This window comes from Phoenix dactylifera, unplaced genomic scaffold, assembly GCF_009389715.1.
Source record: "Phoenix dactylifera cultivar Barhee BC4 unplaced genomic scaffold, palm_55x_up_171113_PBpolish2nd_filt_p 000119F, whole genome shotgun sequence".
Lineage (NCBI taxonomy): Eukaryota > Viridiplantae > Streptophyta > Magnoliopsida > Arecales > Arecaceae > Phoenix > Phoenix dactylifera.
Window position 1 is genome coordinate 526,395 of NW_024067687.1, and position 144,179 is coordinate 670,573.

The 144,179-nt window shown below is 38.8% G+C and overlaps 4 protein-coding genes across 12 annotated transcripts; 1 reads left to right on the top strand and 3 right to left on the bottom strand.

The window, feature by feature from the left end:
- Window positions 1-347: 347 nt before the first annotated feature.
- On the bottom strand, window positions 348-32,918 carry LOC103697793 (E3 ubiquitin-protein ligase RGLG4-like). Of its 7 annotated transcripts, XM_008779725.4 has the most exons (13): window positions 28,640-29,196; window positions 28,253-28,342; window positions 16,194-16,278; window positions 15,921-16,061; window positions 15,697-15,810; window positions 4,223-4,320; window positions 4,026-4,105; window positions 2,479-2,584; window positions 1,917-2,044; window positions 1,699-1,819; window positions 1,574-1,630; window positions 1,413-1,483; window positions 378-681 (listed from the first exon to the last, which is right to left on the bottom strand). In XM_008779725.4, exons 2-13 carry the CDS (start codon window positions 28,253-28,255, stop codon window positions 462-464), a joined length of 1,224 nt encoding a protein of 407 aa, XP_008777947.1. In that variant the 5' UTR covers window positions 28,256-28,342; window positions 28,640-29,196; the 3' UTR covers window positions 378-461. The 7 variants fall into 7 exon arrangements, with proteins under 7 accessions (XP_038972601.1, XP_038972600.1, XP_008777947.1 ...); XM_039116672.1 differs by lacking the exons at window positions 28,253-28,342; window positions 28,640-29,196 and adding an exon at window positions 32,657-32,915 and having other exon boundaries at window positions 365-681; XM_026801377.2 differs by lacking the exons at window positions 28,253-28,342; window positions 28,640-29,196 and adding an exon at window positions 22,083-22,207.
- A 7,374-nt stretch (window positions 32,919-40,292) lies between these two features.
- Window positions 40,293-61,719, bottom strand: LOC103722954 (telomeric repeat-binding factor 2-like). 3 transcript variants are annotated; one of them, XM_026799913.2, is made up of 7 exons: window positions 60,838-61,719; window positions 60,410-60,687; window positions 60,122-60,325; window positions 41,735-41,925; window positions 41,439-41,505; window positions 41,277-41,352; window positions 40,293-40,768 (listed from the first exon to the last, which is right to left on the bottom strand). In XM_026799913.2, exons 1-6 carry the CDS (start codon window positions 61,643-61,645, stop codon window positions 41,311-41,313), a joined length of 1,590 nt encoding a protein of 529 aa, XP_026655714.2. In that variant the 5' UTR covers window positions 61,646-61,719; the 3' UTR covers window positions 40,293-40,768; window positions 41,277-41,310. The 3 variants fall into 3 exon arrangements, with proteins under 3 accessions (XP_026655714.2, XP_008811929.2, XP_008811928.2); XM_008813707.3 differs by having other exon boundaries at window positions 40,293-40,764; window positions 60,122-60,687; XM_008813706.3 differs by having other exon boundaries at window positions 60,122-60,687.
- Window positions 61,720-74,329: 12,610 nt separating this feature from the next.
- Window positions 74,330-106,953, top strand: LOC103705586 (aminomethyltransferase, mitochondrial). Its single transcript, XM_008789348.3, has 3 exons — window positions 74,330-74,899; window positions 76,202-76,320; window positions 106,286-106,953. The coding sequence occupies exons 1-3, from the start codon at window positions 74,330-74,332 to the stop codon at window positions 106,830-106,832; spliced, it is 1,236 nt and encodes a 411-aa protein (XP_008787570.1). The 3' UTR covers window positions 106,833-106,953.
- Window positions 106,954-134,290: 27,337 nt separating this feature from the next.
- On the bottom strand, window positions 134,291-135,455 carry LOC103705587 (ethylene-responsive transcription factor 4-like). Its single transcript, XM_008789349.4, has one exon. The coding sequence runs from the start codon at window positions 135,259-135,261 to the stop codon at window positions 134,608-134,610; it is 654 nt and encodes a 217-aa protein (XP_008787571.2). The 5' UTR covers window positions 135,262-135,455; the 3' UTR covers window positions 134,291-134,607.
- Between the last annotated feature and the right edge of the window lie 8,724 nt (window positions 135,456-144,179).

The window sequence follows — 144,179 nt, forward strand, 5'->3', positions numbered from 1 at the left end:
AAAAAATCAATCATTAAGCCCTCCAGCGTGACATCTTGGTTGGATCGATTCCTAGCAACAACAATTTTGGACATAGATATGGACATGATATTTTAAATTACATTTATGGAAATGAATTGCATATTCAAAAAACTATGGATATTTTTATTTTATTTTATTTTAATGTATATTGACTTTGCTTGTATACTTATTATTATAAAAAAAATTATTGAATTATCTAGTTGAGGTGCTCATTACTTATTGGACTATTGACCCATTATTTGCTCTCTTCATTACTTACAAATTCGAAGACTTAGTGCAGATGCAGGTATCACCATGGGAGTGAGAATAGAAGTAAGATTTGACCATACAGATGTAGTTTATCTTTAGTATTACTATTAGAGATTAAACTAGCTCACAATTTCTGGTCAACGGTATGACACAATGTGGGTACACAAGGTTGTGGAATCGTAAAATCTTGTTTATAAGAATACAAAGAGAAATAAGAAATACAAAGTCCATCGATTCAAAATTACAAAACTTTTAAACATTTCCTTGATCAATACATAAGTTGCAACTGCCTGCTGGAGTCTTGTGTTTGAGCTTGTTGCATTCACACAATGTATATAGATTGAATGTGCAAGATTGTGTTGTATTTGTCTTCGGAACATGGTGTCACATTCATAAACTTCAAGACGTGTGCTGCATAGGGCAAATATTTAAAATCACGTATCTGTAATGAGAAAGATTACTCAATCACAATGACAATTTAGATCATCATTTTGTCGGCATATCTCATTATCAGATTTTTAGTATTTGTTGATAAGATGCTATGCTCCATATTGGACAATGCAATAGTCCACATTTTCTAAGTTAATGATGAACAAGAAAATAAAACAATCTACTCAAAATATCATATTTGGATTTACAAAAATTCTACTATAATATCATGGGGATTCAAAAGAGTAACCACATCAAACGGTCATGATGTACTTCCAAAAATATTCTACTGAGTTGTCGATACAACTTCTTGTACTAAAATATGGAAATATCAAACATGTCTTGGAATTATGTATGTATTCATTCAAAAATCTTCATGTAGGTTATTTGTTGATCAAAAGCTATGCTCCATCCAATATTTGATTTATTAGAACAAGTTGCCCTGGAATAATAATGGACATGCAAATAAAAGAAAGGACAGACTACCCAAAAACATCAATAAGGCTTTGAGGATCTAAAAAGCTGGTTATTACACGGACAAAAAATCCATTACATTAATAGTTGACAACAGCAAAGTATGTATAAACATATACTCTAGTTATCCATCTTGGCTATGCAATAGAACCATTTCTAAACCAGCCGAAAAAAAACACAAGGCTTGAAGATATAGTGAATCCATGCGAATTCGTAGCCAGCATCATCCAGAATATAACCTTAGACGTGATCGGATAACTGCTCGACATATTGGGCAATTTGTCAAGTTCTGTGCGCATTCTTTACAGCACTGTGTACATATATATGAATTAATTAATATTATACCAATAGTGTATCCAACAATGGAACCTAGTTATTAAAAATCTAGTTCATGACTTACCATATGACCGCAACCAAAGGCTAAGTCTTTTGCACTGGTCAAGCAAATTGGGCAAGCCTAAAGCAATAAGAGTTCTTAGAATGATATCCAGCTAGAATGTCAGAAATGAATTAAATATTTCATACCTGGTTTTGCTCATAACTTGTTGATTGTGAGCGTTTAGGTTCCCTCCTTGATGATTGTTGACGGGTAATAGGCATAGGAGGAGGGCATGGTACCACTCGTTTAGCTGTCCCAGTGACAAAACTTCATAGATAATGCATGCAGGGAGATGCAAACAAAGTCACAGGATTAGAGGCTTGAATAGTAAAAGGACAAAAGAAAACAAGTTTTACTTTCATACCCTAAAATTCCAAGTTCCATGGTTGCTTTATATTGGATAGGGATCTCCATTAGGGCAGCAAGGGCAAAAGCTGCTTCCTTTTCTGCCAGGCTCGTATTCTTTGACATAATAGCAGTGAAGTTGACAAACTGCATTCCAAAATAGCATTGATCACTGCAGCCCGGCGCATATTTTCCGGGTCTCTTTCCGAACTTGTTTAAAAACTTTAACAAAAATAACAGGTTGGGGCAAACTACAACAACCGACCTTTTGAAATCAAATCAGTTTTTGGTTTTAAATAGAACATGTTTCCTACTAATTGAAGCATGGATGAACCAACTTAAAATTTCACATGCCATGTATATGCTGATTAGTAGGCCATCAATGCTCAACATTCCATGGAATCATACATAATCAGCTAAGAGATGGACAGTCAAAGAGTGAAATTATAGCTCAAGCAGCTTGAAGCTTTGGAAGGAGATTGACTTGCATAGTCTCTTTAATCGCCCGACTCTAAGGAAAGTTGGTGATCAAGCATATATACTAACTTACTGGAGTTAATACAATCATGCTATTGCAATACCTGGAAATTGTCGAAATCTCGTGCTGGAATCTTGTCATCGAATTTTTTCATGTCTTCCCAAGGTCCATCACCAACTCCAACAAGCACGATTGATAGTGGGTAAGCACTAAAATTGAAAATTGTATTGTAATTATTTTTTAACTTCAATGAATTGTCATGCTAATAATGTTAATAGTGATATCTCATAGATTAAGCTTTCAATTTTATTACTATGTTATATTAATGTTGAGTTGTATCCTTCCTTCAAGTGGACGAAGACTTAATCCAAACAATATATTCAAAGATGAATTTATTGGTTTAAGAATACAAACCCTTTAATATCAAGATACGACTACAAATAAAAGTAGAGTTTGTTTTGAAGATTTCTTACATGTCCATCAAGTTGACATAAATAGGCAAGACCAATAAAATTAATATGTTAAAATATATTGCATGTCATATGATTTAAGAAAACATACATTTACTTCATCTAGACACATTAAGTGTGCATTAAACTCAATAAATTTGAATATTTCTAATCTCTAGAACAAATTAAAACCTATATCAAACATATGGGATTGTGTGTTTTGGAATCACTTGATGCCATAGGAGCTAATCTTGAGAAATTTTGATTTTTGATGTCTAGGCACTATGATGTGACTGGTCACATATGTTACTAATTTTGATTTATAGGAATTTTCTTTGCATCACTAGGATTGAGATTTCAATCAAACTAGAGGCATACGATCTCAACTATTAATACCTTTGCTAACATATGGATTAAGGAAGTTGGATCTCTAGGTACTTGTCGATGACTAGAAATAGCATATGTTGTACACCAGCTGAGATTCGCCAATGAAAACTAAGATGGATCAAATTAGCCAATAGTTGGTCATTTTATGTAATGCCAATCTAGGGTTTTCCATAAGGGTCAAATTTATTTCTTTCTATTATAGAAATTGCTTCATTGTTTGGTTGTAATCAAAGCCAAGTTAGTAAACATCAGTCATTGTTATATTTTGCCTATTTGAAGAAGTCTATGAGAGGGTTTTGAGAAATCTTATTAGTACATTGGCACTATATCTACAACGTAAGATTTGTCAAACAAAACTAGAGTTGCTAGAAAAGGCGAAAAAAATCACAATAAAATCCACAACTTAGAAAGAGAAAAATTACTACTATAAGCAAGCTTATCATTACTCCCACACACATTTGCCATAGTGTTGTAATGCACTTCTTATAACAAACCATGCATAAGTTCTTCATTTTCATTCTCAAAACATTTTAATTAATCATCGAAGAAAACAACCTCAATTTTTGCTTTCTAATTATGAATTCCAATGGTTTTTCACTATTTGTATTTATCTAGCCCTCATTTGATTAATTTCTTGTAAGTATTCTATAGGATGAGACACTAATTATATTTATAAGAAAAGAAGATAAAGTAAAATGGAGCAAGAAAAATATACAACCTACCACTCCTACACCAAATCATATTGTTCATTGTACTTCAATTATTTATAGTGATCACGAGTGCTAAATTTTGAATAAAAAACTGATATGGATACCTTGCCATGACAATAGAGTCAATTGTTTTCTTCTCCTGTGGACTAAGATCTCCAATATCTGTCTCCACACTTCGAGTGACCTTCATAATATATAAAAAATATTCAATGAGTGTTGAATTTTTTTTTTTTTTGCTCTTTTTCTTTTTCTTTGGGAGGGGCTATTAAAATAGGGAGAGGACAGCTAGAAATGTCTCAACCTGGCCGTCTGCAATAATGACCAGCACATGATATTGCCCATTGCTTTTCTCAACAATGTCAACTGCAGCCTCCACTATAGGTGCAAAACTAGTAGGTCCTTCCACATAATTAAACATGAGCGATCAGAATGCACTTCTTTGCTTCAGCAGAGGATAACATATGAAAAGAAGGTGTCTATAATGAAAATAATGCAAGAATTACCAAACTAGTATGCAGACATTAGTAAGAATAGAAGACCATGTATCTAGATACTTTCCACACCATTAATTGTCAAAGTATAAGAAAATCAGTAGAAAATTATTTATAAAATCATAACCAAATTATTTACTATCTGTGTTAATAATTAGACAATTTTACACTCATGTTTCCTATTACTTTTCTTTTCAATTTGTTGTACTTTTTTTCATTCAAGTAATTCTAAGTTTTCTTATGTCCCATATTTCATTTATGGAGTTGACCTCTACATTTCAAGATTTCAATCTTCAATAAAGGTGTTTACTTAACTTACCATATTCATCCAATTGATTATGCAAATGTTTGTTTGAAAGAACATAAATTTAGAGACTCTCATCCTCATGTCTCCCTTTTGACTCAAGAGACATCCCTTCAATCAAGAGGTGGCCGAATAGATACTTCTTATAATGACTGGATTTTCTCGTCTAATGAAGAGTTGCTTACAAACTTTTACATTCTTGCTAATACCACCTCAAATAACCAAGATAAATCTCTCTGTCAAATTTATGAGAAAATTAGAGTAAGAGTTAATTATATTAGAGTGATTGAAGTGAGTTTGGGTGCATGCTTTGAGTGTTGTAATCAGCTTGAGTTCACCCTTTTGGGAAAATAAAATTCAAGTTAAATGTAAGAACAAGAGCACAAAAGAGGAGCATATCCAATATTTTTGATCTAGTCTTTTACCACTTCTTAACCGTCTATGGGCTCTACTAGTTTGTTTTTGACCTCAAACTTCTCCACTAGAGTAAATTTCAGAAAGGAAACATAACGATTCATTATATCTTGTCAATAGGCTGTCATTTTATGCTGCAGTTATTATTGAATAAATATGCAAACATTGATACGAAGGGAACAAAACACAATATCCGATTATATTTTAACCTTAAGCCTTGTAATGTTAGCAAAAGATTTATTTATAAAATCTTAACTTCGGGTAGACCCAGGATGTCCCTTTGAAGGAACATGTCATGTTTCTCGTAAAGGATTTCTCTTAAAAAAAGTTCTTTTGCAGTGCTAAGTTTTGATTGCTTGTCCATAATTAAGGGGTGCATACGAATGGAAGCAGAAATCTTTTATAGAGAACTAAGAGCTTTATTTTAGAAAATAATAAAATTTGGTTGTTATGATAGGTGGGGTTGAGTGGTCTGTCTCAAGAACTCAACATATCTATATAAAAATACGTGGCTCAAAAAGGAATAAAGAATATCATGGCATATACTATAGCATATTGATGAATATATCATGTATTAATACAATAACCAAAAAGTATATTATGTGGATGACACAATTTATTTTTGTGTGAGAGATAACCTCAAATAGAAGAAAAACTAAACATGGGTCTATATTAAACAACATTGGAAGAAACCCTCAATCACTAGTGTTTAGGGGTTAGGGGTATATTGGGGCCCGCTAGCCCCTATATGTAGCTACTTGTCTTCGATCCTTTTATCAAATAAAGAAAAAATATCAGAAAAGAAAATAGTAGCAACTTAGATTTTGCAAACTTTATTTGTGTTATGTTGTTATAGAATCTTGTTGAACTATAAAATTAAATTGGTTAGGAAATTATGAAATGTTTAAAAGCATAACTTGAGAATACGATCATCTCTTGTCACAAACCATGCACTATGAAAGCACAAGAGATGGGACTAGAGCAAGATTGGTGGTTGATTTGACCATATAATCAACAAAGAGAATAACGGAGGCATATGTTATACTACTCCATGTTCATGGTTGAGAAGAAGAGGTCCAAGAAGCATGGCCAAAGAAAGTGTCGATATTTGTGGCCAAAGTAATGATGCAATTCAACCTAAAATCTAAGCCTTAGCCTTAAAACATCTAGTTGTGGATGTGATTTGCTAAAACTTGCTTAAAAATTCTACTCACTATGGTTAACCTATTTTACTAAGAGAAGCACCCTGACTTCCTTTTGCTCAAAAGGCCAGTTATAGGACATAATTGTTGAATATATCTTAATAACAAAAAGAAAAAGTAGACACCTAAACCTAATATATACTAAACATGAACTTGTTCATTAAAGAAGATGACAAAATGACACAGACAAATCATCAACCTTGAATTTGTTGAAGTTCCATATCATTTCTTTTTGGTTTGCCTTATCAAGGCATATTCCCCAAGTTTGGCATTTGGGACCACTTGATGCAGTTGGAAACTTCAGATTTTGGAGGAAAAAAAAGGAAAATTTAGTAAAATTAAGGAAATTTCAAAAATTGAATTAACAAATAATAAGATAAATACTTAAATTATATTCAATGGTAAGCACATAAATTCACTACTATAGTTGTATTTTTTTTTTAACATAGTTTTTTCACCTTTAATATAGTATTACTTTCAAGACCCAAAAAAATGGTTTACTATGTTTAATCCAACCAAAAACATAATGCTTTTAAAAAATGTGATTAGAAAAATCATTCTTAATTGAGAATTAGTTAGGAAACTAAAATTTTCAAGTTTCTTGTTTGATTCTTGTTGTTAGAGGCATCTTAGGGAACATTGAAGAACATATAAATTAAGGAGGTCTTTTTCTAGATATGTAAAAGAATTCTAAAATGAGAAGTGTAGGGAGGAAAACCAAAGAGTTCTCGAGGAAAGGACAATGACTAGTGAATCATCCACTTAAAAATGAGGATCCATATAGTAGATTTCACTTTGTAGCATAACTGAACAATTCATTATTCCCAGTTTATTCTCAAGATTTGCACACTAACTCATATGACATCCATGAACTAGGGAAGAATTTGTAGGACAATTTAGAATGCCTTTGAACGTCTTATTCCTCCCGTATAAATTTAAGATGACCATTCTCAAATTTTCCATATCATGGGAGCAAGCATGAACTTATACATAGTTATGCTAATGAATGCAATGAATAAATCTATCTTTTGCATTCAAACATAAATACCTCTTGCAAAAGATCTTTTTTCTTGCTTCTTCCTTTTACAGTTGATTTAATAAGGTTGTGAGTCTCTATCTAGGTTAAACTATGCTACCCTTTCTTCAAAATCATTTGACATCAGTAATACATTGAAGAGAAATCATTCAATGATCGTCTCTAGAGATCATTTAAATGTTAAAAGTATAGTTTGGTATATTTTAGGATCAAGGATGCAACATTGTAGCCCATAACCATTGGTATCAGTTTCCTCTTAGAGATAAAGAACAAAGATCTGCAATTCTTCATCCTAACAAATGTTTCGGGGATCAATCCTCTACTATGGATAGAGTAGTCAAGGTTGCATTAAGAAAGCAATGAGCGTTCCTTCTCTTCCTTTCACAAACAAACTATCAAAACTATATTTTATATTTCAAATTACTTTGACACTTCCTAATCTAGGTTTGGAGTTATGGTTCCCAACATCCCTAAAGAGTGAAACAAATGGAGATTTTGGAATAGTTGGGCATGTATCTTAGAGCGAAACGAATGGAGTTATGGTTGAGAAGGGACTTTATTTATTTTGCCTTCCCTAACCAAATCTTATTCCTCCATTCCTTACTTTCTACTCTCTATTTGATTAAATGTTTAAGTTACATATTAGAGATAAATTTAAGATAAACCGGGATTGCCTCTTGGAGAGCATGTCGTTATCGAGAGAAGCAAAAATCAAACAATTGCTTCAAGGGGAGGGCCATGCCAAAAGAATAGAGATTTTTATTTAAGCTATATTTGTGGGAATTCTTTTGAACTAACAAAATAATTTCTATTTTAACAAGATACGAGGAAAAATTAGAATCTCAAAAAAAATCATATCGAACCTGATGAGAAGACAATCATGCAAGGATTACTAGCTACCAGAGGAAGATCATTCTAGTTGGTTGAATGTCCTTCATAGCATGTTGAGCTAAAGCAAGACTGACATGGGTGCGCAAGGAGAGTCTTTTTCCACCAGGGGAGCCAAAAGGAAATTTTGTCTATGGCGATTTGACATGGGTGCTTAAGGAGAGTCCTTTTCAACCGGGAGAGCCAAAAAAAATTCTTTGTTTGGCAATTTATTTTTGGTTTATGCCTAAGCAAAGGCAAATTTTAGATCGCCTAAATATGGTCTTTTTCTTTTTCCTCACATTTAGGACTCTTATGGAATGCCAATATATGGTGTTTTTCTTTCTTATGGGATGCCTGGGATGCCTACTTAGGGAACGCCTATTTATAGCATTTTGTCTTTCTTCCTAACTTTATGATTATTTGTAATTGCTTAAAAAGCATTCCAAATGTGCCTATATAAAGGCATGCCCTATGTTTTGTTTTTAAAGTGAATTTAATTCGACTTTGAGTGAATTAAGGAATTAAGCCTTTGGCTTGTTTTTCTTCTTTTAGGTGTTCTGTAACTATAGACTTTTTCTTTGGGTGGTGTGTGTTCTTGCTCTGTATCTCAGAAAGCTTGTCTGTGAGTGGTGATCACTAGAACCCTATATCCCTAAGGTGGATTCCTTTGGGTGGTGAGTTTTTATCTATCCATTATTCTTATTTTTTTAAATTTTGGGTTTACCACTATTATCAAATTTCTAGTTGATGTTGAAGTATTCGTTGTTGTCTTTTCCCTCTATTTTTTTCGGCATTAGATTTGGTATCAGAGTGTCTTAGGTTGTCATGCCTAAACATGGTCGGGGTCGAAGAGGGCAAGAAATTGAAGGACCAAACCGCGAGCGGGATCTTCATCATGCTGCGAATGAAGAACTGCGGAGAGAAATGCAGCGGCTTCAACAAAATTTGGCGAGCCTTCGAAATTTGAGACATAATATCCCAAGTCATGAACCAGAGGAAGAAGATTCACATGATGAGGAAGGAGACCAATCCTTTTCATCGTGATAATAGGCCAACATCGAATCGTTCCCGAAGGAGTCGCGACTTTCAACAAGAGTTCGACATTAAAGTTGATATTCCTGATTTTGAAGGAAGGGCGCATTTTGATGAGTTCATTGATTGGTTGCATACGGTGGAGCACATCTTTGAATACCAAGACAGAACATCGTAAGGTGAAAATTGTAGCCATCAAGTTGAAGAAACATGCCTCTATTTGGTGGGAGCATCTTAAGAAGTAGAGGGCACATGAAGGAAAAAGACGAATTGTGACATGAAAAAAGATGAAAAAGGTGGTGAGACAGAAATTTCTTTCAAATAATAAACAGGCAAGCTGCTTTTCTCAAATTTCATAATTTTAAGCAAAAAGAATTATCTGTGAAAGATTATACTGCTGAGTTTGAGTATCTCATGTTGCGGTGTGATGTTGAGGAGCCCGAGGAGCAAACCACAGTCCGTTATCTTGGCGGGTTACGTGGTGAAATTTGTGATGTGGTACAATTGCAACCTTATTGGACTTTTAACGATGTGTGCAAGCTTGTAGCTAAGGTTGAGAAGCAAATGAAGGAGCATAGTAGGGGAGTTTTTCGCTCTACAAGTCATGACACTTCTTTTAATCAAGGGAGTGCTGGACCTTCCAAGGCTAATTCCACCAAAGCATCCTTGTCAAAAATTTCTTCTAAAGCAGAAAATCCAGCAGGTGGTTCTAGTCGTTCCCTACCTCCTACCGGTCGTTGATGCTTCAAATGCCAAGGTATAGACCATATTGCATCTGATTGTCCTAATTGTAAAATTATTTCTCTTGTGGAGAAAGATGAAGGTGAAGCCTAAGATTTGGGTGAACCAATATATGATGAGGAGGTAGAAGAAGAGGAAGTGGTTTATGCCGATCAAGGAGAATCTCTAGTTGTTTATAGGAGCTTGAGCGCAACACATGTAGAAGATGACGGGTGGCTTCACAACAACATCTTCCATACACGATGCACTTCTCATGGCAAAGTCTGTGATGTAATCATTGACGGAGGGAACTGTGAGAATGTCGTGGCAGCAACAATGGAGAAATTGAAGCTCAAAACGGAAGAACATCCTCGACCATATAAGCTTTCTTGAATTCACAAGGGTAATGAGGTAAAGGTTCACAAGCATTGCCTTGTTTAATTTTCTATTAGTAAAAAAAAATTCCGATGAGTTGTTGTGATATTATACTTATGGATGCTTGTCACTTATTACTTGGTCGTCCATGGCAATATAATAGAAAGATGATGATACATGATGGGTTCAACAATACGAATTCCTTTGTGAAGGATGGGGTAAAGATTGTTTAGAGCCTACTAAGATAGAGAGCAGTCCCAAGCCTTCTAAAGGGGAGGAAAATAACCTTTTGTACAAAACTGAAGTTGAAAAGGCCATAATGGAATCTCGTAGGACCTATGCCCTTGTTGCTCTAGAGGAGAATGAGTAGAAGTGTGAGTTGTTCCTGATGAAATTCTACCTGGACTACCACCTATGAGAGACATACAACGTTGCATTGATTTCATACCCGACGCTAGTCTCCTAAATAAGGTAGCATATAGGATGAATCCTAAGGAGCAAGAAGAGTTACAAAGGTAAGTAGACGAGTTGATTGCTAAGGGGTTAGTGAAGGAAAGCATGAGTCCTTGTGCGGTTCCAGCTGTTCTTGTGCCTAAAAAGGATGGTTCTTGACATATGTGCATTGATAGTAGAGCAGTGAACAAGATCACAATCAAGTATCGGTTTCCAATTCCACGTCTTGATGACCTACTTGATCAATTGCATGGTGCTTCTATATTTTCTAAGATTGATCTTAGGAGCTGTTATCATCAGATCCGAATAAGGCTGGAAGATGAGTGGAAGACTGCTTTCAAGACAAGGGATAGATTGTATGAGTGGATGGTTATGCCATTTGGATTGTTGAATGCCCCGAGCACTTTTATGCGCCTTATGAATCATGTGTTTAAACCTTTTATTGGTTTGTTTGTTGTGGTTTACTTTGATGATATTTTAGTGTACAACAAGCACATTGATCATCAATCGATGCATCTTCGTCAAGTTTTGAGAAGCTTCGGGAGCAAAAGCTGTATGTGAACTTGAAGAAGTGTCACTTTTGCACTACTAACCTCATCTTCCTAGATTTTGTGGTCTCAAGTGTTGGAATCAAGATAGATCCAAGCAAGGTGGAGGCGATCAAAAGCTGGCATGTTCCGAAGTCTATTCATGATATCCAAAGTTTTCATGGGTTAGCTCCATTTTATCGTCGATTTATGAAAGATTTCAGTACTATTATTTCTTCTATCATGGATTGCTTGAAAGGGGGAGTCTGTAAGTGGACTGAAGAAGCTTAGAAGAGTTTTGAGGTTTTGAAGAGGAAGGTAACTGAAGCTCTATATTAGCATTGCCAAATTTCAAAGCATATTTGGAGTAGATTGTGATGCTTCTAATGTGAGCATTGGTGTTGTCCTTAGTCAGGAAGGAATGCCTATTGCCTATTTCAGCGAGAAGTTGAGTAAGTCTTGGAGGCGATATTCTACTTATTACAAGAAATTCTATGCTATCGTGCGAGCCTTGGATTATTGGAGCCATTATCTTTTACCCAAAGAATTTGTTCTTTTTAATCATGAAGCACTGAAGTACATCAATGGGCAACACAAATTGAATCGACGACATGCTCAGTGGGCAGAATTTTGCAGACCTATTCATTCACCATTAAGCATAAGTCTGGACTTCAGAATATGGTGGCTGACATATTAAATCGAAGATATTCCTTGTTGTCGACTATGCAAGTGAAGGTCTTAGGCTTTGAAGTTCTCAAGAAGCTATATCAAGATGATCCGTATTTCGGTATTATTTGAACTGAATGCATGAAAGGGCCATTTAATCATTTTGTCTTGTAGAATGGATTTCTTTTCAAAGGCAATCGGTTATGCATTCCTCAATGCTCAATGGGGAGGCAATTATTCTAGAAGCTCATGGAGATGGCCTGATATAGGAGCAGGAGCCCGAGTCAACCTAGATATGCCTTGTGTATGGATCGTCGCTTGGGTGATTTAGTCAAATGATTGATTTGATTTAAAAGAGTCCATGTTTAGTTAGAGTCCTAAAATTTTGATTGTAATAGCCCATATTTTTCCAACCTCTTACTCTATATAAAGAGAAGGTTGAAGAATAAAATCAGAGAATTAATTTAGTTTTCAATTGCTCTTGTAATCTAGAAGTGAAAGACTTCTTCTTCCTCCTTTGGTGAGACTCCAAAGGTTCTTCCCTTCCTAGGTGAGACGTCTTAAAAACCCTTAGTGAGACGCCGAGGTTATTCATCGGTAGAAGCTGGAAAGGTGAGACTTCTCATTTTTCATGCGAACCCCGAGTTCTTGAGCGAAGGTGAGACTCTGTCAATCAAGACCTAATTATCTTCCTTACATCTTCCTTGCATCCACATCACCATGCCCCAACTCTAGACCTAGTCCAATTATTCACCATTTTCTTAACTTGGCTGCCATCCATAGAACCCAATCTCTTCATCATCATCATCTTCTTCTTCCTTCATCCTTCCATCAATCAAAACCCTAACCGCCACTTGAGAAAAACAAAAGAGAGAACAAAGATCAGCCCTTCCGTCCAAGTCCACCACATAAATCCCACCACATAATTGGTATCAAAGCAACCAACCCACCTCCGTTCTGCGTCAATTGGTATCAGAGCAATCATCCCACCTCCATTCTGCGTCATGGCCTAGCTGGACATTTTGAGCGAGACAAAACTCTTTCGTTGGTGGCGTCTCATTTCTACTAGCCTAGAATGCAGCGAGACATTATGAGGCACTTGGAGCGATGCAAGACTTGTCATATAACCAAGAGTCATGGGCAAAATAGAGGCTTGTATGCCCCGTTACCAGTCTAAATTCACCATGGGAGGAAGTTAGCATTGACTTTGTGATGGGGCTGCCGCGGACACAAAGGAACAAGGATTCTATCATGGTCGTTGTTGATCGTTTTTTGAAGATGGTTTATTTTGTTCCATGTAGCAAGATCGTGGATGCTTCACATATAGCTGACTTGTACTTTCAGAAGATTGTGCGACTTCATGGCATGCCAAAAATGATTGTCTCGGATCGAGATACCAAGTTGATGAGTCGCTTTTGGCGCACTTTGAAGAGAAAGCTTGGAACGAAGATACTTTTCAACACGTCACATCATCCTCAAACCGATAGGCAAACTAATTGTTAACCGAACCTTCAAAAATTTATTGAGTCTTATGGGTAAAAACATTCGTCAGTGGGATCTTATGTTAGCTCAGGCGGAGTTTGCCTACAACCGTTCGACAAGTCAAACTACTAGTTATAGTCCTTTTGAAGCAGTGTATGGCCTTAATCCAATTAGCCCCTTGAATTTAGCTTCTATTCCATCAACACAACAATTCAGCAGAGATGTCGATTCTGATTAGAGAGAAAATTATCAAACAAAACAAGAAGTATCGTGCTAGTGCCAATAAGCATCGTAAGCCGACGACTTTCAAGGAAGGAGATTTGGTATGGATTCATCTTTGGAAGGAGCGTTTTCCAACTGGAAAGTATGGGAAGCTAATGCCTTGAGCTGATGGTCCATTCAAGGTGTTGTGACGTGTTGGGGAGAACGCTTACAAGATTGAACTTCCAGAAGACTATGGTGTTTCAGCTACATTCAATGTATCTGACTTGTTTTCTTATCATGGAGATGAAGATGAAGCTGGTCCAAACTCGAGTACAAGTCTTTTTCAACCGGTAGAGCATGACACGGGTGCACAAGAAGAGTCCTTTTTAACCAAGGGAGCCAAAAAAGAATTTTGTCTATGCGATTTTGACACGGGTGCTTAAGGAGTCCTTTTCAATCAAGAGAGCCAAAAAAGAATCCTTCTATGACAATTTATTTTTGGTTTATGCCTAAACAAAGGCAAATTTTAGACCACCTAAATATGGTCTTTTTTTTCTCTCACGTTTAGGACTCTAATGGAATGCCAATATGTGGTGTTTTTCTTTCTTATGGGATGCCTACTTAGAGAATGCCTATTATGGCATTTTGTCTTTCTCCCTAAGTTTAGGATTATTTGTAATTGCTTAAAAAGCATTCCAAAAGTGCCTATATAAAGGCATGCCCTATGTTTTGTTTTTAGAGTGAATTTAATTCGAGTTTGAGTGAATTGAAGAATTAAGCCTTTGGCTTGTTTTTCTTCTTTCGGATGTTCTGTATCTCTAGGCTTTTTCTTTGGGGGTGAGCATGTTCTTGCTCTGTATCTCAGAAAGATCTTCTGTGGGTGATGATCACTAGAACTCTGTATCCCTAGGGTGGATTCCTATGGCTGGTGAGTTTTATTTTTCCATCAAACTTTGTATCCCTTGGGTGGATTCCTTTGAGTGGTGAGTTTTTATCTATCCATTGTTCTTGTTCTTGGAAATTTTGGGTTTGCCACTATTATCGAATTTCTGGTTGGTGTTGGAGTGTTTGTTGTTGTCTTTCCCCTCTATTTTTTCCAACATCAAACACCATGCAATTTACTCTTACAATGTTTCATCAAAAAAGTCAAGAACATCTCATTTTGGAATAAAATGTGGACACATATATTGACCACACAAACACAAGCTTGTACTTTGTAATTGACAATTTTAGTAACATTCAGTATGCATTGAAGAACAATGTAGTTTCTTCATCAATAATAAAGAGAGACATCTTATGGTAGCTAATAGCACATGCTCAAAGGTTTGGGAACAATTACTTCCAAATATCTACTGTAGGGAAGATAGAATAAATGCATAAAAGATCAAAAGTTTCAACTTACTCATGGATAATAAAAAGTCTATAGGTATGCATTGAAAAGGAAAAAGAAAAATCTATAGGTAACTCACCCACATGAAAAAGTCAAGACCAATTTAATCATATTCATCACCATGAGCCATCAATAAGATGGATCATCATTAAACATTATCACGTTTCATCTTTTTGTATGTAAATATGAAATAGATAACGATCACGATATTACTTGTTTTGGATGATATCGTAAACACAAATACAACCATACTTAAAAATATAGTATGTAGACTAGAAATTAGAGAAATCACTTTGTCCAATCTTCATACTAGATACTAGACCTTCTATATAGGTTTGCAATCTTTAAGTTGCTAAGAAAAAATATTTTAAGAAGAATTTGTTAACGAAAATAACTTGGGTGTGTTAGAAATATCATGAATCTAGTGAGAATTAGAAAAATAAAATTCTATGCTGATTTGCCCATAGTACATGTCTGCAAGAAAGCAACAAAATTTACACTCTAAATTATCCAATCATATCTCATAATTGCTATGATTTAACACCATCTATAAACTTTAAGTGACACTCCAGGCAAGGGAGTTCAGGAAGAAGAGAATTAAGGAATTACCTGCTAATCTCAAGAGCGGGACAATCTTTCGGTAACAATCCAACACTTCTTCAAATCCATGACAAGGTGAATGATCAGTGTGGAAGCTAAATACTTCTTGATCATGTGTGGTTGCTGTTATGTGCACAATAATCACAATAGAAAAGAAGAAAACACTCAATTTAATTTACAAATTTGAAGGCAAAATTAATAAGCATATCCACATGGCTAATATGAGAACTAACCATCACCAAACCCGAAACAAGGAATCAAATTATCTTCATCAAATGGAGCCAAAGTCTTCCCAATTATAGCAATGGCTTGTTCATAAGGATTAGGTATATCGCTAATTGCATGCAGGCTTCGATTATTAAATGAATGTTTCCCTTTGACAAGAAAAGTAACAAGTTCAATGTATTTTTGTTGTCAAGAAGATAATAAACAAGTTAACATGAAATAATTCTAATTGCACTGCAAAAAGATTGAACACGATGAATTAGAAAAAACTACTTCACCACCTGTCCACTCGTTGCTTTTTGTGAAATCAATACCAAGTATCAGATTTGATGATTCTAAACCAGATTCTCTCAACGCAGTTGTTACCTGTGAATGAAAATGCTAGATTAAGCTCATGAAACTTTCATTTTATAGTAGAAAGATAATGTTTCAGAGAAATTAGAAATACCAGCATGTTAATAAAAATTATATATAACACTAAGAATAATGTACGAGACAAAAGCTTATAAAAAGATGTTTCGCTACTATTTGGTTGGCTAATATTGTAAGGCTGATGAAATAGTTTTCTATTGAACTTTATTAATTATAATAATAATTTTTGAATTTTTTGTTTTTTAATGGTCATTCAAGATTAAATTTTTTTATTTTCCTTGAATAGGCACGAGCTTTTTCTATCTAGAGGTGCTTGCAATTGATATATATTTTGGATGTCAGTATATCTTTTGAAAGAAATATCTTTTAGATGTCAGAGGTATTCTAGGGACACATCCCTTGAGATTGTCATTGTGTCCCATATAAGACCCATTTTTAATTGGTTGTAATACCGGGGGCACATCCTTAGGGCAATATAATGCATTCAAGACTAGGATCATATTCGCAAGTCGCAACTGTTGGGTGAAAGGATGCAACATTGTCATACTTGTACACACTTGCCATTAGATCCCACCCAATCCAGAATGATGATAAAAGATATCTTCCAATTTTAGTGATATGTCTGTGTGAATGAATTCGAAGTAACACTTGTCTAACTCAAGATGCATATATACACATAGCAATATCCACATATTGCATACTTTTGGATACTTTAGTTGAAGATATTTGGGAAATGATATTTATATGGACGAAGGCTTATTGGATTAAAAAAAGATACCATATGAATGCACTTAAGAAGATTGGTAAAACTCTGTATCTTGAAGGTAAAAGACCACTTATTATTATGGATTATGATAAATTTTTGGACCTTACTATTATAAAAAATTTTGACCTTACAATATAGAATCAGTTCACTTTGTAGATTTACAACGGGAGTTATTGCATGCACGAGAAATGATTGAGTTCACCAAAAGGCATCCTTTTCTTTGTTTAGCATCTTAAATTAAATGGTATCTAGTGCCCAAATTTGAATTGGAATTTTCAATGTTACATACTTCACTAGTAGCCTCTAGAATATGTGAATTCTAGTTTATTTTCTTCTATTTTGTAGTTTTAATAGTTTGCTTTAGAATCTAGAGGCACCCATAGCAGTATTGTTTGAATCATGGAATGTCGTACCGGCCCGTACCGGTCCGGTCCTAGACCGGTACCGGAACCACTAAAAAACCGGTATTTTCCAATTTTTTAGCCGAACCGGCCGGTTCGGAGCCCGTACCGGCCTCGTACCGGTGCGAACCGGCCGGTTCGCACCGGTATGATTTTTTTTTTTTATAGAACCACAGTGCCTCGCGCTGTGGTTTTTGAAACCACCGCATACCGGCTGGTACGGTACCGGTACCGGCCGGTACGGTACCGCCGTGGTATGCTGTACCGATCGGTACAGGTCGGTACCGAGCGTACCGTACCCGTACCGATGGATACCGGTATCGGTACGCCAGTGTCGGTACGCCTGACGTACCGCGTACCGTACCGTACCGACATTCGGTACGCTTATGCTAGTGCGGCACCGGTACGGGGTTCGGTACCGGTACGGCAAACCTTGGGTACCGGTACCGGTCGGTACCGTACCGGTCCGGCCGGCCACCGGTACGCCGACCGATACCGGTACCGTACCGGTCCGGCCGGCCACCGGTACGCCGACCGGTACCGGTACGGCGGACCTTGGTTTGAATTATTAAACCCATACTTCTTCATGTTGAATGGGTGAGTTCACTTGATCAGACGGTATCTTCATCTCCATAAGATTTGATGGATTCTAAGAAAACACTTTATCCTTGGTGGAAAGTAATAAAAGCTGAATCCCTTCAACCATGTGATATAGGAATCCCTTCATTCTAAAGAGAGGGTACCAACTATTGCAATTCTTAGTCTTTCGAGGTTGGCACCAAGGACCAGGGTTCAAGCCCGATCCTCACCTTGGTATCACCAACAATTTCTCTGCTCATCATTCTCTTATATAAGCATGCATGCATATAAGTATATATATAAGCAGCTTGTGCCAAAAATAAGTCAAGTCTTGGAAAGCAATATAGTGCATATTAGATCAAAATATAATTTCACTATGTAAACATGGATTCATTCTGAACTGGAAACCACTTCCATTGCACGTGGCATTAGGTTAACATTCCAAACACATCTTGATCTCCTCAATTTCAACTTTGACAACAAAAATATACAACCAAACCTCTAAAGCAATATCAGTGGCGCTAAGTTCACTGAATAGTTTGGAATAGCTACTCCATTAGTTGACTAAATGATGGGAATGCATATTTTGTCAATTTAAATTTTAATGGCAATTACCATGCCATCAGTTGCTTTTTTGCACCAGAATATCTTCTTATCATGAAGCAACACCTAATATCTGATTGATCTCTAATCAAGAAACACAACTCATGCCAGAAAGGTAACTTCCAAGTCATCATCTATCATTTCTAGACTACCACATAGATTATTCTCTTGGCATGATAGAAGAGTGGCCTAAGATGAAAAGGCATGACAAAAAACTACAAGCATGCTAGGATTAAAAATAGTTGGGACACTCAAGTGAACTTAAACAAAAACTAGAATAGGCACCAGAGGCAATAAGGCTCTGAAAACAAGAATTAATGAAAAATTGCATGGGAACCATGAGTAAAAAAGTTATTTCAGATATAATGAAAACCTATGAGGGAACCATGGGTAAAAGAGGACAAAAGAAAGGCTTGGAGAAAATTTGAAAGGTTGCCGAAGTGTGAAAAAATAGATAAAAAAATGAATTGATTGCTATTTTTAGAATATCTAGAACACAGAGTAAAAATAAATCAAATGATAGCAAAGAAGGTTAAAAATAAAAAACCCAAAGAATAGCTTGCTTTTAGAACAATTTTGCCAAAAGAGGACTTCATCTCATCATTCTACACGACGTTACCTTGGTTTTAAATTTTCAAAATTCTTTTAATGCTTGAGAAAATTCTTTCTAAATTTGCATTTGATGCATGCAAGTATGCACCACATCTTTGAGTAAGTGGTGGATGACACCACTACATGAATAACCATGGCTCATTCCTAGACATATAATCAAGGATTTGGAACATAACTTTCATTGTTGTCTACTATATGATTTACAGGATGATAACTTGTAGGTCATATTCAATGTAAGGGTTGTTTGGAGTCCTACAAGTCGTATATAGCTCAAGTTGCAACTGCAAGCCAACCAACTGATTTAGATGCCTACAACTCAAATTGCATAGCAAGTTGTTTGTTAGGCCACAACTAGGGGCTATCTTGTTGTTGATCCCGTATTTGATTTTGATAAACACAAAATACTTGAGTATATATCTTGTTGTACTAATAAATTTGACTGAGTGTTTCAGAAAAAATATCATAAAATTCATCATGTTCAATTTCAAGAAGTTCAAAGTCGAATTGAAAGAGTTTTGAATTTTAAAGTGCCTTGCAATAGTCTTAGAGTCGACCCATGTAAAGTTGGAGTCGACTCTGGCACAAAAATTCTCAAATGGCACGCTTGGCACGTTCATGAGTCGACTCCAGCAGTTCATGAATCGACTCCCACTGAGAAAGACATAAGTATATTTTTAGAAGAACAGTTCATGAGTCGACTCCAGCAATTCATGAGTCGACTCCCATAGAGAAAGACAAAAACACATTTTCAGAAGAACAGTAGATAAGTCGACTCCAACAGTTCATGAGTCGACTCTCAGAGTAAAAGACAGAAACCCATCTTTGAAAATCCTGAGCTCGAGTCGACTTCTCAGCAAGCTTGAGTCGACTACTGACTCAGCCGAGCCGACTCCAGCTCTGCAAGAGCCGACTCAAATCCTACTGGAAGCTCAATGGCTAATTTTGCAGAGTGATCAGAACGGAACCAAATCTTTTTTAATGGCTATTTTTTAGAGTCTAACGGCTAGAAGATTGTTCCCTCGTCCTTAGAAGATATAAATACAAGAGAACTAACTTGGATTAAAGACATACACAAAAAAGAAGAAAAAAAGAGAGGAAAGATTAAAGAGATTAGAAGAGAGCTCAACAACCACAAGTCCAAATCATTAAAAGAGCCACCTAAAACAGAGCAAGAAGTGTGCATTCAAGTTTAAAGCATTCAAAGCATTCATTTCAGCAATCAAAGATCAAGTTCTTAGCTCTGAAAGTTGGCGGATGTCCATCAACTTCACTCAAAGCGCCAGCAACCATTTATTGCTCAATTCTTTCTGAGTTTGTGCATTTAATTTTTGAGCAATAAATTTTATGTTCTAACTCTTTCATATTATTCTTGTAACAAGTTTCAAGTATTGAAACTTGGGAGAGGTTTAGTCAAGGTCTGCCGTACCGGTACCCGTCGGCGTACCGGTCCGTACCAGTTCGAACCGGTTCCATACCGGTTCTCCAACAATAAACTACCGGTACCAGATTCCACGTTGATCCGGTAACGATCCCAGGCCGGACCGGCCGGTACGGACCGGTACGGCAGACCATGGGTTTAGTCCAAACCTAAATTGTACTGGGTTTGTTTGTGAGCCCCAAAAACAAATGGGGTAAGATTGTAAGTTGGTGATCCTGTGAAAACCAACTCGGTTCGTTATGATTCCGGAAAAACAAGTTGGGTTGTCAACTCAGAAAACAACCACACTGTAATCAACGAGGTTATAGTGGAATTCTCAAGAGTCTTGGAGAGTGGACGCAGATGCAGGGTTAGCACCGAACCACTATAAAATTTCTCTATATTTGTGATTGCTTGTTTTACATTGTTGCAATTACTTTTACTATTTACATGGCTTATGAACTGATTTGCAACTTGTCATAATTCAAGCATTAAGTTTTCTGCTGCATACTTCTTTAGTTTGCTAAGTTCATTTGCTTATTCTTTTAACTTAGCTTAACTATCTTAAAAGTTTTAATTAGATTAGAAAGTTTCAATAAGATTTTGAAAAACCTAATTCACCCCCCTCTTGGTTTGTCTTCTGGGCAACACTTGTGGTAGGTTGACTCATAGATAATATGGTATTTTAATTTCTAAAAAAAAAATTTCTCTTTCCTTCCCCTATTCTCCACTCTGCCTCCTCCTCTACTGCTGACCACCGCAACGACCTCTACACCATCGTGCACCACCTCAGGTCCCCTGCCTTGCTCTTTTCCTTCATCTTCTCCATGTTCCTTAAAGCCTGCACCACCTCCTACTTGCTCCTCATGGGAACTCTAGTTCACACCCATGCCCTTACTACAAGCAACTTTGACTCCGACCTCTTCATCCAGGACACTCTTATCCCAATGTATGTTAAGTGCTCCGATTTGGCATTTGTTCAAAAGGTGTTCAATGAAATGTCTATCAAAGATAATCCTATTTTCTCCAAACTCTCTTCCAAACGCAAGTCAACTACTATAACTTAAGTTGCATTGTCACTTAAGTTCCAATGCAACTTCAACTATGGGGCTCCAAATAGCTGTGGAATGATATAAAAACATTGCCTCAAACATTGCTGAAATTTCAGGATTGTATATTAGACATACAATCATAGTTTCATGTCTTACATAAACATTTAAATCTTGGTATTTATTTTTATGGTAGAGATAAGATCTCAAGCATGCATGAAAATTAAAGAGTTTAATTTTTAATTGCTTCCGCTGATTTCTAGAAAATTTTTAAAATCATGCATGCAGCCCACAAGGGTTCCTTTCAGTTTGGTGCAAGGGAGTAGCTACCCTCACCCCAAGAGCCCTAATCGGGGTAAGAGGTTTGATACCTTCATCTATCCCTTCAACATGAGTTCCAGTTCTAGTAACTCTTCTCCATGTTAGTCGAAAAAGTCTCCAAGCACATGGCTACCTCCACCATGAGATTAAGGAGATGTGCAACCTGATCAAGGCCCTGCAAGGGTAGAAAGCCAAAGCATGAGATGAACTGAAGATAATGACTGAGCCTTCCTTCACCAAAGAGCCTCTGTTGAAGAAATTCAAGATGCTGCAATTTGAGCACTACGATGGCATCGCATTTCCGATGGACCATCTCAAGAGCTTCACAGCTCTCATATTACTCCAAGGAACCAATGATGCCCTGATATGCTTGGCTTTTCCAGCCACAGTCAAGAAGGACGATCAACTCTGGTACTAAATCCTTCAACCAGACTTGATTGGCTCCTTCAACCAACATAGCAGCTACTTCATCGGCCACTTTATTAGCAATAAGAGCAGAGGATGACCTCCATTAGTTTATCTATCAACAAGTAGAGGGAAGATAAATCCCTCCAAAGCAACATCAACTGATTTAATGCTGAGATGCGATGATGAATAGGCTAAAGAGCCCATACTTCAGCTTTTCACTGGAGAAGGGGCCTCCTAAGGACTTGGCCAAGCTTCTATCTCGAGTGGATTGTTAAGTGCACATCTGTGCACATTTTAGCACTCTTTTGGACCTAATTTTCTAAAGTTCTCCTGCATATAACTCTTAAAAAGATATATTTCTTTATTTTGGTTTCCTTATTATAATTGAAGGTCCTTCCGGGCTAAACCCACCTAAAACCTGAGTCACTCCCTATCTTTCCACTGCATCATCACGATTCATCCCTATTGTTATGGACAGAAGTTCATCTCAACCAATTGCGATTAGGCACATTTCAGCCATGGATCCCTTCTTTTTGCACCACTCTCACTTCATCAGAAAAGAGAAGATCTTTTTAGTATCAAATCCCATGAACAATGGCTGAAATTACTGTTTATATGAACAGTATTGCGAGATGAAACTGTTCATATGAACAGTGTTGTGTGATGAAATTGTTCATATGAACATGGATAAATCCATCCATGCTGAGAAAGTCGTAGCTGCTCAAAGAGATCTAGTAGGAAAAAGTGACAAGAAGCACGATAGCCATGAGGAGAAAGATGAGCCGAGGTAGAAGCATGGCCAAGAAGAAAGAAGCATCATGCAACCTCGGAATCCACCTTGGAGGATTGAGAGGTACCCTCCTCTCAATGCTTTGAAGACAAATCCTAATGGAGATTCAAGATTAGGGCTATATGCACTTCCCTCAAAATATAAGGACTCCCGGCAGGTAGAGGGACACGTTCAAGTACGGCCGGTTCCACAAAGATCATAGGCATGACACTAAGAAGTATTGATAGCTAAAAGAGAAGATCGAAGCCCTCATCCAACAAGGGTACCTCAGACGATATGTTGAAGATCAGAGGAACATTGTTCGGATAGGAAAAACCATGAAAGATGAGATGAAGATCGACCACTTGCTAGGATAATCACTACTATCTCCAAAGGACTCATTACTAAGAGATCTAGCCCTTTAACTTGTGGTCATACAATCAAGGTTGAAGAATCAACTACATAAGAGGATAAAGTTGCAAAGTGAGAGAAACTCATGCCAAATAGTCGAGCTCAAGATGCTCGAAAGTGTACTTACACATGGAACATAAAATCTCTGACAATGGGAGCGACATGAACATCGTCTCTAATAATTTGCTAAAAAAGATGAAGTTGAAATCGGAACCACATCCCAAACCTTATCGAGTAAGTTGGATCAACAACACCGCTATTTCCGTCAAGCAAAGATGCCTAGTTAGCTTCTCACTAGGCAAGGACTTTTATGACGGTGTGTGGTGCGACGTTCTGCCCATGAAGGCATGCCACATCCTTCTAGGAAGGCTTTTGTTGTATGATCGACGAGTGAAGTATGACGGACATTCCCATTGTTATTCCTTGATGTATGCCAATAAGAAAATTATTCTAAAGCCACTTCGAATGATGAATTCAAGCCTGAAAATTTAGTAATCCAAAGGGTGTTGTCTATGTGGTGAGTCCAGGAAATCAGCCATGAAGATGAGGACACATTCACGTCGGTTGCAAAGAAGGTCGGATCTAAAATTTTAGAAGTGATACCATCTGATCTCAAGGAGAATGACCTATTTTTTCGGAGAAGCCGAGAGAAGCACATGCAGCGACCAGCTGATCCATGCGCGGTGCCATGCCTAGTGCATGCACGCAAGGTCGCAACCAGGCGCCGCAACTGCAGCAACTGCATGCAATACCATCTCCCAGCGTTCGCTCGAACTCGTATCCATGCGCACTGGAGCCACGTCCCATGCACACCAGACCCACATCCATGCCTGGCCATCCAATTGGTGGTTCATCATCATATCAGCCTAGAGTCCCAGCTCCACCAGAGCTCTTCCGGCGCGCATCAGCCCGCACCCGTATGCACACCAAATGGCGAATCCCACCTGAAGTAGAATTCTTCAAATCAGCCCCAACTCGATGGAGTCGAGTTCTTCTCAGCAGGGAGAATTGATGCAGGAGCATGAGCCCAAGCCTGGGGCGTGCGTGGAGATTGAGTCCAAGAGTTCCAAGAGTTCCAAAAGTTCCAGCAACTATGATGCAGCATGTGCATGAGTCAAGTTACAACGAGTTATGAGCGAGTCATATTGAATCCGTGAGTCGTGTAAAAGAGTCCTAGCTAATTTGAACTATAGTCATGTGTCAATTAAAGAGTTTAAGTTGATTAGGAGTCTTGAATTAAGGAGTTTGGGTCTAACATTGGGTGTGTCCAATGTTAGATTGAGTCCTAAAATTTTAGTCTAAAGTTAGAAAGAGTCCTAGATCGAATGGAGTCTATTTCATTTTTGTTTCATGGCGTGTGGGAGGATCCTAGTCGATTTGGACTCTAGTCTATTCAGCATGGAAAGTCCAAAATCGAGTGGGAGTTCAATCATGTTATTTGGTTTAGTCAATAGTTTGATCACAAAGAGTCTATATCAAGTAAGAGTCCTAGTTCAAGTAGGAGTCCTAGTCCAAGTAGGAGTCCTTGTAGAGAAGGAGTCCTTTAAATTTCAAATTGTAAGCGTCCAAGTTCATCCAACCTCTTACACTATAAATAGAGGAGGTTGAGAATAAATTTCAGGACTTGATCAATTGATTTTCAGCCTTTCACGTGAAGGAGAGACTCCTTTCTCTTGGTGCGACACCAAGAAAGGCTGAAGGGGATTGGTGAGACGTCATCCCTCTTCACGCCCCACTTAGGATTGGTTGAGAGGGAGACTCTCTCGTCCCCTCCTTAGTTATCCATTCTTATCCAATCTTATCTCATGCCATACTCCTTTTCTAATTAAGAGTCCGAATAAGAGAAGGACTCCTCCCCTTTCCTCACGCCCCATCCAAATCTCACGCCAACCCTTGCCTCCCATCTCTCACCCAACAACCCTTCCTTATCTTGCCACCTCACCAAGAAACCTAATCCCATTAGAAGTCCTAACCCCTATCGATGTCCTTCTAGCCCTCACGCCCAAACCCAACCCTACTTTGGGTCCTAACCAGTTCCCAATGCATTCCCAACCCCCTCACACCAAACCCAATCAAGTTAGGGTCCTAACCCAAATCCATCCACCCCAAATCCAATCAAACACAATTCCCAATTTCAGCCACCAACCATTGAACCCAATAGCACCCAAATTGGCCATCTTCCATCTCCCTTCTTCTTCCTTTTCCATCTACAAGAAACCCTAGCGCCATTGGAAGGGAGAGAAAAAAAAAGAGATTAACCACTATCATTCCAATATTCAGCAATCATCCATCCCTGACTGCGTCACTAGGCTCTCTCAACTCGATATCCAATTTTTCTGCCATGTGTGGAGGAGCATTTCCTCCATCAAGTAAGAGAAGAAGATTACCACAGTAGCATCCAATGGTTACCCCAAATCTTTAGGTGGTTATAATAGAATCCCATACAGTTAATATGACTCCAAGTTGTTAAAATATGACTTGCAAGAGATTCAGGACCTTGCATCTATAAATAAACTTAGAGACTCTGCGCAAAAGGTAACCGTTTAGGCATTCAATCATATCTAATACCGGCATTATCTATATCTTTTTCTTCTTCCTCATATTCCACCAAAAAATCTCTTTTGACTTAAGCATCAAAGTGCTTGGCTAGAGCCTATTAGGTAAGCTTAGTTACTTTGTTTGCTGTCTTACAGATCCACAGAAGCAGCTATTAACCTAAAGGATTGATTATGATGATTACTAAATATTTGAGTATGATACTATAAGTTTTTATTTTGGAAATATTAAGTTCCATCATTTAGGAAGCCTATTACATTTAAGTGTATGACAAAGCCTTGGGGAATCAATTTTGAGGTCGGAGATACATACAAACCATTGTGGATTTAAACTGGGATAAGCCAACTCCAGTCTCAAAGGAATCAACATAGGATGATGGACCACAAGCTAAGATAGAAAGGGTCATTTTAGCAGGGTGGTTAAGAGTCGACCCCTAGCCTTGAGAAGTTGACTGCAACATCCCACAAGCCGACTCCAGCACATAGGAGTCGAGTGGCATGCCGTCAAGTATGGACCCCAACTGGTAGGAGTCGACTCCAAAATTGCCGCAGGAAAGAAATAGAAGATCCAATTTCTACGATATTTCAAGAGCCTACTCCAATCAAAGAGGAGTCGAGCCCAGATGATCAGAAGTCCGCCCCAAAATGGCCACAAGAAAGAAATAGAAGATCCTATTATGCGATATTTCAAGAGCTAACTCCAATCAGTAAGGACTAGATCACAGATGTCTAGAGTCGACTCTATGGAACCAGGTGTCAACCCTAAGATAACCACAGGCTAAGACATAAGGGTTATTTCAATAGGGTGGTCACGAGTCAGCCCCATCATCCTAAGAGCCGACTTCGACATGCAGGAGTCGACTAGCATGTAGTCAATATCGATCCTAGATTGGCAAGAGTCGACCCCAAAACTACCAAAAGGAAGAAACAGAAGATTCAATTTCTATAATATTTCAGAAGCCAACTGCAATCAAAGGGAGTCAACCATAGATGATCTGGACTCCATCCTAGACTCGTAGGAGTCGACCTTAGAATGGCCATATGGAAGAAATAAAAGACTAGTTTCAATGATATTTAAAAACAGGGGTGGCCCAATGCATTTGGGAGCCTAAGGCGAACTCACTATGGGGGGCTTCTTTAGGCCGAGGCCTTAGGCGACCATCTCAGTCGCCTAAGGGTTGAGCCGGCCCTGCTCAATCACACAATTAATGGATCAGAAGATGATTTTTTATGGGCATTAATTCATACAGGAATCCTGGACAAAAGTATTTACAACTTTAAAGATTTATATGTGGAACCAGTTATAAAACCAAGATTGAATCATAAGCTGAGTAACTTCTAAGTTTTGATACTGGCAAGATATTTACATCAACCATCAACACACTACACGTATTACAAATAAAGTAGCTACAAACATCAGTAGGAATCATGTCGGTGGATGATGTTTACATGTTACAATTATGTCGGGATTATTTGCTAATTTGCAATTATGAAGAGGGTGCTTTAGGAGAGAGAGTTCTAAAAGAAGTTCAATACCTGGAGTACCACAAAGCTTGAAATGCAACTGTAAAGAGAACATAATCGGAGTAGCTTTGAGTCGGAGCCAATGCCCCAAGACAGAGTGGAGTGACTATTTATCTTGCTACAATATTACAAAGGATTGGAAATATAGATAAATTTGTTCTTGGTATAATCAAACCCTGGAGAACTCTGTGCAGCTGCAAAGCTGCACTTCCAGGTGGTGTAATTGGAGCAAGTTAATGCAACAATGAGATATAAGAAGAGCGACAGAAGAACAAGGATAAAATTAGGGAGCAAATAATGAAGGAGATACATGAGAGTAATGTCTAACAAAGAAAAGAATACGGAGATGAAGATGTGGCAAAATAAGAAAGAGAGTTTGAAAAGACAAACATTTGAACCATTCAGAGAGTTTGTTTTTATGCAGTGAAGACCGCACTGGTTGAAAGGCTTAGATTTGGGTCAAGCAATCCGAATGGTGGAGGGTATGAAAGAGTACATAAACATAAAATAAATAGCAAGATTTATAATAACTGCTTATAGTCAAGTATATGACCATGAAGAAAATACGATGAAGCAACTGCTGATGGAAGAAATAAAAACTTTCTCTTGTCTCCAGCTGGCGAAGGTGCCTTCTTCTCCAAATCTAGGCATCAAATAGAGGGAGAAATAAAAACTTTGCAAACAAATTTCTCAGAAAAGAACAAATGTTTCAGAACAACCTTCAAACTAAAAAGAAACTGGGATGCCAAAGGGGGAGGCAGATGTAAATATTTTTCCCAAGAAAAAAAAATCAAAATACTCTTAATGAAAAAATAAGTGATGAATGCCAACATACCTAAAGAACATAAATGATGCCCTTAAAATTTAAAGAATTTGGCATGCCAAAGTGGAAAGATTGCGATTTTTTGACAAGAAAAAGATTCAAAACACTTCAGCATACCTAAGGATTAAGGAATCACCGAGGCCGGACAAGGACTGGGGCATCATGCCATCACCGAGCCTCCTTCTAGCTTCCTTCTGACGGTAGGTCATGCAAAAAAGCAACTGATCTCTCAGCCCCAAATGTAACCCTAATCAGGACCAACAACCACGACCCTGAAATCTATCTAAAATCTCCCCTCCTCGCAGAAGAATCTAGCACCAACCAGCTATATTGCGCCTATCACCTCCTCCACTAATCATCTCTCCTCCTCACCAAAAAAAAAGAAACAAAGAAAGAAATGAACAGATGGTCGATGAAATCATGAGCAGCCAGGCAGCATCAATCCACACGGCTATCAAATTCGAAGAATAAATCGAAGAAGAAAGGAAGAAATGGGAGAATTTCGAGGGGAGGCGGAAACCCTAATGGTAAGGCCAGGAATAGGGAAGATGTTACTGGGGAGAAGTGGAGGAAGAGAAGGCGAGGGTTTCTTGTTTCCTCTCTATTTCCGTTTGCTTCTTTTAGGGTTCTGTTCGGAGGACCAAAATTTTTGCGGTCGGCGACTTGGGGCCCAAGGCGAACTCACTCGGGCCTTCTTTTAGGCCGAGCCTTAGGCGACTGAGGCACGCTTGGGCCAACCTTATTTAATGAGCTAACTCTAATTAGAAAAGATCCAACCCTAGATATTCAAGAGTTGACTACATAAAACCAAAAGTAGACTCCACTATATTTGACAAACTTTAACAACTAGTTTTCCAACACATGCAGAATGAATTAAATGGCCATTAATGATCCATCAAAGCTCTCCAACCATCAAGAAAGCCTCTCAAGCCTCTTGACTTGATATAAAAGCTTCAAGAATTAAATGAAAATAAGCTCTTTTGGAATATATTATTGAAATGCATTCATTACAAGAGAACAACATGTTCTTTTAAGCATTCAATTTTAAATCCAAATAAGAAAGAGCTTAACTAGCATATATTTAATTGGGGGGGCAAAGTTCCTTTCCTCTTAAGGCACTTTTTGAACAGCAAAATCGTGAGGGTATTTTCCCGTCAGCACTGGACGTGCGGGCCGGAAATGCCCAAAACGGACAATACCTCGGGAGGAACGCAGTCCTCTTTCTCTGCTAGCTTAATGTGGGCTAACTGTTGCGCGAGGCTCCGGCCAAAGCGTCCGTCCCCGCAACAGATTGGCACTAGAGGAAGGGACGCGCCCCTTGCCGCAGACTACCCCCTAGGACTGGGAGACGCACTGAACCTTCCCACTAGGGGGGCTATGTTGTGGGGGGTGCATCCGAATTTAGTCCCACATCGGCTAGTAGCGGAAAGGTTCTGTGCCTTAATTGGGAGGCAAAGTTCCTTTCCTCTCGAGGCGCCTTTTGAAGGGCAAAACCGTGAGGGTATCCCTCCGTCAACGCTGGACGCGCAGGCCGGAAACGCCCAAAGCGGACAATACCTCGGAAGGAACGCAGTCCTCTTTCTCTGCTAGCTTAATGTGGGTTAACTGTTGCGCGAGGCTCCGGCCAAAGCATCCGTCCCCGCAACACTACACATTTAAATCGAGCTGAAAAGTGTACATATTCTCTAAATAGGGAGCATTCTTATTGTAACCTATTTTATTTCCAAATTGCTTATTTTTGTGACAAATTTCAAGGGTTGTATTACAACTAGGGGAAAGGCCTGACTGTGCCTTGAAACGAGTTGTTGTACAAGCATGGGGACAAGCTTACGTATTATAGATCGGTGCAAAAATGATGGATCTTGTAATCGTTGGATACAATTAATGGATTGAAATTCTCAAGGGTGTTTTCTTAGGAAGAGGACGTAAGAGTTAGGTTTAGCTCTGAACCTTTATAAAATCCTTATATTTTCTGTGTGTGTACTTGACTTCTTCATTTATTCATCCTCTTGCTATCATTTGCTTTCTTTATATTTATTTTAGTTTGGCTTAAGTATATTTGTGATTGCTATTTGCCACACTTCACTTAAACATAGCACATTCTTGTTTCCATATCACATTATTTTTAAAAATTTGAAAAGAACCAAATTTACCCCCTCCCCTCTTGGGTTTCATATTTGGGCAACAGTAGCCTACATTATCAATCCGGGGATTGACAACAATATATATAAACCTTAGTTGTTGTCTAAATGTTAAATAACAGAAAAAGAAAAAAAAACTAAAGACAATGTTAGTGTTCACTGCCTCCACTTTTTATCTGTTAGATTATTTAAACTTTATTTTATATATATATTACATATATACATACATATATATACATACACAGCCTTAAGGATTCTAAGTGTCCTGGCAATCGGCTTGCCTATCGATGGAGCTTTCTTCTCTCACATCAGTCCTCTTTAAATTTTTAACAACTATTTGAGTAGGTTATGTACCGATAATCTTTTCTACAAAGGGGCCCAAGGCACCACACACCATATACCTTCTAAATTTTAATTTTTTCACCACCACGTGACCATAATATACAATTTTTTCTTTGTTCATTTTGCTTACGGTATCCTGTGCTGCTCTACAAATTCTTTGGGGTTAGGCCGAATACATATCATAACCTGCCCCACTACTGCCCAATGTTTTAAAAATCAGACTGGATATTGAACTATTTTATTGTCCGATTCCCGATTCAACTAGTTCAACCACTTGTTCCCAAAATGCTTACATGAGCATGATGTCACAATTTAACATTTTATTAGTTAAAATTTATGAAAATAAAGAAAAACGGAAAAAATATGAAAAATGATTCAATGATGTCCAATTCACTTTTTAAAACATTTATTGATTCGGGGCTTTAGTCCTTTTAGTCCTTTTGATTTGGCCATCGTAAATTAGTAATTCAAGCTTTTAGATTAAAATATTTGAGCCCAATATTACAGCCTGAATATCAAATTTCTATCATTTGTCCTGTTCTAACGATTCACCTGGTTTAACTGGTTCACCTAATTTGGACATTTCATCTGGTTTTAACCAATTTTTGACCAATCTGATTTAAGGGGCTATACTAGACCACTAAACCAGTTAGCCAGTCGATTCTTGGTTCGACTGGTTTAACCAACTCTAGTCCATTTTTGACAATATTGCTGCAACCTAAATTGGGGATGCCGCTTAGCAAGAGAGGAATGGGATGTTTAGCTTAGCAACGGATTCAGATGTTTATTTTACGACCAACCTTAAATAGTTTGGATGGTACTATCTTTGCCCTCTAAGCAAGAAGTTAGGTTTCAATCCTAGGTAGCCAAGGCTCCCCATTTTAAACCCCTATTAATTTCTGCCCGGAGATCTAGGTTTTGGTCCAGGTTGAGTAGGGGTGTAGGTATAGGGTAGGGGGTGGGATTAGACCCCCTCAACAGAAAAAAAGCATTGACCAATTTTTCGAAGGGATTCGAGGAAGGAATTGAGTTACTATGTGAGAACGTACTCCGATGATTGGATCCATTTTCTCAAAGCGAAACCAAAACACTGGACCAAGTGTGCCGAGATGCATGGGCTATCGGCGTCCAATTTCAGCTTTACTGTCAAGCTCTTTGCTATTACATTCTGAGGCAAACATGTTTGCTGGCAGCTGCTGCTAACCTTTTATTAAGGCACTAATTAATCAAGCCCATGCTTCTGGGTGATCATTCCGTATTTATGATATATCACTAAGTACTTTTCTATACCTCTCCCACTTCACAATAAAGAAAAAAGAAGACATTATTTACCCTGTTTCTGCCTGCAGGAGATTGATGGCTTCAGTTCTCAAAAACATTTCTTTCATTCCTTTTCACTTCATCTACCCATTGTCAAAGTTATATTCTTATGCTTTCCTTTAAAACAGAACTTTGTTTTAATTTCAAATCTGCTAGTTTTACATGCAAACGTTTACATGCTCTTGCACCAATTTTAGGCCTATTTCAAAAGAGGCAAGTGTAGCCGCTATATTTATGTTACATGCAATCAGATTTGAACAAGAAACATGTTAACAAAAGAGTCAGAATAAAAATAAATAAATAGATACATAAATAAGTAAAGGGACTTAACCTGTTCGAGGGAGGTGTAATTATCAGGTATATATGAGTATTTTTTGGTCAGTAGTCTCCTCCGAGGATTACCGTTCCTGTGTCTGATGGAAGGCTGTGTCGCAAGGATCCTTCTTGTTGGCTGCCTCTCCACTTCCCGTTGTTGGGGTAGCCGGCGGCGAAGAAGGCCGCCTATAACGTTGCCCATACGTGGATCCAGCTGTGGAGTTTTCGTTAGATTGAGATTGGCGTTATGGGTATGCGCAGACAAAGAATATGGAGGCTGGTTCCTTGGCTTAAGCAAAGCACTTATAACCACAAGAAAACGAAAAAGCTTGAAGGCAAGGAATGTTCTTTATCTTTTGCCTTCATCACGTGGGTAAAGGGAGTGAGGAAACTTCTTGGAGTCTTCCCATCGTTTCTTTTTGGCTTCCAGAGGACAAGCCTTTATTCTTTGCAGTAGTGGCTTCTTTGTTTTCCGCTGCAGATTCAGGGCTCGGCTTGAATATTTTCAGATCACTAACCATTTGAGATGTTAAGGCTCGATCGAAGCGACCCACTTGTACAGCTAGAAGTTGGAAAATTGGTGGGTACCGCAAGATTCGCACCATAAATAATCTGCGATGGAATGATTGGACTGCGACCAAATCGCACAAACCAGCGGCGTGAACGATTTATCTTGAAATATATCGCATATATCAAGTGGGATTACGATACCAGCACCTATCCATTCATCTACTGTCATAATAACATAACAGAAGCTTCTGTGACCATATTTTTATTTGTTAACCACATGACCCAAAATTTTTGCATTGAAAAGATATAGGGCCTGGTTTGGACGTGGAAGATCATATTAGGACCCTTTTTTTTTTTTTCTGGTTTGCGAGGTCTTGTTGTTTGAAAACGTACCACCAGACTGGTGGGAGTAGTTGGAACCGACAGAGTTAGGAACATGCCCACATTTTTGAAGGCCTATGCGACGTGATTTATCGAATCCCTGGAAAATAGGGACTAGATACTGCTCCAGTTGCCCCGTTTGCCTTCAAATATCTCACTTTTTTCATAATTTGAATGCCAATGCCCACACAAGATCTTATCGGACTGATAACATCTGTTTATTTAAACACCCCCATAATTAATAAGGGCCCGGATTAGGACTGCCGAGAAGAGAAAACTTAAAGGCTGTATTCGGCATCATCATCATTTTTTTTTCAAAAAATAAAAATAAAATTTTTATTTCTATTTTTTATAAAATTTTTAATAATAGAAAATATATTTAGTTTGCTTCTTTTTAAACAACGAGAGCTAGCAACAAAGAGAGAGAGAGAGAGAGAGAGGATGGCGCCAGCAATGGGACCAGGGACGCCGGAGAGCACAATATTGGATAGAGAGATGGTGAAGGAGCAACCGCATTTTATATATTTCGGGTATATTTACTTATCTTTGATGGGTATTTGCGCGTTTATTTTCAAAATCATAGTAGCACTAAAAGAGGGAGAGGGTGGGGAATGGGGCTGGGGATGAGAGATGGCTTGGCGTCAATGAAAAGGTGGCCAATGAGGCCTGGTGAGTTGGCATGGTCGGACAGCACTGACAGAGCGAATGCGAGGTTGAGCGGAAAAAAGCCGATCAATAGAAGAGAGATGAAAACCTGCTTTTTTTGAAAAATAATGGAAGCTGTTTTTCAATAAAAGAAACAGAATAACCAAATATATATTTTTACATCGAATTGCATGTTTCTGTAAAAAAAAAATGTATAAAAATAAGGCTTAAGTTTTTCGCTTTACCCTATCTAGCAATATGAAATAACTAGAACGACACACTACTCGGTCTAGATCCATACTAGTCCTCTAAGTACTAAAACAATAAGGATAAATTATGATTTTAGTTCTCTAAGTTTAGGTAATATTTTTAAGTGGTCCCTAAACTTTAATAATTTCTAATTAGGTCCGTATTGTTTTACTTCTATTTTAATATCATCCTTCAGCATGATTCTGGCCACTTTCTCTCACCCAAAATCCTTGTGGGCACCATTATCATCTTACTGAAAATCAGGGCATCTGTTCCATAATTTTTTCTATTGCTTTTCTGCCACATGGTATATGCACCCCTTCACCACGAATGTGAATCCAATTTGCATAGGTTTAAATTAAGCATTTCCGAGGTGGCCCATCAATAATTGTTAATAGTTTTTAGTAACATTTCGAGAAAGAAGGGCCAAAAGAAAAGCCCATACACCATCGATTCAACATTCAAAATCTTACTTTTTGATCTGGAATCACTTTTAACGACTGCAAATACACCAAAAACATGCAATTGGCATTGATGCAAATGATGGTATGCACCCAGTTGCTTAGGCTATTGTTGAAGTTGAATCTATAGACAGCTGGTCATGGATTCTAGAACTACTTCAGCTTGATGTTGAGTCATATAGGGAGCGAGGCTGGACATTCTTATCTCATCAACAGAAGGTATCGTTGTAATGTACAGATTTGCATTTCATATGTTTAAGTTTTTTTTTTCTCTAACTTGATAAGTTACTAAAGTACTTTCTTGATTTTGGCAGGCTTGAGTGTCTATATTTGATGATCTACTCCTAGGAGTTGACCATAGATTTTGTGTTCGACATTTGTATGTCAACTTTAAGGGAAATACAAGGAATTGACACTTAGGAATGCCCTATGGAAAGCAGCTAGGGCTACAGCAAGTTCAAATTTTGAGATGCACATAAGAGAGCTCGAAAACTTGATCCAGCTGCGTATCATTAGTTAAGGGCTGTTCCAATAGAATTGTGGGCTAGGCATGCATTTAGAACATAGCCAAGATGTGATATATTGTTAAACAATTTATTAGAGACTTTTAATGCTTACATATTGCAAGCAAGGGATAAGCCTATACTAGAGCTGTTGGAGATGATACTCAAGGCTGTGATGTCAAGGACAACTAAGAAGAAGGATGTGATGCTCAAACACAATGATGCAGTTTTTCCTAAGATCTAGAAGAAGGTGGAGAAGATTAAGGATTTTTCAAGGTTTTGTCTGGTAAAATGGGCTTAGTGTGAGCATGAGTGAGATTGAATGTGGTCCTAATTAGTATGTTGTGGATTTGGATAAGTATGATTGCAGCTGTTACAAATGGCAATTGACTAGTAAATACCTTGTGCATATTTAATATAGTGTAGTACTTTCTAAAAGGAAGACCGAGTTTGAGCATAGATATTTCCATAAGGATACCTATCTAAGGACCTTCTCTCACTAACTCCAACAACTGAAGGGTCAAAACATGTGACACACAAACTTAATCCCTCCACTCCCTCGAATAACGAGGCCACTTGTTATAACCAAGAACCAAAGGAGAAGAGATGCAGATGAGCCACAAAACCCCAATCCAACTTAACTCAGAAAGAGGATCATAAGCCTAAAATGTGGAAAATAAAATTTACGGGTCATAAGCCAGGGACAACCAGTGGGAGGCAACCCAAGATAGAAGCTCATGGGAAAAAGTGGAGCCTCTACTTCTACACATGGAAGCCAAGATATGGAAAGGAGCACCAGTAGGAGATTCATGAGATTTAGGCTTGTAGCAGAGCAGATTGGCACCCAAGTATGCGACCATCTATATATTTCAATTCATATATATGTTTACATCAGCAATGAAAAGTATATAAGGCATCATGTTACCTTATAGGGCTCTTCTACAAATGCTGAGATTGAGGCTCTAGAGAGAGTGGATATATTGTTAGGCGGGGTGGTGCTCATGTTGGTGCTGGTGCTGCTGAGAGTAGTGGTGCTGGTGTTGAAGGGTCTGGTGTTGGTATTGGGAGGCTGGTTTTGCTGTTGCTGGGAGGGCCAGATTTTCTGCTTTGGGGGAGGGTAGATATGCAACTATATTCTCGGCCGGACCTAGACCTAGTGCCCGTAATATATGAATTGTATATGCTGTTTTAGAATAACTTTTGTGATTTAAATGGTTTTGGTTTTAGCACATTTTTGACTATATATGTATTAGTATTGGAATAGGTATAAATGGTGGTCCTATGCCTTTTGAAAACTGTGACACATGAGATGTATTCACTATAGGGAAAAGAAAGTTTTCCGACAGCAATCTGCTGACGCTATAAAGAAGCGTCGCTAGTATAGTCATCGCGCCAAATTTTGCCAATGCAAGTGAGTAGCATCGGTATATTACGGCGTTTAAAGAAAACGTCGACGGAAACCCTATTTACTAAGACGACGCTTATAAGCACCGTCAGAGGCCTCATCGTCCTACTCCCCCTCCTTACAAATCCTAACCCCTTCCAACCCACAACACACCCCCCGCACCCCCCCTACAAATTCCTAACTCCTTTCAACCCAGCCGCCCCTCCTTAAAAATCCTTAACCCCTTCCATAGTTTTAGCCCCGAAGATCTCTGATAATATGATGGCTGTTTGGATCTCTCTCTCTTCTTCTCCTGCTCCTCGATGCTCTCCTCCTCTTCCTCCTTCGTCCTCAGGGGTTGTCGAAGGGCGTTGTCGGGCGATGGGGGAGGGCACTGCCGGGGAGGTTGTCAAGCCTGGAGATGGCGGCGCCGGCCGTCGGGCAGGTGATTGATGTCAACAAGGACACCTTCTGGCTCTTGTGAAGGCCGTCAGCTCTTCGTCGTGTTATCATGATTTCCAGAAGAGGGTTTCTTTTTTGTTCGAAAGAAAAGGCCCTAGCTTCCCTTATCAACCTTCCCTTCGCTGCGTCACTCACTACCCTAGCTTTCATCCATGCCCTCGCCGACATCAATCCACCATCTCCCTCGCTCTCCCACCTCCATCCTGAGCCCTAATCGCCGTGCACCGTTCCGACCTCCCCCCTCGTCATTCCACTTCTCCGCTGCCATCAACCTCGCCTAAGGTAAGCCTTCTCCTCCTCCTCCTCTTCTGTGCGGTTCTTGGATTACTAATCTTAATTCTAATAGAAATCTAATCATCGTGAGAATTCTTGATTTCTTGGAAATATTTTATTGGCGGCGGTGGCACATGGAATAGCAATCATGGAATGACAATCTTGATCATATTGATATTTTCATTGGATCTTCCAGTGTCCAACTCTAGCTATGCAGCCCGGCACGAAGCGGGCCGTGCCTGGCACGACCCGCTTGCTACAGTGCCGTGCCGTGCCTGGCACGGCCCATTTGAGAGGGCCGTGCTGGGTCACAGAGTACGGGCCCGCGGGCCGAGCCCGGCACGGCCCGCTTCGGGCCTGGGCCGGCACGGCCCGCTCTAGGCCCGCGGGCCGCGGGCCTGGCACGGTCCGGGCCTGGGCCCGGCCCGGCCCGATAAAAATTAATGCTTCATAAATTTCCTAAAAAAATTAATAAATATTGAAAACTAAGGATTTATGAATATAAAGCCACCTTAATGGTGGGGGGTTTGGCATAGACCCCTACCAGTTTATTAATTTAAATCAAAATGGTACATGAAGGGAGGTTTAGACCTTGGTCTGACCTCTAGAATACAATAAGAAACTAAGAAAGGGCCGAGGTTTGGACCTTGGTCTGAACTCCAGAATACAATAAAAATGTACAATTATAAAAAATTAAGAAATCTTACTAATCATCAGTGATTCAGTGAATCAGTATTCACTCTTCAGTCTTCAGTCTTCAGTCTTCAGTAGTGTTTGTATCATCATCATCAGAGGATGTTGTATTATGTCCACCTTTATCTTGAAGTCTTGCCTCAGCATCCAACCAATCCTTGAAGCAGAGAAGCATCTCCACCGTTTCGCCCGTCATCCTACTTCTCTTTTCGTCAAGAACACGCCGACCTGCACTAAAAGCGGATTCCAATGCTACCGTGGACATCGGCACAGCTAAAATATCGCGTGCAATTGCAGACATAACAGGATATTGATTTCTAACACTCTTCCACCAAGATAATACATCTAGATTCTCTATTTGATTTTCATCATATGCAGAATGAAGATCATTTCGTAAATAAAATTCTAGTTCACTACTTAAAGATGAAGAAGATGAAGAGGAACTTGAAGCATGTGTGTGTCTTCTCTGTGCAATGAATGAAAAAATAGATGACGAACGAGAACTACTAGAAGAAGAAATAGAGGTTTGTATTTGTGTTCTAGATCCACGAATTTTTTCATCATATATAGCATAAATATCATAAAGAAGTCCAAAAATTTTTTTTTCCCAAAATACCCCTCAATTCAGCCGTTATTGGACTGTTGGGAGGGGTAAAATGGACTTTTTTCCGATTCCAACGGCTATTTTCCTCCCCCCTCCAGACGGGCCGTGCCGGCACGGCCCGTCTGGAGCCGTTGCGGGCCGTGCCAGGCACGGCCCGTTTGAAGCCGTTGCGGGCCGTGCCTGGCACGGCCCGTTTGCGCCCGTTACGGGCCGTGCCTGGCACGGCCCGTGGCGTGCCGTGCCCGGCCCGGCCCGCCAATAGACGGGCCTGGGGCCGGGCCGGGCTGGCGTTCCGTGCTGGACGGGCCGTGCCAGGCACGGCCCGCTTCATAAGCGGGCCGGGCCAGGCACGGCCCGTTTAGTCCTTTGGCTCAGTGGGCCTGGGCCGGGCCGGCCCGGCACGGCCCGTTGCCCAACACTATGCATAGCTAGCCTTTTCTATGCAATGACCACCACTGATCTGTTGTAAATCTTTGGCTTTTACTAATTTGAATCCCCTTTTTGATACATAAATAATTATCCATCGGTCTCATGTTTCCATTTTATTTATTTTCTTATATTTTCTCTTAATTTCTATACAGAACTCAAGTCCAATAGAAAATGTGTACACATTTCAACGGATTGGAAGAGAGACTATCCAAATCAAACTATTGATCTATCTAATGTGGAGCTCCCCTTCAGTGAATCTGAAGCTAGAAACGTTGTTCTGAGCTTGCTAAAAGGGAAGGTGCCAGGTTCGGATGTGTTCTCAGCTTCCTTCTACTAAACATACTGAGAGTATGACCTCTGCAAGTTTTTCGATGACCTTTAAAGCTTGCTAAAAGAAAAAAAAATAAAATATTTTTTCAAAAAAAATAATTATAACGATGCTTTGAAGCATCGTTATAAAAAATATTAGAAGTTAAAAGCCGACGCTTTAAAGACGCTAAAAAGTGTCGCTAAAAGCTTAGGCAGTTATTAACACTCTTAAAAAGCGTCGGCAATTATTATTTTTTTTCAACTCTTAAATTATCGACTCTTTTGCGACACTTTATAAAGCACCAGTAATAAAACTAACAACGCTTATAAACGTCGGTATAGGCAATAAAAAATTTCGGCAATGTTTGATTTTTGTTGTAGTGGTTAGCCGTTGATAATTTATAATGATGATGGTCCTCCACCTTTTTGTGGCATGGGAGATGGTAGTGGGTTTACATAGCTAACATTTCAGTTATCATGAATGATATCTAGGCAAATGTTTCATAATGTATTAAATCTATAATACGGTGGAGAGCTTTTAACAGTATGATTATGTTTACAGGGAAAGTTTCAGGAATGGTTTTATAATGTCTGAAGTCCTTATACATTTTGAAATGTTTTTGTTTAGTCCTCAAAGTTTCAGAAATTGTTTTGATAAAGCCCAAGAGTTGCCAAATAGCCACCACATAGTCTCATCTGCATACCAAACATTTCTTTACACCAATTTCTTCATGCAAACATAACACAGATTGAGGCATACAAAGGATTTCATTTTGTTTCATTTTTATTCATTATAAACATCCCTATGGTTACCCATCATCCTACAACGTTACCCATTCTGTTGGTCAATTGGGTTTTGCCTCAAACAGTCACATCACTGTGTTTAGCAAGTAAAGATACAAAGCCCAATTCTTGGATGGCACATCCGTCAAATATTTAGACCTGACTAAATATAACACATATGGATCTATATCCCTCTCTCTATTTCAAAAAAAAAAACAAAAAGTTTATTTAATACAAATAATAGAATCAACCTCAATAGGGAAGGAGACAAGCAGTTCAACATCTATCATTTGTTTTGACTAGATTCTTGTAGCCGGACCCTCCTCCAACTTCACCATTCCGTTTTCTCTTGATCCTATGGAGCACAACCATCCATATAGATGATCCTCCTCATTAATGAAGACGGAGAGAATCATCATCATCCATCATATGATTCGTCTGTCTAAATAAAAACATGCAAAATGCTAGTTAAATATAAAGAATAATACTTTTTTTCTCAAAATTAAGTAAAAATGTAACAGCCCATTTGTAATTGCTTTTGTTCTGTTTTTATTTCAAAAACTAAAGAAGAAAAAAATGCGCCAGGCTGCACATATATGATGAAATTCTTTTGTTTTTTTAAAATTGTTTACAACAAAACTTTTGGGGGTCTTTTGGCAGCAATGATTTATTGCTTTCAAGAAAGAGTGAACATGAAAACAAGGAACAGCAGTTTTGGTAAATGCAATTTTTGACATCAAGCTTCATGAAGTATTTCACTAATTTGTAAAGACAAACAAAAAAACAATGCAAACAGTCCCTAAAGAAGCAAGAAATGAGGTGCACAAAGTTACTTTAAAGAAATAACTATCAACAGAACACTGCCGCAACCATTCATTCAAAATCCATAAGGCCTATGTGAAATAACTTTGTGAAATACCAGCCGGTTATAGGCAAAAAAAATGACAAACCATTGCAAGGAACAAAGTGGCGAAGACAAGCAAGCTAGTGTTTGGTCATATTTCTCCACTTATCCTTCAAATCAACCTGCTCATGGAATAGCTTATTAATTTTCAATTCAGCGGAAGACAAGCAAACAGGATAAGCTGAGAAATGAAGCAACAAATACATACCTCAGTTCTCTCTTCAAAAATATCAGGATGGCAGCTTAGAATCATTTTCCAGTTACCCTTCCCATGCCTTCACATGAAAGATAAAACAAAATTATAAACATATGCATCAACACCATGTAAGATAGTAACAAATGCAGATTAAAGATCTGATAATGTAATCTAAATTTAAGTTACTGTCTCATGTAGAACTTTGTATAAAATATTTGCTATTATTCTGTGAAAAAAAAGACTGGTTTCCCAAAGGAACAAATACAAAGACTTCACTGGAAATGTTTATCGAGGCACAAAGTCCATACTTTTCCACAGCTTTTCTCAAAGTTTCTTCTTCCAGCAAACTCCATCGCTTAATTTTTCTCCGTTTAGAAAGTTTGTTGTTTTCTATTAGTGTCAAAGGAGAAACCATCCTTCTCTTTGGGCTATGTAAGCAAAGATCCTTCAACAGGGTTGGTGCCATTCCAGATGCAGACTCAACGGAACTATCATCCCACTGCAAAAAGGAAGAAGTTTACACGCCAAAAAGCCAAAAAAGAAAAAATATACAAGCTTATGAAATTTTTAATCAAACACGATCTACATAACAAAGTTTTGTTAATGCAACATATGTGTAGGTGGTTGCGAAATAATGAATGATTTTTATATAAAAGCAGGGAGCAAAACATTTGATCAAATCATCAATGGAATCCTAGAGGAAATTTGTTATGGTCTTTTACCCAGATAGTTTTTATTTCAAAAATGCTGCATGCCCGATTGTCATCATAGCATACTTGTTTTGATAGAAAAATCTAGTTACTCCAGATCTTTATGTTATGCACAAGCTGATATACCCTTTTCTGTATACGGTTAGTTGTATATTCAGATTTGTAGGTGAAACATTTGCTGTATGTATGTTTGTTTCGGCTATGCCCTGACTCTTTTGGTTGCACTACCAACATTAGGTCTCAAGTTCATGGTATTAGAGCTATAGGTTTCGCCTGCAACCAATAGAGCTTCCTCATTCCAAAATTTGATTCTCCTTGCTATAGAAACCAGTATTGTTTACCATAGGTTCCCTTATCTGAGCTTCAGTTTACCTTACCAAAGTTCCTCATCAGTGGATCTCTTCCATGTCTGTTAGCAGAAGCAATCTACACAACCATAGCACTTGGTGTTACAGGCCTACAGCCTTCAACCAGCCGACAGCCTAAATTTATTCTCCAGTAACTATGAACAGTTTTCAGTCATAATCTCGCTCCGTATCGCACCAATACACACTACCAACCATGATGTCTCACCTCTCCAATACATTGCCAAACAGGCATTAAAGTCCAGCACAGATTCTGTGTTCCTATACTTCACTGCTGCCAGATCTCCTAGCCATGCTTCTTAGAACCAATTTCTAAACAGATACAAGGTCCCCTCTCTGAAAATCCTCTGCAGTCATCTTTGAATTGAAATATGCATAGAAAGCATCCATTTGACATGGTACACATCTCAGTCCCCGCTTAAAAGGGCCCAATTCCTTCATGCATAATTGAGGAAGTCTTGTGGGTCTTATCCCTACCCATAGCTAACATGCCCTACCACTTATAATCCACACTGGGCCTATACACAACAGCAAAACTCCATGGAAATCATCTTCCTTCTCATAGAATATGGTAGAAGGATTATTCATAGTCGGCTATTTGTGAGGCCAAAATTGGCCTAAACCCAACAAAAAATAAAAAAAAGGGACGGCACGTGCTTTGCACGTGCTGGTAGGCAGGATGGTGCGCGTTAGTGTAGCGCACGTGCAGAGGAGAAGACAGACTCCCGATGGGAATCGATTTCTCCCTCGACTCCGGTAGGAGTCAGACATCAAGAAGAGCACTAATGCTGGATCTCGGCTCTATTTAAGCAGTCAAGGCTTCCCTTCGACTTCCACCTCCTAGCTTAGGCGTTAAAATCGATTATCACCAATTTCTTCCTTTTTTCTTCATCTCGAAAGCAGCCCGCTACCGTTCCTATCGCCGTGATGGATCCCTTGTCGGCAATAAGATAACGAGCTCTCTTCCCTCGTCCATTTCATTTTTCCAACCTGCCCCTTCCCTTTGAGGCCATTGCAAGTCGAGATTGTCCCAGCGTTGCGCCGGATTTCATATCCAATAAAAGTGCCATGTTTCCCCTAATTTTGAAGCTCCATGCCCTACTTATTCCTTTTCCAGCCGTCTACGCCATCAGCATTTGTTGCCAAGGGCCTCGATCTCTCCCCTACATCGGCCCCACGCCTGCATCGGATCCCAACTGTCGGCAAGCAGGCTAGAACCTAGGATTGGCGAACCAAAAGAACCCCCTATTCAGCCCCTTTTTTTTCTTTTTTACGCTGATCACCACCAGCCATTCCTTACTCAACCACTATCAAACCACCGGTTGTGCCGCCGCACCTCGCCAAACCACCACCACCCCTTCCCTTCCTCCTCTTTGCTATAGAAAGGGGGCGCGAGTGTCCCCCCTAGTTTACCAAAAAGAAAGTAGGAGAAAAAAGAAAAAAAAAAAGAAAAAAAAGGAGAGATAAAGAGAGAAAAATATAATATTATTAGATTTCTCCCTCTCCCTCTCTCCTTTTCATGACCCATAGGCGGCATCGGTGCAACCCCCTGCAGCATAGGTTGACCACCATAAGGGGCTCTGATCCTTGGCCGTCAGGTAACATGTCAGCCTCTAGCCATTCTTATTAGACACCACTAGATTTATTGTCCTCAATCTCTACTGAGCCACCTGCATCCTAATCTAACCTTAATCAGATAAAATTAGTGTTGCCAGCCTTGTCATTCCTCCACTCTTTCTTCACGTCTGTCCACCATATCTATTGCAGTATTCTCTAATTATTAGATTTGATTGTGTGAGGGTATTGAGACTTAGGATTTTTATTTTAAAATTAATCATGGCTAAATTTTGATAAAAATGTAATTCTTGAATATTAGGCTTTGAGGAAGATTTTCAAAGTTTGTGAATTTGTCAGCTAGTTGTACTTGCAAGGTACGTAATGTAACTCTTTCTAGATTGATACTTAATAACTCTGAGTCGTATTACTTGTGATACATGAATTTGATGCATAGTACTTTATTATTGAATATATCTTATTTTTGAAATAGTATATGATTCATAACTGAACATACTGATTTCGATATGGATTATGCTCAATTGATTTCAATACTGTACAATTTTGTGTATTTCTCAAATTGGAACATGAAACTTGTTTTTGAATAAAAAGAGCTTTGATTTGAGATGGATTTGGACTCGAATATTCTGCTAGTGGAGGTTATGTGCTGGTACATTGATACCCTACCAATAGAGGTTATGTGCTGGTACATCGATACCCCGTCAGTGGGGTTTATATACTTGTACGTTGATATTCTGCCAATAGAGATTATATGTTAGCACATCGATACTCTGCTAGTGAGGGTTATATGTTGGCACATCGATACTTTATCAGTGGAGGTTAGACGTTGACACTTCGACTTTTTTGAGCTCGTTATCCAGCATAGTCATAGGATGCATGTGTGGTCATAGTTCATGACTAACGTGATAAACTTAATGCTTTGAAAGAAATTAAATTTATGAACGAAATTTAAATTTTGAGAAAATTGAGATTCGCATGCATAATATTTTGATAGTGTTGCATATCTAAATTTAGTTTTGATTTGATTTATTCCACATGCTTATTTTTATTAAAATATTATTTATTTTATTACTTAATTTATCCAATTTAAGTATTCATTGCTTGCTAGGTTGTGTAGCTTATTATTCGACATCTTACTAGTTTTACAAATCCTAGGAACTAAGATGGCACGAGGATATTTTTGGAGAGTGATTAAAAGCAAAATTTTGGTCTTTATTTTAGTAGAAATTTATTGTTGAAGTTTGATGTAAAACTACTGGATATTACTGAAATTTTATGACACATTAAGTTTGGTCCATGGTTTGCCGAACCGGACCGTACCAGCCGGTTCGGCCCGGTACGGACCGGTCCAGCCTGGAACCGGTACCCGGACAGCATGAAAACCGGTTCCAGCTGTTTTCTGGCCGGTACTGATCGGTATGCATGCGTACAGTCTCATACCGGCCCGTTCGCACCGGTACCGATTTTTTTTAATCACAGCGCGCGCTGTGGATTTTAAAACACAGCGCGCGCACTGTGGTGTCGAGCGTGTGGCCCTTTTGGGCCACGCGCTCCCTCGGGACAGAGCGCCCCGCGCAGGAACGGGAATGGGGCTGCGCGCCCGCGATTGCCCGCGTTGGAAATTGTGTTGAGAACCCACGCAAGCAACGCCGAGGAAGCGCCAAGCCGAGAGAGGACCATATGCCAACCGAAGGCCAAAGTGGCCACGCCAACCAAGGAGGACATCAAGCCATGAGAAGGCCAACGAAAGGTCAAGCCAAGGTCAATTACTTTGCTTGGAAAACCTTGGCCAAGCCCCTTCATTCGGCCAAGCACATCCATGGTCGGCCGAGACCCTGTCCGTGCCGCACACACCAAGCCCATGCATGCCAAGCCTCGGCCGAGCACACCCCACCTTGGCCAAGCACGCCCAACCTTTGCGGAGCCCGCCGCGCGCGCGGCCCCGCCAAAGCCTTACTGCAGCCACATCCTGTCGCGGCCAACCTCGCCTGCTACAGTGCGGCAAGGTTCGGCCGCAAGAACCTCGCCAGCTACAGTGACTGCGCGCCAGCCAGCCCGCCTGCGCCCGCCTGCTACAATGCAGCGAGGTTCAACCGAAAAAACCTTGCCAGCTACAGTGACCGCGCGCCAGCCTGTTGGCGAAGGTCATGTTGGTTGTGTCAGTCCTGCCACCTGCCAGCGTGGATGCGCCGGTTAGTAGGATGGGACATACTGCGATCACTAAGCCCACTGGTGAGGCCTGGTCGGAGTCCGGGGTGGGCGAGGCCTGGTCGGAGTTCGGGGTGAGGCGTTGATCTGGTGCGGCTTAAGAAAATAAAGTAGCGCCTTCACTATCAGCGGTCGCTTTTGGTGTAATGGTCAGCGCTTGATCATAACAACTGGTATCAGAGCCAGAGGTCTCGAGTTCGAAATCCGGGCATCATGCGAAGGGGGATTGTTGGCGGAGGCCTGAGGGGCCGAGTCAACATTGGCGGAGGCCGGATTGGTCGAGTCAGTCCTGCCGCCTGCTAGCGTGGATGCGCCGGTTAGTAGGGTGGGACATAGTGCGGTCACTGAGCCCATTGGCGAGGCCTGGTCGGAGTCCAGGGTGGGCGAGGCCTGGTCGGAGTCGACTTAAGGTGCTGATCTGGTGTGGTTTAAGAAAATAAATTAGCACCTTCACTATCAGCTGTCGCTTTTGGTGTAATGGTCAGTGCTTGATCCTAACAACGGCCAACCAAGACACCCCACCACTGTGTAGACTGGTTCGGTATAGCCCGAACCAATACCAAACCGGTCCGGATCTCTACCGGTACGCTGATCGGTATCGATTCGACGTACCTTGGTCTGATGGATATAGGTTAAGATGCCTCCACGTCGGAGGAAAAGGACGACCAGAATTACTACTGAAGAGGCATCAAACCAACAAGTTGGTAGTACTCACTAGCGGGTTAGTGGCACTCCTCAAAAAAAGAAAATTATTGATTATATTGGGAACCATCAGATAGAGCAACCGAAAACTAATATGGCCTAATTAATGCAAATATTAGTTGGAGTGATGCGAATGTAGCAGCAATTGCAACAACAGTTGCTACAACAGCCGTAAATACAACAATAGACGTAGCTGCAGCAACATGCCTGGCAACAGCAAGGACATGGGGAGCAACATGAGCAACAAAGTAATATTGCAAAGTTTATGAAGCTGGAAGGCATTTGTTGTTCCGAGATGCTATGATGACAAGAAGATCCTATATGCATCTTACATATTACAAGGTGAGGCATTCAACTAGTGGCAGATGCTAGAATGAAAATATGAGCCACTAACTTGGAAAAGATTCCGTGTGGCATTTTATAATAAGTATTTTCCTCAGAGCATGAGGACTCAAAAAAGCAGAAATTTATCTAAGACAAGAAGGTATATCTTGGCAGAATATGAAGCTAGATTTATTGAGCTAGCTAAATTTATTTCAAGGTTAGCTGAGAATAGGAAAGATCGAGATCATAAATTCGTGATAGGATAGGACTAAGGACAGAAATTAGGAAGCAAGCAGTGTCGTATAAGATATACTACTTATACAGTTGTGGTAAACAAGGTATTGATAATTGAAAGGAAAGTCAATAAAGAACAAGCGAAAACAAAAAGTAATCAAAAGAAGAGGACTAGGTCAAGCAAATCTCAAGGGTAGAGCAATAAAAACACTGAGGGTTCAAACAAGAGATCAGCGAGTGATAACTTTGGGCAGACGGATAGCAATAAATATTCCAGATGTGGCAACAATCATGCTGTAAATGATTGTCATTGGAACATTGGTGCATATTGTGGTTGTGGTCAGAAGGTCCACAAATAGCAGAATGTCCACAAAGGAGGGAGAACCAGTCTACTCAGACAACTGAACAAAACAAGGATAGAAGTCAGAAACCCTGGACGTAAGGAAGGATTTATGCTCGCACATAATAAGATGCGTAGGCTTCTGATGCAATCGTGGCATGTATTAATCTAGTTTCAATATTTATTCTTATGTAGTTTGACTCAAGTGCTACTCATTTTCTAATACCTACTGCTTTTATAAGATGACGTTAAGTTGGGTGAATCTATGAAAACTAAGTTATATATTGAATCTTCGGTAGGGGATACACTGAGTAATGATTGTATAGATAAGACTTGTATAGTCAGAATAGGAGATAAAAAAATTGTTTACATAGCTAACATGTTTGAGATATGAGATTCAAAATTATACTAGGATGGACTAAGTGGTTGCCTAACATTCCTTCATTGATTGTCATAAGAAGAATATGAAATTTTAAATTTCGAAAGTGAGAGATTTTCAAGGTTGGTGGATTTTTTGGCTAGTTGTACTTGCAAGGTATGTAATGTAACCTTTTTCTAAATTTATCAGCAAATTATAAAATACTGATACTTAATAACCTCGAGTCGTATTATTTATGATTCATGAATTTGATGCATGGTACTTTATTATTGAATATGTTATTTTGAAATATTATATGATTTATGATCAAATGTATTGATTTCGATATAGATTATCCTTGATGGATTTTGATATAGATTATGCTTGATTGATTTCGATACAATATAGCTTTATGTATTTCTCGAAGTGGAACATGAAATTTACTTTTGAAGAAGCTTTGATTCAAGATGGATTTGGACTCATAGCCTGACTATGTATCGATACCCCCGCTAGTGGGGGTTATGCGCTGGTACAACAATACCCTACTAGTGGGAGTCATGTGCTGGAACATCGATACCCCGCCACCAGGGGTCATGAGCTGGTACATTGATACCCTACTAGTAGGGGTTATGCGCCAGTACATTGATACACTACTGCTAGGGGTTATACAATGGCACATCGATATTCCGCTAGTAGGGATTATACGTTGGCACTTTGCCTTTTCTAAGCTCATTATCTGCCTTAGCCATAGGGTATAAATGTAGTCATAATTTATAGCTGATGAAATTAACTTGATGTTTTGAAAGAAATTGGATTTATGAAGTGAATTTGAATTTTGAGAGAGACTAAGATTCGCATGCATAATATTTTGATAATGCTACATGTATAAATTTAGTTTGATTTGATGTATTCGATATGCTTATTTTGCTACATGTATTCTATTGCTTGATTTATTTAATTAAAATGTTTATTGCTTACCAGGCTATACAGCTCATTATTCAATATCTTATCATTTTTATAGATTAGATGGCACGGAGATGTGTTTCGGGAGATTGATCAGAAATAGAGTGTTGGTCTCTTTATTTTAGATTAAAAATTTATTAAAGTTTGATATAAGACTATTAGACATTACTAAAATTTTGTGATATATTAAGTTTGGTTTTTATTTAATTAAATTTTAGGCTTAATTGATTATTTATCTGGCTACTTGCTTTTTGATATCATGATGAGATGCCTTGCATGTTCGTGGGAATAGTTTTCTACGAGTATGTGGCAGCTGTAGCGACCCTGACTCGTGATTTCGGATCAGGGGCATCACAGCTACTAGGCTTTGAACTTGGAAGATTTCAAAACTAAAGAACCCCAATTACATCTATTGTCCCCACCAACCCCTCTTGCACAAGAACCTCCACAAACCTAGCCAACTTCTGAGTCAAAGGATAACGTCTTGGCAGCATCACAATCACTACCCCAAAAAACTTTAGATATATTTCACAATAATTTTCGTTCTTGGATTCCCCAAGCCTACTCCAAGGTAACTCGTAATTAGACCATTAAAAACCCTTATGTTTGAAATTTGGTTTAGCTTTGCTCATCAAATTCATCATCTTCCCAATAGAATCAACACCCTTGTTTCAACTTCTTGTGCATCTTCATCTTTTTCTTTAGGGAAACAAATAAGTCCCCACTATTTTTGAATCACCCCACAAATTGTCAAATTTAAGTCATCACTGTAATTACTCCAGTCTTTTCTTCAACCAACCTACAATCAAAGCAATGGGGGGAAACAAATATTACTGGACAAAGGCTCAAAGATGTCCATAAGGATGTGCATGGTGCAGGAAAAAGAAACGGAAAAGCATTATTTCCTTGGAAAACCACTTATACAAAAGATCTCTAAAAATTGAAAAATAGAACGTTTTCAGCTATTACAAGCCCTGCCCCCTTTTTCCAATCCGATCAATGAGAAATTGAGTGGCAATCTGACCACCCTCCAAAGAGGTAGCCAACTCTTGGTTTTCCTAATTCCTACATCCAAAAAGTAGAAAGAAAATTAGTATGTGCTTTAAACAATAAAAAGCCCCAGACACCTTAAAAAATAGACTTTTCCTTTTCAAACAGAAAGAATATCTCTTCAATTTCTTATTTCATAATGTTTCTCTACAACCAAATGAACCTTGCAAGTGCAGCAAATTCCAGATTTGAACCAAATCTCCAAAAGCTTGAATATTCACATTCCTGCCTTCTATTCAATATACAGTTCTATTTATCCTCTCAGACCAGTCAATTTAGAAGGCAATATATAATTCCATGCTTCCAAAGAAAACAAGAAGCCAATGGTGGTAGCATAGCAGAAGGAACAATTCGGACTTTAAAATGCTTGAGGCTCAACATTAGCTTAGTAGGAGGGATATAGTGATGCTTATGATGATATCCAAAACTTCTATACCCAACCTACCAAACTTACTAAGCGATACATTACTTCATATATTATGATACAACTCAATTGATCTGCCATCTATAAGAAGGTCTCCCCTTCCCAGAAGAAACCCTCCGATTTCAAAGAATCGAGGAGAGATGGTTTAGCATTGTTACACCAATAACCAAAATACTCCAGACAACATTAGTGTTTCATCTAAAATGTTTCCTCCATGACAATTATCATCCTCCTTATGGCCATCAAAAGGTAACATTTCAGCGATCCTCTCCCTATAATATTGTGTACAGTCCACATATGTACAAATCCCAAGTAGCTTACTAGTTTATCGAGGGAGCGTACAGTCCATATGTATAAATCCCAAGTAGCTTGCTAGTTGATGGAGGGAGGCCGCCTATACTTTTTGAGTTACTAGAGTGACTATATGAATCTTGTTGTTCCAGAAAAACATTACTCCTTAAGGCCTGTTTGGATGCAAGCATGGAGTGTCATTGAATAAACAAACACTTCAGCTGGAAGAGAGGGGAAGGCAAGCAACGAGAGAGCACTTCAGGGAATAAAGATCACCTCATAGCATCCATAGAGCCTCCAATCCGAGATAAAAAGAATACCTGGTTCCACTAGAAAGGTGGTTTTTCTTATCCCAGGTTTTTGGCAACCTCACATTTAGATTTCCCAACCAGGACTCTTCCCTCCCAACATTAACTAATTTATAACCAGCAACAGCAACCTTACATGGAAAAATTTTAAGGATATTTTGAACCAACATCCTCAACAGCTCCTTAAGGAACTAGAAGGCTAAATAGAAGAAAAGAATAAAATACTAGAGGAAATCACTTAAGTAAAAAATTGGCACCTAATTGGCTTTCCTAGTAACCTACCAAAACAATACCAAAAAGCATTATGAAATTCACTATCAATTTAAAACCTTGAGAAATCTTTTAAATTATTCCTATAACAAATTTCAACCTTACCATTAAACCCATATCAAAGATCAGACGCCACTTTAGAGGAACCCATAGGAAATGGAGTCATCACTTTCTATGTTGAATTCTTAAACAGAAAACCACCACTAGAACCCACTAACACCTCTTTCCATGTTCTATTTTCCATGCACCATAATTTATAAAGCAAGCCACTTCCTTCAGTTTGCAGAATAACATAAGCAACAGAATCCCCACCTATGTCCACTGAAATGAAAAAAGAACTATCGATGCCCTCTTAATTTTAATAATTCAACAAAGATCTTCACAACATCCAAATGATAACATTTTATGATGCTTTACCAACATCCAAGATTGCTGGTAGTCCGTCATTTATAAAGCACAGATATCAAATCACTTGCTTTGTCCACATTGGATACATATCAGGTACCGATACTTGTCAAATACTTCTCGAATACGTATCTGATACTTTTGTAAAGAATCCCATTTTCAAAATTCAAAAAAAAAATACTCTAGATACTTCCCAGATACATTCGAGATACTTCCAAAAAACTCCACAAATGAGCAAGAGGCATTTTCGTTCTTTTAGTATTAAACTTTAAATGATGAATAGTCAATTTTGTAGCCTATGATGTCAATATGTAAATATGAAGTATGAATTCGAGTAAGGCTTTGAAAGACGACTACATGATGAGCTTGTAACATTATCATGTAAAGCATGGATTATATTTTGATAGCCTACCATGCATTATGGAGACTTTCTTACACGCATAAAACTACATAAAGCTTGCGAGACTAGAATCGGGGCTCGTACTGGCCGGCAACTAGTTCGGCACTGTACCGATAGGTACTGTACCGAGCCAAGGTGTACCAAACCATGACAAAGAGGGAGAAAGAGAGGGATGAAGAGAGAGGAGGGAGTGAGGGAGGAAGAGGGACAAAGAGATAGAGATGGGGAAGGCTTACCTTTAGTGAGCATTCAACAAGAGAGCGTGAGCAAACATTTGACGGCGGAAGAGAGGGTGGTAGAGAGAGAGAAAGTGAGCATATGGCAGAGAGAGAGCAAGCAGTGAGCATCCAACAAGGAGAGAGAGAGAGCAAGTGAGCAAGCATTCGACGAAGAGAGGGAGGGGGGAGAGGCTTACCTAGAGTGACTGTCCAACAAAGAGAAAAAGTGAAAGAGCGAGCATCCAATGGAGAGAGAGAGGGAGAGAGTGAGCAAGAGAACCCTCAATGCCTCTCGAACACTTGATGGTTTAAACCAAGGAAGGTGTTTTAAAACTCAAACCAGCCTGCTTTGCCGAACCGTCCCAATATAGTGTTGTTCAATCAGTACAGGCCAAACCACCCAATTCGAGTCAGTTCAGCGATCCTTGCTCCAAATCAGCTCAACAACTAAACTAGTTGGAGTCGGCTACATGAATTCTTTTCTCCCATTCTACTCGATTTATAGTCATACTTTCTGAAAGATGTTAAAAAAGTCAAGTCCTTTACTACTTCATCCCATATGATTTGGGTATACCTCTAGACTCGTAGTTCCTTCTACATATATCAAATCATTCGTTCCTACTGACGACATCCCTCAGCCTATGTTTATCTATATCCATACACTTATCTATATACATTTTTACACACATACATACATATTGATACTTGTGTATGTATGTACTTACGCATGTATGAATATATAAATATATATACATGCATATATATGCATCAAGGACCACCATACCGCCCTAAATTCCCAGTTGGTGCGTACCGAGCCGTACGCATGGTTCCACCCCTTGGTTCAAGAACAAACGAGCGAAGGGGAGAGGGAGAAGGAAAGAGAGAAAAAGAGAGAGAGAGTGAGGGAAGAAGAGAGAGGGAGAGGGAGGGGGCAGAGAGAGATGCCGGGAGAGGCAAAGAGAGGGAACTCAGAAGCCCTCTTCTCCTCTGCTCATCCGCAAGGCCTGTTGGGTGGAGCCTCTATTTCAGCAGAGCCCCTATTTCAAACAAAACAAAGGCTCAATCCCAATTTTTTTAACTTTTTCCTATTCTTTAAGTAAAGTCGGCACAGTGAAGTCGGCAAAGAATGTGGTGAAGTTGGCAAAGAGACATTCTTTGCCGACTTCTCTTAAAGAACAAAAAAAAATTAAAAAATTTGGGATCGAGCACTTGCTTCATTCGAAACAAGGGTTTTGCCCAATAGGCCATGTAGATGAGCGGAGAGGAAGGCTTCCGATCCCCCTCTCTCTCCCGCTCTCCCGATATCTCTTACTCTCCCCCTCCCTCTCCCTCTCTCTCCCTCCCATCATCCCTCCATCTCTCTCTCTCTTTTCGCCGAGCTCTTGTTTTGTTCGAAACAGGGGCTCCACCTAGTGGGGCCTGCAGACAAGCAAAGGAGAGAAGGGCATCTGAGCCACCTCTCTCTCCCTCTCCCAACATCTCTCCCACTCTCTCCCTCCCTCGCTCCCTCTCTCTTTTCCTCCTCCCTCTCCCCTCCCCTCTCTGGTTTCTCTTTGTCAATACATGTCGAAACAACACGACATGGTACCATATTGTACCACTGGCCTATCAGCATGGGTGCCGGTTCCAGTACTGTGAATCTTGATATACATATTGATTAGGGTATCCTAGTTATATCATATCCTGCTTCTTTCATATCTGCAGTTCTGTATCGTGTCGTATGCACATCCTATATCCATTTTCGTGCTTCATGGTCCTCCATCATTGAGAAGAGCTACGTTTGTAAGCTTGTGTGGATGGATATCTTGTTTATCCTGCTAATAAACTCATGTTGGCGAAACAAGTGAGGAGAAATAGCTACAAAGGATAGAATTTTGTGGGATCAAGAGAACCCATTGAACCACCCACCCCCAATCTTCTGGATGTGGAATTCAACTAAAAGGTGATTTGATCTCAAAAATTAGGGAAAATGAGTTTGAAGGGCTGTTTCAATGGGACAACTTTTTCTCTTTCTTAGATTCCTCAAGTAATTGATTAGGGGAATATCAGGAAGCGAGATCCGAGACATAGAGAGAGCTAGGGATAACGTCCTCTCATCAAGCCCTCCCTCCCACATGCCCAATCACAGGGACACTTAGTGTAGAAATCCAAGCAGGACCCCATAAAACATTACCTAGACAACTTACTGTTTCTTCAGAATTCTTCCAAAAGGAACTACTGACACAAATTTTCAGAAAAATTATCATGAAATCTAACGGGTGATCTAGCAAACTCCCATTCATAAAACTCTTCTATTGTATTAACTCTCCAAAGAGCTTCATTACTATCCATCATCTACTATTAAATAATGACTTACAATACCAAAAACTCTAAACAAAGGCATCTGAACTAGCTTTGATATAGAATGGAAAAAGCTACTCGTCACCAAAACAAAAAATCCAACTTACCACTAGTATATTTACATTGAATTACTTCTGGTTGGCATGATGACAGAAGCATTAAGATGATAAGATCTGGGATCTTAGAAAAACGCCAAATATCATATTCAGCCGAAATGCCTAAAGGACTTTTAAATTTGTCAACCAGCAGAATCATCATTTCTCTTAGGTTTTCTCATCACTAATATTTCTAAGTAATGGTAATTGCTACTCTCATTCTAAATAAATATTATTTGTTTCACACTAAGATTACTTAGTTAAAAGATCAAGGAAGAAGATTCACTTATGATACCCAATGAAGAAACAAGGTGGAGAGGAAGGAAGCGAAGAGATGATCAATTGGCACAAAGAAGGAAAAATTGATCATACAGATCTCTATTTGTTTGTCTGGGAGAAACTGATACGATAAAGTACACAATATATATGTGATTCTTTACAAGGTGATTCAGATTGTTCCATAATATGCTCCATAAATATGACCCAAGTTACATCATTCCATTAAGAAAGGGTCATATAAGCCAAGAAGTAACTGCAGGGAAGAAGCAATGAGAAATGGACAATTGTTGTTAACATCAAAATTGAGTCATAAATCATAGGGGGGGCTAGATCGGATAGCATCATGGATCACATTGCAAATTGTAAGATTTTTCTTCTCATTACTTTCAAAACTTTTTAAGTATAAAATAACATGAAAAATTGTGATATGATCAACTATAAAGTAAATTGACAGTGAATAGAAAGCCATATATACAAAATGTCTAATTTTCACCAATATAGACCCATATATAGCATGTCTAATGAAACAAATAATTTGTTTGGTTATTCAAGAAATTTGTATATTATCTATCTATTTTTTATCATTTAGGTAGAATTTATTAGAAAAGGGGACAAGACTTTAACATATGGCCAAAAAATACAAAAAATGGCATCTTGTTTTTAACACTATGAACTTCGATAATGGACTTGCTAAATTGCCTGCTAGAGACTTATTGTTGATAAGTAAAGTCATATAAAAATGGAAAATGGACACACACATGATGTACTATGTCAATCAGTATTATCAAGTTGGATCATATGATCCAAGGGAATGTATAATCCATCATAAGGTTCTAAATCTTGTCATCCTACACTGATCTTGATCCAAGGATGGGATCTAGATTGTTTAGGGCCATTTTGGCTCGCATAAATTGTAGTGTTCCAAAATAAAAGAGTGAATAGGTATTATAATTTGAGTCAAATTAACTTCTATGGACGAAAGTGAAGAAAAAGGTAACTAAAATTAAATCAAATATGGCATGCCCATGGACAACAATATGCTTATAGGTGTACACATGTGAAATGATGAAGAAAGCTAGAAACCAATGCAAAACAGAAAAAGATATCATGCACATCAACAACCAAAATATTATCCATTTATATATGGTTTGCTTACAAATCAAGATATGCACATAAAACTTGAAAACAAGTGATAATCAGCTCTCAACATGACATCAGGTAACTGCGCTGGTGCGAGATATAGGCAACTGTGCCAGAGAGATTTCAGCATAAAAAGCAAATGACTGATTTGCAAGTGAAAATCAAGCTTATAGTAGAATATGACTAAGAATGAGCCACAAACTAAAACTCCCCTAGTCTAGATGAAGAATGACTGAGCAATTTCAACATAGGGAATTGGATTCATCAACAAAGGCCATTCTCTATATCCTTCCAAAATGAAATAAAATCCCTAAGTCAAAAATGGATAGCATACAATAGATTTAAAAAGAAAAAAGATGTATTATCTGTGAAAGACAGAGCTGCAATTTTCCAAACGCAATAATACAGTGCTCAACATCTGGCTGATTATTTTCTGCTCATTCAGAAAATAAATTTAATTCTCTTTTTATTGTCCTATTATTCTTTCCTCAACTGCTTCCTTAACAACTTCCTCTCTAATTTTATTACAACCAAACACAGAAAACACTCCATTTTTTTCTTTCCATTCTCTCTTTTCTTTTCTTTTCTTTTCTTTTCTTCTGCTAAAATATCTTTCTTTTCTTTCATGTTATCAGCAACTAAACAGAGCCTTAAATAAAAGAGATAAGTCCTATGAATGATCTTTCTCAAAGAAATTCTGACAAACCGCAAATTAGTATCAGTTTCCAATCTCTGTGTCCTGTCATTCTATAAAAGCCCAAATAGCAACTAAATTTTTTGGTGAAACAAATAGCAACTAATTTGGATATACACAATTACAAACTAGAATTTGCATTGTATTGTCCACTTGAAAACAGTTAGGGATGTAAAATAATATAAAAATGAAAATACATAAGTTGTCTATATCATGGAAAAAACAGCACCAATTCTGAACAAGCCGCATAAGGGTGTGCACAATCCTTCATCTGCTTTTCTCATTGAAATAGCTGCCACCTATGTATCAGATTCACTACCACACAAACATCAATGTTTGACAGGAGAAAAACAGACCAAAAGTTGTGCATACACATATGCAACCTACCCGGTAGGTGTTATCCTTAAGCACCAAGACTAGGTGCAGTGGGAGGCAAACAATACAAGGGATATAAATGTACACATATGCCCAGCAACGAGAAAAATAAATGCAATAGCTAAATGATGATGAGCAATATCGGTTATGTTTACTGGATAACTTTCCAATTTGTATGTTAGGGAGTAGATCAAAGTTTCGCTATATGGAGTAAGAACTCAGCGGGACCCTCCTTTGTTTGATTAGAGCAGTAAGGTCCCGCTGAGTTCTTACTTTTTCATGTCTAAAATCCGGTTACTGATCTACTATTTCTTTAGCAGATTTCTCTACACACACAAAAAAAAAAAAAAAGATCAACACTTAAGATATATGCACTTCCTCGAGAATGAAAAAAATGATCTACTTTCTAGTATTTCAGACTAAATTATTTTGCTCCTCAATACTCAATCAAATACTCTGTTTATGATCAAATCCACCTCTATGGTCCCATATCTCCTCAAAAAGTTCAGCTGTAAGTAATAGTTGTTTTAAGATAACCTGATACCTAATCTATAAAACAATTAAATATTTTACAAATCATCAAGCTTTACTGGGTATACTTTATATAAATGGTTTGAATCTTTCACATTCGAAATATTACCTTTAAAGAGAAAGTGATAAGTAAAGATAAACTAAAAAATAAATTAAATATATAAATACATATAAAAATTAATATGAAACACATACTCTATTCTTCATTATACATGGCCTTGAAATAGAAAACAAGACTAATCATGCTTAATAATAAGGATAAAATAAGCAAGTTTTTAGCAATATGGGGTACAGAAATATTTGTTCTTGCTGCTCATGCTACAAGGAAAAAAAAAGATTCTATACTTAAAGAAGTAAGAAACCAAAATTAAAGAAGACAACAAGAAAAAGGAAAAGAAAACACACCAGCGGAAATCATGGTTGGAAGATGATTAGCTATTGTTTTTGTTGGGTGAGGGGGGATCAAAAAACAGAACCATATTTCTTCATTAATAAAATTAAAACCAATAAATAGAAAAAAAAAAGTACACATATGTGCATCAGAATATGTTGCTGCTCTTCTTTTTCTTCCTCTGAAACCTAAAAGAAATAGGTTGTTTCTTGGAATTAAGAACAGGAATCAGGTTTTATTCTCTAGTCTCTAAGTGCCAGAGGTTTCAAGGGCTGTTATTATGACCTTCTATATGTTCAAATGCATCATAGCCATTCATCTAGTCACAGACTGTTGAGATTAACTGACCAATCTCATATCTATCCCATAATAACAGCTAATTGCCCATCTTATTACAAAACCAAACCACTTTCTCTTTTCGTCAGGGGGATGGTGGTGGGGGGGGGGGGGGGGGAGGACACCAGCCACCCACCCCCCCACCTTCCCTCCCTATGTGGCTCTACACCTGACTAGGTGAGACAAACCTGATTTGCACAATTAAAACACAACAGCAGTGGTTATGTATTGATCAAAACACAGAACCGTATTTCTTCATTAATAAAATTAAAACCAATAAGTAATAAAAAATAAGTACCCAAATGTGCAGCAGAATATGTTGCTGCTCTTCTTTTTCTTCATCTGAAATCTAATAAAAATAGGTTGTTTCTCAGAATTGAGAGCAGGCATCAGGTTTTATTCTTTAGTCTCTAAGTGCCAGAGGTTTCAAGGACTGTTATTATGACCTTCTATATGTTCAAATGCATCATAGCCTTTCATATAGCTATGGACTGTTGAGATTAACTGAGCAGTCTCATATCTATTCCATAATAACAGCTAGTTGCCCATCTTATTGGAAAACCAAACCACTCTCTCATTTAGTTGGAGGAATGGGGGAGTGGTGCAAACTCCTCTAGTGGGTTTCTCAGGGCCCTAGAATACAAGAGAGAAGGGCAGGGGGTGTGTGCAAACTCCTAGTAGGTTTCTTTGGGCCCTAGAATACAAGAAAAAGAAGGGGGGATGGGAGAGGGGGGGGGGGGGGGGGGGGGGGGCAGGACTGCCCCTGACTAGGTGAGGCAAACCTGATTTGCACAATTAAAATGCAACAGCACTGTTTGTGTATTCATAGCTTGTATAGCATCATTAGCATCAATACTTTGAGGAATTGTACCATTTTACCAAGGTTCTGAGGTGTTCATTGGAATCTCAAACATGTAATAGTTAAAAACTTGCCACAAGAAACATCGTAGCTTACAGCTCTATTGTTTATCAAATAAAATAATTGTTATGAATCGCTTGCAAGACTAGTGTATTATTGAATTTGTACTCAACATACAGAAAAAATTGCACTTATGTTTATCTTTTAACAAGAAAAATTACATTAGACGTGAAATTTACAATAGAAAAGCCTAATACCAAATCCATGTGATGTCGAAAAAAAGTGTGGAACAGAGATACAAACTTCACGCTCAAAATAAATTATAAGGGTAAAACAAAGCAGCAAAATATTTGGCCACTGAACACGTATGTGAGCAAGAATTGGAAAAAGGAAATCTATCAACCCTTTGATAAATACCAGTCTTCACCAAAAATAGATTTCTTACGTTACAATCATATAATGAAAAAGAAACCATATAAATCATAGAAGACAGCAGGATTATGACATCACCTCATAAGTACGGGCAGTTGGATTCCAATCCATCAAACTAGGCCGTGTTGGTACTACATCATGATCTATCTTCATCTCAACACCTCTGCTAGCGCCTGCAGTAATTGAAACTTCAGTCCCCTTCTCAGAAGCAACAGGTGCATTCACTTCCTCCCTAATATGATTTCCTTTCATTTCTTTCACACCATATGGGTTTGGTTTTGACTGAAAAGTGTCACCATTCCTGTTTTTCTCAGTATGAGAAGTACTGCTCTCATCACATTTAACTTCAGAACCCATTTCACTTACAAGAAGTTGTCCCATATGATCAACCTGGTCTTGACGCTCCTCCTGTTCAAGATTCATCATTATTCCACACTTGCTGTTTACTATCTCAGCTGCAGCTGTTCTTGCACTTGGAAGAGGGTCTTCTACCATCATGTGCAGATCTGCAGAACTTGATTTAAGAGTTCGTACCACTCTGTTAACCTCTGGAGATGGCAGTCGGTCAAACTTGTTAGTCAAGCATCCAAGTTGGTTGGGCACATTTTGTCCTCTAGCTGCTGCACTCTCATCAAGCTCATCCCCTATATGCATCGCACAGTTAGACGAGTGAAGCAGAAGTCAGACAGAGATATTTAACAGAGCTACGTAATCTAGCACAAATTTGCCCATGATAGTTTGCAACATTCAAAAGGAAAAAGGAGAATATTAACTAAGTTTGCAGGGCAACTCACTGATTACATGTGATCGAGATGATGTGCCTCCATCAATTTGTGAATGGCCCAGCTCACCCACACTCTTTTCCACTATTGAAGTCAATACATCTTTCGAACACTTCTCCTTCTTGCCCATTTTGACAGAAGGTTCTCTAGACTGTTCGTTCAACACCAATCGCCCCGAAAGAACAGCTTTCGAGGCAACTTCAAGAAAAGGAGGACCCATTATGTTTATGGCGTCCTCCAAATAAGCCCTAACACAATCCAACGCCACCTTTTTAGTGTCCTTCTCCAACAGCTCGGTTCTGATAACAGAATCAGACGTCATCTTTTTGGTACCCCTCTCCAACAGGTCAGCCCTAATACCAGGATTTAGTAGGGCGGCCTCCACTATCTCCTTCCTTAATTTCTTCAGGCGGCTGCACGCTAACCCCGCGGCCTCCGAGTGCTCAAGATCGGCCACACGGCGGCTCCAGATTTGGTCGACGGTCTTGAAGAAGTGCTCGTCGCTTTTCAGCAGGGACCGGGCAGTGCATTCCACGGCAACCGCAAAGTAAGCAGCCCTCATGGATTCCGAAGGGGCAACGCCTCCATTGCGGTCTATCTCCTCGAGAAGCTCGAGGGAATGGAGGGTCCGGGCGGAGACGGAGTCGCGGGAGAGTTCCGAGATGATCCTCCGGAGAAGGACGGTCTTCTTGAGGCGGGGCTCGAGAGGCTGCGTGACCGGGAGAGCGAGTACAAGACTGTTGGCCAGGAAGTCGCCGACATTAGGCTGGATGAGGACGAACTCGAGGATCAAACGGGCGATTTCCGGATCCAAGTCCATCTTCTGGCGGGGAGGGTTTGGGAAGGATGAGGTGACAAGGAGGGGAAAGATGGGATTTTGATCGCTTTTGGCTTTTAGATATGGTTCGATTTTCCCGAGTGCCGCGAAATATGGGGCCGTGAACTGGGGTTAAATGGCCCAGGCCGGTGCGAGGTCCGTCGGTCTTCGGGTTGGATTTCGGGTATTTGGATCGAGCTTGGGATAAAAATAGATCTCAATTAAATTTAAAGGTGGGCTCAAGTCCATAGTCGACCCACCCCGGGTGGGCTCTGATGCCCAGCCAGAACCGGGCCCGGTCTCCCCCCAACCCAATTTTAAATCTAACCCAGTCTAGATCCTAACTGGATGACTAACCTTTATTAATACGTCGCGCAAGCTCTTTCCCTCATTCTACCTTCTCTCTTGGGCTCAAAGCAGGTCAGGCTGATTAGGCTTCGGGCCGAGCTTGTTGACTTGGTCTATGTAATCCTCGCGGCACAACCCAACCGCCTATTGCTTGGTTCCGATTATGGCCCCTGCACAAGACATACGGTGCCCATGTTGGATATATAGTTCAAGTCAGTTGTTGTGAAAATGACCGATGTAAATTTCCCATCCGTCCTAGAGTTGGATGGAAATTGGAATTTATTCCAATCAAATTGTCCCATTGATCTCACGACTCACGTGAAGGAAGTTGGGGATTGGCCCAGGTTTTGGTCAACTGGGCCATGGGCCAAAGTTATTGGATTGGATTTGGGTTATGGGGGGCCAAGGTCCGGTGAGGGGTTAGGTTCAACTTACATGAAACACGTAATGGATGATTTATTAAAGATGCATAAGTAATTACAAATTTTTAAATAATTATGAACATGCCAAGTTGTGGCCCATGATTTAAGAATGAATTTTGTTTATATTAACCCCAGATTTTATGTTTCTTTCTTCTGGAAACTAATGCCATACGAGTTATAAATCCAAGAGGTGTTAAGGGACCATTTTCTACTATTTACTTGAAATTTACCTTTTTATTTTCTCTTAGGTAATTTACTAATTTTATCGTCTGGGAAATAGGAAAGCATTTTGGCTTTAGAAAACTTCTCCTATGTATACCCTACTTACATACTCGGAATTGATTATTGATGTTAATAAAGTTATTTTCTAGATTTTCTTCCATGTCTTATATGGTGAGACATCGCACAGGACTCATGGTGTGATGCTATGGTTGGGGAAAAAGATATTGCTCAAATGTTTGTGTTCTACAACTGAGACCCTATGAAGATTGTTTGCACTACATCTTGCACATATGTCACATGGCATACCAATCAACTCGATAAGCGGCCTTAGAATTGGCGCGGAAGTTGTTGAGTGATCAAAATATATAAATTAGTGGCCAAACAGACTTAAGAGGAGATCGGCCTGAGATTAATAATCTTGTGAGAAAAACTTGATCCAATTCAAATAGAAGAATTTAAACACGACGAATAGATGCATGCATATAGGCAGGAAAGTTTAAAACTTTTTACATTTATATCACAATTGCTAAGCAACTACTAATAGTGGACTAGTCAGCAAAACCACCTAGGATGTGCAACCGCTAAGAAGTGAGCAAAATGAGAAACGTAGATGTATAAAAAAAGACTTGCATTCAGAAAAATAGGATTTTTTCTCGAGATAATGAAATCTACCTTTTATCCTTTACATTTGCTCTATAATTTTCTACAGTAGTTTGCAGTAGCTTAGATTAATTTAAGCAGCATTCCATTCTCTAAAAGTCCTCGAGTTTCAAGACATCCAAACCGAGCACCTTCTTTTCTAGATTCCAAACCGCTCTGGCACTAGCTGGCTATCCCGTTTTTGGCCAAAAAATCCAAGAAATAAAGTTTTGGCTGAATCAGTGAAACCCACTACATGGAAGACTGCCAAAGAAGAGATTTGATGATGCGCAATCTTCTAGTATGGTACAACCTGAGAATCTCTTGGAAAATGCTGCCGCTCTTGAAGAGCGGCAAGTGTCTTGGGTGGAACCATTGGAAAATATTCCACCAATGCGGCAACCTCGAGCCGCTAGTAGTCAGATTCAACAAGGGACATCCCTGCGAAAGAATTTGGCCAAGAAGGCCAACCTCTTTACAAAGGATCGTTCCAATGGATTATAGCTCAACTTTATGATGTTATTGCACATTTTAAGTTTCATTTGGATGAAAGCAAGAGGGATCTTCTAAAAGTGGTGACAAGTCAGGTTACTACAATCATGAGACTATTTGTTAACCAATAGGAAACTTCTTCCACCAAGATTGCTAAAAAGGTCAAGAAATTTACCATAGTTCTGACCAATTAGCATTGGTCACCACATCTTTTCAATACCTCCCTAGTTGTATTCAAGAATGGTCCCTAGGTGATTAATAAGTCACTATGCCATAACCTACAATATGGGTGTGAGGATCCGTGCGAATGTGTGTTTAGTCTCTGATAAGTGCTAAATAATGCATAAATTAATATCTTATTCATAGCACTTATCATTATTTTAATTCATATATTTTGTAAATTCAACTAAAAAATGTGTCACCTTCATCATTGCATTTTAATAAATTATTAAAGGTAATTCAAGTTTGATTTGATTATTTATTGATTAAGTTTAATGCATGCAGGTCAAGTCAAGCTCAATTAGGTAAAGCCTAAACGGACACTACATCATTTCACGATTTTATATTTTCAGAGTCGACTCCAAGAACTCTTCTCTAAAACCCAGTGCTTCCCATTAATTCTTGACTCTTCATACGTTCACCTAAATTTCTCCTCACTCATTCCAACTCTTTTTCCACATGATCCGATCTCTTCAATTATTTGTTTTTATATCTCAAAGTATATCATCTAGTTGCACGGATCTCAAAGCCTCAACCCATCCTTATTCCATCTCTAAACACAACCCCCAACTCCTCTCCGTTAACAAAACAACTTAACTTCTCTTCTCCCGTATCCAAACAAAATCCCATGAACCCAGCAACCGTATTCATCCTCATCTCCCGTTCGCATATGCTGTGATGCTCCCCTGTTTCACGTACATCCCGTTCGTGAGTTCCTCTCAGAACAGCCGAGATCCTCTCCGCTTCATTCCTTCCACAATCAAAGCAACCCGCTCTCATCTCTGCTTTGGATCCCATCTTCTCCGTGATTCCCTGCTTCCGGATTCCTCTCTGCCGTGAGCACCATTCCATGTTTCCCACGTCTTCCACATCATCCTCATTCGCTTCCTCATCTATGAATCAACTTCCCTGTTCCAGCTGCAACTTTATCCCAAACAAACACAGCTTCATCTCGTTATCCTTCCGCATCACGTTCGTGATTTAGCGTCATCCCATCTCCTCCGTGACTTCATCCTTATCCCAAAGCCAAGCGCGACGGATTCTTCCCAGCCATTCCACTCCCATCCATTCCCTTCTTTCACGACTGAATCCAATTCCAAACTTTCCTCCCAGCATCTAGATATTCCGTTGTCAGCCAAATCCATCTGTTCATCCGCGGATTCGAAGTCGTTCAGATCACCTCTTAGCCATCCAGCCAGCCGCCTCCAATCCGCAACAAATCTTCACAGCATCAATCTTCTTCCGAATCCCCTGTTTCTTGCATCATTCCGGATGAACTCCATCCATCTTCTTCCGGATCAGCTCCGTTTCCTTCATCCATGTGTTCCAGCCGTCCGGAGATTTTTCCAACGTCAAGATCTCTTCCCATCCCGTAAGCATCAAAGGATCTTGTTTCAGCCGATTCCTAGACTTCATCCTCCCGAGTCCCGAGCTTCACGGCAACCAAATGTATCCTCCCCTGTTTCGGAAACAGAACACAGTCATCTTCCCATTTCCGTGGATCACATCCCAACCAACCAACCCATCTTATTCCGTCAGATGGACTCCAGCAAACTTTGTGAGCATCGATTTCCTCTCAGCCGAATCAAGCCAGCCATCATCCAGATTAATCCCAGCCGAATCCAAACTCCCGTTCCAAGTTCATCTTTATCTCAGCACCAAATCCTCTCCCACTGCATCCACAGCAACGACAGCATCTTCGAATACCCTGCATCCTCATCCACCGACTGCAACAAATCCACAGCATGCAACCCGTGTTCTCGCCAGCAAGAATATCAAGCTTCAACAGTCACGGATAGACTCAAATCCTCTCCCACCGCGTCCAAGGATCAAGGGATAGAAGTCATCTGTTCATCTTAATCCTTCATTCGGAACAGAGGAGCGAGAGGGAGTTGCAGCCTATAAAAGGCTCAGGCGTGAACCGAGGAGGGGCATTCTTCTCTTCCATTCATTCCTCCCCCACCGGGGGGGGCATTCCCTCTTCCCCACCGGGGACTGATCCCCATCAAGATCTTCTCAGAGGCGGAATCCCACAAGCTCCCACGGGAAGAAGAAAAAAATAAAAGGAGAGAGAAGAGTTTGGGTATTTTGGGAATATTTCAAAGGAGCCAATCACCATGAAGTCCTGCTGCTGTGCTGCTGCTGCCGTCCACCACTGCATGGAAGCCTAAGCTCTTCACTAGGGCTGGATGCAACCCTAACAAAGGGACACGGGTTTTATATTTTATTTTATATTCTTGGAGTTGTATGAACTTATTATTTTTAATGAATATCTTCTTTTGAATCATATTTAATTTCTGTGATTTTAAGTATGATGTTCGTACAACTGTTCTTCATGATCACTAAGTAAATATAAGATAGTCCATGCTTAGGGAAGATGCGATGTGCTGCCACCTTAGATTAGGGTAGACATTTCATGCCAACTGAAGATGGATTATGCCCAAATTACTTTTGTGAATTTTTATTTAAATGCTTATTAGGCTTGTAGCCAATTTGCATGTTAATCCAAGAACGAAATAAAATATAAATAACCCTTGTTCCGATGCTAGTGGTGAATTCCTTGCCCTAGGTTCCCTTAAACTAATATCCTTTTAATTGCATTTTCTTTTATTAAATTGCTTAATTTAATAGTCTTCACAAATTCATCCTTTTAAATATTTTTATTTTTAAGAAAAACAGCTATACCCCAATCCCTGTGGATCGATACCCGTAATCACTATCCTACTAGATACGTGCTATTGCGTGGTCTTTAAAGTTGACTATCAGTCTCATATCGGTTATTCGCTGTGATGCAAACCTCAACGAACCTGCCGTGAGACCCAACAACAATAGTTTGGAAAATTAATTCCCAGATCGTCCAAAAAGGTTAAAAGGAAAGGAATATAGACCCCGTTGCTATAAAGAGCAAGAAACCTATATTATCAAAGGATTAGGAATATTGACCCCGTGACTATAGAGAGTCAGAAACCAATATTATCAAGGGTTGGAGGTTCAAGTGTGTCAGGATCAAGCGCTACCATTACACCAAAACCGACCGGTGTTAGTGAAGGCGCAACTCTATTTCCTTAAACCCCACTAAAGGCAGCGCCACGAGTCGACTCCGACCAGGCCTCGCCCACCCCGGACTCCGACCTGGCCTCGCCATGGGTTCAGGGACCCTCGGGTATAACCCACCTACTAACCAAGCCATCGCCGTTGGCAGGCGGCAGGACATGCTGACAGTGACCCTCCCTGTGCTGCTAGGGACCCCGCAAGGTATGGCCCGCACAGCGGCAGAATATGTCCAACATTTCCCCCCCCCAACGCGATGCTTGGGTTTCGAACTCGAGACCTCTGGCTCTGATACCAATTGTCAGGATCAAGCGCTACCATTACATCAAAACCGACCGGTGTTAGTGAAGGCGCAACTCTATTTCCTTAAACCCCACCAAAGGCAGCGCCACGAGTCGACTCCGACCAGGCCTCGCCCACCCCGGACTCCGACCTGGCCTCGCCATGGGTTCAGGGACCCTCGGGTATAACCCACCTACTAACCAAGCCATCGCCGTTGGCAGGCGGCAGGACATGCTGACAGTGACCCTCCCTGTGTTGCTCAGGGACCCCGCAAGGTATGGCCCGCACAGCGGTAGAATATGTCCAACATAGGTGGAGTAGTTCAAGGCAGCTCCGCTCAACTTCTCACTAAAGTAAACCAAGGGTCTCTTGTCTTGTATAAGGATAGCACCTATACCAATACCAGAAGCATCACATTCAATTTCAAAAGTTTTAGAGAAATCTGGTAAAAGTAATAAAGGGGCAGAACTTAGCTTTTCTTTCAAGGTGTTGAATGCTTTCTCTTGTGCTTCACCCCATTTGAATTCAACACTTTTCTTGATGATTTCTGTCAATGGAGCAGCTATAGTGCTAAAGTTTGGAACAAACCTTCGGTAGAATCCCGCCACGCCATGGAAGCTCCTAACTTCGGTGATGGTAGTTGGTGTAGGCCAGTCTTTGATCGCCTTTACCTTCTCTTCATCAACTTCTACACCTCTAGTACTTACAACAAAGCCAAGAAACACAACTTTGTCCAAACAAAATGTACACTTCTTAAGGTTAGCATACAATTGCTCTTTTCTTAGCTCAAGTAAAACATTCTTTAAATGCCCTAAGTGTTCATGCAAGTTCTTGCTGTAAATCAATATATCATCAAAGTAGACAACCACAAATTTTCCAATAAACTTACGCAAGACATGATTCATTAAGCGCATAAAAGTGCTGGGTGCATTAGTTAATCCAAAGGGCATAACTAACCACTCATAAAGTCCATGTTTTGTTTTAAAAGCAGTTTTCCACTCATCTCCCTCTTTCATTCGAATTTGATGATATCCAGATTTCAAATCAATTTTAGAAAAGATAGTGGAACCATGGAGTTCATTAAGCATGTCATCAAGATGGGGAATAGGATAACGATACTTTACCGTTATTTTGTTGATAGTACGGCAGTCAATGCACATCCTCCAAGTTCCATCTTTCTTGGAAACTAGCAAAACTGGAACAGCACATGGGCTCATGCTCTCTCTAACATGACCTTTGTTCATCAACTCTTCAACTTGTCTTTGCAATTCTTTTGCTTCTTCGGGGCTGCATCTATAAGTCTGGTCTATTTGGAATTTGGGCACCCGGAACTAGGTCAATTTGATGTTCAATGCCTCTAATTGGTGGCAATCCTAGTGGCATCTCTTCTGAAAAAACATCTTGAAATTCCTGTAAAAGTGATATGGCAGTACTAGGCAAAGAATCATCAAGGTTAGTTGTTGAGAGATAAGCTTCCTTATACAAGATCAACATCATTGGCTTCTGTGAAACCATAGCTCTCTTAATCTCTCTTTCTTTTGTATAGAAATTCACTTTTTTTTCCTCTTTCTTTTTCTCACTTTTCTTATCAGATTCTTTACTCACAATTTCTTTTGAACTCTCATTTTCATCCTTACTTTGTTTAGCACTGGTTGCTACAGATTTCTTGATTTGATTTTGCTCTTCAAGAACTTGATGAGGGGGTAAAGGAGCCAAAGTGATGTTTCTGCCATCTTGGTAAAGCTGTACTTATTTTTGTAACCATCATGGAGGGTACGCCTATCAAATTGCCAAGGTCTTCCAAGCAATATGTGACTTGCTTGCATTGGAAGCACATCACAAAGGACTTCATCAGAATATCTTCCAATGGAAAAAGATAGAAGTACCTGTTTTGTGACTTTTAATTCTCCACTATCATTAAGCCATTGAAGTCGATATGGATGAGGGTGCTTTTGAGTCTTCAACCCTAGCTTGTCCACCATCAGCTTGCTTGCCATATTCACACAACTTCCACCATCAATTATCAAACCGCAAACTCTTTATTTGACATGGCAGCGAGTGTAAAAGATATTCTCACGTTGTTGTTCATCATTGTTTGTTTGAGCTTGAACATGAAGGGCTCTAAGAACAACTAAGGCTTGACCAACAACAGCCTGTTCTATATCACTAGCATCTTCAAGTTATGGCATAGACTATTTATCATTTTCTTCTTCAGAAACAATATCCCCATTATCTAGCAAGATCATGGTTCTCTTGTTTGGGCATTGAGAAGAAATATGACCAAAGCCTTGACATCGGAAGCATTTAATATCACGATTTTTTTGAGTTTGGTTGGAAGAAGTATCTTTTTCAGATTGTTTGGTCATAGTTTTTTCTTCTTTAGGCCTAGAAGTAGGCTTTTCTTCTTGTTTTGGAGTAGGACTCTATTTGGACTTCCAATTAGATGAACCAGCAGCTTCATGCTTCGATGATGATCTTCCTCCTCTTTTAAGTTGCCTCTCAACTTTCATAGCCATGCAGACCACATCTTCAATTTCCACATAATGTTGTAGTTCCACAACATTCGCAATCTCACGGTTGAGACCACAAATGAATCTAGCCATTGTTGCCTCTCTATCTTCTTCAACATTGGCACGAATCATGGTTATTTCCATCTCCTTATGGTATTCTTCAATAGATTTTGTTCCCTATTTAAGACTTTGCAACTTCAAATGTAAGTCTCTATAATAGTGTGAAGGAACAAACCTTCTCCTCATGGCAGCTTTCATGTCATCCCAATTATCAATTGGAATCTCTCGGTTTCTTTTTCGACTTAGAACCAATTGGTCCCACCAAATAATTGCATAGTCAGTAAAAAAAACAGCTGCAAGCTTAACTTTCTTTTCCTCCGAATAGTTATGACAATCGAAAACAAGTTCCACTTTTCTTTCCCATTCAATGTAAGCATCAGGATCATTTTTACCTTGAAAAGGTGGGAGAGAAAGTTTAATCGAACCTGTGTTGCGATCGACAACATCTCTATTTTGATGCATGTGCTGGCGATGTCATCTTGGTCTATGATCTCTTTGTCTTCGTATGGAAGCTAGGGAGGTTTCATCATCAAATTCTTCATTTTCACCTTCATAAGTATCAACATGATCAGCTGGAGGAATGGAGGGACGTCTGTTTTGCCTTCTCCCTCGTGGCATAGTGCCTTGCTGTATTTGATTCACTTGTTGGTCATTATGATCTAATCGTTCTCGGATTTCTTCAAGTTGGGCATTCATCCGCTGGAATTGTTGTTGCAGAGCTTGAATGTTCAATTTGGTGTCTATTGGTGCTTCCTCACTTCCACCTTGAGACATGTTGTAAAAATGGAAAGAACCTCACCACTCCCTCACGTGTTTCACTCAAATATATTTCACACAATCACTCGTCTTTGCACACAATGATTTGGCTTTTTCCCTCTGATGATCTCACACACTCTTGCCTTTTACCACTCAATTTTCTCTTAAAAGTTCTTGAGAAAACTAAGATAAATTTCAAAGCAAAGCAAATGAAAAACCAACACACTTAAAAATACAGATTTTTGAGGGGAGTCAATATGGAAGCAACAAGTGTGAAGAGTTTAGGAACATAAATGATGAGAAGAAATGGATATAAAAAGAAAAGCAAAGAATATGAAAAGAAAGCAAATGGATATGAAAAGTTGAATGATGGATATATAGAGATGAAATATGAGAAATAGATGATAATAAAAGGCAAACTTCTCCTTCTTCTTTTTCTTTCAAAACATTTAACCTTCTAACTCCTTTTGATCTCCCTTTTTTTGTCTTTTTTTTCTTTTCTTTTTCTTTTTCTTTTTTTTTGTTTTACAACTTCAGTCTCCTCTTTTTATGTTTTTCTTTCAATAATAGAACCAACAGCAATATCAACAAAGATGAAGCACGAAAAGAAATGGTAGAGAATAGAAATGAAATGGTTATGGATGAAATGATATCAAACGATGCAAAAGGATGAAAAAAATATAAATGATAGAATATAAAAGCAAATAAGGAATAGGTAACCTGATTGGAAACTTGGCTCTGATACCAAATGATGCAAACCTCAACGAACCTGCCATGAGACCCAACAACAATAGTTTGGAAAATCAATTCCCAAATCGTCCAAAAAGGTTAAAAGGAAAGGAATATAGACCCCGTTGCTATAAAGAGCAAGAAACCTATATTATCAAAGGATTAAGAATATTGACCCCGTGACTATAGAGAGTCAGAAACCAATATTATCAAGGGTTGGAGGTTCAAGTGGTTGTACTTGAAACTACCGTAAGTTCTACACAAGAACAATAGAGAGAAAATTCTCACAAAAAGATTATATTTCGGAATTGCTTGATTACAAGTGAAAACACCAAGTATTTATAGGCAAAACAAGCCTTGGGTGCATTGAACCAACTAGAAAAACATTAAATGAAAGTTGGTGAAGATGAAAGGAATACTACTTAAAGTCTTGGCAGCAATTAATTAACCTTGAAAAGTTGCAGCAAAACTCCCAACCATTTTGACTAGGTTCATCCTTCATTTGCAAGTCTCAAAAATGTCCTTCAGCCTTCCAAAAGCCACATATTAACCATCTTCAAGTCCAAATCTTCATGTGGACTAGAACCTTCTCCTTGGGCTTGAGTTAATAAAGTTTGGACAGCTTCTTGAAGTTTCTTGGCCCGAGCTCTTGTGATTGGCCCAGTTGGAATCTCCACATCATCTGGAGCATCTTCTTTGTCCTTGTCAAAGTCCTTGAGCTGGATCATATCACGTTGGGTAGATCTTGGGTACTTATACAGGATCAAGAAACCCAAATAATACCTTCCAGGTAGCCATTTTGGGTAAGGTCTTGGATTGTTACAAATGGTATCAGAGCGACCCGGCCCATAACCAATGTGGATTAGGGAACACTGCAGCACGGATTCATTGAGGCTGACCACGGGCCAATCGTGGTGTTTGTGATTAGATTTGAATAGATTTGAACCCTTAGCCTAACGAGGACGTCAGGGCATGAATGGAGAGAGTATGTGAGGATCCGTGCGGGCGTGTGTTTAGTCCCACATCGGTTATTCGCTGGGTAGATCTTGGGCACTTATACAAGATCAAAGAACTCAAATAATACTTCCGGCTAGCCATTTTGAGTGAAGTCTTGGGTTGTTACAATAACAATAGTTGCTTAACTGAAACATGTTTTCGTGAAGTCATGGAACACTATATGAAAATCAGGCACTGTCGACGCTTTTTAATTTATATACCGATGCTTTTCCACATCAGTAGTTTTATCCGAAGCTTTCTAAAGCATCTCAAAAGCATCGTCTATGCTATCATCGAAATTCAATTTTACGATATTTGTTTAAAACATCGGTAATTATAAAAGACACCGATGCTTATAAGTGTCGTTAATCGTCGATGCATTTTAAAAGCGACGACGATGAAGCGTCTTATATCAACGATGCTTATTTGAGTCTCTAATTAACGACGCTAATAAGCATGTTAATATATATTTTAACGATGCTTTAAAGTATCGTAAGAGTTATTTTTTTTTAAAAAAATATTTAATTTTTTTTAAAAACTCTGCATACATTTATATACACCAAATATATGCACAACAAAAGTTATATAATAACACGTCACAATCAAATAGATTATTCAAAATATTCAAATGTCAAATATGATTATATTTACACTGTCAATTTATATTTACAATGTACTTCGAAAAACATAAAAATGTACATATAAAACTCCAAAATAAATAGTCTAAGAGCTATTAGGGGTCGATGGCATCATCATCATCATCTCTACAAGTAGAGGAAGTATCAGGAACCTAAAAAAAAAAGATAGAAACTTTAGAAGTTAAGAATACGAAAATCATTAAGCTCATACAAAAATACATGATAATTATGTAAAATATTCAAATAGATGTAGTTAAGTCGATAAGTACCGGGATGGATAGCCTTAGTCATTCAGTATGGTTCCTCTCAGTTTGAGGCTAGCTTTCTAAGTTCTCCTTATCTTGCAACCTCAACTTTTCCAAGCATGAGGTCTCTAGAATAGCTTTCCTCTGGCTTTGGAGTTGTAATACCAAGCTCTCGTTGCTGATAGGCCATTATTCTGATTTGGGCTTGGTCCTTAGCCTCCTCAAACAAGTTGACATTTGCACAGAGGTCATCGGAGTTACTTTGGTTGTCATTCATATCCACTCAATAAGACAACAAGCATATCTCTAAAGGGATGACCGCTTCTATGCCAAAGGAGAGGTTGAAGGATGTTGCTCTAGTTGTAGTGTGATGAGTGGTACGATATGCCCGAAGATACTACCATACCATCTTGAGTTTGAAGAGAGAGAAAGAGGGAGGGAGAGGTTAATGTGACCAACTTGTAATATTAACGGAGTTATTAGGATAACCAAAATATGTTATAATTAAGCTTATATACATCATGTATATACAATCAGTTCATAAATAAATCAGAATTACGGAGATTTTATCCTCTTCTGATTCCATTGTTTTCCTTCTCTTGTGAAGAACTATTTTTGAAATTAAAAATCAGAAAATTAAGCTGCTTTTGCATGATTTAATATGTAAGGATTTAAGAATTTTATCGGGTGGACTATTAAGTTTGATCATGAATTTAAAACTTCAGTTTACTCCTCCATGTGGCTGTGCATCACGGATCTTGATAGGCGTGTCGCTTAGCCGGGGACATGATAAACAAATGCACCGGGATCAAATACGCGCCCTCCATGGGACAGTGGAAGGGAACGAATGATCTATGGCCGCCACTCACTATTGATCCTCTTGATTTGCTAAAGGAATCCTCGTCCACCCACTCCCATCCCAATAAATAATAATAATGTTTATCAATCTATATCCTGTCCCCACCCACCAACTCGAAAGGTTCATCCCACCAGCCCACCCCTTCAATCCTCATTCCACCAACATCTCTTTAACTCACCTCTTCATCCTCGGCTGCTGTTCCCATACCGTCCATCCAAGATGAGAGGAGGCGGTCTCTGGCAGCTGAGCCAAATCCTGACCCGCCGCCTCTCCCAGTCCCAACCCCTCCACCGCAAGCCCTTCGCCGCCGCCGCCGCCGCCGCCGAGACCCAGCTCAAGAAGACGGCCCTGTACGATTTCCACGTGGAGCATGGGGCCAAGATGGTTCCCTTCGCCGGGTGGAGCATGCCCATCCAGTACAAGGACTCCATCATGGACTCCACGGTTAGCTGCCGCCAGAATGCCGGCCTCTTTGATGTCTCTCACATGTGCGGCCTCAGCCTCACCGGCCGCGACTGCGTGCCCTTTCTCGAGCGCCTTGTCATCGCCGACGTCGCCGGCCTCCGCGACGGCACCGGCACGCTTACCGTCTTCACCAACGAGCGCGGCGGCGCCATCGACGACTCCGTCATCACCAAGGTCAAGGACGATCACATCTACCTAGTCGTGAATGCCGGGTGCAGGGACAAGGATCTCGCCCACATCGGGGCCCACATGGAGGCCTTCAAGGCCAAGGGAGGGCACGTCGGTTGGCACATCCATGATGAGAGGTCCCTGCTCGCCCTCCAGGTCTGCTGCCATCATTCTTCTTCGAATGATGATGATGATGTTTTATGGAAATTATAATCGAGATTTTATCCTACTGGATTTTGATCGTGTTTTAGAGAAATCTGATGCTCCTTGTGCTTGTCCAAGGTTTCTAAACCGATGTTTTTTTATAATAGGAATTAGGATTGCTTTTGTTTTCTGTTTCTGTTAAACAAAAATCCAAGGAGAGATGAACTAGAGTGAACAACATGCATGATGAAACCCTTTTGTTTTCTGAATTGGTTGGTAAAATCTTCAGAGCTTTTGGTAGCGGAGATGTATTGCTTTTAACAAAGAGGGAAAACAGAAGCAATGAATAGCAGAGTTCTTTGCATCTTCAATGTCAATCGCCATCTGATATTTCACTGATTCTCAGAGAAACAAAAACTCAAAAACAACAATGATACCAAACAAGCCGTTAGATTTTTATGAAGGACAACTTATGTTTCAGTTCATGTCTTATTTGAGATGTAATGCTTGATGGAATGTTACTGTGGCACATTTCTCTCTAGTGGTTAGTTGGCCTTGTATTATTGTCACTCCTCTAAATGAGTACACAGAAATTTCATGGAATTCATTTCTCTCTAGTGGTTACTTGGCCTTTTATTATTGTTACTCCTCTAAATGAGTACACAGAAATTTCATGGAATTAATGTTTGGACTTTAATGTGAACCTTTGAATAATGTGAACAGCCAGATCCAAATCTTACACATTACCATATTGTTATGAAATATCTAAATAATGAAGTAAGTGATTGTGATGGATGTGATGAGTTTCTGGCTGACTTGCATGTCGAGATGGTGAAATTATCAAACTCTTTATCACTCACTGAACAAAGTAATCTACTGCAATGGATAGTTAGGTTTTGATTATTGTGATAAATGCCTGCTGTCCTTAGTCTTTATGCAGGTGTTTTGGATTACTATCATTTGACTTTTCAGACTTGTGTTATTTTCCTAACTTCTTGACAGCTCTTCTTTTTCCCCACTTCCTTTCAACTGAAAGGCTCAAAGAACAAAGATGGACCTTGTACCCACTTTTTAATAGAAGAGATGAGGCTTGTTTGTTATGATTCATAATTTTATTAGTTTTCCTTTATCTTAAAATCCATATATTTGTGCAACTGACATGTTTTTGTGCCAATTATAGAAAATTGATGTGGCAGCTTATGGAGCCTAATACATTTCTGTAGCTTCTTTATCATGAAATTGTCCCTGCATTCTTATATCAACCTCAATGTTCTACTCTCTAACTGGTTCAAAGCCTTTCATAAATTTGCTCAGGGTCCCCTGGCTGCACCAGTTCTTCAGTTGGTAACAAAAGAGGATTTAAGCAAAATGTATTTCGGTGAGTTCCAAATGCTGGACATCAATGGAACCCATTGTTTCCTCACGAGAACTGGGTATGTTTCTTTTATCTCCTTATGCTTACTATCTTTTATTTCTATGGCATATTATTCATTTTATGTATAGAAGCAGCTATATTCCTTGATTCATGAGAATATGTAAACTGGAACATCCACAACATTTTTCTCTGTAAAATGTTCATGTTTATGTTTTGATTAATTTGGCTCTTCATCCTCTCATAGATATGTTTATCATGCATAAAAGCAAATTTTATATCATTTTAATTGATTCCCATTTAAATGGTTTAGCAAAATGACTTTTGGGGTCATCTTGAAAATTTTATCCACCAATTGAGATCAACAAGTATGGAGTCCATTATGTTGTCATGACATTGTAATGCAGCTAACTTGCAATTGAAAATATGCTGATGAGAAGACAGTTAAATGTAAGGAAAATGAAGGAAATCTTACTGTGAAAATGGGGACAGCGCCTTTTTCCTCCAAACATGTTAGGGCTTTGAAGTGAGTATTCATTGTCATCTGAAATTCTCAAACTGAAGCATTATAGCCTATATAGGTTTAAAGGTAATAAACATTGCGGCATACTCAATAACTTAGGAGTTGTTTCACCTTTTGCTCTATTCAGTGGTTATCTTATCCCTTCTAAATCTCATTCTGAAAATCATTTACTCTATGTTGCTGTTAAAATTATCAGCAAAAAACCATGCTGAGAATCAAGGCCCATGTATGATTAGTTTCTTTTTCAAAATAATTATAATAAGGCCTAATAAGCATAAATTTGGGAACTGCAGAAAGCAAAAGCTGCTTATGTGAATTAATTACAATTGAATCATTTTATTAGGTTGATGTGAGCCTACCTATGCAACTGAAAGTTCTCTACCTTTTAAGGTTAAGTAGAAGTTATCTTCATTAAATCAAATTATGGATTTTGCGTCCCAAAAGTAGAGGTTACTTCTGTGCATCCACCAGACCTTTGATCTTTGTTCCTTAACTGCTTTGACAAATCTCACATGCCAAAGACCTACACTCAAACTTCAGTGTCATCTGTTTGTAAATAGCCTCCAAACCAATCAAAAGCCAATGATTTAAGGAGTGGGACACTCTTTGACTCATTCTCAATCTCAGCACATAACTATTAGACTACTTTTGCCTTCTCTCTATTCCTCTCAATTATAGAGGCCAATCATGGCCTTTCTGCTCCCTGATTTTGATGACCAAATATGAAAAGGTGGGTTCCGATGGTGTGGGATTCCTTGTTGGCACGGTTGAAACAGTTGTAGGGAATCTCAAAGAGACTCGTTCATTGTCTTGCCCTACATTGAAGTTGTCCTGCCCTATATTGAAGTTGTCCTGCCCTAGTGGTTTTTGCTAGGTACACCAAATGCTCAGGGTTGCCCATTTAGAGGATAAAGAGACCCCCCCCCCCCACACCTCTCTTTTTTCTCACTGTTTCCACTCCCAAAAATTGAAACCCCACCCTTTCAGCTCATTGCTCTTTCTAGCTAAGAAACTTTGATGCCTCCTTTGTGGCTTTATTGAATTGGAAAATCTTTGGTTTTGTAAAATATTTGTATTGGATACCCTTTGTCTCCCTATGCTACTCAAAGCAGTCCTTTCCTTTTTTGAGAGTAAAAATAGGTAAGCTAAAGTTGGTCCAAAATCTGGGTGGATCCAGATTCACTGAATTAGGGGTTCGGTGACTCATATTATAATTGTGATTTAATATGTTATTCAACCTGAAATTAACTAGGACCTAGTATTTTCCAGCCATAAGCTTAAATCAGATTTATAAAGTGAGAGATTGGTAAATATTTCAGGTCAAGGAGGATTTTTAGCAATCAGATATCAAACCAGATCTAAGAATATGATAATTTGTATTTTAGGATTTCAAGTTTTTATGGGAAAGGACAATTTTAATTACAGGTTGAAAAGAAAAAAAACTAGGGTTCAGAAGTAGTTGGTTGTGGGGAGGGGAGGAGGTTGTGCTGGCTGAGCTTACTTCTAGAGATTCAAAACAATTAGCTGATCTAAATGTGATTGAGCAGTCTTAGAATCATTGATGAAATCGGTTCCGTGCCTCATGGATCGAATGCAAAACTATATTTCATGACCCTTAGTTTCCTATCCTTGATGATCAGATGTTTCTTAGGGCGAGGCCACATACTAGGGTTATAGGAAGCATGTCTTTCAAGCTGTCACGAACCCACCTAGACCTTGTAATTAGCACAAAACTTAGTAGCAGGAATCTTCTGCTGAAGATGTTGCACCCGCTTTGCAATTTTCATGGAAACTCGTCCTCACCCGCTTCCTTATTATAAAAAAAAAAAATAAGAGACCCACTTCCCACACTTGCCTCAGAATCTGCTCCTGCATCCAAACCTGCTTCTGGTAACTACAGTGCAGGAGCAAATCAAATGCCCAATCTATGCTGTTGATCCAATGCCTTTTAGAATCATTGATCGGATAAACCCAAAAGAGCCACTTGCACCAACAATAATAATCATGCAATTGTTCAGATTGCTTGATTAGGATTTAAGCATAAATGACAATAAAAATAAATAGATCATTAGTATCTAGCAAAAACTTCATCTTATTAGCCTAATGCTTTCAAAGAAATGTTTCTTGCCTAGAAAATTGGTTAACAATGTTGCCCAGTTATGCAGCCCAAGAGGCGGGGGTGAGTTGGATTTTTCAAAAACTTTTACTAAATGCAGTGGAATTAAATACGTAATAGAAGAAAATAAATTTCAACTGATGACGAATAAGTAAATAAGCTGAAAATAAAAACAAACAAATTAAGCAATGCAAACACAAAAGATTTATAGTGCTTTGGTGCCAACCCTGTACCTACATCCACTTTTCAAGATTTTGTTCTTGAGAATTTTACTATAATTTATAAATCAAATTACAACCCAGTTGTTTTTCGGGTTCACAACCAAACCCAGTTGATTATTTTTGGTCAATCAACCAAAATTTACAACTGATTGTTTTTCGGGTTCACAAACAATCCAGTTGATTTTCTCAGAAAATCAACCAAAATCTACACCGATTGTTTTTTGGGTTCACAATCAACCCAGTTGATTTTTTCAGGCAATCAACGAAAACCTTTACTATCCCATTTCAAGTTTGGATGGACCTTTTTTTCGAGTTTCAATTCTGGAAGCTTGTTACAGCAAAAAATAGAAAGAATTTAAGCACAATGAATATAGCTCCAAAACAATAAATACAAAAGAATAAATGAAGCTAGACTCTGTTGGTTGACTTGATTGCTCTTGACGACGCTTCACCAATTCTATGATGTTGAGGATGTGATCGAGCAGCTCATAATGAAAGCTCTTGATTGATATTCTCTTTGAGGCTCTCTTCTTGCTTATTTTTCTTGCTCTAATGGATTTTTCTTTGTAGTGCTTGAGCTCTTTTTTTCTTTCTTTGGTGTTCTCATGCATTTATACTCTTCGGAGAGGGTTGGAACACTTTTCTAGCCGTTAGACAGTTAATAGAGATATTGTGTGATGAAAGCAACCGTTCTAATTCACAAAAAAACTAGCTGTTACTGTTGTCAGGCGTAGAGGGGTTGACTCGAGATTTTCAAGAGTCGACTCGTGATTTTCAAGAGTCGACTCGTGATCTTTAGGAGTCGTCTCGAGCTTGCTTCTGTTTCTACTGCGCTCTATCTTTCTTCTGTTGCACTTATGGAGTTGGCTCTCTCAGTTCAAGGGTCGACTCGTCAGATGACTAGGGTCAACTTTTGATTCAACTGTTTCGCATTATTAAAATCAACCCTCTAGCGTCAACAATCTTCTCCTTTTTGATGATGAAAAAAAATTCTTATGTTCCAAAGAAAAAGATATAATCAATGATAACATCTGACGCAGTTGGGAGCAGCGTGTGGGAAACGGAAAGGATGATTATGTGGATGGTGGGCGTGGCAATATTTTTTTGTCTTGATTGTGGCTGCAGATTGAAAGGGAAAGGGATGCTGAAACATGATAAAGGGATGCTCTGATATCACTTGACGCAGAAGGAAGTGGGAAGGTTGCCAATTTTTTTTTGTTTGTTCTTCTTCCCTTTGTATGATGGCTGAAACTATCTTTTTTTTTTTTTTTCTCTTCTATGGTAATGGCGGCTAGGGTTCTAGGGATGGTGGAAGTAGAAAGATGAAGGGGATGGCTAATGGGTTCAATTGATTGCACTAGTTGGCGGCTGAATTTGGAAAATAAGTGGGCAGAATTTCTGAATTGGTGTAGGCGGTTGATTGGGGCTCTCTTTTTTTGTTCTAGTACGTGATTGGCTGGTTACGGGGTGAGAAGAGTGATCAATTGGCTGTGGAATGTGATGAGAAGGGTGAGATTTATGGGCGTGGAACGTGGCTTATGGCTGCACGTTTTGGGGCGCTGCAGAAATTCAAAATCCTAGTTGAAGTAGGACTTCTAGATGTCGTTTGGTTTTGATGAGATTAAGAGTCCCAAATTACTTAGAACTCTTTGGATTTGATGACGTGATGAAGGGCATTTGTGGACGGAAGAATAGGATGACTTGGGGCGTGAAACTATGGGGATTTTTGGACGGTTGAAGGCTGATTGGTTGGGCATGCTGCAATGAAACCGTAAAAGGATTTTGGGGCGTGATGGATGGCTGATATGATGATATGTTGGCGTGATGAATTTGCTGAGGGAAAGATAACTATGAGATAGATGTGGAAGAGTCTCACCTTCGCATAAATCTCAAGGGGTTGGCGTAAAGAAGGAAAGGAGTCGCACCCTCTCAACTTCAGCCTATCTTGGCGACTCACCAAGGAAGCGTTTTGGAGCGTCGCACCCCAAGGGAAAGGTGTCTCACCTCTCTCAAAGCTTCACACGATTTCTGGAAATTAACTCTCTAATTCCCTCCTTTATTCTTCATACCTCTTCTATTTATAGAGTAAGAGGTTGGGATAAACATGGACTTTTCTCAATGCAGAATTTAAAAGGAATCAAATCCTACCTAAACAAGGACTTCTAATTTTTTTGGACTCTTCCAAGCATTGACCAATTCAACCACAAGACTCCTACTTTTATTAGACTCTTCATGCCGCATGGACTAGTCCAAGTCAGCTAGGACTCCTTCCCACACGCCATGGAATACAAATAAAAGGACTCTAAACTCATAAAGACTTCTCCAACACGCCACATCATAAAATAGACTAGACTCAAACCAATCTAGGACTCCTCAACGCCATGGACTCAATGTGTCTTGGGTGTTGAACACACGGACTCAAAGGGGACTTGACACGCCCCATAAATTGGACTCAATCATCAAACACAAATCAACAATTTACATATCCAAATGGAGGACCCAATGTAACTAGGTGTTGAAAATATTGGACCCATTGTGTTTCGGCACACTCAAGCGACGATCCAAACATGACGCATATCTAGGATGACTCGAGCTCCTGCTCCTTTATCAATATTTTTTAGAACAATATACTTTTGCAAAATTCAGATAGGAGAATAAACTTAAATAACATTTGGATTTAAGTTCACAAAATTTATAAAGTGAAAAATCATTTTATCTTGCTTTATCATTCACTCTTTATGATTAATTACAATTGCTTTAGTTGCGAGTTGAATAATTCTCCTCTCTTTTGATGTAATAACAGGACTATTTAAAGAAGGATTTCAGATCTCTAATTACAAAGATTGTTTTATATTAACTTGCTTGCTTTTCTTGTTTTAGATCATTACCATCTTTCTCATTTTTCTTTCTCCCCCTTTTTTTCCTCTTAAATCTTTTATTATTTCTATCTTTCTCATTTCCATCTCTCCCCCTTTTTCCTTTCTCTCCTTTTTTGTCATTATTAATAAAGAGGGCACTAGTTCACAGAATAAGCAGGATAAACATGAGAATCATTTAGACTAAAATATTCTTTGCAGCATATCACATAATCAAATGGATTAGCACAAGTTCTAAAATCAAATAAGCACTTAATTTGTAGATTTTCCTTCATCATAATATTAAGAGATATCATAAGCAGTTGTCACTTGAACTAAAACTGCAAACATTCAAACATATAGTATCTGAAATGAAATTGTAAATTTTATTAAGATAACTAGATCAAGTTCATGAAAGGATAGGGACAAGTCACAAAAGATAGACAAGAAGATACATGATTATCATTGATCAAGGATAATTATGATGTCTAGTCTTCGTTTGAAGAAGAGGAGACATCAAGATGAGCAGGCCTGCTAGAAGATGCACTAGCTCGGTGACTCCTAGTTCTACTACAAGGTCCAACACTAGAGAAGAATTGAGAAGGTCTGGATGAGGAAGGTTGACTGGGTTGTGCAGGGGGTCTAGAAGATGTGGAGGCTCTAGGGTAGAGGAGGTGGTCTCAAGTTGCCCAATTAAACTTTCTATGGCCTGAAGAAGAGACATCACTCTGGAGGAGACAACAGTAGAGGTGCCTTGTGTCTCTTCCAATTGCTGGATTTCAGACTCAATTCTTCCTCTGAGTTTTCCAGCTTCCAGGCCAAGTTCAGAAATTTGCACAGTTCTTTATTTGAACTTTGACCTGTTCTGCCATGATCAATCTTTTCTTCTAATGAAGCCACTCTTTTTCTCAAAGGTTGTCAGAGTTCTGAATTAATGTCAGTTTTGAACTGTTGCCCAAGGTGACAACCCAAGAGGAGGGGGTGAATTGGGTTTTCTAAAAATTGTTCTCTAATTAACTTTGAATTGAATGCAGCGGAATGATAAGATGTTATCTTACTTAAGCTCTAGGCAATTACAAGTAAAGCAGTGGAAAATTAAGCTAGAGCAACTTCACTATGGCTTTAAGGTGCAATTGATCTAAAATTAACTTATAGTTGTATGATCAATTTTAATCTATGTGAATGGTATGAATGGAGTGGAAGCTAAGCAAGCTCTAAACAATCACATATAAATCAATAGGAAATAATGCTAGAGATATTGCACAATCAAGTATGAATGTAAGGCATGAAGCACAAGAGATAAGGCATCACAAACACAAAGATGTATAGTGGTTCGGTGCACCCCAGCACCTACATCCACTCCCCAAGATCTCTTGGGAATTTCACTATAATTCCTCAGATTACAGCCGGTTGTTTTATAAGCTCACAACCTAACTTGTTGTTTTCACGAGATCACAACGAACTCGGTCGGTTTTCACAGGCTCACCGACTAGAACCAATCTGACTGTTTTTCACGGGCTCACAATCCAATCCAGTTGGTTTTTTCCGGGTTACCAACTACAACCTACAACGTTGGTTTTCACTGGCTCACCAACAACCCTTAACCCCTTGATTCAATCCCTTGATTGAATCAAGTTACAAGATGTCAGTATAGGAGTTTAAATCAAATACAAATTTCTCAAACAAGCAGATATAATAATATAAACAAATAGAGTAAAGAGAAGAAGCTCTTAAACAAGTTTTACAGATGAAATAACTCGGCTTCTTCTTTACTTGACCCTCTTTTGATTTCGCACGAGGTAGAGGATCACTGAGGCAGCACACAGTTGGAGAGGAAGCTTTGGGATTCACTCAGATGCTCTTCTTCTCTCTCTTTTGCTTTGAATGACCCTTTTGTGCTTTTGGAAGGTTTCTCTTAAAATCTCTTTGAAATCTCTTCCCTATGTGTTCTCTTCTACTTCTCTCCTTCTCCCCTTGCTCTCCCCTTGATTTTATAGCTTTGGATGGCGTGGGAATAAAGATTTAGCCATTAGAGATAAAAATAAAGCCGTTGGAGTCGAGAAAAAACTAGCCATTATGCCTTCCAGCGTGCTCGAGTCGACTCGGCTAAAGCAGGAGTCGACTCGTGAATAGAAGTCTGCTCGGTACTGTAGCTGGAGTCGGCTCGCACTGTAACTGGAGTCGGCTCGAGAACTGTAGCGCTGAAAACTACTTTCTGTCCTAACTGAGAGAGACGGCTCGAATGAAGTAGGAGTCGACTCGACACTGTAGCTGGAGTCGGCTCGTGAATAGTAGGAGTCGGCTTGAGCACTGTTCATTAAAAATCAGTTCTCTGTCTTTTTCTGCGGGAGTCGGCTCGTGAACAGTAGGAGTCGGCTCGAGCACTGTTTCTTGAAACTCCAAAGTGCCAGAGTCGACTCGAGGACTGTTCTTTTGAATTTTTTTTGGAATTTGCTCCTCCAACTTAAATCCTTTGAACTTGAACCTTAGGCTAATGAAGTGTGGCTTTCTTTCAACTTTTCTTGAGAGCTTTTGAGGCCTTCTTGTATTTTTCCAACTTGCTATGTTCCTTGCAAAACAAATTATCTTTCTTCTTGCAACACAAACATTAGTAATTATACTTCAAGATTTTGTGATCATCAAAATCAATCTTTGGGTCAGCAATCTTCTTCTTTTTGATGATGACAAAACTTGGAGTATATGCAATATAAAATAGATTGTGTTCTAGAACTAATGCATAGCTAAGTTGCATGAAGTAGAAAACATGCATATTTAAAACATACTTCATGATAATGCTTTAGATTTAATTAGCTTAACCCAATCAATACATTTCAATCTAAGCTGATTTATATTCCATTGAAAATACATAAAGCATTATGAGACATAAAGCATTATGAGCATATACTCTTACTTAGATATTTCTCCCCCTTTTTGACAACATCAAAAAGGTTGTAAAATAATGAAACATTAAGCGCAAAGTAATAAATTAAACTTAGATATTTCTCTCCCTTATTGTACTCTGATTTTCAGTCAATGCATGTCGAATTATTGCAAGAATATGAATCATATAACTCAAGGCAATAATATTAGAACAAGATTAATGAGCATAGATCAAAGCCAATTAATATGATTTCAGAGCAAATTATAATGAGAGCACATCGAATATGATTCCAAAGATAGTTTTTAAATCAAGTGCAGATGGAATCTTTTTCAAGTTAATTCAAGGAGTGTCAAGAATGATATTCAAAGAAAGCACGAATGGAAATCCAACCTTCCTTTTTTTTTGAAAGAGCTTTAATAACAAGTATGAAAGCGTTCATTTAAGATCTTTTGCCCAATGTATTAAATATATAGCAAGTATGAGAGCAATCTAATTAATTTTTAGAGTATAATATCAAAACTTATATACTCGAAAAACATAACATCATGTTGGATCATTAATTCTTAATGACTTCAAAGTTTTTTTATGATATAAAAGCATTGGAGCATAAATACCAAAACATAAATTCATGCAATTTATGATATATCTTAGAGCATACATAAAATTCAAAGCTTTGAAAGTTCTTTTAGAGCTCTTTTAAAGACTTTTTTTTACTCCTTTAAAGAGAATATCATCAAAATCAATTAAAATGAATTGGCACAGGATTGAAACTCTAAAATGCAAGCCAATAAGAACTCATTAGTATATTCCAATGTAAATTTCTGATACTTTAAGACAACAATTTGGTTCATGATTGATACACAGGATTTATTAACCAAATAGCAAGCTTCAAGGTGTATCATAAAGATTTTCAGATTTAAATTTCAGATGATACATATGGGAGAGTATTATAATCACTTCTTATTTAGTATTGTTTTTCTGTCCTTTAGTTATGGATTTATGCGATTATGTTCCATATGATCTTCTTTCCTGAAATTTTCTTTCTCCCCCTTAATTGAGCATTCCATTTAAGAGTTTAGAATTTGAAGATAATTTTCAATAAAATATTCAAATTGTTAATCTTGAAAATATGTTTTCTACAAGTTTCACTATTGAGAGCATATTTCCATAAAGCTCAAAGTTTGAGATAAGAAAAGCTTTATAGAACTAAACTCAAAGTATAGGCCTATTATGTAACTAAGGCAAGTAAGGCAATACAAGGAGGTTCATCAAAATCAATCCATAAAATATTCAAGGTATTCATCAAATGAACATAATTTTTGGATAAGATACAGAATGCATTTAGATTGAATATCTAAAGCTCCCCCTCAAAAGATGCATTCTTCTTTAATCATTCTTTTTTTTGTTGAATTTCAGATTTTAATGATAAGCGTGAATAAAACTGAAATTCTATGATATCAAAAATGTAGAGTGATCTAGAATTATTCAAAATTTATAGCAATCACTCTTTTTAATCTTTAAAGAACAAGTTATGCTTCCTCTTAATCTTTGAGAAAATATACTGAAATATTAATCAGAAAATAATTCTTTTGAAGCTCAAATTTCTTTCAAAAACAATTACATTTTCTTTCCTTTAAGAATTATTTGAGTGAGTTGAAATATTTATAGCTTTAAGATCATCCACTCTTCTTAAAAAAAAGCTTTTTCCTTTAATGATAGAGGCCCTTAATTATGCAGGAGAGAAAACATATAGATGATCATTAAAGTGATATTTATAGAACTCAATTTCTTAATCATTGTGTCACAGCAATGTATACATGAAACACAATGAATCTTTTTAATATCAAAATAAAATCATATATTTAGAAACATTTGTTCGCAATCAAGATCATTGAAAGACACATCATTTAGACCAATTTTAGTACACTTATAAAATACAAAATGATATGTTTCGGATGTGTATCAGAGCAATCAACTAAGGCATCAAAATTAATTCTGTTTTTTTTAAGCTGTAGTTTTCATCTAGGAATCATATTGAGTTATTCTCCAGAATGATGCAATCTTTGAAGCATATAACAAAAAAATTATAAACATTCAAAGATGTAAGCATTTTATATTGAGTTTAAACTTTTATAAAAGATTAGATTCTGATTTTTATAAGGATTTTCAAGAAGTCTTTCAAAATTATAAATTGAGATATGTATCTTCCACATTGTAGCTCATCTTAAATCATTATGATTGAAAACACATATTTCAAACACATTAGAGCACATTCAGAATCTTTGTATTTAATATTGAGTTTTGGTACAAATTGGAGGATATTTTAACAAGTATTAGGACATTATGTACCAAAGTTAGGCAAGTTGAAAGATAAATCAAAATCAATTCATTTTGCCTAAATTGCAAATTCAGTCTATTCTTTTCTTTTTGTTTTTAAGAAGATATTCATTAAAATCAGAAAAGTACAAGGAGAATCGATGAATCCAGAAAATACATATCATTGAGGAGTATGTTTTGCAAGTGAAAACCATTTTCATTAAGCTTTGGAACACAAGTTATTTTGAGGTAAGGGTGAAGCAAAGACTTGTATGCAAAGTCAAAACATATTTCAAGGTATGAATATCAATTTGTTGTTGATAAAATATGTTTCAATCAACTTATCCAAGCATGGAGCATTACAACTTATATTTAAGGAAGATCTTTGTTATCTGAATATTGTAAGCACATAATTCAAAACATTCCAATCATAACAAGCATGTCATGGATCAAAATCAATTCTTTTCAAATAATCTTTTCCTATTTAAATATAATTCTACATTAATTTTATCCTTAAGGTGTGTTTTAAAGTGATTGAAACTATACTTATTTTTCACAACTTTCTTTAGTTTTGTTTTTTTTTACTTAGAGATTATCAATGTGAGCAACAATCCTTTTCATTTATCTGTCATTCCTTCCCTTATATATTTCTTTAATTAATGACCATTTTAATTTTTTTCATATGTTTTTGGTTTTACATATACTTAGTTTTTATTCCTCCTAAACAATGTTCATTTTCTTTTCTTTATCTTTCTCTCTTTTATTATTTTTCAAGTAATTTTCATGAAAGAGTAGAAATAAAGAAATAATCTAATGTGCTTCATAACACATAAATATATATCATGCAAACAAAATTCTTATTATGCTCAAAAGATCACTAATTAAGTTTTAATCTAATTATCTGTTGTTTCTATCAAAATTCTAATTATGATTTATTTGTTATCAATAAAATATGATTCGTTAGAGTTAGATTGAAGTCTTGCACAAGGGCACATAATGAGCATACACTCTGGTCTATTAGCTGTATGATAAAATGATTATTCTATTATGCTTCAATACAGCTTCAAAACAATAGATGTACCTTGCTCATCCTAGACATACCTTCTTGCCAATCTTCTATAAGAGTTTTCTTGTGAACTTACTTTGGCCAATGAAGATCCCCTTTCTTGTTTGTTTTAATTTGGAGTTTGAGAGAAAATGTTAACTCATTCATCATACATATTTCGAACTCACCCTGCATAAGCTTAGTAAAACCTTCATATAAAGCTTCATCAGTAGAACCAAAAATGATGTCATCAATGTATACTTTAAGCAGATAAGATATCACAAATTTTTCTTTTTGATGCATAGATTTATCAATATTGCTTTCTATCAAAAAGTTACTCAAGCTTTCATATCATGCTTTTGGTGCTTGTTCCAAATCATATATTGCTTTATCATATTTGTAATGAGTGTTTTCAAATAAGGTGGTTATTTTACATAGATCTTCTTTAATGAAATAACCACATAGGAGTGCATTCTACACATTCATTTGACTGAATATAAAGCTCATAAAGCAAGCAAATGATGATAATGATCTTTACTTCTAATCATGCAAGAATTTCATCAAGATCTATTTCATATTTTCTTGATTGAATTTTTTAGTAGTCACCAATTTTTCTTCATTAAGTGCATTTCTGAAAAACTCAATTTGGTTCTAATTATTAACAAGTTTTCAGATTTTATCAGCAAGATTTTAAATTCTATCTCTTCCAAAAATGATTTAGTTTAACTTGACCAATTATAATCTTGTTCATTCTTCTTAAGACGTTTTAGTTTCAGATTGTTATATGTAAGCAAAAAGATTAATCATATACATATCATATAATCTGATTTTAGTGTCTTGATGAAAGATCATTAGTCTCATAAAGAATAAAATGAATTGATATTTCTACAACTAGGATCTTTTCATTGAATATTCTATATGCATTGCTTGATGAATGATACCCAAGGACAGGAATATCTTTATCAGATTTGGCATTATTTTCATAAGAACATATCAAGCATAACATGTATGATGAAAAACATGAAAGATATGCAATAGTTCATTTTCTATTTTTCAGAAGATCAAAAGGAGTTTTCACCAAAAATAGATCTAATAGAAACCATATGTATGACAAGCAGTGATGATAGTTTTTAACAAAAATTATTTAAGCAGATGACTGTCATACAACATTGTCTTTTTCATTTCTTCAAGGATTCTATTAATCTTATTTTACTTATGATGTTCTTGGTGCAAAAAAAATATTCTGTTTAATTTTATTTTCTGTGTCAACCTTATCAGAATTTTGGTTTTTAACATTGTGCCATGATACTCTTTATCTTCACAGTTTGGAAACTTTTTTCATTTGAAACACCTTTACAAGATTTAGCAAATACAGAAAATACTTCAATTTTATTTGCCAAGAACAAATCCAATGTAAGCTTTTGAAAACTTAGTAATGGAAACAACATTTTTAGATTTGGAAATTGATTCTTGTTTGTTTTCTTAGTTAACATGCATAGCAAACTTTGACCTTGCAGAAAATAAATGACAAGGTCTTTTGAAATTAGGTCCATACTAGCATGAGTTAATTTTATATGCCAAAAAAAAGGTTTCTTTGATCTTGGTATTTATAATGCATATTTTTTAAGAACATATCAAGTACATATTCTTATGTCTATGATCAATAGAAGATAATGCCATGGATATAAAAACTCTCAATCAAGCATATGGAGAATTCATAGAGTTATTCTTTTAAAATTGATTAATCATTTAGCAACTTATCCAACAGTAAGTAAAGCATACTATAAAATGAAGTGATTTGAATATATTTTCAAAAATATTATCTATATCACAAAATTGATTAATACTTGCAATTCATGTTTTAATCAAATACTAAAGCAAATAGAATGATGAGATGCAAGGATTACTGATTTCATTATTATTTTTTTTTCAATTACTTTTCTTAAGTATATTTTAAGTTTCATTCTTTAATATGTGTTTAGAGCACCCAATGTCCAAATTAACATCTTTTGTTGGAGCCTTGAGTGCTAGACACCTACAAAAAATATTCAGGTTTTCAACTTAGGAACCCAAGCTCTTTTGGATCCTTGTAGGTTAGCTATAATTGTTCCTTTGGGAACCTATATTTTCTTAATAGCTATTTTGTCCATAAGTTTGCAGATTTTAGGATTACAAGGAATGTATTTCTGCATCCTCTTGTTGAATTTAACAAACATAGATTTAACATGAGTAGTAGATAAACTTTCAGTTTTCTGTTTTTGTCTTTTAGGTTCATCAAATTTGTAATGTACAGATTTAGGAACAACAGAAGAGATTTTACTTAGTTTTTGTTCCTGTTTATCAGTATTATAAGAATCTGTTTTAAAATAATTAGAAACTATTTTAATAAACATATTCTTGAAAGATTTTTGGATGTACCAAGGTTGATATCCCAATCCAATTTTATCAAATTCAGCTCTTTGATTATTTATCATTAGGTTCAACTTTTCAGAGCTGAAAGTAAATCTTTCAACAACGGGTTTTAATTTACCAACTTCTTTAGTTAATCTTCTATTATCTTCTGAAAGCAATTCATTGTTTTTCTTAAGTTTATCATGGCTTTCAGTGAGAAGTTGGTTTTTCTGATTTAGTTCTTTATTTTCCTCAATTAAGATTTCAGTTTCATTAGTATGTTTCTTAATTAGTGTTTCATAATTATTAGACAGTTTTAGTTTTTCATTTACTAGGGTTTTCTTTTCATTCTTCAGGTTCTTGTTTTTACAAATGAGTTGCTTATGTTTTTTCATTAGATCAAGAAATGCATCATGTAACTCATCAAGTATAAAATCATTTTCAAGTTTATCATATACTTCATATTCAGAAGAGGAGACACTTTGTATTTCAATACATACCTCGTCCTTGTGTGCCACAAGGTATAGGTTTTCAATTCACCTTGCCTCTCTTCTTCTTCAGAGCTAATTTTAGATTTACTAAAAATGTTAGTGCTTTCATATTTAGCCTCTAGCATATTCCATATGTCTTTAACAGTTATGCAAGAAGATATGCAATTAAACTCATTCCCATCTAATGCATAATATAATAGGTTTATGGCTTTTGAATTTTGTTGAGCCATTTTCTTATTATGATTAGTGTTTGTGTGTGGCCCATTGACTATGATATTCCATAGATCGTAGTCATGTGCTTGAATGAAAATGCGCATGCGTGCTTTCCAATGTCTGTAGTTTATGCTATTAAATAGTGGAGGTCTATCAATTAATTGTCCCTCTCCTAGAAAACTATCTATTTGAGTTGTCATGATCTTTGGCTCTTGATCGTGAGATCAAAATTAACCTTAGAGCACCTGCTCTGATACCACTTGTTGCCCAAGGTGACAACCCAAGAGGGGGGTGAATTGGATTTTCAAAAAATTATGTTCTCTAATTAACTTTGAATTGAATGCAGCGGAATGATAAGATGTTATCTTACTTAAGCTCTAGGCAATTATAAGTAAAGCAGTGGAAAATTAAGCTAGAGCAACTTCACTATGGCTTTAAAGTGCAATTGATCTAAAATTAACTTATAGTTGTATGATCAATTTTAATCTATGTGAATGGTATGAATGGAGTGGAAGCTAAGCAAGCTCTAAACAATCACATATAAATCAATAGGAAATAATGCTAGAGATATTGCACAATCAAGTATGAATGTAAGGCATTAAGCACAAAAGATAAGGCATCACAAACACAAAGATGTATAGTGGTTCAGTGCACCCCAGCACCTACATCCACTCCCCAAGACCTCTTGGAAATTTCACTATAATCCTTCAGATTACAGCCGGTTGTTTTACAAGCTTACAACCTAACTTGTTGTTTTCACGAGATTACAACGAACTCGATCGGTTTTCACAGGCTCACCGACTAGAACCAATCCGACTGTTTTTCACGGGCTCACAATCCAACCCAGTTGGTTTTTCCTGGATTACCAACTACAACCTACAACATTGGTTTTCATTGGCTCACCAACAATCCTTAACTGCTTGATTCAACCCTTGATGAATCAAGTTACAAGATGTCAGAATAAGAGTTTAAATCAAATACAAACTTCTCAAATAAGCAGATATAACAATATAAACAAATAGAGTAAAGAGAAGAAGCCCTCAAACAAGTTTTGCAGATGAAAGAACTCGGCTTCTTTTTTACTTGATCCTCTTCTGATTTCGCACGAGGTAGAGGATCATTGAGGCAGCACACAGTTGGAGAGGAAGCTTTGGGATTCACTCAGATGCTCTTCTTCTCTTTCTTTTGCTTTGAATGGCCCTTTTGTGCTTTTGGGAGGTTTCTCTTAAAATCTCTTTGAAATCTCTTTCCTATATGTTCTCTCCCACTTCTCTCCTTCTTTCCTTGCTCTCTCCTTGATTTTATAGCTTTGGATGGCGTGGGAACAAAGATCTAGCCGTTAGAGACAAAAATAGAGCCGTTGGAGTCGAGAAAAAACTAGCCGTTACGCCTTCCAGCGTGCTCAAGTCGACTCGGCTGAAGCAGGATTCGACTCGTGAATAAGAGTCTGCTCGGCACTGTAGCTGGAGTCGGCTCGCACTGTAGCTGGAGTCGGCTCGAGAACTGTAGCGTTGAAAACTACTTTCTGTCCTGACTGAGAGAGACGGCTCGAATGAAGTAGGAGTCGACTCGGCACTGTAGCTGGAGTCGGCTCGTGAATAGTAGGAGTCGACTCGAGCACTGTTCATTAAAAATCAATTCTCTGTCTTTTCCTGCGGGAGTTGGCTCGTGAACAGTAGGAGTCGACTCGAGCACTATTCCTTGAAACTCCAGAGTGCCAGAGTCGACTCTGAACTTCCAGAAGTCGACTCGAGGACTGTTCTTTTGAATTTTTTTTGAAATTTGCTCCAACTTGAATCCTTTGAACTTGAACCTTAGGCCAATGAAGTGTGACTTTCTTCCAACTTTTCTTGAGAGCTTTTGAGGCCTTCTTGTATTTTTCCAACTTGCTATGTTCCTTGCAAAACAAATTATCTTTCTTCTTGCAACACAAACATTAGTAATTATACTTCAAGGTTTTGTGATCATCAAAATCAATCTTTAGGTCAGCATGAACCTTGCTCTATCAACAACTGTATCAAATCAGATGTACCTGCGGCTTGAGGATCCCTTGAGCTGTCTTCCAGTTCAGGAATCCTAGCTATTAGAAGGATTGTAGCTACTTGATCAGATATAATCTTCAGCTCATCTTCATGCAGTCGAATCTAAACATGCTGATATCTGCTAGCCAATGGAATGTTAGAGTTTGCTTCAGCAGCAAGTTGCTTATAAGATTTTTCTCTAACTGAGGAAGGTTCAGTTATGGCTTCTCTGTTTTCTTCTCTTTCCTCAGATTTGACTCCTCCTTTAGTTCTCACTCAACGATCATTTATCTTGGGATATTCCATGCGATGTAGAGAATGATCATTGTAAGTATCGGTAAATGTAAGTTCACAAGCTGTCTCACCAAATAAATTTATACTGAAATTTTTGAAGGCTTCAGTGAGCATCAGGCAGTAAGGTAGTGCAGCCTTTGTCCTTGACACAGGTTCATGCATCCTCTGAATTATCAGAGTTGGAAGATTAATCGGGATCTCTTTGATGATGTGGAACATTGAGCACAACTCCCGCTTTGACACAATCTCAAACCTCCTAGATGTGGGATAAAATATCATGTTGATTATGTGGTGTAGTAGCCTCATCACCACACTGAGTTGGCTTCCTCCGATTTTAGCATTTTTATTCATCGATTCTTTTTCCAGAATGCATTGTAGGGCTGCTTGCCGATCTTAACTTTGTCCATGAGAGCACCTTGGTTGGGCATCTGAAGAACTTGCCCGAGCACATGATTAAGACTGCAAATGGATCGAGTTGACCCGCGACCCCACTCGACCCGACCAGCTTAGACCTGATCCGATCCGTTTTGGAGGACCCATGGGGCCTGGCTGGGTCCTAAAATTGGACCCATTCCATTTCTGGAGTCAGGTCTGGGTTTATTGATTCAGACCCGACCCGACCAGGTCCGAGCCATTTGAAATTTTTCGAACCATCCAAGAGAGAAAGATCTGCAACACCTAAAACAACATAGAGCCAAAATAGTATGAAACCGAAAGATGGCAAAAAGAGAACTGTATAAGGCTGCACCAAGAAGAGCTAGAAATCATATAGGGTTCATGTTTCCAGAGACAAAAACATTCAATGGTTATCAGTCCAGTGAGATTGCCTGAGAATTGTTAGATTGTAGACCAAATCTCTTGTGCAGATTGTCTAAACAACAAGGTTTACGTAGAGACAGAATGGACCAAGGCCTGCACTATGGAGAAAAGGTTTGTTTCTATTTTTCTGACAGAAGAAGCATTCTGACTAACAACGAAAAACATAATGAGTCCATTTACTATAGACAGAAGGCAAGCAAGGTTCTACGTCTAAATAAGTAAGCAAGATTTTTCCAAAAAAGGAGCCCATAAAGCTGCCAGACCATACCAAGCATACTACTTGAAGGCTAGAGATTGCCTGGAAAAATAAACATTCATGTATTAGGATCCTTCATTTTCTTAGAAGTGCCATAAGAATTTAGTATTACTATTGTTGTTTCTTGAAATTTTCTGGCATCGATTCCTCGGCATGTAAACAGTAAAACAATCCAGGGAATGCAGTCATGGACCGATCAGATGCAAAAATTCAATGTATGAGATAAAAAATTCAATTTTTCAAATGCATGGTGATATCTAGTACCAAAAGAATGTCCAAAGAACATATAAAACTGCAAAGCTTACTAATTATTATCCTTCTGTTCTCAATACTAAAAATTTAACTCTTGACTTCCATGACAGATCCGGACCTGACCCGACCCGAATTCGAATCGGACCCGAATTTTTTGGGTTGGGTTCGGGTTATACATGGACCCGACCCGACCTGAATGATCCGTTGGGTCAAAGATTCTAGCGGTGGACTCGACTCGATCCGATCTTCTATTGGGTTGGGTCTGGATCCAAAATTAGGACCCGAACAAGAAATCGGGTGGGGTCGGGGTCACTCATGATCTAACCCGACCCATTTGTACCCCTACACATGATCATTCAGTTCAACGCCCGCATTTCTTACAATAGATGAAACACTTCCTATTCGAAACTTGAGGTTTTGGTAGAACTCTCGAACAAGGTCTGGATAGATGGGTCCCTTGAGTATGTAGAAAAACTCCCATCCTTGGCTTCTGATAAGTTTTCCTATATTGAAGCCCTCCTTTTCCAGAAATCGAAAATCAATGTTCTTACCAGACGCAATCTTTCGAGTGGAGAGGGATATCGTGCTTGGAATCCTTGCAAAGGAGGCTGTAATGGGGAGAAGAGAGGGCGATCCTCTAACGGTTGCTTGATCGGAGACTTTTCTTGATCCTCTGCTTTAGACCTCTTTCTTCTCTAAGGAAGCATCTTTCTTGGGGCCATCAAGAGATTTAACGGCGAGAAGCTTGGAAGATAGCGGTGAAATCAGAGAGAGGATGAAGGAAATTTGCACGGTAGATCCCCGATGGAAGGTAGAATTTGGAAGAGATGAAGAGGGGAAAAGGAAAGGTCGGCTTGTTTTAAGAGAGCAGAGCTTCCAAGTGTCGACCTGGGAGATTGACCGCCGCACATGAGTCGACTCGTCGTAGAGTACGAGTCGGCTCCCAATAGTCAGCAGAGCTTTGAGTTAACTCTTGGGTTGACTCAAAGCTCTTCCTTACTCCAAGGGGTCGGCTCATTATTTGGAGCGACTCCTTAGACTAAGAGTCGACTTTTAAGAGAAAGGGAGTTTAAGATTTTTAGTGAAATGCAATTGAGATTGAGTTGATTCAAAAGGATAATCAGGAGTTTAATGGTAATAGAAAGGATTGCAAACACTAGTTCATTTCCAATCAAACAAAAATTATTGCCATTCAAAAGTTTCGTAAGGATGTCAACAAGTAGATTTTCAGAACATACAAATAACATCATTGTTTTGAGTATTATTATTCCATTTAAATATTTAAGTATTCTTTTAGCAGCAGTTAAGAGTGATTTTTTAGGGTTTGATTGATACCTTGCATATAAGCAAACTTTAAACATGATATCAAGTTTACTTGCAGTTAAGTATAATAAAGATCCTATCATGCCTCAATAAAGTTTTTAAATCAATGCTTTTACCAAGCACATCTTCATCTAATTTACAAGAGGGGCTTAAAGGGGTACCAATATATTTTGTATTCTCCATGCCAATTTTTTTCAAGATTTCTCTTGTATACTTGCTTTGGCTAATGAAGATTCCATCTCTTATTTGCTTGATTTGGAGACTGAGAAAGAATGCAAGTTCACTCATCATGCTTATTTCTAATTCTCCCTACATGAGCTTAGCAAAATCTTGATATAAAACTTCGTTAGTAGCACCAAAAATGATATCATCCACATAATTTGCACATTTAAGGTGCCATTGTCTTTTCTTTTGATAAACAGAGTTTTCTCTACATTTTCTCTTGAAAAATTGTTTTCTAAAAACAATTGCTTAGTCTTTAATACCAAGCTATAGGAGGTTGCTTTAAACCATACAAAGTCTTATTTAGTTTAAAAACATGATTTGGAAATTTATAATTTTCAAAATCAAGCGGTTGTTCATGAACTTCCTCAACAATAAAACCATTTAGAAAGTCACTTTTGACATCCATTTGAAATAATTTAAAGTTCATGTAGCAAGCAAATGCAAGTAATAATCTGATGGCTTCTAGTCTTGCTACAGGTACAAAAGTTTTATCAAAATTGATGCCTTCTTCTTGGTTATATCCTCTGGCAACCAATCTGGTTTTGTTTCTTATTACAATTCCATCTTCATTTAGTTTGTTTTTGTAAACCCATTTAGTTCCTATAATTGGATAATCCTTGGGTCTATTTACAAGTTTTCATATATTATTTCTTTCAAATTAAGTTCTTGCATAGCATTTACCAATTATGATCTTGTTCAACTTCTATTGTTTTAGGTTCAATTTGAGAAAAAATGCTAAATGATTACAGGTATGTTTCATAGATGACCTAGTTCTTATTCCATGTGAAGGATCACCAATAATTAATTCTTTAGGGTGACTATGAACGTACCTCAATTCTCTAGACAAGTTATATCTACCTTGAGATTGTTGTTGTGGCTGGTCCTCTTCTTCTTAATCAACACTATCTTTTTCTTCTTATTTCATTACATTTTGTGTAGATATGTCCTTCAAGGTTAGGTCTTTCATTTTTTTGTTCAATGGACCTACATTGTCATCAAGATCTTTTTTCTTTTTTTAAAGGAAGGTCATTAGTTTCATTAAAAATAACATGAATGGACTCTTTTATCACTAAAGTTCTTTTATTGAATACTCTATATGCTTTACTAGATGAAGAGTATCCAAGAAAGATGGCTTCAACTGATTTAGCATCAAATTTTTCTAGATTATCTTTTCCATTATTAAGCACAAAACATTTACACCCAAAAATATAATACTATCTAATTTTAGGTTTTCTGCTTTTCCAAAGTTCATAGGGTGTTTTTTTTAACAAAGGTCTATAGAAACTCTATTCAAAATGTTACAAGCTGTATTGATTGTCTCAGCTCAAAAGTATTTTGGTAGATGGATTTCACACAACATAGTCCTAACTATTTCTTCAAGGATTCTATTTTTTCTTTCAACCACCCTATTTTGTTGAGGAGTCCTAGGTGCAGAAAAATTATGTTTAATTCTATTTTCATTGCAAAACTTTTTAAATTCATGATTTTCAAATTCGGTTCCATGATCACTTTTTATCTTAAGAACATGTAAATCTTTTTTATTTGAAATTCTTTTGTATAATTTTGAGAATGCAAAAAATGTTTCATTTTTATGTGCAAGAAATAACATCCATTTAAATCTAGAAAAATTATTAATAATAACAAAATCAAAATGTTTGTCACCAAGACTTGAAGTTCTTGTTGGCCCAAATAAGTCCATTTGCAAAGTTCTAAAGGTATATAACTTGAAATCATATTTTTTGATTTATATGAAACTTTAGTTTGTTTTTTTAGTTGACATGTATCACAGATTTTATCTTTCTCAAAACTTAATTTTGGTAGACCTTTCTGGCTAATTTAGAAATAAGATTCATGCTTGCATGAGCTAGTCTACGATGCCACAACCAACTAGTCTCATTGATTTTGGCATTCATGGCTGCCAAGCATTGCATGTTTTTCATGGATAAATGGTCAAGATTGCCAAAGTATACATTACCATGTCTATGCCCTGTAAACTTAATGCCATTATCATTGGCACAGGACACAAAGCATATAGATGATTCAAAAATTACTTAAAAACCTTTATCACATAATTGACTTAAGAGATTATATTTTAGACTATCTACTAATAAGACATTTTCAATAAATGAAGAGAGAATGATACAGATTTTACCAATTCCAATAATCTTTTCTTTGTCGTTGTTGCCAAAGGTGACCACTCCTTTTCTTTTAAGGGAAGTGAATTGAGATTCATTCCTTATTATGTGTCTAGAGCACCGACTATCCAAGTACCATTTTCTATTTGTTCCATGGGCTGCTAGACACACATGCATCATAGAATTCAAGTTTTTATTTTAGGTATCCAAGCTCTCTTTGGTCCTTGCAGGTTAGCAATTATGGTTTTTTTTGGAACCCATATTTTTGTAACTTTACCATATAAGCTATTTACTTTGTAATTACAGGTAAAGAAATTGTGGCCAATTTTATCACAGTTATAATAAGTTGTTTTTCTTGATTGATTTGATGATTTAATAAACATTTTCTGTAAAGATTTTTGTTTTAGCAGAGGGTTGTAGCCAAGTCTTACTTTATCAAAGATAGCTTGTTGGCTGTTTAAAATCATGTTTAATTTTTCAAAGCTTAAAGTAAATTTATCAACAAAAGGTTTTAGCTTGTTTACTTCTTTACTTAAGTTCTGATTTTCTTGCAGTAATGTTTGTTTTACTTTTAAAATATTTTTCTTTTTATTTATCGAAGTTTGATTTTTTAGTTTGAGCTCTCTGCTCCTATGACTAGGCTTTTTAAATTCATCTAATAATTCGTAAAAACCTTTCCGAAGTTCATCAAAAGTAACGCCTTTTAAGGATTCAGAATTTACCTCATCCTTATGAACCATGAAGTATAAGTTTGCTGTTTCTTGGGTTTCTTTTTTTAAACTCAATTCGTTGCTATTACTCTAGGTAGCGACCATTGCTTTTCTTCTTTGGTTTTTTTCTAAGATTTCCGCAGTAGTGGGCAATTCGTTCTATGGTGATCTAGTTTCTTGCATTCATAGCATATTAGCGGCTACTCTTTTTCTTTTTCTTTGCTTTGCTCACCCTTAGCCTAAAGCCTTCTAATTTTCTTCTCGTAAACCTTCTGAATCTTTTTATGATGAGGGTCATTTCTTCATCACCCTTTGTATCGTCAGATTCTTTGCTCTTTTCTTTCTGTCGAGTAGTTGATTTAAGAGCAATGGTCCTTTTCTTTGATTCCTCTTCTTTAAGGTTTTGCTTTATAGATAGCTCGTGAGTCATCATCGAATCCAGTAGTTCTAGAGGAAGGGCGTTGAGGTCTTTTGCTTCTTGGATGGCTCCAACTTTGGCCTCCCACATTCTTGGTAATGACTTGAGAATTTTTCTCACCAAATCACTATTAGAGTATGATTTACCAAGACTTTTAAGACCATTTATGATATTTGTAAAAACATATCAGAAATAGGCTCATTGGATTCCATTTTAAATAACTCATAGTTATGTACAAGCATATCAATTTTAGATTCTTTAACCTGGTTAGTGCCTTCATGAGTTACTTCCAGCCTATTTCAGATTTTTTTAGTAGAAGAACAAGTAGATATGTGATTAAATTCATTAGCATCTAATAAGCAATACAAAACATTCATGGCCTTAGCATTTAGCTGTCATTTTCTTATTAAATTTATCCCATTCTTCTTCGGGTTTGGGTAGAGACACCAATTATTTTTGTGGCTAAGGACCATTGACACATTTCACATGTCGTAGTCTAGTGCTTGAATAAAAATGCACATGTGAGCTTTTCAAAAAGTGTAGTTGGTGCCATTAAATAGAAGTCTATTTGTGGTATGTTCCTCGAGGAGAGGTACCAACAGGGGCTGCCATAGATCTTTGACTCATTGACGATTAGGGCAATGAGAGGTTTAAGTGCTAAGCTCTAATACCACTTGTTGTCTAGCTATGCAACTAAGGGGGGGTAAATTGGGTTTTTCAAAAACTTTTACTAAATGCAGCGGATTTAAATGCTTAATAGAAGAAAATAAATTTTAGCTAATGATGAATAAGTAAATAAGCTGAAAATAGAGGCATACATATCAAGCAATGCAAACACAAAAGATTTATATTGGTTCTGTGCCAACCTTGCACATACGTCCACTCTCCAAGATTTTTTTTTGGAAATTTCACTATTATAAACTAGATTATAGCCCATTTGTTTTTTGGGTTCACAACAAAACCCAATTGATTTTTTCAGGCCAATCAACCAAAACCCACACCCGATTGTTTTTTGGGTTCACAAACAACCTAGTTGATTTTTTTCAGAAAATCAACCAAAACCTACACTGATTGTTTTTCGGGTTCACAAGAAACCCAGTTGATTTTTTAGGCAATCAACCAAAACCTTTACAATCCAATTTCAGGTGTGGATGGACCTTTTCTCTCAAGTTTCAATCCTTAAAACTTGTTACAACAAAGAATAAAAAGAATTTAAGCACAATGAATATAGCTCCAAAATAATAATTATAAAATAATAAATGGAACTAGACTCTATTGGTTGACTTGATTGCTCTGGAAGGCACTTGACCAACTCTGTGATGTTGAGGTTCTGATCGATTAGCTCATAATGAAAGCTCTTGAGTCTTGACTGATATTCTTTTTGAGGCTCTCTTTTCTTGCTTTTTTTTTCTTGCTCCGATGGATTTTTCTTTGTAGTGCTTGAGCTTTTTTTTTTTTGGTGTTCCCATGCATTTATACCCTTTAGAGAAGGTTGGAACACTTCTAGTTGTTAGACAGTTAATAGAGCCGTTATGAGATGAAAACAATCGTTTTGATTTTAAAAAAACTAGCCGATACTGTTGTCAGACGCAGAGGGGTCAACTCGCTGTTTTCTAGGGTCGACTCGAGATTTCCAGGAATCGACTTGTGATATTCAGGAGTCGACTTGTGATATTCAGGAGTCGTCTCGAGCTTACTTCTGTTTCTGATGTGCTCTGTCTTTTTTCTATGGCACTTGTGGAGTTAGCTCTCTCAGTTCAAGGGTCGACTTGTCAGATGAATGGAGTCGACTTGTTACTTTCAGGGGTCGGCTCCTCAACGGAGTAAGTTTCACTACTCTGTCTTTTCATTGCGGTGGTTCTAGGTCCGACACGACTGTTTTTGGAATCGACTCTAGTTTGATTGGAGTCGGCTCGTAAATTCTATGGGTCGACTCGCCAATGCGATGATTTTTTCAGCTCTTTTTCTTTTCTCTATGGTCATTCTGTGGTCGACTTGCTTTTGTCTGGGGTCGACTATCGCTAAGCTTGAATCGGCTTGAGTGCTTCATAGGTCGACTCGTTAATGTGATGAATTTTTTGGCTTCTGTCTGTCTTCTGAGACCGTTCTAGGATCGACTCATGATCTGCTGGAGTTGGCTCGTGAAGGAGTATCAGTTAGCGACTATGCCGGGGTCGACTCGTTGCAAGCTTAGGGTTGACTCTTGAGATAGCTCAGGATGAATTTTTTCTGTCTTGTATGTGAGCTTCCAAATTTTTCAGATGGATGATCTTCATTTGGTTTTCTTCTTGCTTTCTGAAATTAATTAATAAAACTCAGCAATAGATTAATCAACTTTTGATTCAACTGTTTTGCATTATCAAAATCAACCTTTTAGGATCAACAAATAGAATTATTCCATGCTTTGGTTTGGGTACCATATGTTCTTTTGATCTCATTGCGACTTCCTTTCCGTCCCCGAAATTTGATTCTTAAAAACCATTGGTCGAACTGGCCTTGTTGTACGCTCCATCAATTCAAGCCCAATCTTTTGGCGCTTTAATGGTTTTCATGGAAATAGCAGTCTCCTACCTCCATAGAACATTATGGTAGCAAGCACAATATAACTATCTTGTTATGATACCTTTTCTTCAACAGTCTGTTATTTCCTTGATGATGTTCTTCCTTCTTTCATAGTCTTCTGGAAGAGGCTGAAATCTTAATCCCTATTTGAGCAAGTGTTTTCTCACCTAAACTCACTCTGCTACCTTTCTTCTGATCTAAGTCCTCGCACTTATGCAAGAACTTGAAGAGAGTGATTTTCGAAGTAAACTGAATTTTCCTAAAAAATGATTCGCTGGAAAGCATATAAAGGAAGAATATTCGCACCTTACCTCTTATTTGCACCTTACCCCTTATTCATTTCTTCTCCCGATGCGCTTGTCTTTTTCACTTTTCTTTTAACTTGGTCACCTCACAGTCCTCCATAACCTCAACATATGACTTCATGACTACTAGATCCGCGATGACATTGTCATCGCCCAATAGAGCATAGTCAAGGAACTTCACCCTAGGGCGTACCCTTCATGTTGTATACCACACCAGCATATGATGCGTGAGCGTGCCATGAACTGCAAAACCCTAGAGTAGAGGTTGCTCCTTTGTGAACTAGAAGACATAATTGGACGAAGGCCCCTTTTCTGGTAACTGGAGGCCAAAAGCACATAGAATAAGATAAATCCCTCACTTGGCTAATCAATGGCCAAACAAACTAAACAAGATACCTCCACTTAAATATACTGCCTATCTCTTTGTGAATTGATACATGAATTTTTCCTCTAGCGAGATGTCTTCTCTTTCATTTATTAGTGATCCTAAAATACCAATCATTTTGTAAATATGTTATAAACTAACATTTTTGGTTCTTTCCTTTTCTCCAAATCTTTTTAATTTCTAATAAATCTCTCCACAGTATTTTCTTCCACCTACGTCCAACATTTTTTCAGTCCATAATTCAAAATCTCTAAGATTTGGCCAGCTATTTAAATCCAAAAATCTTTCATACTTGTTTTGACAAGAAGAAGCTTCACAATAGAACTGACATGTGAAGAAAATTGTCTTCCTTTGCTTGAGTGTTTCAGATCTTTCTCAAGATCTGACAAATTTGATGATGTATTTTGCCACGTTAAAATAAAATCTTATTTTCATGAGTAATCAATCTAGTATATACTTTTGACTATAACTTATTGAAACTTTTCATACAATGGCTGATATACTCAACTCTAGTCAACTAAGCCTTAATCCCAAATTAGTTGATGTCGGCTATAAGAATCTTTTTCCTCCATTTCACTTGGTTTAGAACCATGTTTTCCAAAAGATGTTGAGATATTGCGTCCTTCCTATCTAATTTATCCAACGTTATTGTTGGTCTACCTCTACCCCTCTTCATTCCTCCTTATATCATATCACTCCTTTTTACTTATGTATCTCTCGGCCTATGTTGTATGTCTGAACCATCTAATTCGTCCTTCTCTCAAATTGTCTTCAAGTGGTGCTACTTCTACCTATTTACAAACGATTCATTTCTTATTTTATCTTTTTTGTATTACCACACATCTATCTTAACATTCTCATTTCAACTATACTCATCTTGCTCACATGTTATTTTCTAACTACCCGATGCAGCATAGCCGGTCATCTTGCTACCTATGAATTTTTTCCTTCAACTTGGCCTGTGATCATATTCTATACTAATTTCAATTCTTCATTTCATCCAACGTGCTTTAAACCTATAGAGAATATCTTCTTCAATCTCTCACTCCTTATGAATAATTGATCCTACATGTTGAACATGATCATTCTTGGGAACTTCTGTCAGGCAACTTCTTAGTCTTTAAAGTTTACGACTTACTAAACAAATTAGTCAACAACGTTCTTTTCATATCACCTAAACACTTCCAAACCTCAACTAGAATTTCATTAGGTCCAACCATTTTTCCTGTTTTCATCTTTTTTATAACCTCCATTATCTCAAATACTCTAATTCTACATGTATATTTGATATTTCTACTTTCAATGAAACTAGTTAGGCATCCTAGATCATCTACATGTCTTTCATTGAATAAAATAGCTTCTCTACCTTTCCTTGATCTCATCCTTCTTAACCAGAACTTTTGATCTTCATCCTTGTTGGTTTTAACCTAAGTCTCTAGTTTTCTCTCTTAATTTAGTAATCTTGTAGATATTTTTCTTCCTATCTTTAGTTTTTAACTTGAGATATAATTCTTTATATGCTTTGAATGTAGCCTCTTGTACCGCTTTTTTAAGTTCCTTCAGCCACCTTATAGCTTTCATACACATTTCCATTCCTTTATTTTGGTAGTCTTCTATCCTCTTTTAACCTTAAAGGTCAACTGAAATAGATTTCATTATATCTCTCATGAGCAAAGTATATTACAAGATTACCATAGGAAGGTGAAAAAATGTCTTGGCGTTATTAGGCTTTCTTCAGAAGCCTTTCTGGAAATCATTTGCAACATTTTTTGAGACCATCCTTGATGTTCGGCATTTATTATTTTTTTCGTGCTCTTTTGATAATATTTACTTGCTTAAGCAACCACTTTCCATTAACAAGCAATCCAATTAGGAGCAAGGCTTTGCTTACTTTTTAGACCATTCTTCGATATGCCTCTAATATTTTGCATAGAACATAGTTCCTTTTTTTCCATTCAGTGACTGCAAGTGCCCTTTAAGGAGAAGAATTTGCAGTACTTTATAGAGGGAAGGGAAGCTCAGTTTCAAATGTAACAAGGAGTTTTTGTCCCAATTTTTCTAACAGACAGATTGATGCTGCCTGGGTTGTTGGCAGTAAAAGAAACGGCTAGTTTTTGCCAGAGTGGGAGCAAAGAAAGGAAGAACTGTTGTGGACTGAATGAACCATATCACATCAAAGACTATCAAGTGTGGGGGAGTTGATATGTTGAGGCGTTACTTATAATTTGTGGGTCTGCAGCTGTTTTATTGGATAATTTGTAGTAATTGTTTGTCTATTTTTCTTTATAGCCTTATGCTGATTTGCTGGTGTCCTGGCATTGGCTGTCTAGTTTTGTCTGGTAATATTGTTCATCTGAGGTAGATTTTTCTCTTAGGGTTGTTTGCTAGCTCTATAACTCCCTATTCTATCTGACATTCCACTCTGTTCTATTAATGAAATTGATATTCGTTTCCTTTGAAACCATGCAGAAATATTATGGCAGTGTGCAGCATGACAAATGTGAAAGTGGATTTCACCTTTTCTCTTTATAATAAATTCATTAAAGATGCTAGAACTACATTGTTAAATTTCTTCACAGATATCGGAAAAATATTTACTAATTCTAAGGCTGATCATTACCACCATCATAGTACCAAGTATAAACTCATTGAAAGTTTTTTTCATGGCATCATGTCCAAATTCATCCTACATGGGCTATGTTTGTAAGAGTGTACATCAATATTTCTGTTCACTTCCACATATTCATTCAAGATACACATATTTATGTCATTTAGCCTAATTTTCTTTTCAAACAATGAAATGTATTATATTGAGAAGGATATTTTCTTAATGCTTTGGAAGCTTTTCTGCCTCATCAGTTCATGACCAGTGAATCAGCAGGTAGCTAACATCCTGATTTGCCTTTAACTTCAGGTACATTGGTGAAGATGGCTTTGAAATCTATTTTCCCTTTGTCAAAATTTATGTTAGCCTCCAATAATATTTGGTCAGGGCATACAGAATTATGTCTGTTAGCCTTGTTTTCTTCTCAAACAACTAATATTAATATATTTTTTTGACAATAAGGTGGTTATTCACCATTACTCAGTTTTGAACCTGAGACCTCTCACTTGGAGAGGTAGGTGCCAGCCTGTTGATCTACCAACCATTGGCAACTAAAATTTAAAATAAAAAAGGACCTTTTCCTAAAGCATGCTTTGGAAGCTTCTTTGTCCTCCTAGTACGTGACTAGTGAGTATGTAACTTCCTCCATTTGCCTTAATTTCAGGTACACTGGCGAAGATGGCTTCGAAATCTCTGTTCCGTCAGAGCATGCTGTAGATCTTGCAAAAGCAATCTTGGAAAAGTCTGAAGGGAAGGTAAAGCTGATAGGATTAGGTGCTCGTGACAGTCTCCGTCTTGAAGCTGGCCTTTGTTTGTATGGTAATGATATGGAGCAACATGTCACCCCAGTTGAGGCTGGCCTCACATGGGCAATCGGGAAGAGAAGAAGAGCAGAAGGTGGCTTCCTGGGTGCAGACGTAATCTTGAAGCAGCTTGAGGAGGGCCCACCGGTTAGGCGTGTTGGTTTCTTCTCATCAGGCCCACCACCGAGGAGCCACAGCGAGATTGTGAGCGGCACCGGGGAGAACATAGGGGAGGTGACCAGTGGAGGATTTAGCCCATGTTTAAAGAAAAATATAGCAATGGGTTATGTGAAATCTGGTTTCCACAAGCCTGGGACTGAGGCTAAGATTGTCATCCGTGGGAAATCCTATGATGCGGCCGTGACAAAGATGCCATTTGTTCCAACCAAGTACTATAGGCCCACCTAAACTCTGGAATTTGTTCAAGTTGTCCCCTCTCTTCACATGTTTCTGACAAGTTAATGAATGTGAGTTAACATTCCTTCTGAATCACAATTTAAATATGGAAACAGTTTTGCTTCTTGTGTTCCATGATTTTCCTTTTGATGTCCTGCGAACTGTGGCTTAGCAAACGCCATTTCAGTTTTATTCATGTGGGAATTAAAGTAAGAATTAAAAATCCCTTCTTTTAAAGCGCTCGGAACCAATAGCAACATCTGTTACATTCTCAGCATTTTAACATGTATGCCCAAGATAGCTTTTATAGAATGTACAGGACTCTTCTGAATCCCTCAAGACATGAATATCATCATGATTTTGAGATTGTTGTGGATCTTTGCATCAAAAAAGAGATGGTTGTGCCATTGAGGTGGTAGCCTAGTGGAAGCGTGGCCTTATTTCTAACCAAGTGGTTCCGAGTTCGAAACACACGGGCGTCGATTAAATTACGGAGACCGGATGCTCCCTACTCGGACATGGAGTTTGGAAGGGCGTTTCGTTCTGCTGGTAGCCTTGGTGGTGCTAGGTGTGACGTACTCATACGTGATATTTGTGCCGGAGTTCAGAGGGGTAACCGAGCCGGGCTTACGGGTGGGGAGGGTATGAGTAAAACTGGTCGGAGTGTCCAACACACGGTCATTTCTGTCCGCATCGAATATTCTCCTGACGGGATAGGGGCTCAGTAGAGGCTACTATGCGGGGGTGGGCTTGTCCCTTCCTCTCCCCCTTCCTTTTTTAACTAACAAAAAAAAAAAAAAAGATGGTTGTGAATTTGTTACTTTTACCGGCAGGAAAAGATTTAGTAACTGACATTGAAAACTTTAACCCCTATTGTAACTACCATTTCTTTTAGCTGACAGCGTGATTATCCAAAAAAAAGTGAAGGAAAATATTAGTTGAGCGATTTTTTTAGATGTTGGCACTTGAACAAAAAGTCAAGCTGCCAGAAACTTTTTTATTTCTTTTTTGGTAAAAGAAAAGAAAATTAGAGATGAGGAAAAGAGGTCTCATAGGCATCAGCAGCCAACAAATATGAAAACTGAGAAAGGATAGCTTCCGCATCGAAACAAATATCATCCTGAGACTTATTCACTAACCAATCCGCAGATTGATTCCACTGTCTAAAGATATATGTGGTTTTGAATGCTAACAAAGTTTTTCTGTACTACCAGATGCCTTTCAACAAGGGACAATAAGGGATTGAAACTCGGAGCATTACAAGCGTATCCATTAATCCAATTGAACATAGTTTCTGAGTCTCCCTCCACCAAAACTTGTGAAACTTTGAACTAGGGTACAACGGTGTATAAGACCTTGCGAGCAGCTCTGATTTCAGCATTAGACATTGCTGGAAGAAATATTGGATACCTCGTCCTCGGACTAAACCTCCCCTCTTGATCTTAGATGTTAGTCGAGGAGAACTACCTTGGCCCTAGCCGAGCAGCTGACTGACCGAAGTGTACTACCATGGCTCCGGCCAAGGAGTTAATCAGCCAAGAAGAATAATTAGCACGTATCGACAAGAATTGACAATCCCAACAACCGACAGCTTTGGCGGTCCACAGTCGTGGCATTACCACGGCCTACGCTCCACCAGCGCTGCCCTCTGCCCATGCGGACTGGTACCCACGTCTCGACCATATTACCGGCCGTTATCTGGCCATTATTGCACGCCACGTCAGGCCAGATAATAACAAAATCGACTTTCTTATATAAAGAGGTAGCCTGAGGGACCTCAGGTATGCATGCAATATTACTTATAGAGATCAAACTCTACTGAATTTCTCTCTCTTCTACGCTATTGCCTCGCTATTCTTAGGCATTGGAGGGTCTCTAGTCGAAAACTCTCCTGCAATTAGACTTAATTTAGGCCACGTCTATAGGAGATCCACCCCCCACACCATAGCCAGCCTACTCAGCTTATCTCTAGCCGACCTCAGGGTCGTCCGAGCTGCACTCCGACCTTAGCTTGGATTCTGTGGAAGCAGATTGGCACTAGGAGGGCACCAGACTCCAGCAATATCAACATCCATCGAAGGGAGAGACAATTAGCATGAAGTCACAAGAAGCCCACGACGCATCACGTGCTTTGCAATGCCGCGCTCTGACCTCTTGAGGGTTGTTGCAGAGCTTGAACCCGGCTTCGCTGGAACAACCCGCCATGCCTGTGGATAATGAGCAGTTCAACCTGTTCAATCAATAGGTGCAGGTGCTAACTGTTGTGGAGCAGGGCATATAGCAGGCAGTGGCATGATCAGAGCTAGTTCGATTGGAATTGGCCAGCCCAGCCACCACTCTTAGTCACTAGCGCACATAAAACTGAGATACGTACCCACTTTCATAGAGCATCACGATTACACTTAGCACGTGCAACAAGCCTTTAAACCCCTAGGTTACCCTAGTGGACGAGTGTTGTCTCGTGAGAGTTTGCAGTGAAGTTACCCACAAACTTCATCAGTCAGGGATTTCCAATTTTTAACTCGAAATTTGAACAAGTATTACTGTATGAAATTAGAATTGCAAGGACAATAGAGACTTGTTGCTATCATATTTAATCAGACTCTAACTCAAGTTTTATTACACCCCATCTATCTGCTAACAAGTCAAGAATGTAGTGAGGTGCAAGATAGTATCATATAAATGAGTAGCTTTCACTTACTTTCAACATGATCACTCCAATTTTCAAGACTTTCTAGAGTTAAATGGTAATGAACACCCCAAATTTTTTTTTTAATCAGACTGAATGCTAAGAAGAATGACTTGTGCAATATCTAGCCTTATTAAGCTTTCTAGCTAACCCATGTATCGAGTGTTAGGCCAATGACTCCCGATCCAGATGGCTCAGGGCACTAGGTGTAAAGACACCCTAACAAGCTTAATAACTCAAGTCAACTAGGCTCCAAGGCCAAATTAGTCACTCAGAGTTTAATCTCGATCATCCTCACCTTTTTACGTGAACACTCGCTGCTTGCCAAGCAAAAGGCCCGGTTACTCAGCGAGAAGACTTACGATAAACTCATTTTATTTAATTTATTTTATTAATTTATTTTATTATTTTTTAGCAATATTTTTTTTGCATATATATATATATTAATAGGGTGTTCATCACACATATAACTTTAAATTATCCAGAAGATTAAAAGTATTCATATTAGTCGCAAGTTTACATACCCCACTATTCATGTGCTTATGTGTAGGTGCTAAATCGTCTTCCATCATGTTAGCAGAAGATAGGTGGGACGAAAACTCAAGCTAGATCTGCTATCATATTTCTTAACTCAAAGCTATTATCAAAGTAATTCCTAGTTTATACAGCTAAAAAGATTAGATTTTGAGTTAAAAATTTGAAATCCCCTTTTTTTCTCTATTTTTTTTAATCTTTTTAGGCAGAAAAATCAAAAATATTCTCACCCCCATACCTAAATACATTGTCCTCAATGTTAAAGTAATAATAGGACAGAGGAGAAGTTACTTGATATGGGTAGGTAAATTGCAATTGGGGCAAAAACCCCCAAACCTGCATGTTAGTAATTTTTTTTATTTTTATTTTATTTTTTTATAATATTTATATGTTGGGTTGCCTCCCAAGAGCGTTATATTTTATGTCTTCAGCCAGACAAAATGTAGATTCATTTTTTTTTCAACCATTATCTAAGAATGGTTTTGGAAGAGTCCGAGAAAGAACAGTCGGCTGATGACGATCTATGCTCATAAGGGGAACAGAATTAGGGAGCGCATGCTTGACCTCTTCCTCGGAATGGGCAAGGTAAGCCTCTAAAGGGTCCTTACTATAAGTTTGTAAGAAAGTCTCCTGAACCAGACTTTCAATCATGTCAACTTCATTGATTTCTTCATCGTCTAGTGGTTGTTTACTTATGTTGAAGACACTAAGCTCGACTTTTATGTTGCCAAAAGATAACTTCAGCATGCCATTTCGACAATTTATCACAGCATTTGCTGTGGCTAAGAAAGGTTTACCTAAAATTATAGGTGTGTGACTGTCTGGATGTATTATATGTTCGGTCTCAAGGATAACGAAGTCCACAGGATAGTAAAACTCGTTTACCTTCACTATTACATCCTCTACAATCCCCTTGGGTTACTTCACCGTCCTATCTGCTAAGGAAAGGGTAATATTTGTGGGCTTTAATTCCCCCAAACCTAACTTTTGGTACACATAGTAGGAAAGTAGGTTCACGCTGACTCCTAAATCTAATAGGGCTCTCTGGATGATCGTCTCTCCTATTTTTATTTCAATAGTGGGGCAACCAGGATCTTTGTATTTTGGGGCAATCTGTTGTTGAATGAGAAATGAAACCTGTGCAGCCATAACAGCTTGCCTAGGAATGCTGGTTTTTCTTTTGACTGTGGTGAGATCTTTCAAGAATTTTGTATAGGAGGGAATTTGTCGTATGGCAACGAGAAAAGGTATATTTATTTGAACATTTTTAAAGACTTCCACTATTTCATCAAAGTTAGATTGTTTCTTGGAGTCATGAAGTCTACTGGGAAAGGAAACCTTAGGTTTGTATGTTTCTATGGGTTATTCCTTTTTGTCCTATTCTTGACCCCTCTTTTGAATAGGGTTCTTATTGGATTCATTCTTATTTTCTTTTACGTGTTCAGGAAGTTGGACTTTATTGTCCACTTGTTTGCCAGACCTTAAAGTGGTAATTGCCTAGACTTCATAGGTCGGATTTCCATTAGAATCGATTTGATACTGACCTCTCTGATCTTGATTTTGTTGTCTACTAGGGTTAGGCACTGGTTGACTAGGTAGTTCACCTTTCTTTCTATCCCCTAGAGAGTTTGCTATTTGGCTCAGACTAACTTCAAGTTTTGCAATTGCTTGCGTATGAAATTGGTTAGTCTGGGCTTGGGCTGTATTGGTCTGTTGTTGTTGCTTGATAAAATCTTGTTGTTGTTTCATCATATTAGCCATCATGGTTTCTAATGGTGAAGGTTGCTGTGGGATAGGGGTATTGTAAGGAGGTACAGATGGAATGAAAGGTTGGTTCATTTGTGATGGACTTATCCTGGAGAAGTTCTGAAAACTTGGTGGACCACCTTAATGCTGAATAGGTTCGTTCTGCTTGTATGAGAAATTTGGGTGGAACCTATTATCAGGATGGTAAACTGGGCTGAACAAGTTGGGAGCAGGCTTCTTAAAGGCACTATATGAATTTAGAGCATTTGCTTGCTCGGCCTTTATGGTGGGCAGATTAGCACAACACTCCACTAGATGCTTCAGACTGTTACACAAGACACACAAACTATATGACTCGTGATCCACTTTCATGATGGGATTTGACTCTTTATATGAACTTGAACTAGTGGACACAGTAAAAGCATCAAACTTTTTACTTAAATTGTTTACTCCAGTTACCAGATTGGATATAACATTTTTGAGATCTGGGTCTGCTTTTATTTCATAATTACCTGGTTTTCTAGATCCGAACTCATCCCTATTTACTTCTTCACCATAGCTACTCCAATTTTGGGCGTTCTCGGCTAAGTCAACAAGAAATTCATAGGCTTGATCCGGGATTTGGTTCATGAACCTACCCTTGTGCATGGACTCGATCATGTTTCTATGTGCCGGAGGTAGTCCTTTATAAAAGAAATATACTAGATCAGCCTTGTCAAGCCCATGGTGCGGGCACTTGACCAAAAGATCATGGAATCTTTCCCAAAGTTGGAAAAATTCCTCCTCAGATTTTTCTCTAAAAGTTCTGATGGCATCCTTAATTTTTTCAGTTTTTACCATGGGATAGAACTTAGCCATGAACTTCCTAGATAGTTGTTCCCATGATGTGATAGAATTTGAAGCAAGGAATACAGCCATGTAGCAGCACGATCCTCTAAAGTCATGAAAAACAACCTTAATTTAATACCCTCTTCATCTAAGTTTTGATTTCTAAACGTTTGACATATTGTCAAAAATTTGTTTAGATGAATATAGGGTTGTTCACTCTCGAACCCATGAAACTTAGGTAACATGTTTATTGTTGCAGCCCGAATCTCGAATTGGGCTGCATTATTGATTGGCAATACTATGCAAGTAGGGGGACTAGCGGATGCGGGTGCGAACAACTCATTCAAAGTTCTAATATGTTCACCCATTGTGGAGATTGACGATTGGCTTACAATTCGCTGATTGTGATGAAAAGTTCTGTCAATCTCAGGATCAAATGGTGTTAACTTACCCCTTAATGACCTTCTACCATGCATACATTATCAACAATTCATTAGATTTGACTCCTAAAATGAACGAAATCCTAAGAGAAGAGAAGGGCTAGACACAGATGACCACAACCAACACCACACAACAATTTGACTCTATTAATCTTAGAATTAAGTGAGGTTTAGTAGCTTTTAATCTAGCTGTACAGAGATTTATCAGGTTAAAAAAATTTCTAAAATTCTCTCTAGATTAGACAACTCCTAATCTTCCTTTCAGATTAAGCTTAAGCTTACCAGTTAAGCGATCCAGTAACCAGTGACCAGAAAAGTCCCGGGATGTGTGGTGGTGCTAGAAGGGATACATTAGTACCACAATACCCGTAACAGTTCTCACTGTTGTAAAACTTTCCTAGACATCACTAATTACTAAATTCTCACTGGAGTGGCTTTCAGCCGCTTCTTTCCAAGAGCCTAATTGAGCTCGAAAACCCTAAGGCCAACGTCTAATTTGATTTTAATTTAATTTGGCTTAGGATAAGTATGCAAGGTGGTGATTTTTGGGCTAAGGACATGTAATGACTTTCCGACCTTATCTTTTTAATGGGTTTTGCCCTTAAATTATTTTATGCAAATGCTTAATACTAAATGCAGCAAATATTCAATGATTTTTTTTTAAAGTTTATGGAATGTCATTAGGTTGTACTGATTAAATGAGCAAGCAATATATATATATATATATATATATATATTTTAATTTTATGTTTTTTTAAAGTTTTTATATAGAAATAACTTGAATGTAAACTAAAAACTAATCCTTATGCATCAGTCAATCTCCAAATGCCCGTTGAATAAGCTCTGGAGATTACTCCGTGAGGAGCCCCAATAAAGGTATGATAATCTCGGAGGATTGCACCCTATCAATTACTAGCAAATTTTTTTTATAATTTAATTAATTTTTCAACTCTTTTTTTTTTAAATTTCAAATTTCGAATTTCAGATTTCAAATTTTGAATTTAAATTTTTAAATTTTAGAATTTTGGAAATTTTTCAATTTTTATTTTTTTTTGAATTTTTTTTTCAAAATTTTAAATTTCGAATTTCAAATTTCAGAATTTAATAACTACGAAATTATTAACTAAAAATAATCAAAACAAGAAAAATTAATTAAAAAAACTGACTACCGGAGTGCGTTGACTCCAGGCATCCAAAATTTGATTTGATCTTCGTGATCGTTCTTGCTCTCGATTTGCCTCTCCGGCAACGGTACCAAAATTTTGTTGTCAAATTTCTGTTTACCTAAAAATATGCTAAACAGATCGTTGTTGGAACCGACAAACAAAGTTTAATTTAATTTTTACTCTTACCTTTCCTACTTGAAGAATAGTGGTCGTAAGAGGTCGATCCACAGAGAAGCGATTGGAGTTGCATAAAAATTAAAATGTTAACTCGGATTCAAAGCCGATTCTTGAATAATAAAAGAAAAACATTACGTCGGGGATGTTGACTGATTTTCTGGTCTACCAGAGAATCTTTTCTATTTAAAAATAACGAAAAGATAGGTACTTAGATTCGAAAAGCATTTATATATTTAACTAATCAAAGAAGAGCTTTGACATAGAAAATGGATGGAAGCTAAGAAGATTGAAGCCTGGAGCATAAATTCCATAAAAGAAAATTAAAAGATTGCATAAAAGCGGAAATTAAACTGAACCTAAAACAAGGATTGCATGAAAGAGAAATGATAGATTTGATAAAAATAAATTGATTACAAAAATAAAATAAAGATTGGAAGCCCAATGCTTCCTCCTCCTACAAAATAAAACATAAAAACAAAGGAAGAAAAACCACAAAACTCTCCTTTCTTCTCCTCCCCTATTTTTTTATTCTTTCTTTTCAAACCAAAACAGAGCCATGCTCTGTTTTTTTTTTTTCTCTCTCTTCTCTCCCAAACCAGCTCCCCTGTTCTTTGGCCCAACCGAGCACTCCACCCTCCTCTCCTCTCAACAGAGCTCTTCCTCCCTTTATATATAGATCACCCCCATCCTTTGAAGCCGACGATGAATCCATGGGGAACGGACGCACGATCCTTGGGGCGGACTGCACGCAAATGGCTGGATCAAGGGAGTTGGTTCGATGGGAGTTGGCCGCGAGATCAGCTGGGACGTTGATCTGGAAAGGAGGAAACGCGAGATGCTGTCGTGGGATGGGCGGACGCATGGGATGAGATGCGGAAAGTTTGGCATTCATCGCGTGATCTAGAAATTGCTTCGGATGCTGAAATGGAAGGAGCTTTACTGGGAGGAGGCGATCGTTTTTTTTCATTTCCGGCTGGTCGCGGGATGTCCGGACGCGGAGGCTGCAGTGGTGGGATCGCTGGGGCTCGTGGAAGATGCGGACTCGGAGGCTTGAATGAAGCGTGGGATGCTGGGAGCTGACTCGGAATTCCTTCTTTGGACCACGGTTGAGAGGCGGGAGTGCATCACGGGATGGACGTGGGAGGCTGAAGAGCGCTGCGGGATGCTTGGATGCGGGATCCGGGAAGCTTGGACGCGGGAATGAAATGAGCTATAGACGCTGCTGGGAGGAAGAAGAACAGTGAACTAAAAAAATTCCCGTAACACTGTTCATATGAATAGTGTTTTTACGTAGCACTATTCATATGAACAGTATTTTGACGGAACACTGTTCATATAAACAGTGTCATCTCGGAACACTGTTTATATGAATAGTGATTTCAGCATGAATAGTAACTTCAGGAATGAATAGTATTTTTAGCTATTCTTCATGGGATTGGAGGTTAAAAAGTTCTTTTTCTTTGTGATGAAGTGAGAGTGGAAATTCTATTTCGGAAGAGTGCAGATGCTAATCCGAAAAGGAGGGAACGCGAGGATCACTGGGAGATCGCATGCGGGCTCGGATGTTTGGGTACAAATGTGCTCGATCAGATTATGACAGGATTGCGCCCGCGCGGTTTGGGGCCATGATGCATCCCTCTAAACCCTACCAAATCCGCATTTAAACTTTAATTTATATTAACTTGTTGCAAACAAAAAAATATAATATTAACTTAGTGATTTTATCGTTATATGTTAGCAGTAATACTAATTTAAGCAGCGTGTAGATCGCACTTTTATACTCTCATCACAGGGCATAAAGGCAAGGCTTAACCGAGCAAAAGAGTTGTGGGCCGAAGAGCTGTAAAACATCCTATGGGCATACCACATGACATATCGGATTTCCACTAGAGAGATGCCCTTCAACCTCGCCTTTGGAGTGGAGACAGTATTCCCGCTGGAGGTCGGGCTTCCATCATTCAGGTTGGAGAGCTTCGATGACTAGACAAACCTAGAATGGCTTGGAGCTAACATCAATCTGTTGGAAGAAACCAAAGAGCAACCTCAAGTTCACTTGGCGACGTACCAGAGGAAAGCGGCCCAGTACTACAACTCCATGATTAAGGGCAATCTTTTCTAACCTGGTGACTACGTCTTGAGGAAGACCAAAGCATCATTTTCAAGAAAACTCAGAAAGCTGAGCCCGAACTAAGAAGGCTGGCACAGGATAACTGAAGCAGTGCAACCAAGGACATATTGGCTGGAGCAACTCGATGGTGCTCCGATCCCACAAATATGGAACTCCGACAACCTGCATGTCTACCATTAGTAAGGTCAATTCTATTCTGGGCTTATCTTTAATAAAAAATTTTCTTGTCATGTTTCTATCTTCAGATCGGACAATTACAATAAGCATACTCGACAGGGGACATCCCAAGGATGCTTGGGCCCCAATAAAGGAGATGCCCTGAAGATGCTTGGGGCCTCCTTAAACTGAGAACACTTGGAATTTCTCTAGTAGCCAATCCTAGAGTTGCCTCTGAGAGCATACTCTAAAGAAGAACAAAGGCACCGACCTCTTGAAGATAGAGCCTACTAGATTTTCTCTGATAGTCAACCCCAGAGATGGCTCCAGAAGCATACTCCAAAGTTAAATGAGGGGCCCAACCTTCTAAAGATTGATCCCTCTCGGGTTTTCTTTAATAGCCAACCCTAGAGATGCCTCCAGAAGTATACTTTGGAGATGAATGGAGGTGCTGATCTCCTGAAGATTGAGCCCACTCGAACTTTTTTTCGTAGCCAAGTCAAGAGATGCCTCCAGGAGCATACTCCATAGATGAACGGAGGTGCTGACCTCAAGAAGATTGAGCTTCCTTGAATTTCTTTGCGTTTATAGACCAAAGATGCCTCCATAACCCTAGTTCGAAGATGAAAAAGGCAAAGCTCATTCAAAACTCCTTAAGGGCCAAACTTTGGAAGGATCGACCGAGAAACCCAAGACAAGCTAAAGCTACATAAGGAGAAGAGCTCGGCATGATGACTCAAGCTCAAATTAAAAAGTGGTCGAACAAAGGTAGAGGCAGAAGGTAGGTACTTTGAGAATTTCTGTATTTTTATTATCTTTCAATGCATACATCGACCTCGGAGGAGCCAGGCAAAAAGAGCTATAAGAGGAGGTTGAAGCTTGAAGCGATGATCTAAACTTGAACAAAGGACAAACAATGAGGACAAAAACTAAATCCAGGTACTTTGGAAATTTTTGGTTGTTATTGAAGTTGTGAATCTTTACACTAACCTCAGCAAAGGCCAAACAAAAGAAAAGTACATTGAGCTCGGTCTACCTGAGCAAAAAGCAAAAATGATGAGGTGAGGGAATTCATTCCTTGCTTACATCGCCTCCACTGCTGCTGAGGTGCACAGTTTCCTTTGGTTGAAAAGAAAAGCTCCCAATCTAGTCTTGCGAGATGCAGATCTTCGTGAAGATCCTCATAGGCAAGGCCATTGCTCGGAGGGTCGGGTCCTCAGACGCCATTCTGCGATGTCAAGGCGAAGATCCAGGACAATGAGGGCATCCCCCAAGATCAGTTCCTCTAGCCTCCTCGGGGCTAGGCAAAGATCCAAGACAAGGATGACATTTCTTGGATTAGCTCCAGCAGCCTTCTCAGGGCCTTCGTCGTTGCTGCTATCGCCGCCAACCTCACCGCACCACCCCCACCATCATCATCGTCATCGTCGTTGTCATCAAGGCTAGAGAAGTCCATCTTTGGAAAGAGCCACTAAGCTTGAGCTCAGTATACTTCGAAGCCCTTTCGAATGTGTCAGCCACACTCTCCAAGGTATCCTCTTAGAACTTTTTCAAGGCATGATACTCCTTGACTGCCTATAAGACTCTTGCCTTAGTATGAATCGCCTCCTCCCTGGCCTCGACAACCTTCTGCTCAGCCTGGACCAGCTTCCTAGAGAGCTCCATAGCCTTCCACTTGGTAGCACGATAGGCCTCCCTGGCCGTGGATAGTTGCCTCTCCATGATCATAGCCTGAGTCCATGCGGCTGAGGCATGATCTTCCGCTAACTTGACTTTGCCTTTGGCTATCTTCGCCATCAGTTCGGCTTCTCGAGCCCACTATTCGGTGGCCTCCGCCCTTGCCTTGGCCAGACCGGGTGTGCTCTCTGTAGTCTCCGCACTCGCCTTGTACTCCAAGATACTCCTCGAGAATACTTTGATACTCTCATGCATGCAACTGATCTTGAGGGCATGCTAAAAAGAGGAAGGAGGGTTAGTTACCGAAGTAAGCGATTTAATGGAGATTCACAAGTCGAAAACCTACTTGGATGACCATAGTGAAGACCCCGTCGAAGCAATCACTGAAATCAAGGGAGCACATGGTCTCCCTATCGGCCTAGAGCTGCATGGCACGAACCAACTCCCTCGTCACCTCGAGAGACTCCAGCACTGAATCAGACTCCTCGACTGACCACTCGGGGAAGTAGGTCCCAGAGGCACAGGCTGGAGCTGAGGGGACCATCTCCGCCGAAGCGAATGGGCCCGAATTTGACCAACCCAAGGTATGAGCCTCGAGGGATGACCGATGTGGAGGTGTCATGGCAGTGCAGGGTTGGGAGAGAACGACCCCTTTTAGAGGAGCCAACCTGATCGACAATGCTACCTCGATCTTAGGGTTGAGGTCTATGATCTCCCCCCGAGATACGGGCTTCTCGATTGAAACCTTGGGAACGAGGCCTTAGCAGTGACCTCGGGGAAGGCCTCTATAGCAGGAGCTGAAGAGGACAACTGATGGAGACATCAGAGCTGATCATCCGCCCGTCTAGTCCGCCATTTTTATTTTGAATTTTATTTTGTTTTATTTTTGGGCTTGTTTACATTTTTATTGTTGTAGGGCTTTATTTGTGTTATTTTGGGCTTTATTGGAAATTATTTTGTGTAAGAGGTTTATATTAATTTTTCTTATTTTGGCCCTATATATAGAGGACTCTCATCGTGATTAGGGTTTAATGAAGTGAATTAAGAATTTCTTCCCCCACGTCTCTTCTCCTCTCTCTCTTCCCTCTCCTTCTCTTCCTCCCTTCCTTCCTTCTTCTCCTTCTTCTTTGCCCTTCCTCTCTTCTTCTCCTCCTTTCTTCCTTCCTCTCTTCCTTGTTTTCTCTGATCTGTCACCACAGCAGCCCTCTCCCATCACGGTGCTGCATCAACAACCCTTCAACCTTTTCCTTTGGGGGCCTCGCTCTTGGCAGCCGTTGTTGAGCTCTTCTTTATCTTCCTCCTCTAGTGAATCAGGACAAGGTCCGTCTTCATGATGACAAGCACTGCCGAACCAAAGACAAAGATAGCCCACAACATTGAGGCAAAAATATAGAAAAAAATTAGGAGAAGCTTACCTTGGGGTTGGTCATGCTTAAACTAGCTTTAATTAGAGCCTCCTTGGACAACAATTCCTGTAGGACAAAAATTTTGCGTCGAGATTCTAGAAGCCTATCCAAGGCCCTTTGATCATCATTAGAGAACCTTAGGGGCTGATTCATATCTCTCCAAGGTTCCCTCCCACGAAATCAAACCCCATGGCTGCTCAAAGTGAATGAAAAAAAATCTCTCTTTCCATCCATGAATGGAAGAGGAAGTACCTCGGAGAAGCTGACAATTTTTTCGAGGAGAAAAATACCACTAGTTGTTGTCCTAAGGATACTTTCTCAAGGTGGAGCACCTTTGGAAATAGGACACTGAGGCTCAAATGTCCCGAAGGAAACAAAAAGAAAGACAACCAACCATGACCCACCAGGAGTTTGGCACCAGTTAGGTTGGAACAAGGCAGTAAGACCCCATCAATTGCACAAAGAATGGGTGGGGAGAAAGTCTTATCCAGCCCATAAAGTCAAGTTGAGCTGAGAAAGGCACGGCTTGGTCACCTGGTCACTAGGACCAGCAAGCTCAAAGATGAACTTGGTGGGCACAAAATGCTATGATGCGATCCGATAGAATTCGATCCGTATCTCAAGATTTTTGACTCTTCTTGATTTCTGGGAGGATAGTTCCGACCTTCTTGAGGGAGTAATTTTTGAAGATCCGCCTGTCAGATCAATCTCAATTTTGGATATGTTGTAGATCTCCACGTTAGCTTTCCAACGGTAGGTCGTGGGTCTATAGGGGATGTCGGGATCTCGAGATATCAGCCTCCTACTGATGACTGCGCAGGGGAGGACGGGCTGATAATCCGACGGAATGGAGTTGTTGGTAGAGGCTGGTAGGGATCAAGGAGGATAGGAAGAAGAGGGAGAAGGTGGTTGGCCTCTCGGGACAGAGGTGGTGCAGCAGGACGAAGGAGGAGACGGCGGCCATGGATGGCAGCCAAGGGAGAGGAGGAAGGCGTCGCAAGAAGAGAGGAGAGAAGGAAGGAGAGCTAGGGCAAAAGCCTTTCAATTAATTCTTCCATACTGAAATAGGTGCTCACCACATCTATTTATAGGTGGCTACCTGACTCCTTAACTTGACTTGATCTAATTGAATTAAAGAAACAACTAAACCCAAAGCGACTTTAATAAAGGCCAAGTCGGCTAGCCCAAGCAAAGCTATGTTGAAATAAAATTAACATCAACAAGTGTGGTGGGCGAGGCCATTTTGCCGTCGTTTGTCCCATTCGACACCAACGTTTTGCGTTGGTATGTGAGGAAGACGAGATCATAGGGCCCTCTGAAGCTCCTTCTTCCTCTCAGCCCGCTGATGAAGAAGGAAATGAAAGGAGTGAAGAACATGAGGAAGAAGCCTCAGCGGTTGTGTTGGAAGCTTCGGATCTACCCATGTGCGTCGTGCGACGGATTCTTACAGGCTGCAAACAGGAGGAGAACGTGGAGAAAGATTGGAGGCACACCAATATCTTCCACACTCACGTCGAGCATGCCAACAAGTCCCTAAACCTTATTATCGATAATGAAAGCTGTATAAATATCATATCCGAACATGTGCTGAAAAAACTGAATCTGTACCGCATCCAAAGCCGTATCGGGTAAGTTGGATCGAAAACTCCTCCATCCCTGTTAAACAAAGATGCTTGATCAGTTTTTCACTTGGTAAGGACTTTCGAGATGAAGTATGGTGCGATGTTCTTCCCATGAAGACGTGCCATCTTCTTCTAGGAAGACCATGGTTGTATGATTGTAATGTCGAGTACGACGGTCGATCTAATTATTATTCTCTATATTGTGCCAACAAAAGAATTGTATTAAATCTCCTTCGGATCACTGATTTTATCTCTGAAAATCTGATAATCCAACGGGTTTTAACCATGATGAAGTTTGAAGCTTGTAGCCGAGAGATTGGAGTCATGTATGCACTAGTGTATAGAGAAGTTAGGGCTGAAATTTTAGAAGTTGTTCCTCTTGATTTCAAGTCTATATTGGATGATTTTTCTGATGTAACCCCTGACAACCTTTCCAAGGAGCTTCCACCGATGAGGGACATCCAACATGCTATAGATTTGGTGCCCGATTCAAGCTTGCTGAATCTTCCTGCATACCGGCTGAATCCTAGAGAACTCGAAGAGCTTCACCGCCAAGTCCAAGAACTTTTGGATAAAAGATTCATCCGAGAGAGCCTCAGCCCGTGCGCTAGCCCAACATTGCTTACCCCGAATAAGGATGGGACATGGCGCATGTGCGTGGACAGCAGAGCAATCAACAAAATAACAGTGAAGTATTGCTTTCCCATTCCACGGTTAGATGATATGCTTGACTTGCTGCATGGTTTCGTCATTTTTCGAAGTTGGACTTGCGAAGTGGCTACCACCAGATCCGGATCAGACTTGGGGACGAGTGGAAGACGGTGTTTAAGACCAAGGATGGCTTCTTTGAGTGGATGGTTATGCCCTTTGGTCGCTCGAATGCGCCAAGCACCTTCATGCGAGTCATGAATCAAGTATTGAAACCGTACATTGGGCGCTTTGTAGTTGTTTATTTTGATGACATTTTGATTTTCAGTCGCAGCCGTAAGGAACATCAACAGCATCTTCGCCAAGTGCTTCTCACACTTTGATCAGAAAAGCTTTATGTCAACTTGAAGAAGTGCTTCTTTGCTGAATCATAAGTATCATTTCTCGGCTTTATAATTTTTGATCGAGGTGTTGCAGCAGATCCGGAGAAGGTTCGAGCCATTCGGGAGTGGCCGACACCAAGCAACATCCATGAGGTGAGGAGCTTCCACGGCTTGGCTTCCTTCTACTGTAGATTTGTAAGGAATTTCAGCAGCATAGTAGCACCAATCACCAATTGTATGAAGGCTGAAAATTTTTGTTGAACGCCAGCCACCACTAAAGCTTTTGAAGACATCAAGGAGCATCTAACCCAAGCCCCGATTCTTCGACTTCCAGATTGTGATCAACTCTTCAAGGTCGCTTGTAACGCTTCTCACATTGGGATTGGTGGAGTTTTGAGCCAAGAAGGTCATCCCATCACCTTCTACAACGAAAAGCTCAACGACGCCAAGCGAAGGTATTCCACTTACGATATTGAGTTTTATGCTGTGGTTCAGACCCTCAAATATTGGAAGCACTATCTCTTACATCAGGAGTTTATCATGTACACTGATCACGACTCTCTAAAGTACATCAACTCTCAAAAGAAGTTGAGTGCGCGACATGCCAAATGGGTGGATATACTGCAACAGTTTACTTTTGTGCTGAAGCATAGACCGGATGCTGAAAATCGAGTTGCTGATGCTCTTAGCTGGAAGACACATGCTCTCACTCTCTTGAATGCAGAAGTAACGGGCTTCGATGATCTAAAAATTTTATATCATACTGATGCATATTTCAGCCTATCTACACCGAAATTTCGGCAGGGAATCACCGACATCATTATGATTTTTCGATCCATGATGGCTTTCTCTTCCGTGGCACGCGCCTATGTGTCCTAGAAACCTCTCTTCGTGACCACATCATTCGGAAGGTTCATGGAGGAGGCCTTGCTGGTCACTTCGGCCATGACAAGATCGTCACCATGATGGAGGATAGGTTCTATTGGCCGACCCTATGCAAGGATATGCACCGAGTCATCAAGCATTGCCGAACTTGTCAACTCGCTAAGGGAGCAAAATCTAATACCGGCCTCTACTCTCCATTGCCATTGCCGAGTTCACTATGGGAGAACCTTAGCATGGACTTCGTGCTAGGATTTCCCAAGACGGTACGAGGACATGATTTTATTTTTGTCATTGTTGACGGGTTCTCTAAAATGACGCATTTTGTGCCATATGCAAAAACTTATGATGCATCTCGAGTTGCTGATTTGTTCTTAAAAGAGGTGGTTTGCTTACATGGACTACCGAAGACTATTATATCTGATCGTGATGTCAAGTTCATTAGCTATTTTTGGAAGATACTTTGGGCGAAGCTTGGCACACGTCTTTCTTTCTCCAGCGCCTATCATCCCCAAACCGATGGGCAGACTGAGGTGGTCAACCGCAGTCTTAAAAATCTTCTTCGATGCTTAGTCCGAGATCATGTGAAGTCATGGGATCTGATTTTACCCCATGCCGAGTTTGCCTACAACAGCAGTGTCAACCGGACCACAGGATTGTCGCCTGTCGAGATTGTTCTCGGATTGAAGCTACGGCAGCCCATAGATCTCATTCTACTTCCCATCAACACGAGGACCAGCGAAGGTGGTGAGGACTTTGCTAGGCACATACAAAACATTCATGCTGAAGTTCGACGTCGTTTGGTCACCAACACCGAGATTTATAAACAGCACGCAGACTTGAAGCGGCGTCCCCTAGAATTTAAGGAAGGAGAACTTGTGCTGATGCGGTTGAGTGCTGATCGTTTTCTCCACAGAAATTTTCAGAAGCTTCATCCTCGTCGCATCAGCCCCTTCAAGGTATTGAAACGAATGGGACCTAATGCATATGTGCTTGAGTTACCAGAAGACTTGCAGGTTAGCTCAATCTTCAACGTTGAAGACCTGCAGCCCTACGAGGGTCACTATGCTGAAGATGAAGACCCTCCAGCCGTACCACCATCACTTCCACGTCGATCAGCCCCTAAAGACACCATTGAAGACATCTTGGGTGATCAGATCGTGTCCACATGCCGAGGTGGATATCAGAAATTTTTAGTTAAATGAAAAGGCAGACCAATTTTAGATTGATCATGGTTGAAGATGGAGGAAGTCCAACGGCTGAACCCGGACCTTTACGAGCTCTACCAGTCGCGAAGCTCGACAGAGTCGAGTCTTTTTCCAGCCGGGGAGAATTGATGCAGGAGCATCACCCTCATTCGCTTGGGCATGGCACATTGGGTCTAGGTGTATGAGGAAAAATTAAGTCCAAGTTATAGTGAGATTGAGTCCACGTAATAAGTGATTAAATTCACAATGGGTTAGTGTCTTCAACGCCTAATCAGATTGAGTCTAAGGCGTTGAGTGGGTCTTTGATTAATTAGAAGTGGCCACATGTTATATGTGATAGGGTCCTAAGGAATTTGGATTTAGTCCCATGCAGCATGGAAGGAGTCCCACCTAGAGTAGGAGTCATGGCGTGCGGCTGAAATCTCTTCTTGTTGGATTTCAATCCACATGCACAAGATGAGGATTCATGGGTGTCTAGGCTTAGGTGGCAAGGTGTTTGATTGGTCAATTAGAATATTTAAATTTTAAAAGAATCCTCATGTGAGTAGGAGTCCAAATAAAATTCTGGTTGTAATCCTTATCTTTGCCAACCTTCCTCTCTATATAAGGGAAGGTATGAAGAATAAAATCGGAATTTTTGGTGGTTGAAAAAAAAAAGAGAAAGAAAGATTCAGCCATTATCAAAAAAAAAAAATTATGCAACCCACCCCGACTGCGTCACCATTTATTTATAATATCATATCCATATTCATGTTCATATTCGCAAGATTAATTTTCAAAAATATTATAATTCAATGTAACAAACTTTCCAACTTTGACCACATAATAATGAGCTTAGACATAGTTAATGTGCTAATACATAACCCCCAATGGTAGGATATCGATGTGACAATATATAACCCCATCGGTAGGATATCAATATGCCAATATATAACTCCATTGGTAGGGTATCGATGTGCCAATATAAAACTCCCACTGGTAGGGTATTAATGTATCAATGTGCCAATATAGAACTCCCACTGGTAGGGTATTAATGTACCGACATATAACCCCTACTAGTAGATTATAGTTATGCCAACATATAACCCCAACTAGCAGGGTATCGATATGCCAATGTATAATCCCTACTAGCGAGGTATCAACGTACCGACATATAAATTTCAATAGTAAGGTATCAAAATATAGTCTAATTGCGAGTCCAAATCTTAAATATATAAAAGCTTTTTTTACATAATAATATAGGTCATATTCCAATCAAAACATGCATATTGCATACAAAATCAATAAATGACATGCATAATTATCAATAAGCAACATGCATCATATTTTATAACAAAAATATTACTTTCGAATTATAGATTTGATTTTCATTGACAAAATAGATCCATAAAATTCATAAATTGTATCTAAATCAGCTCACAGTTTATTTAATATCAAAATCTTATATTAATTAATTGAGGACTCTAAAAAGTTGGATTGTTATTTACTTAGCGAGTACATAGGCATAATCCAATTATATTCTGAAAATTCTCCCTCAACAAATCTCAGTTTATGGACTATAGTGCAATACTTCTTTGTTGGACTTTTGCTTGTCTAAATAATTGTATCCCTACATTGAATCAAGTACAATAATCATAAAAGGTACAAAAAATTGAAAATTGTAGAAAAATAGGAGAAAGGTTAAAAGGAGGAGAAAAGGCTGGCTGGGACCGCTGGGTGGTGGCCTCCAGTGGCTTGATTCAATCCCAACTAGTCAAATCACGAAATGAAGATCAAACCAAGACAATAATAATACAATAGGGATTAATGACGAAGGATCTTGAAATTTATTATTAATATAGTCTAGTGACCTGTGAAGATGAATCCACCGGCCTAGGGAAAGGATCGCCAACGTGAAACGGTTACTGATATAACTAATCATGGAAGGTGCAGTGAACAAGTAAAACCAACTATGCTAACCATTAGAGGAAAGTGGAGAGTGTAGCTACAGCCAACCAAGATTAGGTCTCGGTATTAGAAGAAAACGATTGTCCAGCAGTCATAAAGGGCATGTATAAAGATGAAAATGTAACTCTAAGAAAGCATCCTTTGTCGATCAAAAACTCATTGATTTATTTATTTTATCTTAGCATCCAGTAACTTTCATTCATCTTGGTTTGCTCTTAGTCCAAGTTCTTGGCATAGCTTTGTAGTCTTTGCTCCCCTTCTTCGAGAAGATGACGCCTCAATAGCGAAAGTCCAAAAAATTCAATATGGTAGGACCCACTACAACTCACACTTCTTTGTGGCCTAGATACCGGTTGGCATGTCCGTGCAGTCATCCGACCCTAGATATGTTTAGGTTCCCCTTCTTCATCGCCTCCTGGGAGAAGAAGGTGTGAGCGGAACACTTTGGTCAAAGGCTAGAGTTCTTCCACTAATGCCGGCAAAATTCGGAGTACGGAGTTGAAGACCTAGCAGGAACAAATAGTGCGAGGTTTTCTAGTTATCCCTTTGGCTTTAGTTTTAGCTTTTAGTTCCAAAGTATTCTTTTCTACTTCTATCTTTTAGTTCTTTTCTTTTAATTTTTGCTTCCAATTTGATCTTGTCTAGAATATAAAATTCTATAGGGTCCCTCACCTGCCTCAGATTTGCTATCAGAGCCTGTTCTTTCCTTTCCCTTCTTAGTTTGGGATTATGAGAGAAACAAGATTTCTTTTCAACTCTGACCTAAAATTGATTCCATTAGATTTTAGTTGCGCTAGTCTTTCCGACTTAATTTAATTCCAAGTTCTTTTCTTATTATTTCTGCTTTTTCTTTGAGACCTCGATTGTTTCGTATTGCATGTATGCTCAGAATACGAATTCTTAATTTGAGAGACCTGTTTAACAGGTTTATGTGTCTAAATCTTGAGGATGTGTAACAATTACTTTTTTCACCAAGACTATAAAAGAGTAATTAATTCTACTAATCTCAACTTTGCAAAGAAATAACTCCTTGGAAATATAAAGTAGATCAGGTTTAATCAAATCCTAGAAAAGCCTTGAAAATACTGATAGGAAACGGATCCGGCCCTGGAGTTCTGTCACTTGGTAGCCAAGAAACTCAGCATCCATATCTTCCTCCAAGACCAAGAATATCAGAATCAAGGGAACCAGGATGCAGGGAGGAGAGTGAAAGGGAATCTGCCAAAACTCTGACACCACTTGAAGGGTATCAAGCACTCTAAAAAAAAAATGATGAGTCCGGATCAACGATCGAACACACAGAAAATATAGATTCCATCCCAAAAAAAACGTTGGAGAGTGGATCACAAGATGCAAACACAGACCAAACAAAAAACCAAAGGAAAAACAATCACAGAGAGAACATAAGGATTTTACGTGGTTTACCAAACTTGGCTACGTCCACAAATCTGGAACATTGCCCAGAGAGATCTATTCGTCTTCTTGGAAGAACAGCCACTTATACCCTAGAACACCGGCTTAACTCCTGGAGAGATCTATTCGTCTTCTTTGGAAGAGCCGCCGCCTCCCAAAAGAAAAAAAAACTTCAAGTCTCTTCACCTTACCCTAGGTCTCCCAAAAAAAAAACCTATTTATATATTTTCACTTCAAAGAAAAATACCCTCACCAAAAAACAGACTCAGAAAAGACACTCCTGGTTAAATTCTGCTTCCTGGGGTCGGCCTCGGATTTCTGGTCTCGGATTTCTGCAGCCTCGGCCTCTTCAGCAGCATGTAACTGCTTGTACGTAGCTCCGATTTTAGTGCCGTTTGCACCATTGGATCCCTGACGTCATGCTCTTTGTATCCGAGAAATCCTTGAGTGCTGAAAGACATCCTAGATCCTTGAGTCTTAGCTCAAAGCAAACTTGCCGAGCATGGGGCTGGACTTCGCCCCCCCCCCCACATCCCTGACGTCATGCTCTTTGTATCCGAGACATCCTTGAGTGCTGAAAGACATCCTACATCCTTGAGTCTTAGCTCAAAGCAAACTTGCTGAGCATGGGGTTGGACTTTGCCCCCCCCCACCAATCTCCCCCTCCAGACTCATGGGAGGAAGAGACCCACTGCACGTCTTCTTCAAGCCATGCCCACGAGCTTAGAACAGAGCTCGTGCTTCTCTCGAGTCCCCATCTTAGTAGTCATATCTGTCGGATTTTTACTTGTGTCAATTTTCTTGATAATCATCTCCCCCTCTTCAAGCACTTCTCGGATCCAGTGATACCTGATTGCTATATGCTTGGTCTTCGGGTGGTACGTGGGGTTCTTGCATAGATCAATTGCACTTTGAGCATCACAATGCAACACAAAAGTCTCCTGCTTTATCTCCAATTCAAGAAGAAACCTCTTCAACCAGAGAAGTTCCTTGCCGGCCTCATTCACGGCAATATACTCAGCCTCGGTTGTAGATAGTGCCACACACTTTTGCAATTTCGACTGCCATGACACAGCTCCCCCTGACAAAGTGAAAATATAACCAGAAGTTGACCGCTTCCTATCAAGATCACCTGCCATGTCTGCATCTGTATATCCTTGTAAAATTGGATTGTCACTGCCAAAGCACAATTTGAGATCTGAAGTCCCCCTCAAGTATCGAAGTATCCACTTCACAGCCTCCCAGTGATCTCTGCCTGGATTTGCCATATACTTGCTCACCACGCCCACGGCATGAGCAATATCTGGCCTAGTGCACACCATGGCATACATAAGGCTCCCCACGGCTGAGGTATATGGAATTGACAACATCTCTTTTCTGCCTTCCTCTGAATCCGGTGACATACTGGAACAAAGTTTAAAGTGACCCGCCAGAGGAGTACTTACCGGTTTTGCATTCTTCATACCAAATCTTTCAAGTATCTTATCAACATAAGTACTCTGAGACAACCATAGTCTTCTACCCTTTCGATCTCTCTCGATCTTCATGCCAAGAATGTGCTGAGCTGAACCCAAGTCCTTCATGTCAAAGGCTTTGAATAAATCTCTTTTCAATGCCCTGGTCAAATTTGCATCCTGGCCAACGATCAACATGTCGTCCACATAAAGTAGAAGCACTATGAATCTCCCACCGGTAAAACTCTTTCGATAGACACAATGATCTGCAGCTGTACGAGTGTATCCCTGACTCGTCATAAAGGAATCAAACCTTTTGTACCATTGTCGAGGAGCTTGCTTCAGGCTGTACAAGCTCTTCTTCAACCTGCAAACCATATGTTCTTTGCCTTTCACCTCGAAGCCCTCTAGTTGCTTCATATAGATCTCCTCCTCAAGCTCCCTGTGAAGAAATGTGGTCTTGACATCAAGTTGCTCAATCTCTAAGTCCATCCAAGCCGCCATCGCCAATACCACCCGGATTGATGTCATCTTCACCACTGGAGAAAAAGTCTCGGTGAAATCAATACCTTCTTTCTGCTCAAAACATTTGACCACAAGTCGCGCCTTGTACTTCGCAACTTCTCCGGTACTGTCCCGTTTGAGCTTGAATACCCACTTGTTGTGCAAAACTCTCTTTCCCCTAGGAGCCTTGACAATCTCATAAGTGTTATTCTTCTTCAAAGAATCCATTTCTTCTTCCATGGCCTTCAGCCATTTTTTTTTTCTCTTTATCACAAAGAGCCTCTTTGAAGTTCTCTGGCTCCCCCTCTTCTGTAAGCAAAGCATAATCCTTTGAATTATCTTTCTTGACGGTATAGGCACTCTAGTGGACCTCTGGAGTTGAGGCATTTCCGGAGGTGGGAGCTCTGTATCCTGCCCGGTAGATTCATCACGTACCGGAGCTTTATCACCACCAGCTGGATCCCTGACCACTGGTTCTTCATGAGCCTCTCCTTCTCCCCCCTCTGGAAGCTGTGGGGAGGAGACATGGATATCTTCATCATGTGAACTTCTACTAGTATTCGGCTTCATATTCTTCTGGATGTCGGCGATAGTCTCGTCTTCAAAGAACACTACATCCCGACTTCTCACAATTTTCTTGGCTTTGGGGTCGTACAAGCGGTAGCCGAATTCTTCATCCCCATAGCCTACAAACACGCACGTTGTGCCTCGATTATCAAGTTTTGACCTGTTCTCCTTTGGGACATGCACATATGCTTTGCAGCCAAAGACTCTAAGATGGGCATAGGAAACCTCCTTCTTCAACCAAATACTCTTTGGAATATCCCCCTTCAAAGCAACTGAGGGAGACCGGTTGACAATATAGGAAGCAGTCAGCACTGCCTCCCTCCAAAAAGTCTTTGGAAGCTTTGACCTGAATAGCATCGCCCGAGCTTTCTCCATCAATGTGCGGTTCATCCTCTCCGCCAACCCGTTGTGCTGAGGGGTGCGGGGAACAGTCTTCTCATGCCTGATGCCATACTGAGCACAGTAGCTCTCGAACTCATGGGAAATATATTCCCCTCCATTATCACTACGGAGACACTTGAGTTTCTTCTCAGTTTCATGCTCTACTTTCACAAGAAACTTGCAAAAGGCTTCAAATACATCAAACTTGTTCTTCAAAATATAAACCCATACCTTCCGTGATGAATCATCGATGAAAGTGAGGAAGTAGCAGCACCCACCGAGTGTAGGAACATCGAGTGGCCCGCATACATCGGTATGGACAAGCTCCAAGAGCTCTTTCTTCCTCTCTGAGTGTTTTGTGAAGGACACTCTATGTTGCTTTCCTGCCAAGCATGCCTCACAAGAGCGAAACACCATCGATCCAGCATTCAAGGGAATAGAGTTCTTCTGACAGAGTAATTTCATCCCCTTCTCGCTCATGTGGCCAAGTCTCTGGTGCCATAATTCAGGAGTAGCTTCAAGTGCATTTACTGTCGCATCCTGAGCTACTATCTCCACATATGTCTTGTACAAGGTACAACATGCTTTGCCTCTAGCCACTATCATAGAGCCTTTGCTCAGCTTCCGTGCACCCTGCCCAAACATACTCACATAGCCATCTTTATCAAGAGCCAACCCTGAAATCAAGTTTAGACGGAGATCGGGGACATGTCTGACATCCTTCAGAACTAAGGTGCAGCCAACATCGGTCTTCATGCATATATCACCAATCCCAGAGATTTTCGCCACACTGCTATTTCCCATCCTGACATTACCGAAGTCACCGATTCTATAGCTTGTGAAGAAATCCTTTCTCTTGGAGTTACATGATATGATGCTGCGGTGTCCACCACCCATTCGACCTTGTCGCCTGAGGTATGAGGCACTCTGATTCGTCTATAAAGACTACAATGCCGTCATCCCCTGTAACAGCCGCTGATGTGCCTTCATCCTTCTGCTTCACCTTCCCCTCCTTCAAGTCCTTTTCGAATTCATAACAGTTCTTCTTCATGTGGCCATCCTGATTACAATACCAGCACTGATACTTGGACTTTCCTTTCGACTTGGACCGAACCTTAGACTTCCCTCTACCATGGGGCTTCCGTCTCTGACTTCTTCCACGGTCCTCGTTCACTAGGGCTTGCGGATGCTCCTTACCATTAGCCATCCTTCGAGATTCTTCATTGAGCAAGACACTGTGTACAACTGGTACCGTCAAACTTACATCTGGAGTCGAGTTGCTGATTGATACCACCAAGGTATCCCAACTACTTGGGAGAGAACTCAGCAACAAGCTAGCTTGAACTTCCTCCTCAAATGTTGTTTTCATGACTGTCAACTGGTTTACGATACTCTGGAAGGCATTCAAGTGTTCTGCCATTAAAGATCCATCTCTGTACTTTAAGTTCACGAGCTTGCGAATCAACAGAGTCTTGTTTCCCACGGTCTTCCACTTGTACCTTTTGTGCAGCTTTTGCCACATCTCATATGCCGAAGTGATTTCTGAAACATGAGGACATATGCTCACATCGAGCCATTTTCGGATCATCTCGCAGGTTTTTCGATTCAACACCCTCCACTGTTCAGAATCCATATTATCCTTAACATCACTATCCCTCAGGATAGGATGATACAAATCCATGCAGTACAGTATATCCTCCATCTTCTCCTTCCAAATTGGCCACGAGTTCATGCCAGTGAAACAGAAGATCCCTGTATCCTTGTTGTTGTTTCCAGCATCCATCTCGAGATCTAGATCCAGCAAAAGACAATAACTGGTTCTCCAATCACTTGAACCTTAGGCTCTGATACCACTTGAAAGGGAATCTGCCAAAACTCTGATACCACTTGAACGGTATCAAGCACTCTCAAAAAAAAATGATGAGTTCGGATCAACGATCAAACACACAGAAAATACAGATTCCATCCCAAAAAAAACGTTGGAGAGTGGATCACAAGATGCAAACACAGACCAAACAAAAAACCAAAGGAAAAACAATCACAGAGAGAACACAAGGATTTTACGTGGTTCACCAAACTTGGCTACGTCCACAAATCTGGAACACTACCCAGAGAGATCTATTCGTCTTCTTGGAAGAACAGCCACTTACATCCTAGAACGCCGGCTTAACTCCTGGAGAGATCTATTTGTCTTCTTTGGAAGGGCCGCCGCCTCCCAATAGAAAAAAAAAACTTCAAGTCTCTCTCACGCTCTTCACCTCACCCTACGTCTCCCAAAAAAAAACCTATTTATATATTTTCACTTCAAAGAAAAATACCCTCACCAAAAAACAGACTCAGAAAAGACACTCCTGGTCAAATTCTGCTTCCTGGGGTCGGCCTTGGATTTTTGGTCTCGGATTTCTGCAGCCTCGGCCTCTTCAGCAGCACGTAACCGCTTGTACGTAGCTTCGATTTCAGTGCCGTTTGCGCCATTGGATCCCTGACGTCATGCTCTTTGTATCCGAGACATCCTAGATCCTTGAGTCTTAGCACAAAGCAAACTTACCGAGCATGGGGCTGGACTTCGCCCCCCCCCCCCCCACATCCCTGACGTCATGCTCTTTGTATCCGAGACATCCTTGAGTGCTGAAAGACATCCTAAATCCTTGAGTCTTAGCTCAAAGCAAACTTGCCGAGCATGGGGCTGGACTTCCCCCCCCCCCCCCCCCCCCCCCCACAGAGAGGAGGGTGAAAATAAATCTCCAGTCAATGCCAATTTGAGGAAGTGGCGGCTGTCCCGAATGCTTGTAAGAAGAAATGATACAGAATGGTTGCCATAAGAGATTGATCATTGGCGGAATATCCCTACCGTGATAGAATACAGTCTACCACGTAAGTTGCTACCTATTAAATAGTCGGTCAAGCTTCCTCATCCAATCAAATAGCTGCGCCGCAGCCCCTCATGACAAAATCACCAGAAGTCCTCCCTTTACCTATTGGAAAACCTCCAGAGTGATAAAGGCAGATGGTGTGTGTGAGAGAAGAAATTAACGGGTGATTTCAGACGGATTCTATAAAGGATCGACTCCATGAAATATGAATGAATTGCTGAAACGTAAGTTTCATACCATAACTGATCAGGCTAGGCGAACGGTTTTAAAACAGAACGAAAGCTAGATCTCAATTATTGGAACTTTGCGTACATTGAACTCGCTCTCCTATTATATTGTCCCCTTTCATCGCACTTGATGTGCACCCGATGACTGCTTCCGTTATGAGCATCTTTGTTTTCTCTTGAGGAGTTTCGGAGAACGGATAAACTGGTTTTGCAATACAGGGTAGTTAATACCAATGAGATTTGCTTGCAGCATTTAGTTATTCTTCCGGCGCAGGCTGGAATGTTGTTTCAGACCGACGAGGAGTTCCAAGTTCGAATCTAGAAGTACTGTTCCCATCGTTACGATAAAATAATTGGGAAAAGAAGAGAGAGAAAATAAGGCAAACCAGCATCGACATAAAAACATCAACCAACTGAACTCTTAGGTAAATACAAATTATATTTGAAGAAGATTAAGATAACAAGTAACTATTTCAATTTGATTAACGGTCCCAAAAGCATGAACAAGTACTTTCATCAATCAAAAAGAAACTGATCATTGTTAGGTTACAACACTGAGTTGGATCTCCCATCTATCGCCCCAGATCCCCAAATTTCTCAGTGCAAACAAACCCGTTGGTTAATTATTACACACTCTATTGTATTTTTAATTACTTCTAATTAAAAACCTTAAAAAAATAAATAAATAGCTTCGCTGGAAATTTATCCAGCGCCTAGGTCCGGGCAACAGATCAGGCGACCTCCGGCGGCGGGAGGTTGAGATCCAAATCAAAGGGAAGCCTCTTCGGCGGCGGCGATGGATGGGGCAAATCCACAACGGAGGATGAATCTGAGTCGCTCTGGACGCCGCCATTGCAAACCGGCCGTCGGAAATCCGTAAAGATCACTGGCCGATCGAGGATCAGGCAGCGGCCGCTAGCCTCTTCCTTCTCTGATCTGACCATCGCATCGAAATACAGGAACGGTTGTGCCGCCGCCGCGGGGGCAACAGGGTAGTGCTGGAAGGGGAAACGAGGGTCCGGGCGGGAGGGGGCGGCCGTTTCCCGGCTGGAGGACTCGACGGTGCTGCTGCTCTGGCTGCTAGGAGTCGCGCCGCGGCCAGCGGCGGCGGGGACAGGGTAGCTGGGGTTGGGGCAGGGGGCAGGGAAGGGGAAATTGGTCTTGGCCTTGGGGCCGCGGAAGTCGCGGGCGGCGGCGTCGTAGGCCCTGGCGGCCTCCTCGGCCGTGTCGAAGGTCCCGAGCCAGACACGGCTCTTCTTCCCTGGGTCCCGTATCTCCGCCGCGTACCGCCCCCATGGCCGCTTCCTCACCCCCCGGAAGTGTACCTCCTTTCCTTCTCCGCCTCTCCCGCCGGCGGTGCCGGCAGCCTTCTCCCTTGGAGCCATGGCCGAAATTTTTTCTTCCCTTCTTTGCCTCCTGGAGAACACGTCCCCTCTGGATCAAGAGAAAGGGTTGGATGGATACAACGGACAGGAGAAGGTGGCGATCGTTATATAGAGAAAAGATAGGAAGAGGGAGTGGTGGAGCGGCGAAATTGTATTACATGGGCGCAGTCAACGGGCGGTTTTGACCGCTCTTGGCCGCCGCCCCCGCGGTGGATATATAATTACGATATATGAAAGGAGCTGATAGATGCACTCCCACTTTATTTCCACCTACACCTGCACTAGATTCTTCCCGTGAGTCATAGGCGCAAAGGTGGGAGAGTGCTCCGTATGTACTAAGAAAAACATTGTTTCGCTTATCGGAAATTAAAATGGGCGGCGACGTTTTAGGTCGTCGAATGATGATGGTATCGGATTACGTGGAACGCGGTTGTCTGGACACGCGGGTCAGGGCAGACTGCGGGCGGCGCTGTCGCTCCCGCCACGCGTGATTCGCTAACAGACGTACGTCGAAGCGCAGGGCGGCGGAATTTACGTTGGAAAGGAAGGCGGCGGCGCCCCGGCGTGGGGTAAGGGCCCCACCCACTTGTCGTCATACGTCGGTTTCCTGGCCGTACCCATGGGATAGAGGGCTGGTGGGGCCACCGCCTCCCCTTGAACGGTTCTCATCGTGTCCCCTTGAACGGTTCTCATCGTGCCGCCCCACAGTTCAGCCGATGGACATGTGGCGCGTTCTTTCCCGGTCCCTTCCGCGTAACTCACGGCTGGCCGGCGCGGATCTATAATTTCCCATCGAGGACATGCTTTTTGTGCGTTAACATATACCCAGTCTGATTGACAATGAATAGAACTCGGTATAGGCTCTTGTTTAAAGATAAAACTATGGTTTTCATGAAAAAAATACCAACCCATGTGAAATTATTTAAAAGAGAACAAATACTGAGATTTCATAATTCTTTTCCTTTCTTCCATGCTTACCTCCCACCGAAGCTCTAATTATATTTCTCCTTGTTCTCCTCTCCAACTCGAGCCTCCACCATTTTTCCCTTCCATCACTACTGGAGTAAGCTTTGGTGAGAGGCGAGAAGAGAGGAACAAGTAAAGAGGGAGATTATTGATTTATCAATTAAATAATTTAAAATTTTGATATTTTAGATAAGTTTTATAATGGATAGTGTTGATGCCCAAATTCTACCTATCCATATTCGGATGCTCTGAAGGTGCGGAGGGCGCATATCAACCCGCTTGATCTATGGTGGTGGAAGACGGAGCGCCAACTACCATGGAGAGTCATAAATCTGCATATAAAAAAAAAGTGTTGACCCTAAAAAGTTGATTTTTATGATACAAAATAGTTGAGTAAAAAGTTAACTAATCTATTACTTTGAGTTTAATTGATTAATTTCATAAAACAAAGAAAAAAGCCTTTTAGTTTACTCTCAAAAGAAGATCATTTATCTGAAGCTCTACATCAAGAAAAATTACTTTAAAAGGCCATTAAAATATTTCTTGGAAGCTCACTTACAAGCACAGAAAATTTCATCTTGGGCTACCTCAAGAGTTGACGTCAAGCTTACAACGAGTCGACCTCGGCACACTGTTGTTGTCCGATGTGCCTTCACAAGCCGACTCCAGCAGATCTCAAGTCGACCCCAGATTAGCCTTAAAAGACAAATATAAAGCTATAGTTTTCATAACATTGACGAGTCGATACCTGAAGATCACGAGTCGACTTTAGTCCAACAAGAGTCGACCCCTAAATGGCCATAGAGAAAAGACAGAGAGCTGAACAATTCATCGCATTGACGAGTCGACCCATAAAAATCACGAGCCTACTTTAGTCAAACAAGAGTCAACCCCAGAAAATAATGAGTCGACCCTAAAATAGCCATAGTGGAAAGAGAGAGAGCAGCAAAACTTAGTCCATTAAAAAGTTGATCCTGAAAACAATGAGTCGACCTCTATTATCAAATCAGTCGACCCTTGAACCATGAGAGCTGACTCCACAAGCATCCTAGAAGGAAGATAGAGCGCAGCAGAAACAAAATCAACTCGAGTCGCCCCCTGAAGATCGTGAGACGACTCCTAAAAATCTCGAGTCGACCCTTCTGCGCCTAGCAATAGAAATGACTAGTTTTTTTATAAGTCACAACGGCTATCTTTATCTTACAACGGCTCTTTTACTTATTTAACGGCTGGGAGAGTATTCTAACCATCTTCAAAGTGTATAAATGCATAGAAACACCAAAAAAAAAAAAAAGAGCACAAGCACTACAAAGAAAAATCCACATGAGTAAAAAAGAGAATTAAAGCAAAAAGAAATAGCTTCAAAGAGAATATCATTCAAGTGCTTTTATGGCAAGATGAAAGATCACATCCTCAACAATTGAGATTTGGTGAAGTGCCTTCAAGAGCAATTAAAGCCAACCAATGCAGTCAAGCTCCATCTCTCATTTTGTTTTTATTGTCTTGGAGTTGTATTCATTATGTTTGTAGTTAATTCTTTCTATACTTTATTGTAACAAGTTTTAGGAATTGAAACTTCGAGAAAGGTCCATCCAAATCTTGAATTAGATTGTGTTGAGCCCAGAATATGCTTGAAAAATATTTTGGTTAATTACCTGAGAAAATCAACTAGGTTGATTGTGAGCCTGAATAAAACAATCGGTGTAGATTTTAGTTAATAACCTAAAAAAATCAATTGGGTTGATTGTGATCTCGTGTAAAACAATCGAGCTATAATCTCGAAAAGATTATTGTAAAATTTTCAAGAAGGAAGTCATGAAGAGTGGACGTAGGTTCAGGGTTGGCACCAAACCACTATAAATTTTTTGTGTTTGCGTTGATTGTTTTACTTGCATTTATCTTCAGCATCTTTAGTTATTAGTTTGCTGCTAAAGTCTATATTCTTCTGTCAAGTTTTATTTCGCTAAATTATTAGCTAATTTTTTTTAAAAAAACCCAATTTACCCCTCCTTTTGGGCAACATAGCTGGACAACAAGTAGTATCAGAGCCTAGTACTTAAGCCTCTCATTGACTTAACCGTCAAGAGTTAAAGATGTATGGTAGCCCCTATTGGAACCTTTCTTATCGAGGGATAGTCCACAAATAGACCCTCTCTATTTATTGGCATTAGCTAAACATTTGTTTTTGGTACACCGATGACTCCCACACAACGGGTGTGGGTGCAGTCCATAAAATTGGAAAAAAAAATGCAAAGAAGATGGGATAGACACATGGTTCTCCCAAATAAAATTTTTGAAGTGATGAGCCGCATAGGATGCCACCCAATCCGCAGCATTGTTTGCCTCCCAAAGACTACGAATGTCGTGGAGCAGCTTCATCCCACTGGCAGCATGCCCTCGACCCTGAATCCATTTGATCACTATGGCTGAGTCCCCTTCAAGGAGAATATGGTCCCACTCGATCAAATAAACTTTTTGGAAAGTATGATGCATATTTTTATTCAGGCATTAGACTATGACATTTGGAGTGTCATAGTCAATGACCCTCATATACTCACAAAATTAATTGATGGTGGGTCCCTTTCTAAACCTGAAGGAGAATGGGATGAATCTAATAAGAAGATGACATAGCTGAATGCTAAGGTCTGTATTGCTTATTAGATACAAAAGAATTTAAGCACATTTCAACTTATTTATCTACTAAAAAAAATTGGGATACGCTGAAAGTAACTCTCGAAGGTACTAACTAGGTTAAAAAGTCTAAAATTAATATGCTTGTACATAAATATGAGCTATTTAAGATGGAGTCTAGTGAGTCTATTTCTAATATATTTACTTATTTTACAAATATCATTGATGGTCTTAAAAGTCTTGGTAAATTCTATACTAATAGTAATTTGGTAAGAAAGATTCTCATGTCATTATAGAAAATTTGGGAGGCCAAAGTCACTGCCATTCAAGAAGCAAAGGACTTTAGTGCTGTTTCTCTAGAAGAACTACTAGGTTTCCTAATAACTCATGAGCTATCAATGAAGTAGAATCTTGAAGAAGATGAGTCAAAGAAGAGGAGAACCATCGCTCTCAAGTCAACTGCTCAAGAAGAAGAAGAGAGTGAGAAATTAGAAAGTCCAGAAGGGGATAAGAAGAAGGCCTTAAATGCAAGAAAATTTAGAAGATTTATAAGAATAAAAAGGCAAGAAATAAGAAAAAGACCTTTGGCTAAGGGAGAGCAGAGCAAAGAAAATAAAAAAGAGCAGTCGCTGGTATGCTATGAATGTAAGAAACCTAGCCACTTTAGAGTGGATTGCCTATTACTCGAGAAGGCTCTAGAAAAGCCAAAAAAAAAAAAGAAATAGTCGCTACTTGGAGTGATAGCGAGGAATCAAGCTCACAAGAGAAAATTCAAGAAACATCCAATCTATACCTCATGGCTCATAAAGATGAGGTAAGTTATGAACCTTTGAATGATTTTATATCTGATGAACTTCAAGAAGCTTTTTACGATTTAATAGACGAGTTTAAAAAGCTTAGTCAAAAGAATAGAACTTAAACTAAAAAATCAAACTCTTTTAACTGAAAATAAAAATATATTAAAGGTAAAACAAACTTTACTACAAAAAAAGTCAGACATTAAGCAAAGAAGTAAATAACCTAAAACCAATTGTAGATAAATTTACTTTGGATTTTGAAAAATAAAACATGATGTTAGATAGCCAGCGAGTTATTTTTAACAAAGATAAACCTCGCTATAATCCTTGTTAAAATATAAAATGTTTATCAAATCATCAAGTAATCAAACAAGAAAGTTAACATATTTTAAATATGATAATACTCAGCACAAGTACTTTACCTGCAATTATAAAGCAAATGGCTTAAATTATAAAGCTGCTATTGAGAATATATGGGTTCCAAAAGGAACCATAATAGCTAACCTGCAAAGACCCAAGAGAGCTTGGGTACCTAAAATAAAAACTTAAATTCTGTGGTGCAGGTGTGTCTGATAGCTCGTAGAACAAATAAAAAATGGTACTTGGATAGTAGGTGCTCTAGACATATGATAAGAGATGAATCCTAATTTTTTTTTCTTAAAAGAAAAGGAGGGGTGGACATCTTTGGTGACAATGAAAAAGAAAAGATTATTAGAATTGGTAAACTTTGTATCACTCCCTCTATATTTATTGAAAATATTTTGTAAGTAGATGATTTTAAGCATAATCTTTTAAGTATTAGTCGATTATGTGACAAAAGTTTTAAAGCTACATTTGAATCCTCTATATGTATTATTTCTAGTTCCAATGATAATGACATTAAGTTTATAGGGCATAGGCATGGTAATATATACTTGGTTAATCTTGACCATTTATCCACAAAAAACATGCAATGCTTAGTTTCCATAAATGCCCCGATCAGTAAGACTAGTTGGTTATGGCATCGTAGATTAGCATATGCAAGCATGGATCTTATTTCAAAATTAGCTAGAAAAGATCTAGTCATAGGCCTACCAAAATTAAATTTTGAAAAAGATAAAATCTGTGATGCATGTCAACTAGAAAAACAGACTATAGTTTATTTTACATCTAAAAATATAGTTTCAACTTCTAGGCTACTAAAATTCTTGCATATGGATTTATTTGGGCTGACAAGAACTTCAAGTCTTAGTGGCAAATCTTTTGATTTTATTATCATCGATAATTTTTCAAGATTCACATGGGTATTATTTCTAGCACATAAAAGTAAAGTGTTTCATATATTTACAAAACTTCATAAAAAAATTTCAACTGAAAAAGATATGAAAGTTCTTAATATAAGAAGTGATCATTGTACTAAATTTAAAAATCATGATTTTGAATTTTTTTTTAATGAAAATAGAATAGAACATAATTTTTTGCACCTAGGATACCTCAATAAAATAGGGTGGTAGAAAGAAAAAATAGAATCCTTGAAGAAATGGCTAGAACTATACTATGTGAAAGCTATCTGCCAAAATACTTTTATGCTGAAGCAATCAGTACACCTTGTCACATTTTAAATAGGGTTTCTATAAAATCTTTGATACTAAAAATACCCTATGAACTTTGAAAAAATAGAAAAGATAAAATTGGATATTTTTATATTTTCGGATGCAAATATTTTGTACTTAATAATGGAAAAGATAATTTAAAAAAAAATTGATGCCAAATCTGATAAAGCTATTTTTTTGGATACTCTTCATCTAGCAAAGTATATAGAGTATTTAATAAAAGAACTTTAGTGGTTGAAGAGTACACACATGTTATATTTGATGAAACTAATGATATTCCTTAAAAAAAGAAAAAAGATTTTGATAATGATGCTGATTCATTGAGCAAAGAGATGAAGAATCTTACCTTGAAGGACATATCTACATAAGATGCAACGGACTACCAAAACAAAGAAAATGGTGATAAATAAGAAGAAGAGGATCAACCACAACAACAATCTTAAGGTAGACATGACTTACCTAGATAATGAAGGTATGTTCATAGTCACCCTAAAGAACTAATTATTGGTAATCCTTCATATAGGATAAGAACTAGATCATCCATTGGAGATACTTATAATCATTTAGCTTTTGCTTCTCAAATAGAACCTAAATCAATACAAGAAGCTTAGCAAGATCACAATTGGTTAAATACTATGCAAGAAGAACTTAACCAATTTGGAAGAAATAATATTTGGAAAGTTGTATGTAGACTCAAGGACTATCCTGTAATACGAATTAAATGGGTTTAAGAAACAAATTAAATAAAGAAGAAAATAAATAAGAAACAAAATCAGACTTGTTGTTAAAGGATATGACCAAAAAGAAGGCATTAATTTCGATGAAATTTTTGCTCCTATAGGAAGATTGGAAGCTATCAGATTATTACTTGTATTTTCTTGCTGCATGAACTTTAAATATTTCAAATAGATGTTAAAAGTGCATTTCTAAATAGCTTTATTTCTAAAATATTTATGTGGAACAATTGCTCGGATTCAAAAATTATAAATTTTCAAATCATGTATTTATATTAAACAAGACTTTGTATGGCTTAAAGCAACCTCCTAGAGCTTGGTATGAAAGACTAACAAAATTTTCTTAGAAAATAATTTTTTAAGAAGAAATATGGATAAAACTTTATTTATAAAAAAAGAAAAGATAATGATAGACTAATTGTACAAATATATGTTGATGATATTATATTTGATGCTACTAATAAAGCTTTTTGTCCATATTTTGCTAAGCTCATGCAGGAAGAACTCGAGATAAACATGATGGATGAACTTACATTCTTTTTTGAACTCTAAATCAAGCAAACAAGAGATGGGATCTTCATTACTCAAAGCAAGTATAGAAGAGAAAAAGATGAGCATGGTAAAAGCATTGATTTAAAACTTTATAGAGGCATGATAGGATCTTTATTATATTTAACTGCTAATAAACTCGATATCATATTTAGTATTTTTTTATTTGCTACATATCAATTTGATCCTAAAGAATCACATTTAACTGTTGTTAAAAAAATATTAAGATACTTAAATGGAACACAGAACATAGGTTTATGGTACTCAAAATAATCTTCAATAAACCTAATTGGGTATTCAGATGCTGATTTCATTGATTGTAAAATTAATAAAAAAAGCACTAGCGGAAAATGCCAATTCTTAGAAGTTAATTTAATCTCATGTGTTGCTTAGCTATACAGCGAAAATAAATCTTTTGATGAATGTAGCAGAAATAAATAATTGATGGGAGAGGATATACTTTAGTAGTGAACTAACAAACAGATATGCAAATAAATCAAATAATGCAAATATAAGAAATTTATAGTGGTTCGGTGCCAACCCCACATCTACATCTACTCTTCAAAACTTTCTTCTTAGAAATGTCACTATCATCTATAACCCAAATTACATCCCAATTGTTTTTTGGGTTCACAACCTAATCCAGTTAATTTTTCTAAGTCAATCAACTAAAACCTACAATCGATTGTTTTCTGGATTCACAAACAACTAATTGATTTTTCTAGAAAATCAACCAAAATCTACATCGATTGTTTTTCGAGTTCATAATCAACCCAGTTGATTTTTCAGGCAATCTATCAAAACCTTCATAATCCAATTTCAGATTTGGATGGACCTTTTCTTCAAGTTTCAATCCTTGAAACTAATTATAACAAAAATAGAAAGAATTTAAGCACAATGAATATAGCTCCAAAATAATAAATATGAAATAATAAATGGAGCTAGACTTTTGTTGGTTGACTATGAATCCTCTTGAAAGTGCTTCACCATCTCTCTGATATTGAAGATGTGATCTTTCAGTTCACAATAAAGGCTATAAAAGATTTTCTCGTTGTAGCTTTCTCTCGTTTATTTTTTTTTTCTTTCTTGCTCTAAAGGATTTTTCTTTGTGTGCTTGAGCTCTCTTTTTTTTAGTGTTTCCATGCATTTATACTCTTTGGAGAAGGTTGGAACATTTTTCTAGCTATTAGACAGTTAAATGAGTTGTTGTGAGATGAAAACAATCATTCTGATTCAAAGAAAAACTAGTTATTACCATTGTCAGGCGTAGAGGGTTCGATTCAAGATTTTCAAAAGTCGACTCGTGATCTTTAGAAGTCATCTTAAGCTTGGTTCTATTTCTACTGTGCTTCGTCTTTCTTTTGTAGCACTTGTGGAGTCGGCTCTCTCAGTTCAGGGGCTGACTCGTTAGATGACTGGGCTCGACTCCTTGCTTTAGGGGTCGACTCTTTAATGGACTAAGTTTTACTACTCTTTGTTTTTCCATTGTGGCTCTTTTGGGGTGGACTCGGCTGTTTCTAAGGTCGACTCTAGTCAAACTAGAGTCGACTCATGAATTTATTGGGTCGACTCACCAATTCGATGATTTTCTCAGCTCTCTATCTTTTCTCTGGGCCATTCTAGGGTCGACTCGCTTTTATCTGGGGTTA

What these genes read in the sequence shown, in the direction of transcription:
- LOC103697793 (XM_039116672.1), bottom strand. Translation starts at nt 32,842, where the DNA reads ATGGGCAACGTTATAGGCGGCCTTCTTCGCCGCCGGCTACCCCAACAA. An exon ending in AAAAAGCAACGAGTGGACAG is followed by an intron (nt 16,062 to 16,193) that starts GTGGTGAAGTAG and finishes TTCTTGTCAAAG; the next exon opens with GGAAACATTCATTTAATAAT. An exon ending in CAAGTTATGAGCAAAACCAG is followed by an intron (nt 1,631 to 1,698) that starts GTATGAAATATT and finishes TTATTGCTTTAG; the next exon opens with GCTTGCCCAATTTGCTTGAC.
- LOC103722954 (XM_008813707.3), bottom strand. Translation starts at nt 61,645, where the DNA reads ATGGACTTGGATCCGGAAATCGCCCGTTTGATCCTCGAGTTCGTCCTC. An exon ending in ATCTCGATCACATGTAATCA is followed by an intron (nt 60,688 to 60,837) that starts GTGAGTTGCCCT and finishes CGATGCATATAG; the next exon opens with GGGATGAGCTTGATGAGAGT. An exon ending in CAACTGCCCGTACTTATGAG is followed by an intron (nt 41,926 to 60,121) that starts GTGATGTCATAA and finishes TCCTTTTTGCAG; the next exon opens with TGGGATGATAGTTCCGTTGA.
- LOC103705586 (XM_008789348.3), top strand. Translation starts at nt 74,330, where the DNA reads ATGAGAGGAGGCGGTCTCTGGCAGCTGAGCCAAATCCTGACCCGCCGC. An exon ending in GGTCCCTGCTCGCCCTCCAG is followed by an intron (nt 74,900 to 76,201) that starts GTCTGCTGCCAT and finishes AAATTTGCTCAG; the next exon opens with GGTCCCCTGGCTGCACCAGT. An exon ending in TGTTTCCTCACGAGAACTGG is followed by an intron (nt 76,321 to 106,285) that starts GTATGTTTCTTT and finishes CCTTAATTTCAG; the next exon opens with GTACACTGGCGAAGATGGCT.
- LOC103705587 (XM_008789349.4), bottom strand. Translation starts at nt 135,261, where the DNA reads ATGGCTCCAAGGGAGAAGGCTGCCGGCACCGCCGGCGGGAGAGGCGGA.